Source organism: Balearica regulorum, chromosome 1 (genome assembly GCF_011004875.1).
Source record: "Balearica regulorum gibbericeps isolate bBalReg1 chromosome 1, bBalReg1.pri, whole genome shotgun sequence".
NCBI lineage: Eukaryota > Metazoa > Chordata > Aves > Gruiformes > Gruidae > Balearica > Balearica regulorum.
The window spans coordinates 87,052,336-87,196,514 of record NC_046184.1 but is presented as its reverse complement, the minus strand read 5'-3'; the positions used below and the strand labels follow the sequence as shown (position 1 = coordinate 87,196,514).

The following is a 144,179-nucleotide window of genomic DNA, read 5'->3' as shown; positions in this document are numbered from 1 at the left end:
ATATGAGCCTGGGACTCCTTCAATTCATGCTTGATAAAAAAGGATTGAATGTATTTTTTTCTTAAATTTTTCTCACTTCATTAGAAATTTACAGTAGAAAATTACATCTTTACACCTTTTGCCTGGAAAACCCAATGGACCACTGGATGGTTAGTAAGACTGTGCATTTACAAACATGCAAAAAATCCAAGTAAGCGGGAATGGAAGGAACTTCTAATCAGACTGTGCTAAAAATGCCATGTGGCAGAAAGAGGGAAGCAAATGCATGAGGCCCAAGGATAAAAGGATGCCAGGCAAGAATGGTGGTGCATCCAGACAGAAAATACATGTATTTTGCTAGAAGAGTGTCAAGTACCATGCTGAGAATTCCCACCACTCAGCCCCTCTTGATTGCACAGAGCACACACAGCTTGGCCACAGAGTATCCAGTGATTTTGAATGTTTTGTTGTCATCTCCCCAAAAAGTGATTCGTGAAGTCTCCAGCCTCTGTCCCAGGGAGCAGACCCTCATCCCTTTACATGGGGATGTACCCATGGCTTCTTGTACCCATTTTAGGACTTTTTAATAATGTTGCGATCACAACCACATTAGTCTAAGGCCAGTGTCTCTCACCATTGCAGGGAGGCTGTTTCAGAACCAGTCCTTTTTTCTTGTCTCAGACATTTGCATGGTCACCTTCAGCTTTCTCTGCTCACTTCCACAGAGAATATCCTGTACCTTGGGATCTTCCAGTTGCTATGAAGCCTGAACAGAACTGGACTTCCCAGCAGGAGACAGTTAACACCTCTGGTTGGTAACAGAGCTGTACTTGTGAGGTAAGTAAAGGGTGATAAAGTGATGTTTAGAAGCAACAACCTTGTTTTTCCCCTCTTTTAAGCTGTGGTGGCAGCTGAAAGAATCATCAGAATGGACCTACTTGTTATATAACGTGTTCTCTTAGGATGTGATTTAAATGCCAGCGTTGGTGGGAGTTGAGCTCTTGGCTTGCAGAACTGTCTGTGCTACTGTGTCTTACCAGGGCTGCAAAAAAAAAAAAAAAAAAAAAAAGTTTCAGTGGTCAGAAAACCCAGGAGGGAAGCAGGAGCAACTTGTGCCCTAAATGACTGTCTGCAAGTGCCACATGCTGGGTGCTAAGTGACCACGGAAATGCACACCATGGTCACAGCAAAGGGGAGCTAAGAAGCCGAGGAGTGCTGTGCTGACATGGTCCTTACCCTGTGCGGGTGGAGGCATTCAACACATACTCATAAAGCTTTTGTTCCAAGCAGATCACCTTTCTGGGAGGTTGCGTTGTCACTGGCAAATACGAGGGGATGTGTTACCAAGGGGTACGCCTCTGTTAACTTTTAATTCCCTGCAACATGTGTATGTCTGTCAGGTTATGGGCTGTGGATGTTAGTAGAAGAGTTGGTGTTCAGATGGCGGTGGAAGAGCTGTCTGTTTTCAGATGAAATGCTCTTAATGAGAGATTTTTGGAGCTAACTCTTCTTGGTGTTTCCTATCACCTCACGACCTACCACTTTCCTTTTCATCCCAATTAGTTTAATTTGAATGTTAGTGTTTGCACCTTAACCTCCCAGTTTGCAGGCAGTGGGGAGATGACATGCATCTGAGTAAAACGCCAGCAGTGGCTGATGCCATAAATCAGAGGGATTTTAAAATCTGATGACAAACCAAATTCCTGTCAGAAAAGAGCAGAACTGACCCCTCCCAAACTGTCATCGAAGTCGGGTCATAAAAATCACAGCTGTCACCAAAGCATGCCAGGCCTCTGGGGGACATGCCATCCTGGGGACTCATCTGCTGCCTCCACGGCCAAATTCCAAGCCCTCAGGCACATTCCACTTGACATTTTGTCACATATCTTGCTGGTGCATCTGTTCAGGAGCATTAAGTCTTCCTAAATCACTTTATTCCTTTTTTTCTCAGAAAAAACAAGGCTATGGGAGATGTAGAGGTCTCAGCAGTGGTCTGTGGCATGAAACAGAGTCCAAATGTTTAAAAATTGGCAGCCTTTGGGGTAACTAATCCTGTAGGCCATGCCGTTACAGAAATAGCATCAGAAATAAAACCTGTGTTCACATAAACTTCAAAAATTATTTTAACTCACATTCATACATCCACAATGTATGTACGATAGCAAATCATCCCAGTTGTGTCCCTTTGAGCTTTGGCCGCAGACAGAGATCTGTTTCTAAAGGAGATGGGTGAGCATGAAGTCAGTCCATGATGGCTACGGTTGACCTGAGATGACTGTACACTCAGTAGTGGCATGCATTGAGGCACCTTTCTCGAATAATTTGATGGGGTACAAGTTCTAAGATGCCTCCATGTGCTTGAGTGAAAGGAATGTTTCTCTGCTCCACCTGTGCATGAGATAATAACCAGACTGGGTGACATCAATCCTAGAGCCAAAAAAACTAGCAGTCCTTACAACTAGGATGTGATAAGTCTTATGACACGGGCATTAAAATTCACAGTTACAACTTGTCCAGCAGGGATAGCAGCAGAGAGGCTCTGTCCCCAGGCATCAGATAGTCTGCAATGTACTGAGGAGTCACTGGGTTTTTTTCAGAATCACAAAATTTGAAGGCGTGTGGGCTAAAGGTCTAACTAGTTTCACTGAGGATGGGGAATGACAGACATCTGGCTGAGAAGAACCTGGGGAGTATTTGCTGGACTTCTTATGTTACTAGTAACAAAACTGCTAAGAGTTTCTAAAAATAATAGGTGGTAATTTCTTTACATGCAGTATCCTGCATCCGGGATGAGGCAGCTCAGTACAAATTCTTGTGCTGGACAAGGAGTTAATAACTTACCTAAGGGTCATTGGTAGTCTCAATGCTGTGATGGCAGAAGTTTATTTGTCATGTGCAAACAGAATTCCATGAAACAGTAAATTTCAATTATTTTTTTTTTTCAAACTCCAAAAGCCATTTCGAAATGCTTGTAAGTATTTCTGACTGGAAAACTTGGAAAAGCTCAGCTAAGCCTGGAAGTCCTTTGTGGATCCCCTACCGGATGAATGCTCACAGGAGATCATCGTGTGCATGTGTAAAATGCTATTTTGTTGGGTATGGATGGAAATACAGCTGAATGGAAATCACCCTGGTTAAAAGGTTATCTGAAAGCAGTGATTAAATAACAAGCTGTCAGATAAAAAAATAGAGAAAGTAGCAGGTGGTTAACACAATTTACGAATTAAAAATACATATGTGAGAAGTCAAAATAAACCAGTTTTTAAAATAAAAGTGACCAGTGTGGTTTTAAAGAGAACATTTAAAAATATATTAGGGAAAAAAAAAAGCCTTGCTTGGATACAGGTAGCTTTAGCAACAAAATTATAAAGTCAGAGGTATTCAGTCCACATTGTGTTTCAGTTCTACAGAGAAAACAAAGCAGCGGGGTACAGTTTATTACGTATGATACTTTGGATGGAGTAAAAAGTTCATGGTCTGTAGCAAAGGAAGTGTAAGACAGAAGCTGCTTAAAAGCAAAGTTTCTTGAAGTAGTGAAGGGAACTTTCTGAATCATATTCTTTTCACAAATCTTGGGAATCTGGGAAAAATTGGAAGTTTTGGAGTATTTTAACTATTGCTCTGGGGGTTAAAAAAGGATAGAGTCATGGGAAAATCTTGAGACTCACAAATGCCCATTTGGTTTCCAGCATGAGAGCCAACAGCTTGGAAAGCAATGGCTCAGAGAAAGTCACATGCATCAAAGTTCTCAGTAAAAAAATTATCTCCCTTTGCCCTCAGTATGTTGAAAACCCTTCAGTTCTGTATAACTCTCTAAACGAGCAACAACTGAAAGCAAATGCAGTTCATCAGATTTCCTCTAGTTCCCTGCAGGTATCAGAAGGGAAGTTTTCTTCAGTGTTCAGCTGACCAGACATGTTCTAGTGTGCTTTCTGGCTTTTGGGGAAAGAAGTAACATTTGTTTTCTTGCTTTGCTTTTTCCTGAGGCCTGAGAAATCATCTGAAGTCAAAGAAAGCTTTTTGAGTGGGAGCTGGTCTGTGCTCCAAAGTGCTTCCGCTGTAGATGCCTGGGGATGACATCTTCTGCCACTTTGTTCAAGGTCACGGTCCTCAACTTACTTGAGGTGCAGATGGGGCTTCCCCAAAGTCACGCTGGCGTAGACTTGGAGGGGGTTTCACCTTCTTCTGCAGTACAGAGTGAACTTTGTTTGCAGGGCTGTCAGGTGTGTTCACAGATTGCTTCCCTGCTCTGGCAGGGATACAGGCACAGGGCTGGTCGGAGGCTTCTGCCGTGCCTTAACCCCGGCTTTGGTCAGGCTTTGGTCTTGGAACTTGATGTAAAAGTAGATGGGCAACATGTGTATCCTAAGTCAGTGATACACAGTAGGTCTCAGCAGACGGCCTGGTGAGCCCTTCTTCCCTGTGAATCTCTGAAAATACTTTCGAGACTAATTTGAGAAGGTTCTGAACAATTACTAAAATTAAACATTTTAAGGTCCACAGACCAGGTGCATTTTACCAGAGAGCTTAAAAGACACTTGCTAAGGAGCACTTTGAGCTATTTCTGTTGATATTTCGCACGTCCTGAAACACTGAGACAGTTCCAGATGACTGGGGAAAATCTCATTGTTTTTCCTGTGTTTAAGAGGAGAAATGAGTTTGCTCAAGCAAATACAGGCACATTAGCCTGGCATCAATCCCAGGGAAAATTATAGAAAGACTCATAGGAGACATGACTGGTAAAGAATTAAAGGATATTGATGCAATTAAAGACCATTGGTGCAATAATATGGAGAGCAGATCCTGTTGAAAAAAATTAAGATCTCTTTTTAGAGAGTGATTACAACGTGACTGATAAAAGTATGTTTGCTGGCCAAAGCACTTGATTTTGTGCAATGACTTTCTGATGTAAGCTTCAGCTTGTACAAATGTCTGGGCTGTGCTTGTTGGTAAAGAATTCTCCACTGAACTTTTTTTTTTTAATCTCTCTCTTTTTTTTTTTTTAAATGGGAGCTTGTTTTAGATAGGATTTTTCCCATTTGGAGAATTGAAAGCATATGTTTTGGTTTTGGTGTATATTGAAATATTTCAGTTTGCTAAACAGAAAGCAAGCTGTACTTGCCCATGATACAGCAAAATCTAATCACAAATGTAGGTGTAATATGCTTATGTATTTTGCTATTCCATCCTAGAGGTAGGCTTTTCGGTGGGGTTACATCTGCATAAAACGTTCTTGTGTCAATCCTGGACTGATCGCAGCTTTGTCTGAAATCCCATTCTTTGTGGGGAAACCATGAAGACGCTCAGCACTCACCTGGACAATTTCAAGTTTAACAGTCTACAACTAAATCACGCAGACTATGGATTCACTCAGTGGGCCTCTGGAGTTAGAGCAGCAATCTAAAGAGGTAATCAATAGCTTTAAAAGCTCCAGACTTCTGAAGTAGGAGCCTAAACCAACCTCTACCAAATGGAAAGAAGAAAGACAGGGCTTACCAAGCATTTTCCCCAGTAGCACCTTATCTGCTAAGCCTTCTGCTGCAAAAGTCTGCTTTGAAAGCAGCTGGTTTAGGCCACCAATGCAAAAGTGAGACTAGTTGCACTACTGCTATGACAGCAGCGTGCAATGCTTCTGAGGATTTATATCATCCTCCTTGCACCACAGCTTTGTACTGGCTCAGGCAGCCTCTACCCCACATTGCTCTGGATGTCTGACCTCTGGCAGCACAGGCCGTGTGCTGGATGGGTCAGAGCACTACGATCCAACATAGCACAGTGGAAGGAGATCAGTGCAGGCACCCTTCCTCATTAGCTTGAAGTTTGGTCTTTAATTCCTTTATGTTTTGTTGCATTCAAAGGGAAAAAGAGAGCATGAGGGTCTTCATTCCTCTTCGTCCTCATTCCTCCCCCTGTCACCTCTGTAGCTTTCTCAGTCTTCTCCCTCTGCTCAGCAACCCCCAGCAGCTCTTCCTTCCCTGTTCCCTAAGGTTCCTCCTTCCCAGGCTGTCCTTCCCCTTTTTCTCTCTTCCTTTGGTCCCTTTCATTTTCTTTCCTAGCCACCCCTTGTCTCCAGCCTCTCTACTTCACAGACTCCCAGCTGGCAGCTTTCCAAATTCCTCATCCTTGCTCCTGCTAGCCGCTGAGTATTAATCTCTTGGAAACAATCTCTTCTCTCCCATATCCTTTAACCTGTTGCATCTGGAAGCTGGTGCTGACACAGCTGCAGCGGCAGAAGGGACAGCTAGCCAACTGCCCACTCCCATGGCTACCACTGCAGCCTCACAGCTGTTACTCTGCTTCCCAGCTTCCAGGTTAAAGGGTGCCTTTTCTTCTTTTTTGGGGGGTAGGATGGGGGTGCTTTGAATTTTGCATCAATTGCCATTCATTGGTTATTCCTGAACTGCTCCAATCCAAAAGGAAAGGAAATCGAATGCAACTGTGTTGATCCTGGATTTGCCACTTTTATGCTTCAAAGAAATTTAAGAAGTTGCATGCATATGGCAATGAAGAACCATCACAGAAAGGGATAGCATGTTACATAGTAAATATTGACAGATATGCAGCAGATATCTGTCCCACTCCTTGCTTTTGCTCTCTCTCTTCCTCTCTTCATTCTTCCATCTCAACAGCCAGCCCTGTTTCTGCTTTCTTCCATCTGGCAGCTCTCAGAATAATCTCACCCACCTGTTAAATGAGAGAACGTCAAGTTAAATTTACAGCAGGGCCTGGAAACAGGATGCTACAGAAAAGTATTTTAATTAAAATCCTCTAATTGAATGCATGCTTCCTTGTGAAAAGGGAGCTGCCAAGAAGGGCCTGATGTCACCACCTCTACCCCCATTTGCCACGAAAGAAGGGCAATTGAAACCAGCTCTCAAGGTGGAAAGAGAATAGGGCATTTCCAGGGAGTTTTCCAGGGTCACCCCTGCAATGCTGTTAGGTGGTTCATGGGAGGTTTGCCTCTGTACCAGAACCAGAACAGAAGATGGTACAACAGCTCTGCTGCTTCTGGTCCGGCACTGCAGAGTAACAAGCTGCTACACATGTGTAAGGATGGGGTAATATCTATGTGAAACCTGAACTCTGGATAGAAATCTGACAAATACAAAGCCTCCCTCTGATGCGGAGATCACCATCGCACAAACTCTCCTGGGAATGCTTCACGCTCCACTTTGCTAGGTAATCAGGCGGGATTTTAAGACCTGGTTTACTGCAGTTGCTGGAAGAGATGCATGAATGGAGAGCAACATTTTGAGACGGAAAGCAGGATGGAAACAGACAGCAAGAGACAAATGTCTGGGCTTCCTGTTTGGAGAGTCTGGATGACCACGTCTGATGCTGGTGGGTGGCACAGTGGACCCCCATCTGGATGCACTGTCAGCCTGAGATCTGCTACAGAATATTAAATGCAACATTGATATGTTAAACTGCAATTGTCTGCTAACTGCGCAGCGCTGGGAGAGAGGAATAACAGGCTGGGTATGTTCAAACAAACAAGAGTGGGAGCCAGGAGGAAGTATTTGGGGAGAAGAGGGAATTAGCAAGTGCTGTAGAACTGCGTCACTGCAATGTAACTCTAACTCTTCTAAATACTATGCAAATCCATCGACACTATATACTTCCTGTAAGCATGAAACCTCTGACTTTTCTTTCCTTGTTAGACAGTAGTTAACTGTTACGAAAAGAGAGTTACAGCGAATAAAATGCACAGTACATGCCTCTATCTAAAGACTTAGTAATATTACTAACAATTCGCGACATTCTGCAATATTTACAGGTTTTTCCATTAAGTTGCCCACAACACACGGAGGGGAAGTTTGGCACCACTGCATTCCTGCACCTCTAGGCTGGTAAAGGTCATTTCCCGAGAGCCTCAGGTCACAGAGGAGAAAAGTTCCCAGTGCCCTCAGGTGTTTGCCAGCCCTCCTTCCTTGACAACAGAGAATCCTTTCATAAAACACATTCAATTTATGTTTCGATATTTTTATGCTTCATTGGCCTATTTAGAAATTGGAAAATCTTACATCCCCTCTTGAGAAATCTGGCAGGCATGTTTGGCTCATGCTGGGAAAGCAAAACCACTGGCAAACCCTCCAGCCTTTGCTAAAATTTAAAATGGACAGTCCAAGTGCTAAAGGCATTTTGAACACCCTTTGGGAATGCTGGGGAGTCAAGCATAAAAGAATTAAGACCTAGGGAAGGTTTTTTGGTTTTTTTCAGCAGCAAATTCTGGGGTGCAAGAGTGACTTCAGACCAACGCTACAGCTCCCCAAAATAGTCGGTAGGTCAGGTTTTTAGGGTAATGGAGAATAGAGAAGCCAAGACTTTTGTCCTTTCAGCTTTTTGAGTCTCACCTACATACTTGTCAAATGTGCGCTTAGCAGCAGCTCTGAAAAAGTGTTGTTGAGTGCAGTAACTGCACACCAGGAGCAGTATTTGCCTATTCTTCAGAAATTCCTGTCACCAAATGTGTTCTGGAAAATGCTCAAGCATTGCTTTGGTGATGAGAAGGAGAGCTGGTGGACCAGGAGTGCAGGGCCAGTGCTGCAGATGTCAAGAGGGTGAGAACAGGGCCAGGGCTTGGAGAGAAGCTCTTAGGATGGCTTGGAAAAGAACTGCTGGGCGTAGAGATCACCCTGCCAGCCAGAGCTCAAAATGGATATTTGTATACACATAACATCTTATACAACCCAAGATAATGGAAATGTCCCATGAGATGCTTGTCATGTTTTTTAAAGAAACACCTGGTAAAGATGCTCCAGTGTCTGAAGAACAATTCTAATGTTGAACTAATGCACAAAAATGGAGGAATGCCCTTGAGAGACTGAAAGTTTCTGTAACAACATTGCTTTATAGCTGCATTAACCATAGTGTGCTACAAAGGGTATTAAATGAGCATGGAAGTAGGGTTCAGGTCTTCAGCTGATGAAATATTTCTGTAGTTAGCAAAATTTGCATTTTGCTTCCTGTTAAAAAATCTCAGGCATTTTCAGGCATACAATGAAATATTAAGATTCTGCCTAAAATCCTTTAAGTAATCTACAGCACTGTGAATGTGCAGCCATAGACTTAATTTGGACCATATGAACCTCATGAGTCATTTTCAAGCAATCAGAAAGTAACAGTTCAAGAGCGAGAGACAGCAAAATACAGCTAGTGCCATACTACAAGCCTTGCACAGTAGACACACAGAGTGCCAGGAATATCCAGTCCTGCCCAGTTGTTATCAGGCTGTTAAGCTGATATATAAAAGACAGTGAGAAGTGTTGTCACTTGCAGCAGGGATCAACAAGGCTGACTGAGCTCCAGAGCAATGACTGTAAGTAGGAGAGTCAGTGTCATTTTAAAGGAAGTTTTAAAAACAGAATAGAAAATAGGAAAGAAAGAAGGAAGGAAGGAAGGAAGGAAGGAAGGAAGGAAGGAAGGAAGGAAGGAAGGAAGGAAGGAAGGAAGGAAGGAAGGAAGGAAGGAAGGAAGGAAGGAAGGAAGCAAGGAAGGAAGGAGAAAGAAAAAGGAAGAAAAAGAAAGAAAGAAGGAAGGAAGGAAGGAAAGAAAAAGAAAGAAGCAGAGGTTCAGAGAGAGCAAGGCTGAAAGGAACTTCCCTGCAACCATTTAGTCCTTCCCTAATGCTCATGGTGGGGAAAAGCTAAATGTGACCGGTCACAGAGGCTCTATAAGACCAGGCTGCTGTTTTGATGAAGCAAAAACTCACCTGGTTCAAGGAGCGCCCAACTGAGGCAAACAGCCTGCAAGGGGAGGTGGGTTAGGTCAATGGATGGTTGTTTGGGTCTCCTGTTAAAGTTCAGCCCTGTGCTGCAGTTGACCTAGAAAACGGGTGGATGGCAATGAAAGGGCTTCCAGTCAGTAGATGCCTGTAAGAGACAAGCCTTGCCAGCATGCTGTGATGGTATCTGGCTGCCTTCCTGTGGCTTTTGGCAGCCTCAGTAATTGCAGCCAGCGTCTGAGAAAGTTGTGGTGACTGAGCTCGCCGTTCACTTCTCAAAGCTGTCACTCCAAGTTGGGTGTGAGGCCAAGTGGTGTAGCCAGAGACCTGTGTGGGTGTGAGAAGCTGGCCCTGTCTTTTGACAACCTACATCTGGTCTTTGGGGACACAGCTCCAATTTTTAACACTGCCAGTCTGGTATGTCTCACTGCTCCACTGACCATTTCTGAGGAAAATGTTAATCACATGTATTAGTTACAAAAAAAAAGACTGTAAAGTCCAAATCACTCAGGTTAGTAGCATTGTCACTGGCACACTCCAGAGCTCAAGGCACATCTGAGTCATTACCATCAGCTAATGTAATATTTTTATTGAGGGAATGTTGCATATTGTGAATGTTAAGGCTTTTAATGGAAGAACGTTTCTAGTGTGAGTGTGTCTGTGGGGATACCACATTGTCAGATATGAACTGCAAACCAGAGATGTGGGTTCTCCACAAGATCCTGGTGAGGACCTGGAAGTCACCCACATTGTGAACAATCTGTATGACACCACCAAAAGGCTGGTTTGAAGATCAGCTGGTAAGTGTGCCCAACCTCCCCACTTTTAGTAGAGCGTTACTCCATTAAGCACTTTTAGTAGAGTGTTACTCCATTAAGGCTTGGTGTGCTCTAACAAATGCGTTCAAACTGGGATTTCCGGGACATTTTCACCCTTACTGGAAGCCCAGTATGCACAGCCTGTCGCAAAACTGTGCTAAAACTTACCTACCTTGAGCCACACACTGAGCTGTCTGAGCCCCTGCTAGTCAAGGGAAGGGGTGATATCTCACCCCAGGCACTGCTAATCTGAGTCAGAACCACCCTTTCTCCAAATCCTATTTGCATGGACATTGGTTTAAGCATCATGCAACTAAACATGTGGCTTTCATTCCTTTCACCTATTTCTTCATTTCAGTGCTCAAAGGAACATTTTCCCAACTCTTGACTGATATGTGGTTGCTTTAGGTTCAAAACACAGCTGTCAGTCCTACATAAAACATGGGCTCCATTTCCTGATCTTCCCCTCCCTGGAGGGGGAAGAGCTGCTGTTGGTCTCTGCTTTTTCCCCTCTCCCACTGCATCCCTCCCAACCTCTCCAAGGCTCTTCCCTTGCCTATCTTACAATTTTCCTTACTGCTGTGCTCCCCTCCTCTCCTCTGCAGCCCTTTGCTGTTCACATCCTCACTCTGAGCCGCTCTGCCCTCTCTTCTTGCTGTGCCTTGCATTTCTCTCTGCTCTCTCAAGCTCACTCACCTTCTCTGCATTGCTTTTGGCCTCTCCTTCCTGCACCCTGGGCTCTCTTGTGTGTGCCTAAGCTGTGACCTTAGCTAACTACAGGTCCCTATGCTACTGTCACTCCCTGTCCCTGCTGCCCGGTCTCTCCCTAATTCCCTGCCTGGCTTTCTAAGAAGCTGCCCCTTCCCTCTGCCCTTCCAGGCTCTTTCTCCTCTAGTTGTAAGAAGGCTTTCATTTCTAGGAGCATCCAGCTGCTGTAAGACTACAGGCATCTGGGACTGACTGCTCTGTTGGTCAAGAGTCTGATAGAAAATGCTGGAAGATGGAGCCATTGTGGATAATGTTGACTTGTGTCAGCAGATCCTGAAGGAAAAATATCAATATTGGGTAATTCAAGCCTCATTAGACATAGTTATTTGTTGCATTCTCTCTCTCAATCTTTTCTTGGGCTCCCTGCTTTCTCCTGAAAGTTGTTCATCCTTTCCTCTGTCCTCGATGACTTTTGCTTTTCCTTTTTCCTACCATTTCTTCTCCCTGGTGTTTAGGTTATAATGAGGGGTAAATTAATTAAATCAAAAACAAATGAAAAATAATGAGTCTCAAAAACCCCTCAGGACAATGTCCAATCACATGTATAGAAAAAGCTGATCTTGAACTGCCTGTAGAAATCACAGAGAAAGACTCAAAACCAAACTGCATGTAAAACTAGAAACAGGGTGGAGAGGGGGAGCAAAAGGAAAATGCATGACAAATCCACATGAAGTGTCCCAGACAGCTTTTGTCTGCACAGAAATGGTTTTATGGGATTCTGTGCAGAAAAAGGAACAAAAAATTAAGGAGTTGAGTTCAAAAGATCAAGTTGCATTTTCATTGATCTCAGACTTGTAAGAGCTGCCCCATCAATCACAGTTGCTTAAAAATTCCTATTAATGGCCTCAAGTGCTGGGGCTGCCCATATGGTTCATCTTTGTAACATTTGGGCATCTCCCTGGAAGCAGTGTGAGATCTGTCAGTGTCAGAGCCAGACACTCTGCGCTCATCCCTACATTCCCACAAGTGGTGTAAGGAAAATACTACCACTACAAGACTGACGACCTCCATCTGATTCAGGACAAAAGTAGCAGCAGAGGACAAAATAAGAATAAAACCCAAATGATTGGCTTTCAGAGATACTGGGGACAACTGCAGACCTGGGTAAAACTCCCAGTTTGTAGTCCAGGAGGTGTATGGGACATCTTCAAGCCAAGCTGCTGCATGGCATCGCACAGAAATAAACACCTGTTTGCTCTTAAGGAGCTGAGAAGAACATGGCTAGTGGAGGCTTTCAGACTGGAAAGGAAAATTAAAAGGAGAATCCCCCCCCCCCCCCCCCCCGTTATATGGACTGATGTGATTAACACCATGGTAGGCTGGAAGTCTTGTCAGGTACAGCTCGAGCGTGTCTTGCCCCGAGCAACAAAGTCAGCATGGTGGTAAATCACTGAATGGTGATTTTTAGAGAGTGCTTTGTAGATGTACAGACAGGAGCTGTGCTTCTCACTGCTAGCTGACTCATGCCCATGGGCAGCAGATACGCTTTTGCTGAGCTGAAGACTTTGGCTGCAGGCTTTGGCATATGGACATCTGCATTAGTATGGACAGAGTATTAGGAATACGCTTGATGCTGAGCACATGTTTAAGACTTTCCTCTATTTCAGAGGACTATCCCATCTAGCTAAACTGACTCCTTGCCCTTAATGCCATCAGTTTTCCTTGGAGACAATTCAGATCCACAGCCAAAATTCAACAAACAAATCTTTCTCTCTAATGGGCACAATTTTTTCTTTGCAGTAAGTTCTCCTTCTTTCTTGCATTGGGGAAATTGTCATGAGGACACATTTTTGAACTGGATATTCTACTCAAGTCCACATAGGATGTAAGTAGCAACAAAATAACTCAGAAATGTACACTGAAAATAATTGTGCTGCAGTCTGACTTTGCTAAGAGTTAGAGCATTCACTTTGCCACTGTTGTCCCAGAAGTTGTGACAGAACAAGTAGGAGCCGTTGATACAGCCAGGAGGTCCTTTGAGTTTGCAGGGTCTTTCTGCAGAGACATCTGCAAGGGCAGAAGAATATTCACAACCCCTACTCCCCAAATGCCAAACAGAGGCAACGTGAGTAATGCTGTGAGAAAAATCATTTGCCACAGAAGCACGAGCAGAGATGAGATGTCAACCGTGTCAGCCCTCCCTCTTCAGAGAGGCAGCCTGCTGCAGCGAAGTGCTAGCAAGCAGGATTAAACTTCTTGAACTGAGGCCTGCCACATGTTGTGTGTGCAGGGATCCTCTCCTGCCTCTCAGACTTTGTACACATGCACACACACGCACACTTCCTTTACGTGTAAGCTGTTTGCATGTAACAATGCTGAATTTCCATGCGCATGCAGTATTTCACACGTTTTCTTCTGGTCTCCTTTTTCTCAAGCACTTATGCATCAGATTTTTGAGGGGACAATACAGGTTGCTGGCATTTTCTTGATGTCTTTATCTTGCTGGTTCTACAAAGTTTATCTGTTTGTAGCTTTGAGAAATCACTCTGATTATTTTCCCTTGGCCAGTTTGATGCTGCTTTGTGCTTGCAGGAGCAAGAACACTTTTTCTGGTGTCTGCCTCAGGATCCCGGCAAGATGCCATAGTGTGTGAGATGAGAAATGGTGACCTCATGGATAGGGGGAGGGAAAAGAGGGGGCGAGACTGAATTTTTGGTTTTCTACATTTAAATCCCATCAGGTTTGGTGTTTTCATTTCAAATTCTTTCCAAAATACTGTATCTATTTTTCTCCAAGATACTATGACCGAAATGACTTTACGCTTTGCCTCCACTGATTATTTTTCTAAATAGAAAGAAATTATTTGTCTTCAAAAGGATTGAAAACTCATCCAACAAAAAGTACTCGGAAATATAGCAAAAAATGGGAAGATGTGAGTGCTGTAGGAACAGGAAAGTCAGAAAAGAGTTAAAGTTCTTTACACATCGCCAAGTTAAATAAGACCTGGAGGGACACATGGTTCTCCCCCCAGCACCCCCTGAACTCTGGGGTGTGGGCTCATGAAATGCCTGGGAGGCAAAGTTGGCCCCCATTGCGTCTTGTTTAATTTGGCTGCTTGAAGTACTTACTTTTTTTGTAATTTGGCTCTTCCTACAGCTCTCACACCTTCCTTTAACGTAAATGTCCTTTACATTTTCAACATGCCTTTTCCCCAGCTCTCCATACCATATTGTTTGGACAACTGTCTCTTTTTCTCTGTGCACCTACACAAGGCTGCTGGCACGGGGCTCTGTTTATCCGCACACAGAGAGGGAGTAAAACCAAACTGAAGAGCACCATCAGCACAAGCACTGCATTTCCACGGGTGCACTTTTCAGCTCTGCGTGCTAGTGAGGAGCTGGCAATTGTGCCCTGGAGATTTCCAGCAGCCAGCAGCAGAACTGCTCTGGAGCAGCATGCAATGGTCAAGTTTTCCTGCCTGTGCAACCCACAGCCTTTGCAGCCTCAGCTGGAAACTCTTTCACCACCGCCTTGTCATGGGTCGGTGATAAAATACTGAGCTTGGTCCCACTAAGCCTGCGTGTCCGGGTGATGTTGCAACAGCGACGTGAGAAATACAGCTCAGACCACCTGTGCTTGGTGGTGTCATCACACGTCACACTCTTCCTCTCATCTGACTTAAATGCTGGAATTATAAATGGAGCAACATTATCTTTAATGCCGTACCAAACTGGCAAAGATGGGGACTTTGTCATTGCTTCTACCAGTGATTACAGTTTTGCAGTAAATGGAGCGGAGACTACTGTAGGGTATGCATGGCCAAGAGCAAGTTCAGTTTACTGGTATGTAAAATGGGGCTGTAGTGCCTTGACCAGAAAGGAAGATGTAAGGATTACTTAGTTAAACTCTCTAAATGTCTTGGCCATGGAAAGAGGAGGATAAATGTTCAAGTACTGTCACAAAGAGGAGGTTGTAGGTCTTTTTCTGGCTATATAAAGCAGCAAAATTCTCTTTAAAATTAATTAACATGGAATAGTATTTAATGGAAAACCTGAAATTATGGGGGTTTGCTATATGAAAGTCTTTATTTAGACATAAATGCCCAACAACTTTGATGAAAAGCAGTCAACTCATTCTCACACTCAAGAAGAGTCAATCTGCACTTGCAGCATTAGAAATGTGTTCACCCTAAGGTGTATACCAGTCTGAAAGGGCAAGGCCCAAAGTGGGTGAGAAAAATGACAGAACAGAGGAAATGCCAGCTGTTGAGACCAGACCAGAAGGTTGTGGGAGCACATCCGTCCATGTCTCTGCAGACTCTCTTTCAGGGGCTGCTGAGTCAGGGGACATTCTGTCCATGTCTGGGAACAACATCAAGGACAGAACTTATATTCTTTCCACTGTGTGTCACCAAACCAGTCCCAGAAGAGAGGCGGATCCTGCTGCTGTGCCCTTTCAGGGACTGAAGACCAGCAGCCAATAACAATTTTCTTTCTGTTATTGCTGTGAAAAAAAAAAAAAAAAAACCAAAAACAAACTCCAGAAGGAAATCTGAAAAAGTGCAGTGAGAAGCCAGTGAGGCCAGGGAATGGAAATGGATGGCTGGACACTGTGGGATTGTTACAGGCAGCTCTGGTTCAGTGAGGTTTGCTGGGCTGCCACTTTGCTAGCCTGGGAGATGCATTAGAAAATGATGTTTAGAAATCATAAATAATCTCATTATATTGCAGCCGTTAGCATTCTGGGAAACATGGATAAAAGTAGTGGAGAACTAAATTGAAGAACCCCCCAGTGGCACAATTGTGGCAACAGCTGAAGGGAGAAGAAAACACACATATTACGGATGGATGAACCTATAGAATTTTTTAGGTTGGATTTAAGCTCAGTTGAAATTTTGAACTCCCCACTTGCCTCGTAGGGGCAACTCAGGCATGCTGTATGTTGCTCCTTCTGTTGTAAAACTGTTGTACTTAGAAATGGAAAATAGCATTAGCACTGGGCATCTACTCCACAGCCCACCCAGGACTGATCTTGCAGGACTTTCCTAAGCTTTAGAGCTGTGACAGCTAAATTCAGCTGGTCAAGCTACTTTACTTGGTATTCCTCTTGAATTTCCCTCTTCTTGCTGTATCTTCTTTTCACAACTTGTATATGATGAAAAGTAAATCATTGCTGAAACTCGGCATCAAGAGATGTCAAAATGCTCTGAACATAGGTCACATTGATTTGTATATGGCTATGGCCCCGTTTCATGGATATTGCTCACTGATGCCAATACAATGAACTACCAGCTTAGACCTGAAAGAGATGGGCATCAGCAGATCCCTTCACATCAGGTATCACGGCACACTCATACTCTCACAAGGTGAATATGACCTGGATATTAGAAAGGAGAAGGCAAAGGAGTAGGGCCATATGACAGCTAAGCCTTGCTCCCTCTCTCTGGTCCTCTCACTTTTTGCTATTTATAAGCCTCAGTTGACAGGTAGGACTATGGTCACGTTATACAGATGTTACCAGCCTTACATTTCTCCTACACCATTGCAGAACCTCCCCACCATGTCCTCTGTGGTGGAAAACACAGACCTTAAAATTATTTAGTTCCTTAATTTGGATTTGTGCGTGAGTAGACCTGAGACAGGAGCCAGGGTCTTCATTTTTCAACAGAAACCAAGTATCAGAAATCAAGAATCACTATTAACCAGGGTTTTAACTCTAGAAGTTCTTTGAATCACATTGTTTCCTTCCCAGGTAATGGCAGTGATGGAAAATGCTTCCCAAGACCCCTGTTACCCAGACAGCTGAGATAAATCCTAATACTTATTGGTGTTTGTGTCACCCAAAATAAAGAAAGAACAATTAGGCATAGCATAGTACCATTTATGTTTGTGTACACTCAAAATAACCAATTTTATGTGCTTTTAATTGTGAATGTTTAGTGATTGCCTGATACATTTAGTAGCTATAAACAGTCTATACAATAATGTATATAGTGTAAACAATTAATACAGCACATTTTATGTTTAAGAACATGTTTCTTTTCAAAGGCTGATTTTTTTTGTTGATATGAATTTTATCTATATGGTCAGAAGCTAGAGCATCACAAGCTCTTTTGGACAAGTTCAAATTCTCCATTGAAGATGGAAGGTCATTTATTATTCAGTATTCAAAAGTATCTGAGCTATTCACAGAACATCTTCACAGACTATACTGTCTCTTTTGCTGTGTGTGCATGGCCAGTTCTTTCTTATTTTGGATGTGTGCACTTATTTTTCATTTTTATGTCAGTTTCTTCAGGCTAGTTCAATCTCCTTTTACATAACCTTTTATTATTTTTTACTTTTTTTCCCCTTAATTCACCACATTTTTGTGTTGGTTTCCTCTAGTCTTCTGTAAAACTTGACTTTGTAATGTTCACAGAGTTTGGAGTTGGTGTATTTTATGGGTAATGCTACAGCTGTAGGAACTCATGTTAAAAAAAAATACAAGACTGTATAGAAGTGGAAGTGACTTTTATTTAGTTTTCTAAAAACATGACACTGCCAACACACTCGTGGGAGTCACAAGCTGCAAAATGTATGTCTCCTAGAACTCTGGGCAGAATTCTTCACTTCATCTTCCGGCTTTCTTTTCACTGGTGATAATGCATTGGGTTTTGGACAAGTTTGTCTTATGTTTCAGGAGTCACAGGTATTGAGCTTTCACCTTGGAATCTTGGTTAATTACCCGATGTAAATCTTAGGTGACATTGCTGCACATTGTCATGGCTGCACATAGTCTTCTCCTTCCTCATTTTGGGTAGCTTGCTGTTAAAGCTTGGCTTCTTGCTGGGGTTACAGGAGAAGAAATGGTGCACATAGTGTGCTGTAGTCTTGCTGCCATTCTGCCATTACTGGATTGCAGATTTTCTGCTGTTGAGTCATCTGTGCTGTGATTTTGGTGAAAGCAACACATTCCTCAGTGTTTACCAGTTTCACTGCTGTTGATCATGTCCCTGGCTATCAGTACAGGCCATTCTTTGAATTCTTGCTCTCCTGTTCCTCTGGTGCTTTTACACACACACATGTGCATTCATACCTCTTTCTCATTAATCTTAATATTTTGGTATACAGGTCTTTGCATAGCAACATAATATAAACCATGGAGCACAGTGCTGGCCCTGGTTTGGATGGTTGGCAGGCTGTACATAAGTTTATGCTGAGCGAATTGCACTGCAACTTGTTCCAGCTTTACTGGGTGAGGCAGATGCAGGTAATTACATCAAGACTCCAATCAGTAGACCACATTATTTATTTAATATATCAAACTGACTGCAGTTTTTCTTTGCACATGTTCCCGGGCCAGTTCCACCAGCTTAAAATGCAACTCTATAAATGTGCAATTACCTGACTGCACATTAAGGGAAATGTTATAAACCAGGTCAGGTAAGAGAGAAACTTGAGGCCATGTTACCCCTCCCACCATTCCCTGGGCATCCCTGATTCTTTCAAAGGAAGCACTGGGAAGGCAGTGGGTGCTGCAGCATGTCCCAAGGGCTGTCATCTGTGTGGTCTGGAAGGAATAGCCCACCCCAGGCACAGGCACCTTCACTGAGAATATCTGCAGGCAGTCCCCCTTTGTGGCTGAACCAGCACCACGCTCCCCATCATCCTAAGAGAAGGGCTGGTGCTCTCTGCTCACAGCCCCCCTTGGGCCAACTCTGTGTCTCTGCAGTACTGCTGCATCCAGTCAGCTGGAAAACAGTGCCCTGAGGTGTGTACGGTGCTGGATGCTCAAGGGTAGACATGCCCTAGCAGAACCTAGGACTGCTCGTGAAAGCATCCGAGAGGAGCCCACAGAAGTCGCTCTATCTCAGCAGAGAAGGGCATTATCCAGCTGAGTGTCAGAGCTTCCAAAATGCTCAACAAATTTAGAACATTACTAGAATAAGAACAACATCTGTAGAAACTTCAACCAGTGTAAAATTATGCAGGCTCTTAATCCTTCTCCCCCACAGCATACGAGTTACACATTGAGTCAGGAAAAAAAGATGAGCTCAGTGCTCCAGAGATAGACCATTGCACAATTAACCCTACTGTCGAGGTTTATTGCTCCTCCCTGAATCAGCCAATGCCGACCACTATCCAGCACAGAAGCCATGCTCATCACTGAAACACCACAGTGTGCAGCCAAGTGAACTGCTCTTTTCCAGTCCAGTCCAGTCCAGTCCTCCATTCAGGCTAGAATTATCAGAGATTTTTATTGTAGAAAGGAGCTAATATTTAAAGAGGTGTGCTCCATACACTGCTCCTGCCACTTGTGGCCATGTTACTCTTCCGGGGCAATAAGAAAGAGTTACCAACCTGGAAAAACAACCCTTGAAAAGAGTTCCAGGGATTTTAGCTGTATTCGATAACAGTTTCCTAGATAGCAATTACAGACAAATTAGAAGGAGCAGTTACAAAAATGAGTGAGCCCCTTTTCCAGCAGAAGCTTTTTAGGTCATCAGCAGGCTACACAAACCCCTCCCAGCAGAACAACAGACAAGCTCTCAGAAATGGTCCCATTGGCTGGGTTACAGACCTGGCCAAAATGCCTGGTCCTGCAGGCTGGTTCTCCAAAGAAGTAAAAGTGCTGAAGGAGTCAGATGTTGCCTGGATGGGAACTGGCTTATTTATAGCAAATTATCCCTTGGCCACACCAGCACCCTCCTCACAAAGTTCTGTCACTGCTTTTATAGTTGCATTTCTAGTGCATCTGCAGCATGTAATTGGCATGCTCAGGCACTCCTCTGCCCAGTCCTTGGGTGCACTTTCATGTTGTTGCTGTTTTGTTTAGAATGATGCCCAACAAGCAACAACCAGCAGAACTCATCTGCGAGTGCTAGTCTAACATGGGATGTGTGCTCTGGGTCAATGCACACATTGGGGAAAAACAAATCTGAACACTTTTTTTTTTTTTAAATGGCAAATGACTATCTGTCAGCCCTCGCTTACATCAGTAAAGCTTCACCCAGTATGCAATAAATCAGCCACAATAGCTGTAGTTTTTGCTGTAGTCTATTTAACATAACGTCGCGGGCATTGTACCTTAATCTGTATTTATGTTTGTGCCCTGAGCATTTTGCTTTAACACATAGTATCTACATTCCCTCCAAGAACACTATGTTGTACTGGAGTGCAATGTCCTGGGTATGCTGAGCTGCCCTGACTGTGGTCATGGTAATATTTATGTCTTGTGCCTGTCAGTGTGTTAAGGAATGAAGCTAAATAAACTTTGCAAAGCTGACAAACCTGCTCTGATTACTTTTGCCCCATCCTTTTCATTTGTGTAACAAGTTGCCAGTTTTGCATTTGGAACAGCCTATGCTGCAAGACCAGGGATCTCCTGTCACCGAGATTTCCACTGTGCTTCCTGGCATTTGGAGCGGGCTTTTTAAAAAGGGTACTTCTTCAAAGAGCTACATGATGTTTCACTTTTTAAATTTACAGCATCTCACTGGGAGATACAGAGTCTTCTCTTCTCCTGGACTGGAAGCCAGAAGCCTGCATGGGCTAAGAGCAAACAGGTCAGCTCAGGAGTGGTGGAGTAAAGATCCCCAGGTTTCTGCAGCTCCTCTGGCATCTAAAAAAATGCATACGCCAGATGAAGCTTGGGGGGTTGTGTGGGGTGTGTGCATGCATGATACCTGTTCCTTGTGTGGCTTCTTTGAATAAGGAAATGTCACATGGTGACCGTCCCTGCACTGGGAAAATGAGTAAAAGCCCTGTCCTCCTCCGCTGTCTCTTCTAAAGAAACATGTGAGAACTTATATCTTGTGACTGTGACCACACTATCAAAGCTGCTTAAAGTTGGCCAACGGGTTCAAATGTTCGTGGTGAGGTAGGGAAGGAAGGAAGGGGAGAGGAAACACACAACTGCTGCCTCTGCCCCCCACGCACACATGCTTTGCAAATGAGCAATCAAAGGGCTCCTGGATGAGAGCGTGACCATACCAGGAGGACCCTCAAGCCCTGTGGTTAGGGCAGTTACCCAAGAAAAGGGAGTCTTCCGGGAGCCGCTGCTGTGTGTACTACAACCCGGGCTGCCCACCAGGCAAGCTGGTCCCAAGCAGATCTCCCAGTCTGGCCCCAGTGCACCTCTCCCATTGCCCATTGCCCATCGCCATCGCCTCTTCTCTGGGAAGCCTCAGTAAAAAGTGGCAAATGGCTGAGAGCCTTGTGTCCCCACAGGGGTGGCAGGGGAAGAAGAGCAACTGCTCTAGACCAAGATACCTCTGTCATACCTGGGTGCACTTCAAATTCAATGCTCACCTCGTGTTTCGGGGGGGATGTCAAGGCCTCAAGCAGACTGCCCGCTCAGGGGAGTGTTATCCTGTGATGATTTCACCTCTGCACCTAATTGAACACTAAGTAAATAATTTTTGATACTGCCCTCCAAACGCTGCTCTACTTCTACTTTGCACAGTGACAATCAAGGAAAAAGTTTACTAATTTTTTTCCCATTTCACTGTGAGCTTGTTTTCAATCCTCATAGACTGTCAGTGTAACTTTCACACTGAGTCATATTTGTGTACTTAGAACTTTACATCTTGGGACAGGGAAGCCTCAGGGCTTTTTCCTGTTCTTTTTCAGTCTTGATGCTGAATATTCTGAGCCTGAATCAACAAAACACTTACACATATGCTAAGATGAAGGAATAACTATCTAGCTAGCTAAGGTTTCTCATTTTATATGTGTGCCACATGAGCTAAATAATTATGTCCATGAATATGGTAAATAAATATGGTCAATAAATGCTCACCCTAAGTTCAATAAGTTTCATACTGTAGACAATTGGCTAGAGTAACATTATCTCAGTATGCTGAAGAGCTTGGTTGGATCAGGGACAGGGTGCTCAATACCTTGAAGGATCATATTGCTGAAGAGTCTGGGTGACAATTTCAAAGCTCTTCCCCATGGATTCCTACTAAAATGCATGGAAACTGGGATTCCAGTTCTTCACACTAATATTGAAGGTTGTGCCCTACATCTGTCTTTTGCTTTCTTCAGCAACTGTTTCCAGTGATAATTTTTTTGGTTTAATCATGATTAGAAACATACATTTTGATACTGAAGATGATTTCGATTTTGTTGAATCACACTCTCTTCTTACCTGAAATACAGATTCGCTCACAAAGAATTAAATAGAATAAATAAGAAAAAGCAATCTAACACAAATAGCCAGCAGAAGGAAATACTGCTTCCCGCAGCATATTATTAACCTGTAGAAATCATTGCCATCGGATGAAGTCAAACCCAAAAGCACAGCAAACGTCAAAGCAGAGATTGAAGAGTATTTCTGAAAGATTCTGAAAAGACTTTAGAAAGGCTATAAAGCTCCCTGTTTCAAGATTAAACCATGAATTAATTATTAAGGGTAAACAGAAGAGCTTGACAATGGTGACAATAGGGTTGAATGTTTATGGGTAAGAATCAGGGGGAAGGCCAACAAGGCAGGTATCATGGTGGGATGCTGTTATAGACCAACCAACCAGAATGAAGACACAGATGAAATATTCTATAAGCAGCTGGGATAAGTCTCACAATCACTAGACCTTGTTCTCCTGCGGGACTTCAACTTACCAGACGTCTGCTGGAAATACAATACATCAGAAACAGTCCAGGAGGTTCTTGGAGTGTCTGGACAATAACTTCCTGACATGGCTGGTGAGTGAGCCAACTAGGGAAGGGGCCCTGCTGGACTCGTTGTTTGAGAGCAGAGAAGGACTTGTGGGTGATGTGACAGTTGGAGGCCATCTTGGGCATAGTGATCATGAAATGGTAGAGTTTTTGATTCTTGGAGAGGTAAGGAAGGGGGTCAGCAGAACTGCCACCTTGGACTTCCGGAAGGCAGACTTTGACCTGTTTAGGATCCTGGTTGGCAGAGTCGCTTGGGAGGCAGGTCTGAAGGGCAAAGGAGTCCAGGAAGGCTGGACACTCTGCAATAAGGAAAACTTAAAGGCGCGGGAGCAGGCTGGAAGACAAGTTGGTGGGGAAGAAGACCAGCCTGGCTAAACAGAGAGCTTTGGCTGGAACTCAGGAAAAAGAGGAGGGTTTATGGTCTTTGGAAGAAGGGGCAGGCAACTCAGGGGGACTACAAGGATGTCGTGAAGTTATGCAGGGAGAAAATTAGAAGGGCCAAAGCCCAACTAGAACTTAATCTAGCTACTGCTGTAAAAGACAATAGAAATGTTTCTATAAATACATTAGCAACAAAAGGAGGGCTAAGGAGAATCTCCATCCTTTGTTGGATGTGGAGGGAAACATAGTGACAAAGGATGAGGAAAAGGCTGAGGTACTTAATGCCTCCTTTGCCTCAGTCTTTAGCAGTAAGACTAGTTGTGCTCTGGATACCCAGCCCCTGAGCTGGAAGACAGGGACAGGGAGCAGAATGAAGCCCCCATAATCCAAGCGGAAATGGTTAGTGACCTGCTACACCACTTAGACACACACAAGTCTATGTGGCTGGATGGGATCCACTCAAGGGTACTGAGGGAGCTGGCGAAGGTGCTCACGAAGCCATTTTACATCATTTATCAGCAGTCCTGGCTAACTGGGGAGGTGCCAGTTGACTGGAGGTTAGCAAACGTGACACACATCTACAAGAAGGGCTGGAAGGAGGAACCGGGGAACTACAAGCCTGTCAGTCTGACCTCGGTGCCAGGGAAGGTTATGGAGCAGATCATCTTGACTGCCATCACATGGCACGTACTGGACAAGCAGGTGATCAGGCCCAGTCAGCATAGGTTTATGAAAGGCAGGTCCTGCTTGACTAACCTGAACTCCTTCTATGACAAGGTGAACCACTCACTGGAAGAGGGAAAGCCTGTAGATGTTGTCTACCTGGACTTCAGTAAAGGCTTTGACACCATTTCCAACAGCATTCTCCGGGAGAAACTGGCTGCTCACAGCTTGGACGGGCATACGTTTGTTGGGTAAAAAAACTGGCTGGTTGGCTGGGCCCAAAGAGTTGTGATGAATGGAGTTACATCCAGTTGGTGGCTGGTCACAAATGGTGTTCCCCAGGGCTCAGTACTGGGGCCAGTTCTCTTTAATATCTTTATCAATGATCTGGACAAGGGGATCAAGTGCACCCTCAGTAAGTTTGCAGATGACACCAAGTTGGGTGGGAGTGTTGATCTGCTTGAGGGTCGGAAGGCTCTACAGAGGGATCTGGACAGGCTGGATCAATGGGCTGAGGCCAACTGTATGAGGTTCAACAAGGCCACGTGCCAGGTCCTGCACTTGCGTCACAACAACCCCATGCAACACTACAGGCTTGGGGAAGAGTGGCTGGAAAGCTGCCTGGAGGAAAAAGACCTGGGGGTGTTGGTCAATAGCTGGCTGAATATGAGCCAGCAGTGTGCCCAGGTGGCCAAGAAGGCCACCACCATCCTGGCTTGTATCAGAAACAGTGTGCCCAGCAGGGCCAGGGAAGTGATCATCCCCCTGTACTCAGCACTGGTGAGGCCACACCTCGAGTCCTGTGTTCAGTTTTGGGCCCCTCACTACCAGAAAGACATTGAGGTGCTGGAGCGTGTCCAAAGAAGAGCAACAAAGCTGGTGAAGGGTCTAGAGCACAAGTTCTGTGAGGAGCGGCTGAGGGAACTGGGGTTGTTTAGCCTGGAGAGAAGGAGGTTGAGGGGAGACCTTATCGCTCTCTACAACTACCTGAAAGGATGTTGTAGCCAGGTGGGTGTTGGTCTCTTCTCCCAAATAACAAGCAATAGGACAAGAGGTAATGGCCTCAAGTTGCACCAGGGAAGGTTTAGACTGGATGTTAGGCAAAATTTCTTTACCGAAAGGGTTGTCAAGTACTAGAACAGGCTGCCCGGAGAAGTGGTTGAGTCACCATCCCTGGAGGTATTTAAAAGATGTGTAGATGTGGTGCTTAGGGACATGGTTTAGTGGTGGACTTGGCAGTGTTAAGTTAATGGTTGGACTTGATGATCTTAAAGGTCTTTTCCAACCTAAACGATTCTATGATTCTATGACAAGGGAAGGGACAGATTCTCTCCCATCCATAGTCCCTTCAACCCTTTTCAGCAACATCCACGGCTAGTCACACTAAAAGCCAGAATACAGTCAGACAGACTAGGCACAGAACTGGGAATGGTATTGGTATATTTATCTTCCCTTGTAAAAATAAAAATTAAGAAATGCTTGCAGAATTTCTCTTTCAAGATCTTTCTACTTTCCTGGTGCTTTTTCGATTCAGAAAAAAAAGCTTGTTGACACAAGGAAAGCTGTAAACTCTGCAGCCATAACTTACTTCCAGGTTTGGAGGGGGCTTCAGCTTCCCCATTGCTTTCATTGTTAATGTTTTAATCTCATATTAGAAATGTAGTGCAAATGAAAACCTGACACATACCCCAAAATTACATTTAAAAATGAGAAACAAATTATACTGTTATTTGTAAATATGATTTTCTATATTGACTGCGAAAAATTATTCTGAAGAGCTCTTTATTAGATTTCAACAATCAAAATAACAATTCTAGCTGTCCATAAGACACACTTCCTGTGAAAGCAGGCACCTTGCAGATCCCAATCACTCAATTTTTAAAATTTCTTGAAAAGAACAGAATTTTTATTTTTGTTGTAATATTGCCTGGACTTCACAGTTTAGCACCATGTCCTCATTTCCTCTGTTGTGCAAACACACGTGGCAGTATTTTGAAAATGTCTGTCTCTAAAAGACCACTGAGGAAGCCTCACAGACAGAGAAAAACACAGAGGGAACAATTGCAAAGATTTATTTAGCGCATTCTGTGCTTGGCACTTAGAAACAGAGTTCCGTGCATAGGGCAAATCTTTATACACCTTTTTCTTCTTACATATTTTACATACCATTTTTATTGCCCTCTTTTATATTCATAATATTGAATACCCCACTAGGCATATAAATACATTTATCTACAACACCTCACAACAAATCTCAATATCTGTATTCTGTTACTTGGTATTTGCATTTTCACACAACTTAAATGCATAGCTTGCACCAAGCTACAATTGTTTTCTTATTTTTAAAGGATTTGAAGAAAAAAAAAAAAAGAGAGAGAAGAAAAAAACAGAAAAGAAAGATGTCAAAAGGCAACGATCTATTTGGTTAAACAGAGATCATGTGGCAGGCGGGAGGTTGGCGAATACTCGACCTCACTGTTACTGAAATGCTAATGGTTTTCTATGGCAACTCTTGCATGCAAGGTGGGGGAGGCTTGGCCGCACTTCTGTAGAGCAGGGCTCTTTTCTCATTGCTCTTCCCCGTGAGCTCAGTCTGGAGAGTTTCCTCCCATTGGGTTGAGTGCTACGGGACACACGTTCCCCACAAAGGCTGTCTGTTCAGTTTGGGCGCATCACTTCGGATCACGTCAACAGGAGGCGAGCCCCCTCTCCCCCACACATCTTTATGAAGATCAGTCCCTGCTAATGTCTGAGGCTCACCTGTGGGATACAATTTTTCTCTCTCTCCCATCTCTGTCTGCAGGCTGGGTGCTGGTAAGCTCAACCCTCACAAAGAAACCACCAGTCAGGTAGAGCTGTGGTGAAAACGCAGAAACCTCTTTGGGAGGAGAAGCTCCAGGCCAGCAGCACCATTCCTGTGCTACAGTGGGAGAAGGAGCCACGGGCCGCTGTTGGCTTCAGAAACAGGCTGAACCGCTCCAGGAACGAGGAACGGTCTGGAAAGGGGGAGGTCTTTAAAGCTATGGGCAGGGCAGCTTCAGAGGACGAAGCCTTGGGAGAATGCCTTTCTTCAACACCTGGAGGAGACAGCACATGGGCATGGCTCCCTCCACGTCGAAAGCTCACACTAGCTGAGAGTTAATGCATAAATGGTATATTCAGCTGCTTCTCTCCAGGTTCCATTAAAGTCATGCCCTTCTCTCTGCAATGTCCAGAAAGAGCAGATGCTCCGTGCCAGGTCTGGAGGCCCTGGGCTACAACAAGCTGCAATGGCTGTCAGTTGAGGCTTTCCACAAGGTTCGGTGGCGCATACCTAGGTGGCTTGTGTTCTTATTTGTCATTACAATACTAGTTCTGCTATAAGTTTGAAGGCAAAAAGGTTCTGGGATGGGCTTTCCCACAGAAACGACGAAGGTCCGTCTGCCTTCGATGCCAAGGAGAGGCACGGCTTGTTAGACCATGTGCACAGACATCTGTGAGGAGGAGCCCTGAACCGCACCGTACTGTCTGTTGTCACAGGCGTTGGCCGTCTGCTGGTTGCTGGAGGGAGGGCTGATCATGTGCATCCCGTGATCCATCCCTGTGGAAAGGTATTGCCTCTCTCCGAAGGCCCCGCTGGAGGGGGAAGAGCAGAGTAAAGTGCTTTGGGAGGTGGTGAGTTTCTCCGGGCTTGCCGCCAGCCTAGGGGAAGCAGGGAAATTGTATCCATAGAGGTTGTAGGGATTGTGCAGGGAGAAGGCGTTGTAGGAGCTCTGCTGCATGTGGCCGCCACCGAACATGTGTGAAGAGGAGGAGGTGGAGGCAGGGTTGCCTGCTTGCATGACATACTGAAACTGGGAGCTGGGGAAGGACCCCAGCTGGCCGCTGTATGCTTCCATCTTGCTGTTGCTGGGCAGGGAGGAAGGAGTTGGCATTCCTGAGATCAAGGATGGAGTCCTCTGAGGCATGAAGGTTTCGGAGGGCTGCGAGGCGGAAGCAGTGCCACTCTGCAGCCGGTTGTAGCCGCCGTCGCTCAGCCCGGGGTAGCTCTGCAAGGCGGCCATGTTGCTTCTGGCGCACGGGGGATAATCAGACAGGTTGAGGTTGCAAAGCTGACTCTCCCGACAGCCAACGTTGAAAGTGTTGGGGGCCAGATGAAAGGCTGGAGGGGAGCAGGATGGAGAGAGCAGGTGAGACGAAGCAGAGGGTGACGGGGTCCCCGTGCTGGAGGTGGTCGGGGAGGTGCCTGTGCTGCCTCCTGCAAAACAAAACACATGGGAGGATGTTCAGAGCCTGGGATCACATCTGCAAAACGAGACGGTCTCATTAAAAAACAGCTTAGTTTAATAAAGAAACAAGGGTGGTAAAATGGCCGCTGGAAAACTCAGCCTTTCTTGGCAAGGGCCCTCACTTTATTAATAGCATCCCTTGGTCTTTCCTGCTGTTTTTTTGTTATGATTTTGTTTTTTAACAGAGGTTTTCTTTCCTTTTAAAATAAGAGAGGGAAGCAAGCCTGCCACAGAGCAATCCAAGGCAGTAGGAAAAGCTGCAAGGAAGCACTGCTCCGTCAAGAGATCTGCCATTTCCAGGCATGTTTATCTAGTCCTTTCCCCCCCCCCCCCCAAAAAAAAAAATCTCATCTCCTCTCTCCTGGTCTGCAGGAAGATCATCAGTCAGTGGGCCGTATGGCCCCACTGCAAACATGCTTTATTATCTGCTCGGGGGGACTTGCGGCGGGAAGTGGCTGAAAGCATGTTGGACTTCTGCACCATTCAACAGTTTTTTCGGATGGCTTGTGGTGCAGCGGTACTGATTTAAGCCAGAAGTAACACTGTAATGAAGGGACACAGTTTCAAGCTATAGCCTGTTCCACAGAGCAGAGAAAGGGGATGTGTCAGGATTTTCAATCATGTGCTTTAACTTTAAAAGGGATTCCATATGTTGTATCACTGGTGTTAACAAAATATTGATATATATGCATATCCATAGCATCAATGTATTTATTATACATTATTTATGCTACGAATGATAGAATTAATTTTTTTGCACAGTGGGGATGCTCACATTCTGACCTGGGAAAACAATACTGCATAATACTACCAAAACCAGTAACAAACTGAAAGTATGTGATATGAAGAAGCTGATGGCACAATTTTAGGCTTGAGAAGAGATTATAGGCAAGATTCTGAGTTAGAGGAAGCTTCTTTCGTCAAGCAGGAAAATCAGTTCTGTGCTTAAGGGAATTCAGTTTTCTGGTGTGAAACACGGCTTTTTTTCAGTTGAATGATTCTTGTTGCCTAAGATCCCATTTCTGCATTAGGGCAAGTAATACTGAAGACTCTTGTAAAAGGAGTAAAGAGGTGCTGGTGAAGAGATTTGACCAGGGGATAAGCAGAACCAGAGGAACTAGGAAGACAGCATTTTGGACAGGCTAGAAGATGACAGGTGAGTGGCAAAGGGACTGGAAAAGAGGGCGTTAGAGTGGGCGGCTGAAATTTAACCGAGGCAGAGATTGCACATTAAGGATCAAAAGTAAGGGACAACTTTCTCTTGTGTCACCTTGCAGAAAAAAAAAAAAAACAAAAAAAAACCAGTGGGATATTGAGACCAGTCTAGGTATACTGCAAAATGGGGGAGGAACTGAATGCAGTGCTGCCTGATGAAAAGACAATAGGTGATACTAATGGTTAAGACATGCACGAGAAAGACAGGTTCTGTGGCAGTATATGATGGAGAGAATGTAAGTGAGATTATATCTGATTCTTTCTAACACACCTAGGATGAAACAGAATGGGGCATTACAGTGAAAATGTAACTCTGAGACATTAATAATATCTGGGAGTTTTTAATTTAAATATTTTTTTTAAACAAGAGCCAGAAAAAAGAAGAAAACCAGCCTTGGGTAAGCACAGCCTGGAGTGACTGCTGTTGACCCAGGCAGCATCAAGAAAATGTGTGTTTCTGTGTTGGTAAGTCAACGCAGTCATTCCCATTACTAGCCATGGGGATGAATGCATATTGCTAAGCCACTGACACCTTTTGTCATTCATTCAGAAGCATAAAAGAGAAGCATTGTGTCAAATCTCAGTTAGAACTAAAGAGAAAATCTGAAGTTTCAAATGGCATCATGGACTCCCTGTACTCCTTTCTTGACAACACTGAAATACTCAGAGTTCCAAGAACTTTTATGTGAATTTCTAATTATGTGTTGATTTTAAAAGGTACATCTCCCTGGTTCATTTAAAGCCTCTGATAGACAATCTGTGGCTAATTCTGTTGTGATAAGTTAAGATGGTCCCTCCTCCAGCCTTTCTCCCTGTCTCTCTGTTGCAGCTTGTCAATACTGCAGCAGGATCGGCAGAAGGGAACATCCGCCTTCACACAAGTAGTTTCATTGCAAAGTCTATTTTAGTTGAAACTGCTGATAAAGGTGAGATTGAACTGATGTGCACAACTACAGACAGACATTTTCCTGTTAGCCATGCACTGAAGAGGATAACCCCTAACAGAGAGGGCAGTCAGACAGCTGAGTTCATATATCATCATTTGGCTATTAAAGTCCAAAATAGAGAGGTCACATAATCACAAAACAAATACAGCACAAAGTGAGATGTATTTAACCCACAGTAATCCCGCACTTGATTCTTTACACCACATATTTCATGAATAAACTTCAGACGGTGACTTACTTGCTGACAGTGTCTGGAGAATAAGTAAAAATACATATGTATATATGTATGAGCATTTAATGATCTGTTTGAAATAAAATATGTAGAATAAATTATTAACTGCAATGTCTTCATTTCAGTCTTTCTTTACCCCATAGTTAACCTTTAAAAACTATGCAGGAGAAGAGCACACACACACCAGTTACCTCAAGCATTAGGCTTTAAACATCTGCTAAGGAGTTATGAGTGAGTCATATCCATAACTGAGGCTTTAGCTCCACAGAGTAAGAGTAAGTGGAGATCGCTGATTTGCAAGGGTTGCTTAATGGTTCCAAAACTGAGAATTGCACATTTCAGGTCACCCCCAAAGAGGGACTGAAGTGATTCTGCTCTGAATTATCCCTATTTGCAGGGCAACAGAAAAACCCTGAAGTGACAACACAGCAATTAGGAAACAAAGTAAAACAATTTTTTTTTTTCTTTTTCTCCATAACTTTAAAATGATGAGAAGGTGAGAGATCTATCAACGGGAGCAAATGCCAGACCTGACGATTCTCTTTCAAGAACGCTTTGCTGCTGATGCCAACCACAGGACACACCACACTGCTTCTGCAACACAGCCTAATGCAGAAGTGTGAAGTTCCCGATCATTTGCAGAATAATCTTTACACCGTTAAGTGCAACGGTAAAGAATACAAAGCAAGGCCCATCTCAGCTCACTCTCCTCAGAAGGCAAACAGCTCTACTCTGTTCTGAACGATATTTCTGATCCATCTTTGCTGGCAGCACTAAGTATGGGCCAAACGCAACCTGGATTTTTGTGAAGTTATAGCTTGGACTGTAGTTGTTACAAAGTCAGCCAAATACCCCTAGAGATGGCAGCAAGCCCAGCAAGTACATCCACACCATACTACAGTCTCAGATACACAGATGTGTATGTCATTTTAATGGAAGGCATTGATACAAACCAATCTAGTTAAACTGATACACAAGGCTATGTTTAGGTCTGGTTTAAGTCAAGTGAAACCACATTTAGGCAAGAACAGAAAGAATCCCTCAATAATTCTCCTCTGTTCCTTTTCTCTACCCATCGTTACACCTGGAAATAGTCGCCAACACCAACAGCATTTACCAGTAATGTCACAATGTCTCTCACCTCCACACTTCTGATGATTCCAAAGTGATTAATTATTATTGTGACGGGTCTCCCGAAGATCATTTCTGGCCCTGCATACATCAGTGCCACATATGTGTGGTTAGCAAGTCATGTTTGCATAAAATACAAGGAGCCTGCTCTCTGCCTGGGCATACAAGTGATACCTAAGTTGACCTTATCAAAGGATAGGAGCATTTCCAAAGAGGAGGAGTGGAGAATGATCTAGTGCAAGAAAGATTAAAACCTGCAAATGGAGCTGAGAAGAAAGAAATAATTGGTAAGGAGGAGAGGTGGGAAAAAGGAGAATGAAATCATGGTAGAAGACAGGGAAACCCTGTGGAGAGGGTGGGATGTAAAGGTAAACCTTCTTCCCCATGCCAGTCGTCCATCTTGAGACACCATACAGAAATGCTGGCTGTGCACCAATGTCAAATACCTACCCATGAGGTGCAGGGAAGAACCTACAGCTTCTCATCTAGATACAAATAAGACTTGCCATTAAAATTTCATCTCAAGTAGCTTATGACTGGTCTTTCCTTCCTGTTGCATGTGTCCTAAGCCTTGGTAATAGTGCCATCTCTCTCTATGTTCCAAATAGACCCTTGCTTTTGCTTTTGCTTAGACTGAGCTTGTGTTAAGGACAATTTCAGGATAAACTGCAAGCCCAAACGTAACCAGTCCACAGGTAAGATGTGCCTTAAACCAAGGGACTAGAGTATTCTTGAAGCTCTCAGCATGCCAGGGTGTCTGAAAAGAAAGGGGGACCTCTTCCACACAGGGCAGGTCACGTAGAGAACTTCTAACACTGCAGTATAGATGGAAAACACATCTGCCAGCAGCCAGTGTTAGCCAAGGCAGCTTTCTGGCAACAGGGAGATAGAGGGGAGAGCATCCATGCCAAGGGAGCCTGAAGCAATTGTGCATGGAAAAATTTCTGGGATCTCTCTTATGAATGACACCACACTAGTCAGTTGACCCACAACTTATCCCAACCTCCTTTATCTGAAAGGTGGACATAAATCACACTTTGGACTCAACTGCAGCATACTTTCCTTGCTAATGTTTCCAGGCATCAGTTGCTACCATCACCTGCAGTGCCTCCGTACAAACCTTTCAGTCCTTGAAGTCCTTACTGCAGACGAGGAGAGCAAGCACAAGCTGAAGGTGCAGTCAGCACAAGATACCCGAATGTGAGGGCCATGCCCTGTACAATGGCAGAGTCTCATCAGACAGCTACAGGCAAAAGCTTTAGAGTAGTTTGAGCAACGTTTGCCATTATCTGACCACACTGGCAGTCTCCAGCTCTTGATGTGATTGGGTTCAGACAGTGATAACCTGGTATTCGTGTTCTTGTTAAGAACACATGCGGCTGAAGGTCCTCAGAGCTTGTGCCTTGACTTTCTAACAAGGATGGGAACTACAAGGTGATTTGTCTTAAGATCTTACATTTTGATGTTTCAAAACACAAAGTTATTATTCTTTGAGTGCAAACACTTCTTAAACAGCCAACTTCCACCTACAAGCTAGCTGAGCTTATCATGGCCACAGATATGGGCTGCAGGTTCAGCATGGGCACCTATGGGCTGTACTCAGCCCAACAGGAGCAGTGTCTGGCCCACAGCTTCAGCCCAGCCATCTTCTCCCCCCAGATCTGAGCAGGATCTAGCCCGAAGGCCAGATGCTTGGGAGTGATAGGTGCACGGCCTCACTGATCCATCTCCTCGAGGAGCCACAGCCCCTCTTCTGACACACACCCAACACATCAGCGTCTCCACCATGTGATAGGCACATGTCCAAGCACCTGAGGGTGCAGAAAAGAGGGGCTGTAGCCACTAGTCATTCATCTGGCTCACGCCTCTCCTCTTGGCACTTGGCTTGAGCTAGTAAGCCCTCCTGAGAGGCAGTCTATATTCACTTGGGCACAGAGCCACACTAATGCAGCTCTCCAGCTTTCCAAACGGAGCTGGCCAGGAGCTGGCATGTGTTTGGCCTGCGTGGAGCACAGACAGGAGCCTGTCCATGCAGACATACTCTAAGTCACTCCTGAAAAGCCTGATTTTTGTGAAGGCTCTACAAATATGTACACACGTGTAAAGGGACTTTCTAAAGCATGGGAGAGACCAAGCCTTCACAGTTTTTTGCAATGTTCTACCCTTGGACACAACAGTAAATAAATGTGATGGCATGCATAGAGGAAAACAAATTTGAACTAAAAGGTAAAATCCCTTTCCCATTCTGAGCACTCACACATGCATGCACCCTAAGTATGGCTTATGAAAGTTACTCCCTGTCTTCCAAGTTACTGCACCTTTGGTCACAGAACAAAAATGAAGTACTTGCCCAAAGGTGGAAATCTGAGATGGTAATGAGGGAAGGTTTGTGCAGATTACCAGGTGATCTGACTGATACATTATGATGCCGGAGTGTGCCACTGTAATCATCTGATTTCATGTCCTTTAAGAGCCAGGTCTATCACAACCCTGGATTCATTCTTGCTTCAGGCAGCACATGCCCCAGCCCTGCTTGACGCCTATTTGCATCTCCAGTCATCTAGATGCCACAAAATCACGTGTCACTCCTGCTCCCACATATCATGACAACTTTTGCCTTGCAAGTATGACTGATGGCCTGAAGTCTCTCTACCCATTCCCAGCTTTCCAAAACTCAAACCTAAAATCTTCAGAAGGACTGCAAGATTCTTCACATCACATCCTTCTTGCGCCACCACTACCCCTCTTGAGCTTCCTCTTAATCACCTTGGAAAACTAAACAGCTTCGATGCCTCTTCCTTGTCCTCTCACTAAGCAAGGGGAGAGATACCTAATCTGTGATGTGCTGGACTCTGTCTTGGCTCTTTCCCCATTTCTAGGAATGAAAACTTCCCTCTTTCATGGGAATGAGAGTCATTTCTATCTTCATAGAGTGTAGCTGCCTGTTTTCTCTCTAGAGCCCTTGGCCAATTATCAAATTATGAATCCACTGGTAAAATCTTTAAAAGGCCCAAATGAGACCCAAAACCTACCACATGCCAAGTTCCTGGGTTTGTAGGGGAAACACAAAGAGTGCTTTGTAGTTCTTTGAGATACAGTTCACAGAGCACAAAAAGGATGGTTATGGCAACAGATTTAAGGGGCAAAGTATATACCGTGTGGCACAAAAGTGAGGAATGAAAGGAAATTTTATTTAAGGTTAGTAAACTATAGAGAAAGATCTTTTTTTATAAGTTTGCCTCAAATCATAAGAATTACTGGAATTAATGGTAAATCTAGAACAACTCAGAATAACACTTTCCTTTAGCTGTTACGGATTTCTGCAACACAAACTGAGCAGTCAGCAAGTTAGAGATGAAACTTGCCTCAGTCATCCTCCAAGATAAAATATTTTCAAGATCTAATGGTAAAAAACAACCCTTTTTTCTAATGTGGACAAGAGCTACAAAAAACTTACAATTTAGGACTTCTGATTTCCATTCCCACTTACATCCAGAGCACCAAGAGAACTTTCCCAAAAATAAGAGACAACATCCCCCTCCCTATCCCTCCCAGACTGTCTTTAATATAAGGGTTTCTGCTCCTCATACAAACACTCAGTATTCTTGGGCCAGCTCCATGCTCTCTCAGGAGGCGGCCTCTTGGACGTAATTTTCTGTCTTGTGTGCAGACGGTTGTAACGTGGCATACACAACATTTTCATGAGCTGTACCTTAGCTCCTACAGAAATGTCTCCTGTTTCCCTTCTTCAAGTACAGATGGATCAAATCAACTCAGGCTTGGAGGATGATGAGCACCCCACTTTAATGGAGAAAATTGTTCATCAGTGATAATTATGCACTGTCCCTCACATTTACAACCATCAGCTGGACACATTCATTGACAAAAGGGTCATGTAATGAAAGCTACCCCAGGAGATGACACTGAATGAAAACAGGATGCAGAAAACGACTCCCTGTGGCACAAATCCTTCAGAAAGTCACAACAGACGCTGCTGCAACTTTGAAGCTGAGATTAATGGAAATCGTGGTGATTTCTTTGGTGGTGACAAAAGTAAACTGAATTGCAAACCTCCCCTGCCATTCTTGATGAAGTCTGCTTTGGGCCAACACTGACCCTGGAAGCTCCAACACATTAAATGATAAAAAAATACAATGAACAACTATAAAACACCAGAGGCACTGTGGTTCACAATTTCTGAACTGAGGAAAAATGTCTCAGTATTGTGGCAAGCTCAAAGCACACGTCACTTTCTACTCATGACAAAATAATGTGCTGCTCTAAAGAAATTGTGCAAATCTTTAAAGTCTCCATTCATTCATGTGAAATCTGATCACCGCCCATGAGATAACAGAGATTAAGGCTTCAGTAATTAAACTTTAGGGTAAACACCTCCCTGGAGTAACAGCGTGCTTCAGGCACCTTTCGGGTCCTCAGGGAGCAGCACAGACTTTGACTCAGCCCCTCGTGTCACATCTGGGAGGGTATTTTAGGTTTTCACTGTGTAAGATAAGACCTTGGAGAACCAGAAACACCCTTTCCCTAAAGAAAAACTGTCTGCAGCTCAACCAAGAAGAAGCTAGCACGGTTTGTTCTCTGTTGCTTTGTTTACATGAGGCAATCTACTTGCCATTTGAAGTATGCAGCAGAAACCAGCTCTTGATCCCAATAACTCTGGCAACAACTGCTCTGTTTCCAGTCTTCTCTTCAAGGTCAAAAGAATCAAGAAGATAATTGAGACCAAACCCAGAAATCTGACCTCTGCCAATAGCCTAGACCATTCACAATTGATTTTGAAAGGGAAGCAGCATCCAGATTATCCTGGTGGCATTGTTGAGAGAATCAATGGCTGCCATTGGGAGGCAAATGGCCAAGCAGATGTATTCGTAGGTTGTTCAGCCTCCTTTGACATCAGCAGCTCTGCTCTTTTGGGAGATGCTATTTTTGGGATCTGGGATCTCAGATAAAGCCAAAAGGATCTTAACAGTTATTTGTTTCTTTCTGCCTCAAGGCGCCTCTGATGCCTTCAGATGAAGTTCTGGAGGGCTCAGTCTTCCCTCCACTTGACACCAATGCACATTTATGCATTCACAGTATTGTTTTCAGATGGATGCAATCAGGGCAGCTCTCTGAGCAACACACCCAACGTGGAGAAGAGTATTATACCAAAGAAGAAATAAGTAACAAGCAGTACAGACAAACTTTGGCAAGACAGATGTGATGCCTGCCCAAAAAGGGTAATGTTTACAGACAGGGAAGCTGGAAAAGCAGCAACACCTCAGCTCAGGGTATGTGTCTCCCATCTGGTGATATACCATGCAGCCTTAAGGTCTGTCTGGACTCATTGCTACTACAAGAAAACATAGTTCCTTTCCAGCAGTACATGAGCAGACTGAACCTCTTCCACACAGAAGAGAGGGAGACTTTTGTGCATATCCTTGTCGGCACAAGACTGCAGCGTTACAACGTTCCCTCTCAGAAGAAGACGGTAGGAGCTGTACTCAATTGCCAGTTTGTGCATCCACGCTGCTCTAGAGATAGCAGCATTTCTGCTCCTACCAGAGATACCTGCTGATACCAGAAACAGCAACAGCTGTCGTACTGGCAAGGAGCACACCCCTTTTTGCCTCCAGTACTGTTTTAACTTCAAGCTTTTGATGCTAATCTGAAAAATCACTAATGACAATTTTGCAGACTCTCTAATAGGTGGCCTCTCTACCTCAGATCTCCCATCCAAGATCAATGCAGATGCTCAAGTTGATGGAGAACAGGTTGAATCTACTGAAATCAATTGGTAGAGTCCTCAGAAAAGGCATTTATTCAAGCAAAGAAACCCCATTTGAAAGGAAAGCTGCCTTGAGAACTCACCAGTCAAAGCTGTTTGACTCTTGAGGACTTGGCGTGCATGCATCAAAATAGTAATTTAATGGTGAAGTAATATTTTATGTGCTGCAAACCTGCTGATATACCACATCATGTCACTCATACTGGTCCTGAAATTCTGCTTAGGAGGCAATTCTTTTTACCAGCTGCCAGGGTACCTTCAATTTTACTTTTGCATAAGTCATCAGCTTTTATAGGAAGGATCAGATACTGATCACTATTCTAGTATTGTCACAGTGCCTTTCTAGTCTATGTCCTGGCAAAACTTACAGTCACTGATAGCAATCTGCTCATCTCAATATCTTGTGGGAAACTGTATATAATAGAGGAGCCAGTAATGGCTCTTTCTACTCTTGGAAAGTGACACAATCCAGAGTTACTGGAACTCTTATTTTCTTTTTTCCCCTCTTTTTTTTTTTTTCTTTATGTTCCCTGTTAAAAGCAAGAAACTGAGCCACATATTTTTAATAATGAGAATCTGGATGAGGTTCAATCTAAATTTTGACAATATATTCCAATTAAAGACTTTAATAGATTCTTGGCTTTCCCCACATCTCATTGCCATGTGCATTCAATAATCCCAAGCCCCCTTTTTCCCTAGTAATAAGTAGACTGCAGAGTGCGTGACATCATTCTCCAGAAGGTCAGCCTCCCCTGGACTGCCGTTTTCTGAGCATTTCTTGCAAAGTGTTTGTTGGGGAGGGGGGTTGGAATTTTTGTTTTTTCAAACTGGCTGCAGCTCTGCTGTGATTTTATCAAATACGGTGCTTGCTCTTATAAAGCTACGATGACTTTTGGATTGTGTGCTCCAGAAGAGAGGTTTTGTAGTCAGGCCAGAGGGTTTCACTGATAGAAATGGCATGTGCTTCTCCTTGGTAGGACAATACGATGGCCACTCAGGTCACAGACCTGCAGAGACTTACTAATGCACTTTACTTCAACAGCAACATGGGCAAATAAAGCTCATGGACCACCAGTGTCAGCCGCACCAGGCATCTGTGTGACTGGTCGTGATATCCAGCTCTCCACGTTGTGTGGCAGCTGAAACCTGTCATTGTGTAGATTAGAAAGTTATTTAATCCCTGTATGAAACAGCTGCATCCAGCGTGCCAAGTGTTGATTCGGTGCATCACCGTGGCCCTTGCTCAACATACAGCTTGGGCCAAACGAATGAGCAAAGCACTAGGATGCGTGTTGAATGGGAGAAAGGATAATGTGGAAAAAATTATAATACCTTTAGATAATTGTATCATGTGGATGCATCTGGAATACTCTGTGCAGACTTGTTTTTAAAGAAACGATTAAGGATCTGGAAAACTTCCCACTTTAAGAGAAAATAAATGACTGGCAGTATTCACTGTAAGAAGCACAGAAGGAGGACATGAAAACCTGTAAAATAACTAATTGTATGAAGAAGGTGGATGAGGGGGAACTTCTGTTCTCCTTATCTCGTAACATGCCACAAAAAGGGATGAACATTCAGCAGGAGTAGAAAAATCAGAGCCACCATAATGAAGCATGTTTCACACAGTTGTGTCATAAAAACATGGAAATCGCTGTCACAAGAGTCTATCAAGGATGAGTAACATGAAGCTACCATGTATTCTTTTCTCTGCTAAATACTATAGGCCATAAAGATTCAGTACTTGATCTTCTTTTTGATTAACCTGCAAACTGAGCTTTCACTCTCAGGCATCTTCTCCAGCTAAATTATTCTGCTTTTTTTTTTGCTGAATCCTCTTCAATCTCTTTCCACTCTTTAAAAATATTTACAGTTGAAGATTATATTGTAATGTCCATTTCCAGATAGGAAATTGTCTCCCCACTGCTTAGCACTATTTTTTTCTACACCAAAGATTGCACATCCCCTTTTATCACAGGAATACATACACTGTCCCTTGCCTGTGCAGTGGCTTATCCACTGAGACTTCCAAATTTTTGTGATGTCAACACTTTTCAGCACACTTGGTGAGTATGCACGTCCTACATTTTGTTTCTAGACACATGATACTGTATCTGGCTGAACTAAAAGCCACGCTTTGTTTGAATGCAGCTGACCGAGCAATCTCTATTGCTCTTCATACGTTTGTCTCCATCATTACAGACCACTTTGCAGTCTTTATGGGATTTGTACCTTTTAGCAACTGGACTGTTCCATTTAGTTCTGAACAAGTTAGTACTGGAACCAGTCTCTGCAGAGCAACACTGAGACTGTCCTCACTGGATGGTGTTTTCACATCAGTTTTGAGATCAGTCAGCTACTCATTTCTTAATACATGCTAATGCTAACTTTTCAAACCTGGCACGTATGGCAATAAGTTAAATGCTCTCCAAAAATGCATCACAGCTATACAGTTATTTCTATCAGTCAAATCTCTAACCTAAACAAATAATTCAGTTGGATTTTTTTCACAGAGCTGTTTTGGAAAAGGCAGATAACACTTATTTAATGGAAAAATCACTAAGTGACAAAAGAAAAGCTAAGAATCCATAGTAATCCTTAGCACATGAAAATCCAACTGGAAAGCAGCAAAGGCACCATATTTATACTGCTGGAGTCCCAAGCATCTGCCCCAGAATGCACCATTTTTCCTACCACAGTAAGGGGGACTCACCCCTCAAAAATCAGGGCTGAATTCCACAGTTCCTACGGCAGATCTGTTCCATCACTTTGCTAGATTTCATATAACTGGAGCCTATTACTTTTGTCCTATCCACCACAGACAGCATCCTATTTCAGTACTATTACGTCCTCCCTCCCCTCCAGGCTGAACAACCATAACTCACTCTTCATCGGTGAGGTTTCTCCTAGGCATGTGTCCATTTTTGCTGCTCTCACCTTGTCTCTGCAGTAAGTGTGCCCTCCTTTTAAGCTGCAGTAGGTACATCTAGGCTTCATGCAGAGCCACAGCAGAGATGAGAAGTCAGGAAGGATAGTTCACACATCCCAAAATTCTCCCCTAGCCCCAGAGCAGTTTCCCAGAGCCAGCCATGTAGCACTCCTTCCTGGTGCCAGCTGTTCAGCTCCCCAGGAGCTGATTTGCTTCTCATCCATAGCCATAATTAAAAATATCCATTTTGGTGTCAATCCCCCAAAAATTCATCCTAAACCAAATGCAGCCTATGCAAAACTAACAATTCAAGGGATAAAACAGGGGCTTGCAATTCCTTGAGTGTTTATTTGGAAATACCACATATTTGCCCAGCTTTGGAGACAACAGTATGATCTAGAATTAAAGTGTCTGTTTATTAAAATAATACCCTGAAAACATCTAATTCATAAATATGGAAGGGTATGAGATAGCAGCATGCAGCTCAAAGCACTGAAGCTTCAAGTGGGAGAGAGGAGTAGAGTCCCAAACAAGTCCTTTACGTGAAAAGACTGGCTAAGGCTCAAAGGATCTGAGGTGCAATAGCTTATGCTGAAGTCAGCTGTTAAATACCAGTGATTTACTCACCTGTCACACAGTTCATGTGCTTGAAAGCAAGGAGATGAAGAGGTATGGACACTGTACATCCTGGTCATCTTAGGTTTGGAGGGAAGAATCACATGTGGCTTAAAGCCACCTCAGTATTTCTTGCTCTTTCTGCCAGCAATTCCAAGACCTCCAGACTATATATTTGTGCTGGCCCTTGGGGGCTGTCCCAGCAGCCAGAAATTAAACCAGAGTGTGTTTGTACCTTGGCTTTGCACCTATCGCTGAGACCAGGGGTCAGCTTGTTACAGCAAGCACTAGAAAGATGAGCACTATGATGGAGAGAATGTTTCCGATATTATCTTGAGGTTGTTTTGCATAGCTAAATGCAGAGCTCAAAAGCACTGTTTTGTAGTGAGTTATTAAGTTTTGAGATTGACCTGTGGGCACAACTTTAGTTAAGGGCTGCCCTAAACCTAGTGGTCTGTGTGGTGGTGGTCTGTACAGAGCCGTCTGGTCACAGGGTACTGGCTTGCTTCCTGGTTTTTCAGCTGCCAAACTATATTAAAACAAGCTAAAAATACATTAAATATTTTCCTTTCCTAATATTACCTTACCACGTAAGCAATAGCTGGACTTGCCACTAGGATGTTATCTGATAACCAAGGGGAGGGGAAGGGAGGTGTGCAAGCCCAAATAGGGGGGTGAGACAGAGGAGGGAGGCTGCTTCAGCGACCGTGACCAGGAGGAGAGGCTGTTATGTTTCTATTTAGGTGGGTGATGAAAACGTTTCTGAATCCCTGCTTTAACCCATCTCTGACCGCACACGTCACTAAAAGTGCTCCTTGACACAAGCCCCTGAGCTTGTGCAAAACCTCTCCTGCCCTGTGGTGGGCAGCCCTGGCAGCCACTGCTGCTGCCCTCCCTCTGCAGGAGACCACGTCATCCCCAGATGGATTTGAGGTCTAGAGGGAAGTTTTGGGGTGATGTCAAGCTCAAATGTGAGGGGCTGGAGAACTTGCTACACAGGGCATGCACTTGGTTTTGATTGCTTAACCTCACAGGTTTCACATTTGAACACAGCTTTGGATTGTTTCTTTTCTTGCATTTATATTGGAATAAAAAAAGTACCAGGTTGCCCTCATACCTCTCTTCCCAGTAATCACTGTGTGTTTAACTAGAAATAGCTGCAATGAAGTGAATGGGGAAGTCCTATTAGTGCAAAAAAAATAAATAGTAACACAGCCTGAAATTGGAGATGAAAGGCCTACTTAACAAATGAGAGATGTAAAGGGCAGAAGCTATGAAAAGACACAGCATGAACAAGCGGAAAACACTTGGCCTGCCCAGTAATTCCTCCCAGACTTGTACTGACAGAAAGTCTCTCCGGCAAGGCCACCGGGTTTTGAAAGCAAGGCAGTGTGATCCTGGGAGGAGGCACATTTCTGGTCTCCTAAAGCTTGCAGAGGGCATACACCCCTTCCCCTTGTGTTTCCACACAAATGGCAAACGCAAACTGTAAGTGGAGAACGTGTCTGACATGCTAGAGCATTTCCTTGGTCTTTATGCTTTCTTCACACTCATCTCATGCCATGTACTTGGGCTAGATCTCCCAACCCTGCGCTCCTTCCTGCTCCTCCTCCTAGCTTTTACGTGCACTAGGGACATCAGGGAGATGAAGTGGCTACACTGCACCTCAGAAGGTACAGCTTGTCCACCATTTCCATCCATCCTGTCTGCTTGGTGTCCTTTCACAGCAGTCAAGAGCTCAGTGAGGTGCATGAACTCCCCCCAGCCACCAGACAGACACACAGCAGTGTGCATTGCTGCTCTTAGACCCTCTTCTGCTCTTTCTACGTTTCTTTGCATGCCCTCAGTACACTCACCTTGCTGCTTCTGCATGGTAGTGAAGTCTTCGAAGGTGAGAGTGCGCACGGGGGGCCTCCAGAAGGCATAGGTCTCCATAATGGCCTCCAGCCCCGTCCTGTGCAAAGAAAATAAAACAAGGAGAGAAGAATGTCAGTCAGCTGGCAAGGGTATCGGCGCCGGGGAAAGAGGGCGCTGACCTCACTTGACAGGCTGCCAGCGGCCACCAAAAGGTCACCCTGGCATCTGTGAATTCCTCAAGCAAGCCTTCCCGCACAGGTGCTGGCCACTAGAGTAAAATGAAATTTCCCCAGCCCAGGATTTCAAAAACTCCTAACAGTCTCCTAGGGCCTTTTTCTTTCTATAACAAGCATCCCAAACTTTCTGTCTGCTTCACAGGGAACACATGACCATCAGCTCCTCCAGACATGCTTTATCGTAGAGCTGGCTTCTACACTGTGGATGCAAGCTGTCATGTAAACGAGAGAGGTCTGGGATTCAGCCTACAGAAACAGAGAAATTTTGTGAATTGCCTTTCCATGCCACCTCCCAGTTCTGGACACTGTCCTAAAGTGCTACAGGAAGCCATTAAAAAAGGAATCTCCTTGGTTTTGGACTTCAACTAGAAATGTGTAAGAGGCTTTTTATGAAAAGGTCAGCGGCCTCTCTGCTTTGAGTCCCTAATTCACTGCAAAGACAGCACCAAAGAGAAAGGCCAAACATCAGGTGAGAACAGCTTTTCCTCTTGAAGGGCTGGGGTCTCAGATTTGTTTCTATTTTTGCTACAGAATGCTAGCTCTGCTGACAGTCTCTAATTCCACAGGCTCAGTAAGGACATAGGTGCATAATCAGGAAATGACCCTCGTGTTCTTTAGAAGATAATCCCCTGGAGTTCTTTGCAGGAAAGCTTCTCTTCTGTGGAAGCTGCATTTTGCTCTGTTCCCCGTTCCTCGCCTTCCCCTGCCTCTTCTCCAGCAGTAGGTTACAGCCCTTGCACTGACCGAACATGACTAGAGATGCTTCATCAAATGCGAGAACATATCCCCTTTCAATGCAAAAGGCTCTAACATCCCCAGAGCCTCTCATCAGATGTTGAGCTGATACTGGAGCTGCCTTTTGCTTCTGAAAATGTCTTTCTGCACGTGCCTCCACTCACTCAGTTAACTTTCCAAAGTCTCCCCGGAAGCTCAGATGCTTTAAATACATTGGAGTTGGCAAACCAAACTCTGTATTTTAAGAGGAGGTTTAGAAGAGAGGTTGTTGCATGGTGTTTATTAGCTGCTAAGCTGTTAGAAGTAGATACAGAAGACATCTCTGCATAGCAGTCTCACACTAACACTGAGCACATTACAACAAAACTATTTGGTTAATACAGTGGCCTCTGCCAGCTCATGGAGCTCAGAGACAACAAGGCAGTGCAGAATGTGAACCCATCTGCTAAGCTGGACTCTGTGTGCAAAAGCAGCTCTTTGACAAATGGTACCACCCCCAGGATTCCCTCCACTCCCTCTGTGAGAAAGCCACACATGTTCAGACTCCCTCTGCTTCTCGACACACACAGTTGGGAAGAGAATGGTACCTTTCTGCACCTTCATGAAGTGATCCCCAGCCCAAACACTGAAGGAGGACTTTCTGGTACCATATATCCAAGGGGCATAAAATGCCCTGAGCAGGTTGCAATGCAACAAGACCTGCTGTAGAAAGGACCTGCCTTGATGATTAAAACCGAGTAATACATCCAGAAATGCAGACTGAAAGTTCCAGCTGTGCTAATCCAGCTGCTCCCCGTCTGCCGCAATCATTGTGCAGGGAAGTAGGGAGGCCAGCTCACTAAAACCGGTGTTCACACGGCCTGGCTCAGTCATTAGATCCCCACGCACATAACCCCACTCTGCACCAGCATTTGACTTCTAGCTCTGCTCTCATGACTCCCTTCCAGTAAAACCCAACCGCTAACAGGAGGTGGCTCAGGGAAAAGGCAGGTTAAAGCTATTAGCCCTGCCTCTGCATCTTTCTCAGCTCGGCTTGACTCACAGTTCAGTTTCTAGCTCTCTGTCTACCACTTTCCCCTGTATCAATGCAGTTCTCACAAGTACCATATAATTTGTACATCTAAAAGAAAAGGAAGAAAGAGAATAGTCAGGAGATAATAAAAAGAAGACATAAAAGAGTAAAACAGGAATAATATACTGCTTTCAGGGGCTGGACTCCAATGTGCCTGTGAGCTCACAGAGGGTAAATGGCAGCACTGAGGGTACCAGAGCAGCTTGCAAAGATGCTCTATTCCTGCCTCAAATACCAAGGAAAGAAGGGATGTCACCAGAGACCCACCACTAGAGCTGGGCTAGAACAGCCCCTTTGTTGTGGACATGGGTCCTGTCACCCTCCCCTTTCCACACTGCAGCTGCTGGCAGCAACACTGTGGCTTCACTGGATCACAGATTGCCGTGTAATGCTCTGAGCAGCACTGCAGCCACAGATACCTGAAGAATGGATGTCAAACTCCACAGTTGGTTTAAAGCCACTTCTTTCACCTCTTTTGTCTTCCCACCCCAAATAAGAGTCCTTTACTCCCCTAGAGGTGTGCACTTGTTGAACATGCATTATAAAACCCCCTCCCTAAGTATGTGGGTGACAGACCTCAAAGTTATGTCTAGTTCCCCTATACACAAATTTAGGTCCCTGTATACTAGATCATGCTTCTTTTCCAGGTTTGGTTTTTCTTTTTTTTATCTTTGTGCAGAACAAATGTTGTGGGTGTTTTTGAAATAACATCTAAGCAGAACACATCCTTACTGAACTTTCAGATTCTCCCATGCATCAGACAAGATCCATGAGACAGCAGCCTCTTGTGCAAACCTGCTAGGCACCTACCACACCAGGTATGCGGTATTGCAGAAGAACAACGTGCAGCCATGCAAAAACAGCTTGGGTCAGGATGCACACCATCTTTGTGTGACTGATTTACAACTCTGTCCCTAACCTTTCAATGTATTTTTTTTCTTCTTCCTGTGATTTTTTTTTTTTTTGGGGGGGGGGGGGGGAAGTGAGGTGAAGGGCTGGGAATCAAGAAACACCATCGCTGTCATTGCTGTCAACTCTAACAGTTCTCTCTCCCATAGCAGTTTATGACATTAGTGTGGTACCAGACCTCCACCACAGCACAGAAAGATAAAGCTCTCCTAGTCAGCAGAAATATTGAAGTGCTATTCTGTGTGTGTTCCCACCCCTACAGGGAAAACAAACCCCACCTGTTCAATGAATACTGGGACAGCAGTAAATGCTGACAGAAAAAGAATTGTTTTCAGCATTTCTGAAATCTCAGCAACTTCTTTTGGGCTTTGGTGAGGGCTGCTGGTACCAAGTGCGCTGAACATTATCCATGTGGCATCCACTTTCTCTTCCAAAGAAAGGCACTGAAAAATTGACTTCAAACTGTCTGTCAGGCCATAAACCCTCCCCTCTCACACCATCTTTATGAAGGAAGTAAAAAAAAAAAAAAAAAGTATCAGAAGAGGACTCACTGCCAGCTTTATTTTAATAAGGTCAGTCCTTTAAAAGGTATCCAAAATTCGCTCTCTCTTTTTCATTCATTTTTTTATTTTTAGTGCTATAAAGTTTTAATAATAGGCAATAAATGAAACAGTTCCATTGTCTGAAAAATGAAAAAAGATGTACAAGCTATCTGTGCACCTCCATAATCCATCCCATATGGCCGACCTCGCCATTCCTGCTGCACACAGGATTCAGGTCATCATTTCATTGTTCACTGGGGAAGCCAAACGATTGGCTCCAAGCGCCCTCCTGGCTCTCTTACCCTAGACAAAAGCTCAAAGAGCATTTCCAACACAAACAACTTCTATCCACCTCAGCTGCCCACATCTGAAAGGAAAGCACTGTTGCTTGCCTTCAGCTTAGGGTTTTTTTTCTTCCCTCACTCTGCTGGGTTTCCTGACTGTTGTCCCTTCTGGCTTCCTCCTGGATAAGGAGCTCCCCCAAGCATCCCACTGTCAAATGAACTTTACTCAGTCTCCAAAATTAGGCTCTGTGGCATTAAACCTGCACCCTCACTACCCAGACATCTGGCTAGCTGAGCTCTATATGTCAAAAACTCTGGTTCTCAATGTCTTGAAGTTCAGAAAAGCAACCAGGTAATACCTGCCTCATACGTACATTATGTAGGTATACTTTCACCACCAGGACCAGTTATCTTGTTTCGCTTTTACAGATGCTTCACGTGCTTTTGCAGACAAAGCAAAGAGAGACCAAAAATCATGTAGCGGGAATCTCTAATAAGAGGGAGCTAAGACTCGGCCTTCTAACAGAGGCTAGTTCCCTAACTCATCAAGGCTGATGGCCAGATTTTTGAACACCACTAGTTAACATGGTTTGAGTGCTCCAAGACTGCAAAACAGCGTTCAGCTGCTGAGCTGTTTGCATCCTTCCCTCTGAGATACCTCACTGCTCCTTCTCCCAGCACAAGGACTGAGGCACTCAGCTGTGAAGGGAGACAACCATGCAAGCAACTGAAGGAGATCCAAGAAGGGATCTGTGAAAAGATCCCTCCCCAGATGGATACAGGCAGTTACATCATGATGGGGTGTCCCCAGGGCAGCAGGATTTTAGCAGTCTCTCACATTAATGAAGGCAGAACATACTGATAAGGAAACATATGGGAAGGTTGTGAGCTGACAGAAGTGAAAGATTTTAAAGGGGAACTAGTTTTAAAAACAGTCAATGCCATAATTTCTGCAGCAGGCAACAACAGTGAAACAATATCAAAATAAGAAATAAGTGCAGGAAAAAATCCATTTCATGGAAAAGCCTCAACACAAAGCAGAAAGTAAATGTCCTACGGAAGAAGTGGACTAAGAGTTCCTCTTCTCCCACCATGCTCTGGGGATTTTTTTCTAGTTTTGGGTTTTTTTCCTCCATCATTTGCTGGCAAACTCTAACCATGGCTCTGATTTAGTATCCCGATGTCACTGGGATACGATGCACCGAGGCAGTCTCAGACATTCTATTGGCCCCTGCTGCTGCCACACTTTTTTTTTTTTTCTTTGAAGCCTTATATAGAAAACCTCTTGGACATATACTGCGCTTGCCTGCTTCACAAATGAACCGTTTTTCAAATTACCCTGTTTCTTTTTCAAAGGAGGTCTACATTTTCAGTGGGACGTTGTTCTCCAGCTACAGCCTGATGCACTGTAGCTGACCAAAGTTGTTGTGGGGATGTGGGAGGCTCCAGAGCATCGCAATCATCACTCCAATTGACCAGTGATCCTGATAAGATTAGAAGGTCACGAGGGGGAGAGGAGCCATCCAGCACAGTTAAGTCCCATTTGGAGAGTCCTTTCCACACACAGCTCGGACCTTAATGCTTTTCTCCCTCTTATGTGTACATCTAGGTACGTGTCCTCTTTAAAGGGAGCAGCTGAGCATTAAGAGTGTCCTCCACTAGTTGACAACAGCGGTGCAACCTTAGCCAGACCACTGCTTGTGCGGCAGGCGCCTGACTGCTATATGTGCTTGCAAATACCTTTGCCTGTTTTTTCTTCCTAAAGCCTCAGGCTGCTCTCTTTGATGTGTAATACCTTAAAGATTTTAATTCCTCTTTACATCAGCAGAGAGCCTTACTGAGCCCTCCCCACAGCTGCAGCCGTGTAGCAATTTCCTGCCCTTTCTTAAATCAATGAGCTACAAAGATCAGTAATTCCCAACCTTTTCAGGAAACTGTCCAAATTCACTGGGCTAGGACCTTATTAATGCCTTCCACGTTAATCTAGCCCACCATGTACCTGGAACTGCATCAATCTCTATTCTAAGCCCAGCCTCCAGTGCAGCTGTATCTCTGCACACAGGGAAGACCTTGTACAGCGAGCACATACTACTTCCCCCACACGGGAGAGGAAAGCAGAGGAAAAGTCATGTATGCCTCAAGTACCAGAGCTAATGCTCACAGCGGGAATTAATTAAGGGTGGTAACATCTTTTCACAGGGCTACATTAAGATGAGAACAGAGGAGCTGAGCTAGGAAACCACTAGGGTCAGTAAGATGTCTTCTTTGCGATCATGGAGAGTGTAGCATTTACACGGGTGGCGGGCAACACAGGGCAGTTGCTTATTCACTGAATGCTTCCCGTACCAAACCACGAATGAGGTAGCGGTCCTGGTGAACACACACAAGAGGAGCATGCAAGTAAAAACTGAATTACAGCGCCCATGGGGACAGCAAATGAAGGCTATGCACATGACTTTCACTCTGGTCTGCACACTCAGAGCTTTGCTTTACAACTGGAGGGTTCTTGTACCTTGGTCATACATGTCTAATTTTATAATTAATTTAATGGTGAAAGCCTTTGTCATGCTGATTTAAAGGATACCCACATCATTTAGATCTGAAGTATTTAGATCTGCTGCACACTTTGCTGGATTCATGAATGGCAGAAAAAGTTGAAACTTTTTGTTTGGACTTTCTTATTCTGTAATGTCTTTTACTAATACAAAAGGTGTTTTTATTAAAGTTCCCATTTTACTATTTAGAATACATTATATTTTAACAACAGAATAATATTTAAGGTGTTCTACTTAATCTTTTCATAAAAATACTGACAAAATTAAGCGACACAAATTGAAACAATTTTACATCACTGGAGAGACATTGAAATTGTTTGAAACTAGAATATTTTTGCACTTTTATCCTGAAAACCTACCAGAAATTCATTTTTTCTTTTAATGTAAAGCAAGCATTTGTGCTGCAAGTTTTGGAATTTCCTGTGAAAATTAAAATTTAAAAATGCCCTTCCACTAGCTCTACATATAGTAAAGAACAAGCAAAAGCATCGAGGTCTCCTCTCCTACAACTTTCATTATTTTTGCAGAGTGTTAGCCTGTGATCTATTTATCTGTTTTACAATCTGCAGTCCTCCATTTTTCTATCACTGTTCTTCATTTTAGTAAGAAAAGTTGTTGAGTTTATTACGAAACTCTACAGCATATTTACAAGTTCATTTATTTTACCTAATTCATTGGAAATTACGGCACCGTATCAGTAATACATGAACAGTTTACTAATAAGTTATCAGAGATGTTAAAGAAGGTTTTAATTGTGTTTCTCAACAACAAATGGAAAAGCTCAGAGGAACATCAAAATAATAGAAATGAGCATAAATAAATAAATTATTCAGCAGGAAAAAAAACAACAGCAAAACATATTTACAGAAGAAAACAGCCTTGAAAGTAGTGGTAACAGAAGGGGTACTAAGGTAGCAGTGAACAGGAAATTAAACATATGACAGCAAAAAAAAAATACAATCACAGAAAAAAATGCTGTCAAGCAGGACAATGATAAGCTGTCTTTACAGATATGTTGTCTAAGAATATCTAAAACCCTCTGTCAGGGTATGGGACTGCAGGATTCAGGCAGAGGTAGGAGGAGCACTGAAGGAAACTTCTGAAAAAAATCGGAGTCAGTCTAACTGGCAAACCTGGCAAGTATTTTCTAAGGAAGTCATCATTATACGTTGGATCTGTTTAGGCAAAGTAAAACAGTCCTTCTAATTCCTCTAAGAACTAGGCTACAGCAATTTTCTCCTGTAAAAATTAATTAAGATCACAAAACGCCTTCCTCAGCCTTAGACACATGCCTTGCACACTCATCAGGGGAAGGAGAGAGATCAGTGAGGAAACACAGACAAACTCCTGTTACCTGTTTCTTCCAGAATCTCTGAAACCTTTAGCAAAGGGGTTTCTGTCAATTTTTAATCTGGTGATCTACAAAGGAAGAAAAAGAGAATTAGTTGATCTCTCCAAATCTTTTTCCTTTCAACAAATGAAAATTACTGATGATTACCACTCTTGCCCAAACTACCTGTACAATGATCTTTCATACTTATTTCCCCAGACTTATATTAAAGTTGCCCTTCCGCTATCCATGAGCGGATTATCTGCTTAGCAAATGAACGGCGCCAGAGGCAGAAACCTGGCAGCATCAGGAATCCTGGCACAGCTGGGACTGAGAAGCTGTTCCCGAAGGAGAAGCACACCCTGGACCCAGGTGTAAACCCCAGGAGCTATAACTCATCGATGGCCGTGTGGTTAGGGAAGCATAATAATATTGAGATTCTGACCTTGCAGCCCATGATATCACACTCCCTGTCAGCTACTCCCCGACCTGGTGCAGCACGAGAGCTTCCCTCTGCCAGCCTCACCTTGTCCTGGATACCCTGTCTCTGGAGTGAAAAGAGAGCGAGAGCCCCAGATCCTATCAAATTTGAGGTGTTTTTGCTGAAACTGCTCAAAAGGGACTAGTTTAATACAGACTGATCTGAAGCGGATTTGCAGGTGTTTTGCTTCTGTCAGAACCAAGCCCTTACTCTGGATATTAACCTCAGATCTGGAATGCAGCTCCTATTTTTGCAGAAGCTTAATTTGTGAACTTAATTTCCGCTAGCCTGACTTTGCAGCTGTCCTGGGACTTGTGTGTACAGAGACAGATATGTTCTGCGGAGGATGGAATTACAGCAGAGGGAATCCCTGTGGTGGATTTGCTAACATTTTACAATTGTTTCCAGAGACGCTTCTCCCAGTAAGGCAAAGTTTTACAGCCACTGGAGGGCAGGCAGGCAGATTCAGGGCATTTAAATTTATTTTTAATGAAAAGGTTTCTCCAACCCACCAGAATTTCCTTTACTGGCATCATAAAAATGCCCCCCCTCCCCCCTCCAAAAAAATGGTGGGGGAAAACCCAAAAAAATTTGGAATTCAGTGAGACAGGAAGATATTTCAGTGCTTCTTTACATTGAGGTGGCTTACAGACCCAGTGCCTGACAGAGATCCCTCCCTTAGCACTTCTCTTACCTTATGTCTAATTCTATAATTAATTTAATGTTGAAATAATTATGTCTTATAGGTCTAGTCATTAGGGAAGAATGACAGGCTTATTTCCTGTCATTTCTTCTCCTTTCTCTATTCTCTTCCCATGCCTGGTCTACAGTTAAAAGTTTGTGGAGTACATGGTTTGGGCAAGTGGGGCAGGAAATTTCCAGTGCTGCAAGGACAGCAAACTCAGCATTGTGTTGCAATATTTTTTTTCTGGTGGAATAGTTGATGCATTTTGGATCCTGATTTAAGTCAATTCAAGGGGACCAGACTGAGAAAAAGTTAGGAGTGGGTATCCAAAAGCAATCATGGGAGCACTGTCAGCACGTGTGCCCTCTCTTTTATGTTGCAAAATAAAAACTCTGTAACAATTCACAATTTTTACAGATTGGCTAAATATTACAATTTGCCCTAAGCTGTTTTGACATGGGTCTGTCCCTCAGTCCAAGAATACTAAATATAATGATATCCACTGAGTTCATGAAGTCATTTTCCAGAAGCACAGATGTTGCATATGTACGCAAACAAGAGAAGAGGAGCACACTGAGCCCAAAGCGTGACAGAGGTTGCATGAAGGCTAATGGGAATCCCTGAGAATTCTGGTAGATGAGCGATACATAAGGAGACTACAAAGGTGGATATAAGGAGCTCTCAACGTGTGCAATGAACATGCCTGCAGAAGCGAAGCAGCAGGTCACATTCTTCTCAAAGACTAGGACACCAGCTTTCACTGGCCACTGAAGGAGAAGGGGGAGCAAGATGTTTGGCATCCACAGCAAGCCCTTTCCAAAACTCCTTTCTTTGCTGGTGTCTAAAGTGCTTACGTTCTCAAATGCTCGCATTTTCCTAGCAATTAATTTGCTCTAAAAGACACCATATCTTTGGGGAAAATAGGGATAGACAGGGAATTCTGTAATCAAACAGTAGTGTAGACTGAAATTACATTTCTTGGTGCCATGAAGTCTTGTTTGAGAAAAAAGGCAGATCAGTAACAAAGCTCAGTAGTCAAGGCCTCTGCAGATAGGATCCCACTGTGGCAACATCTTTTCCTTATGATATCTGGAGTCAATAGTAACACTCTCCACTGGGAACCGTGCAAGATCTGAATCAAATGTGAATTATGCATGAGAATTTTAGTTCATATGCAATACATGGACTACTGTTGCTTATGTTCAAAGGCTTCTTTTGTCAGCAAACTGATAAGATTCCCCTTCTCTAAAACTTTTCCTTCATTTTAGCAGTGAAAAAACCCCTTTGTGTTTACTCTGCGAGATAACAGATCTGGACTAGTTGCACTGCCTTAAATTAGAGCGGGGACAGGACACTGTCGTTTGTACCACAAGGCAGCAAGGAAAAGCTAACACAATACATCTCTTTACAATTGATCTCACCTACTTACTTTACAGTAAAAAATGCAGGCACCTTATTTGCAAGATAGTTTTCTGCCTAGATACATCATGTCTACCCACTACCCCATAGCAAGCATTTACTTTTTGTGCAGGAAAAAAAAGCAGTGAGCTTGTAAAGTGTACACTCTTCTTGAGCTATGTTTCTTAGAGAAGTTAATGTCTCAAACACAAAAAGCACACTGATATTTTTATGAACACCCAACATAAAAGGAGCCTGAAGGCACACAGCCTTACCTGTTGATTTTGGTAGGCTGTCACTGTGGTGAAGACTGTCTCAGGGAAGTTGAAGGTTTTCACCCCATCTCCTGAAGGGACTGGTTTTGTAGGAGAAAGATCACTGCTGAAATCCTTGCGGATAACATGAACACGGGGCTGGTACTTATGCATTGAATGCAAGATTATCTGAAGAGAGAACAGAAGGAGAAGGGAAAGATTTTTTTTTTTCCAAATATTCTACACTACATCCAGATGTACAAGGAAGCAGGGATAGAGTAAGAGCTAACATGAAGAAAACCACTCTTTTCTTACACAAGCATGCATGAGATGAAGTTTGTGCTATGTACAGGGAGAAGGGGGATCTATTGCTTTATAGGATCATGCAACATTTTGAAGAAAAGCACTGAAGTAGGGAAAAGCAGCTCCGTAACTCTGGAGAGTGACTGCAGGCAGGCATGCCCAGCACAACACAGGAGCATCAGAGCAGCAGCATCACCCTTACGAGTCTGAGACAGTAGGCACCAGGACTAGCTCCTAACTTACATGGCCTTGATCATCAAGCTCGTTGTTGGTCAGCTTGAGCTTGTCAAAACTGACCACCTGCCTCATCCAGGTGTCTCCAGAAGCCAGCGAGTCAGGGTGGATGTAAACCCTCGGGGGCACTGGGGAGTCAGCATTGCCAGCCACCATCCACTTGGAGCTGTGATACACATACCTGAAAGAGGAAGGGGAGGTGGATAAGGGAAATTGTCACTCACTCACTGGAGGAACATTTCCAGGGCTCCCCCTTGCCTGCCACCCTACCGCATACATCCCAAGCTCTCATTTGCAGTCAGGGGAGAATGTGCTTTATTGCAACCTCCTACCTTCTAAATGAAAGCCAGATTACCCCTGAGCCACTTGTTCAGACTTGATTCCTTATTAAAACCACCTTTGCAGTTATTTTCCCTGTAAAACTCCGCCACATGTGCCTTCTCAACTCCTTAACCCTCTCTGAACCAGAATAAGAGGCTAGAAAATACAGGTAAACAAAGCCTTCTCTGAAAATACTAATAAATGCCCTGTAATTTCTGGAAATCTGCATTGGCTGCTATGCCAGATGGTGCAAAACACACGTGTCTTCATCCAGAAAGGGCAAAATCCAATAGATACCACTAGAAGAATTGATAAAACAGAATTCTGGTTTGAAATGTTGCAAAATAGGAAATTCCATATAGTATTGCAAATGTTGATATTAGAGGAAAAAATATTTTTTGTGCCTGATCAAGCCATCCTATATATGCTATAAATTTCTCTATCACAGTTTTGTCTAGACACTTTTTTTTTTTCTTTCTGTCCTGTGGCTCTTTCAGTCTAAGGCATTTCACCAACCGTCCTGCTAACACCTCTGAGTTCTGCCCTATGCTGCCCTTCATTGAGTCTCTACTCAGCTCTGCCAAGCTATTGCATTTCTCACCTACAAACAATGACTCATTTCATGTATTTTCAAAAGAAATGCAAAAAAAAAAAAAAAAAAAAATCCATTCCTTTCACTGCTAGTTTGCTCTATGTGGCTGCACAAGCTAACAAGGACAGAAACAAAGTGTAAGACAATATATTTATTTTTTACATTACTGCTGTCAGAACCACTCAAAGAAAGGGGCAAAACATCTAGCTGAGTATCAGAAAGTACCTTGATGCTTCCCAGGAAAAGCATTTTCCTGAGAAACACACTGCACAATCTGAGAGCAAAAATGTAATATTTATCATTTGAAGCAGAGGATCAATTCTTGAATCCTTGAAATGTGGTGCTATCAACACTATTTGGGGAAGACTTGCTCTCAGAGGTCTTTTAATAAATATAGATAAATCACCTCTGTCTGGATAGTTTTCTGGGATGCAGAGGACCATGAGTTTTCCAGAGTACTTTTTAGGATTGGGAGCCCATTAATACCAGAGAAATCCCCTCTTCCTGTCTTTCAGCTCAGTGGTGGAGATACACCAGAGGCTTTCTCAGTGTCTCCTTACTGTAGGTCAGGGCCCATATTCCCTGTGGCTGCTGGGCTGGACAGTGAACGCTTTTAGAACAAAAATCACCCAATTCAGTTCAGGCCAGACCCGAGCTGCCGCTTGCCCATTCCTTTCTTGCTGAAGTAGTTTTAGAGGCTGCAGACTCCCCACTGATAACTCCAGTTACCAATTCCCTCAGACAGTCATTGCTAATTATGTCGGTTGTGAAATATATGCTGCGGATCTCCCTGATTAAAAACTGCTATTCGAAAAGAGCAAGATTTCAATTCAAAAGTGCAAAAGGGTAGATTAAACCTCTGGGTTTTTGTCTCACAACTGTGGTCAAATCAACTATGTTGGTGTAAATCAACATGGTCTCCTCCAGCATACCTTTGCAATGCTGTATAATGGTATGTGTCTTTCCTAGGCTTTCCCTGACACTAATTTATCACAATGTTCCTACCCCTGCACCTAAAAAGCTTACCTGTATCTCTTGTTATCCACAGGCACAATGTCCATGGCAATATAATACTGCTGGTGGGGATCCAAGCCTGTAATTTTCACTCTCATGGCTGGAAACATTCTCCTAGGAAAAGAAGAGTAGAAATAAGGAGGAAAATGGTGAATAAGGAAGCTGAAGGGGCTCCTTAGACCCCTCTCCAACATCCAGGAGCACACTACTTTACACAGCCCGGTTCTTGGTATGATTCCTTTGAGCTTGGTGTCAGTAGCAAAGACTGTGGTTTAAATCTTGAATTTTTTTCCACTTAAGAAAAGGGGTAGCAGGATAACCTGCTCCCGGTGGGTAACAATAACACACTCCCAGTCAAGCACTCTGCCTGTTCCCAGCTCCTAGCAAATAGTTCTGTTATGTTCCACACAAATTTTCCTCTCTAGGCATTTCAGTACTCAGATGGTAGCATACCTTCTTCTTGCTGTTTTTCCCATTGGCTGTCCATCTGGAATTATTCTCTCATATCACATTAAATGCAGGATCACTTTAGTTCTTTTTTTTGATAAAATCACATTTCAGTTTGGAGTTTGATAGTACTGGAGTAATATTTAAAGCAAATTCATTGTCCTGAAAGATCCTTTTGACCTTATGTTTATAGTTATTTAAGAAAGAATGTCCCTCAAATTAATCTGCTTATTAGGCATATATTTCACATTTAACAGAAATGCTGGCATTATCATCATGGTTTCCTTGAAGTCTAGATAGTATTTTGTGCAATCTTTTCAGTAAGTGTTGACTTTTCTATAACATATGATCCAGAACTGTCTTAAGCATTTTCTCCTCATAGGCAAGTTATGAAACTTTACACCAGCAAGAATCAATTCCCACCCTCTCTTTTCTTGTCTGAGCACAAGCTTAGCTCTGCTGTGCATTAGTCACTGTTCTGGGGGTGTTTGTAGCTAGACAATTATTTCAGAAGAGAACAGCTCAGAACAATTTTAACTTCAAAACATGTCACTGTTAGTGTGGCTACGACATAATTTCTCCTTCTTAAAAAATTTCTGGTTGCCAGCAGTCCAATTGCCGTTCTACACATCCCTCAAACAGCGTGCTGAGTGAATTGTTTATGCCATATTATATTTGCAACTAATGCAGTATTTTAATGTCTTCCTAAAATCTGAGGAGCAGAACTGGGTGAAGTGCAAAGGAAAATGTGCAGCAGAGCAGAGCACGAAAAGAAATACCATGTTGTTTCACTGACTGTTAACTCAAGCCTGAGCTCTACTTGAGTGGCTTCTCAGACCTTATCTAGGAAAACCTTGAACTGAGGCCCTACGGGATGGTATTACTCAGTTGCATGGCTTCTGCCCAGAAGATACGGAGTTTTGGTAGGAGAAACTCTGAAAGTACTGGATGCTCAGAAATTACATTCTGCTCCTGTGATAAGTAGATATAGCCTTATGGAATGAGGGTGGTTTGGATGGAAGGAGGATATTGAAGGGGAATTTAAAATCCAAATGCCACAATTGTGGAAAAGTGTACAAGAAATGTTTGTCCACTGTTTCTAGGGGCCATCCCCTAGAAACCATTGTGACACTTTCTAACTAGTGAGGACTAGTGAAATGTCAGGGAAGAAGATGTAAATCTCCTCCCAAAATTTCTGTTTCTCAAAGTGTTACCAGTGGACACAGTCTAGAGGAGGAAGAAAACAGGAAAGTTTATGTCAGCATCTCCAAACATGTCTCTAATCATTTGCACTGAAGGGATGTGGCCATGAGAAACGATTTTATTCTTTCCTATCCCAGCCTCATATACCCACTTGCAGAAGGTGTGAAGGAGGAGGTTGGTGCTCAGCCTTCGCCCTACCCACAGCTCTTCCATCTAAGGCCACAGAGAAGGAAAATTCTGACCTGTTAGTAACTGCATCTGCCTTGAAAAAGGGCATTTATTGTGGGGGGGCAGGGAGAGCACCACCCCACAGCTGCCAGAGCACAGCTAACCAGAGTTATGAGAGACATAAAACTGTCAGAAAAATTGTCTGCATTAATCCTTCAAGGAGAGAGCAGATTTGTGCAACGGATGGTGCGAGTTTGCTGGTTGAACAATTTGGGGGGGAGAGGAATAATGCATTAATCTGTGGTGGCTTGAGGGCAATACCTTGTTTCCACCACAATGGCTCATTAAATCTGCCAAGCCAAATGGGTACAGGATGTGGCATTTTACAATCCAGCTCTCCTTAATTGGAGAGAGGTGGCTTGGGAGCAGCTTAAGAGGTAGGTCATGTTTCAGAGGGTTGATGAGAAACCCAGGATTAGATCTGAGTCTCTTTGGGTCTAAGTCTGTGCACTGTATTGGGAAAACTGAATGCTGTGTGTTCCAAGAAGCTCTCTCCAAATCTGTAGCCCCGTGTAAAGTTGCAGTGTAGCCTATGGGGTTGTTTGCTTATGAAATACCATGTAAAAGATTACCACAGACCATTGAACAGGCTTAGAGGCTAATCTCTAAAATGGTTGGAGAAAGCTCGGCTGATCCCAATGCTTTCTCTAAGGTTTAAGTGTACTTTTAAAGTTTTGTAAATTATTACTGGTTTTCTTTTTCTGTGGGTGTAAAAGTAACTCAGGTTTCTTTGCCATAAGGATGTGGCCTGGAACTGTCACAGCAGGTCTCCAGCAGCACTGCTGCGTGGAAAGGGGAAAATGCAAAAGGCAGAGGCAAACAGTAGCATCTTAGGGAGGTGCTGGGGTGTAATCCTGGTTAAGTCCCTGTGCTTCCATGTTCCTCTTGGTGGGCTCTTGCCCCCCTGGAGGCACCAACTCTATAGAAAACTGGAGGTTCAAAGGTTTGGAAGGAACTCAGGCCGTTTGAATATGGCTGTATTAATATACAGTCAAGAGGCTTTCGTCTAGAAAGATACCAGCTAGCTTTATAGTCGGCAGCTACAGACACGAAGGCTGTCTGTTTTCATAGGGAGCACGTGATGACATCTGATATAGTTTAGGAGGAGGTTTTATATCAACAACAGTTTGGGATGATCAAGTTATTTATATGTTAGCTTTGCCACTCAGCAGGAAAACAGTCGTCCTAAATTTAGACTGTGAACTTACACACAGTACCCTTTTAGGGGAAATATGATGTGATACGAAATAAGTTAATACAATTATTTTAGGACCACTTAGAAGTGTATTGAAAAGCATTTTTGTAACAGCCATGTGCCTCAGTCTACTGAATTCCTCTCTCCTTCAATAACAACAATGAGGTTTATGAAACTCTCACTGTGAAGAAAATTGGTGATTATATATAAAGATCTCTAAAACCTGATTAAAATAGTATTTGCCAGCACAGTAGTGTACTGATATTAAGAACCATGTTTGGGAACTTTCAGCAATAGAAAGAAGTAGTTGCAACATGGCAACCAGCATAATTTTTTTGTTGTTGTTTAAAATTTTCATTTAACATAAAGATATAGCTCAATTTTCCTTTGTGAAAACTGTTTAAAGAAGGAGGATCACAGGTATATCCCCAAACTGGATTTTTTTTTTCCCAGTAGCATAAAGCTTCAGTTTCTAACCCTTAGGTCTCTCAAGGTTCCAACTCTTATCCCTACCCCTTGAACCAGCACAGGTGAAGCTTGGGTCAGGTTGGATCTGTCTTCAAAGTTGGCCTGCTCTGAGTGGAGGCATGGGCCAGATGAGCTCCAAAGATCCCTTCCAACATAAATTCATTCTCTGTTTGACAGTTTAGCTTTAAAGAGGGCAATTCCCCATTAGGGGATAAGAAATTTAAAGGTACCTGGCAGGTTGTCTCAAAACACAAATGCAATTCCTCAAAGCTCTTCAGACATTGGAAATACTTCTGTACAGACAGCTTAGTGAGCAGAAGTCAGATGAGAGTTTACAAGGACTGACACAATTTACTGTACAGTTTTCATGACTTTTTAGTGTAATGATTTATACACTATGTAAACAACAACTTAGATTAGATTTGCTTAAGGGTGACATCTGCTAAATGCAAACCCTAAAATTAAGGGATGTGCTCTTCAATTGTAGCAAAAGACAATTTGTCTATTGACAGTAACAGACAAAGTAGTCATTTCCCAGTCATAAAAAAATCTGACTGAGAAACCCTGCAAAATAATCTGATTTAGATTTGCAGATTAAGTGTGCACGGTGTTTACTATGTGCATGAGTTCACAGGGCAGCCTGAAGTTATCACTGCTGTTTTATACCTCTTATTTCCTTGCATTTAAGACCAGTGCCAAACGTATATTTCTTTATAAAAACAAACCTGTGAGAAGTGAAAGTGAGGGAGGGAAGGGAAGGGGAGGGAAGGGAAGGGAAGGGAAGGGAAGGGAAGGGAAGGGAAGGGAAGGGAAGGGAAGGGAAGGGAAGGGAAGGGAAGGGAAGGGAAGGGAAGGGAAGGGAAGGGAAGGGAAGGGAAGGGAAGGGAAGGGAAGGGAAGGGAAGGGAAGGGAAGGGAAGGGAAGGGAAGGGAAGGGAAGGGAAGGGAAGGGAAGGACAGAGGAATGCCTTTCTGTTTCCCTCTGCAGTGTGGGATCATGTTTGTGTTGAGAGCAAAGGCTGAGGGCGGGGTTTGGGAGCAAGAGGATTTATTGTTTACAAGGGAGAGGGAGCCCAGCAGATCTTCTCAGTAGCTCCCAAAGGGAACATTTTTCTGGAAGCTGGAGGAAGCTTATCTGGCCCACTGGGCCAGGACCTCTGGGCAGCAGTGTGGTAGCTGTAGCCTGACAGCTCGCTCTGAAGAGTCCTCTCACGTGCCCCTTCAACAGCAACAGAGCTTTGCAACAAAATCCCCACTTCTGTTTCAAACTGAAGAGCACTATAGAGCCTTTCCTTCCTTCCACTGGAAATAAAAAAAAAAAACCCCATTCAGTAATGTAAACAGCCCTAAGTACACGTTTCAAACAACTCAGACTCACAGTTTCAGGGAGGCAAAGAAACTCCAGACAAAATACAATTTAACCTATCAGGAGGCACAGAGGAGTCAGGAGAGGACAAAGTCACCTGTTCCACTCACTGCTGGTTTTTTCCACTCTTATTACTGAGAGCTGCCTCAGCACCCAGGTTTGAGCCATCCAGCGGTACAGATATGATAACTATGATATGACAGATGAGATCATTTCCCTCATTGTTGAGAAGAAATGCTGGCTCTGTGTCAGACAGAACCTGAGTCCCCAGAGGAATACCTCCTGGCTGTGCTTCTGTGCGTGGTCACACTCGTATAACCACCCCCACAAACAGTAGGCAGCGCTTCCCTTGGAGCAGGACTCCAAGCACTCTTTATAGTGTACCCGTCCCCAGTAATAAGTGCAGATTGCTTCCCCCCTTAGGCAGCACTTCCATGCAGTGGTGAACTGTTACCCCTGCAGCTCCGGTGACCACGGACCTTAGGTAGAGATTGTAGGGGTGTGGGGAGGGATTCAAATTCCTCTGCTGATGTTTCCAGGGTACATGTGTGATCACCATTGGTGAAGGAGAGCAGAAAAAAAGAGTTACATGTGGTTTTAGGACTAGTTGCTTAGATCAGTATGACTTGGGGCTTAAGTTGAATTTATTTTATTTTGTACAGAGTCTAAGGTTGGATTTCAAACAAAAAAGAGATAAAGGAGATTGCAGATTTGAATGCTCTGCAGCTGACAGAAAGCCATTTGCATCTTTTGCACAAAGAACAAAGGAGTCTTGTTATAAGTATTTTATTAAATTCTGAACAACAACATTCTTTCTTCTGGAAAGGAAAAGTTCTAAGAGGACTGAAGTAGGTTTATGGAAACAGACAAAAAAAGACATCTATAAATATAGCGTCAAGAAAAGAAAAAATAAAGCAGAATTAAATGTGAGTGGGAGTGGGACTCTGAAAGTTAAATAGTGTAGTAGGCCTGACCTAGGCAGGATATAGTTCCAGAAATACATTTGAAATGAGAACATAGGTTAGAAACTAGCATTACAAAGTAAGAGCAAAAAGAGATTGTGGGGTCAGGCAGGAACCAAGCAGTGCCTTACGAGTCATAGGAAATTAAGGAGCAGATGTAGTTATAGGCAACTGAGTCTGTAATTATAAAGGCTTTCAAAACAAGAAGGCCTTGCAGCACTCAAACAGGGTTTCCAAAGAGAAAGCAACAAGAAGAGCAAAATTTTCCCTGGGGAAGGAAGAACTTGTGCGTCTCTCACAATTTCAATAAGTAGTAGGAAATCCTCAGGAAATAACACTGGTTTTGCTATTTTTGTCAGAAATCATACAGTCTAATCTATGGGATGCATCATATATCATGTATCCCATATGGAGAAACAAGACTGCTAGCCTCAGCTCTCACCCATCATAGAAACATCCTCTCTGAAAGAAAAATGTTTAACCCGGGAGGTTTAATTTGTGAATTTTATCATAAAGACCATCCCCAATAAACAGATGTGCTACCTAAAGAAACTGCCCAGCTTTTCATTATGCTTTGCAATGGTTAACCTAGAAATGTAGTCAGCAGAAAAAAAAAAATTCCCTCCAATATTGTTAATATCACTTCTGGAGCAGAACATTATCAATCAGAAAAAATACATATATTTAGTAGCTATATAGATTTTGAGTGAACAGCCAGTGAGGAGCCAGTTGGCCATCAGCACTCAAGTAATGATAAGCATCTCCTTTCAGGGAGAAAGAATATTATTTAGGAATATAAAGAATATATGATTTGCACAGTAAGTTATGACTCTGTATTGTGGTACATGGTCTTTCCTAAGTGGAAAAATTATCAAGACTGGAACTTGCAAAGGCACTTGAGAATACTATTAATGGCCTCACAGAAAAAAATCTTGGAAAGAGAAATATTCTTTACAGTCCTTACAGGTTTCCCTACATCTATTCCCTACTAAAAATAATCAACATACATATTTTTTGAGTCCTTAACATAAAGTTAGGGTTTCTGTTCTTTCGTAACATGTGCTGTTAAACACCTCTAACAGCTGCATAAATAGGGAAAGAGATATTTCATCAGAAAATGGAGACCAACTAAGGTTTACCCCAGAGCGTAGAGGTCTCTCCTCCAAAATATGAAAACCAAAATCATTGAGCCAAAATAAAAACTTTTCTTTTCTTTTCTTTTCTTTTCTTTTCTTTTCTTTTCTTTTCTTTTCTTTTCTTTTCTTTTCTTTTCTTTTCTTTTCTTTTCTTTTCTTTTCTTTTCTTTTCTTTTCTTTTCTTTTCTTTTCTTTTCTTTTCTTTTCTTTTCTTTTCTTTTCTTTTCTTTTCTTTTCTTTTCTTTTCTTTTCTTTTTTTTCTTTCCTTTCCTTTCCTTTCCTTTCCTTTCCTTTCCTTTCCTTTCCTTTCCTTTCCTTTCCTTTCCTTTCCTTTCCTTTCCTTTCCTTTCCTTTCCTTTCCTTTCCTTTCCTTTCCTTTCCTTTCCTTTCCTTTCCTTTCCTTTCCTTTCCTTTCCTTTCCTTTCCTTTCCTTTCCTTTTCTTTTTCTTTTTCTTTTTCTTTTTCTTTTTCTTTTTCTTTTTCACTTGGGGCCAGGTAGAAGCAAAGAGAAGAAAAACAGGCATGGGAAGTGAATCTGAATGTTTTGGTTTGGGATGCTTCTTCACTAAATGGGGCTCATTTTGCCTGGCATGATGCTTCACTGGAATTGTAGTTCAGCTGCATCATGTACCCACATGGAAGGAACTATGCACATCTCACAATAATTCTTAATCAGCTTCCTTTTATTACAATGTAATTAGGGATATGTATCTATTGTTTGTTATGATGATACGTGATGTGGGAAGCTGTATTTGTCAGAAAGGCAACACAAATGGCAAGCTCCATGAACCATTGCTGACATGAAACATTTCAATTCATAAATGTTAGAACAATAGTTTTGTATCAAAAGTGTCAAAATACATACTTCAAACAGTTCCAAACAACAAATAAAAGTGTATAGCTTGAAGACAGTAGATAACAATTTTTTTAAAAAAAAGATGTGTTTTTTCTTTAAAAACTGCAATGTATTCAATATTGTAATTTCCTTAAAACTTCCAAGGAACTACAGAATCTTTTTCGTATGTGTGCATCAGTCTGACCAAATAGAAATTTATCATTTTTTTAACCGATCCAAAGTATTTAATTTCATTATGTGATATGTCCCCAGAATATTTCAGTGTGGTTTTTTCCAAGAATGCTTCTTTCTCCCGGACCCCTGCCAATGTTCTTAAGGCTTTTGTGAGAAGTTGTGTTGAACTATTTGCAAAATTGCAGTAGCGTTGATGTTGCAACTTTTTTGGTGACTTTTTTTAAGAAACCCTGTAATCAGGGTATGGCTTTTTAAGATCCCAGAAAGGTCAGCTTCTTCAATCAGAAATGTGTGAGCTGCTGAGATCATCTTCATACCACTAACCTCTGGGCATTTTAGTGTTCACTGGTGTTGGTGGGCTTCAAGATATGTATGGTGCTGTTAAGTCTATCTATCTACTCCATGTATCATAAGAGAATTAATTATAGTTAATTCAACAGGTAACAATATATTATTTTAATTTTCTGAGACAGCATGGCCCAGGCATCAGGGCAACAAAGTCAGAAGCAAGAAACTTGCTTCTTCCAGTGTTGTATTTAATGATGCTGGACAGATCACTTAATCTTTTTAGGTCTCAATTTCAACCGGTATGAAAAAGGATAATAATAATTTTCTCTGAATCTGCTTTGACACCTCTAGAGAAAAGTTGTTGCATAATAGCAAGTGTTGTAATTCCAGTTACTTTGCCTCTTCCATTTGAGGCAGAAGGGCCAAAACAGCAGCCCAATCTGTACTGATGCAAGATGGTTCCTGTGCCAATGAGATCGTGTATCTAAAATCAGAAGCTAATCTGGTTCCAATAATCTTCTTCAGGGATTATCTGAGTTGTTTGTCCAATACAGCTCTCCTCAAATTATCTGGACTTCCTGGAGCTACAGAGCAATAGTGCTAACTTCACAAGAACATAGAACAACAAGTCTAGCTGTTCTCACAAATTCTGAGAGCACAGAGATGAAACAAAATTATAAACAATTGAACACCATGGTTTTTCCCCCAAACTTGGGAAATATTCTCTTCTGCCTGCCTGCGGAAGGGGCAGAACAGCTCCTGGGACAGTCACGTGGCTTGTTCGCTTTAATTGGCTCTGTCCATGGTGCTGACTTCCTTTTTCACAGCATTAATCGGAATTAAAACATCATTAGGTGGAAGTAAGAAACATTACGTCAACGCAAACTTGTCTAAAAATCTGGGATCGTTTATAGTTTGAGGGATCTAGAAATTTACAGCTAGTTTCAAGTTGTGTTTTGGTGAACAGATTTCTAGCCAGTAGACAGCAATGATGTTCTTACCTTTGGCTAATGGCACAGCAGGGTGAGTTTTTAATTTTTAAAAAAATCTGGCTTATTAGTGGCTCTTCCTAATGTCAACTGACATGGTATCAGCTGCAATAGCAGAGGGAAATGTTAAGCCTGCAGATTTTTGATACAGGAAATCATTAACATTTTATCTATTTAGAACTGCAGGAAGACATTCATTTTGTGCAAAGGTGAGTTTGAATTTCACTATATTTGAGATTAAATCAACTGGCTTATGAAGTGCTATTGAAACTTGAAAGGAAACTCAAATGGCTTATGCCCAAATTCATAACTCATCTTAAATTCACTACAGCCAACAGCACAATGATAATTTCCTGATTTATTTGCTCAGAGGAAAGGCTACACTCAACAGTTTCCTGCAGCTGCCAGTTCTCCTTTGGAGCTACTGATTCAAGCAGTAATATGAAACAACTTGACCTGTCTTAAGAAAGCTAGTAGGAGATACAGCTGTGAAACTCTGACAGCCATTTAATTTTTCCTGCATATTTATTCCTTTGGCTTATCAAGAAGGAAAAATGTTCTCTTTTTCTTAAAAAAAAAAAAAAATATTTGTTTTGTTATGATCTGGTTTTTTAACTGGACAGAAAGCCAGAGATATCTTACCTGCCTGCTTTTGTGATGATCATCTCTGTCCCAATGTCATGAAATCTTTTCCAGAGGTCAGCACACTGCAGCTCTACTTGGATCTCTTCCATGGATGAAGGTGGAGGAGGCTGAGGGCCTGAGCCACCAGATGTAAGGTCAGAATGGGAGCCAAATGAGCAGGACGTCCTTTCTGCCAGCACCTCTGTGTCTGACCCAGTGCTCTGCTCTGAGTCTGCAAAGTAAACACACCAGGTAAGACAATTCGGTTCTACCTGCTGCGAGTGGTAAAGGGAGGGAAGAGGAAAGCCAACAAGGGAAGTGCTAAAGAACAGTACAATGGCCATACACACACACACACACATATATATTTATGGTTTGTTGTGATTTATGGCCTGATTTGGGGCTTTGGGTTTCCAACATGACATCTGGCATTTTTGTAAAGTTTTAGAGACAGCTGAAAAAAGGACCCTCAACATAAAATATAAATAGTAACAAACATCACCATAATGCTGGGAATGGAGTACAAAATACAGATGAAAAAATAGAAATAAAAAAAATAATAATTCAACCCATAGTTTCAATCCAAGATTAGATGGGCTCACTGGAAAACTACATTCCATTTAATTGAATATCCTCCCGCACTACTATTGAAGACTTGGTTATTTTTAAACAACACATTTTTTTCCTTTTAATATACTTGTCATCAAAAATAATGAGCTTTTTTTTATTATTTTGTTATTTGGCAGTACCATTTTGGAAATGTGTTTTATTTGCTCCTATAATATATTTTTTTGGAACAATGATATTTCCCGGGAAAATAACTGTTCAGCTTTTGGTGAGGAAAATGCTCTAGGCTACTGAAGGACAAAAAGGGGAGATGATAGCAAACATATGGAATGTGTTACCAAGGAAAGCAATTGAAGCAAACTGTAGAAAAGAGCACATGAGACAACCAACTCTATGGGGGAGAAGAAGAAGAAGGCATGCTCAAAAAATAAGCAAGCCAACAAAAAAGTGAGGTTCAACTAGTTTAAAAGTCCAGGTTGACATGTTGAGTCAGATGGCCATTTCTTAGAAAAAATATCTCATGTATGGATTAGGTGGATGTGGTATATATAGGGTCCTAGCTCTCATAAAGTAGGCCTAAGCTGGAATTTGCAAATAGCGGTGTTATTTTGCAATAGGGTGCACACCTACATTACATCAACATAATTCACAATACATTCTGCAAAGCAATGCGTTTATGTTTTGAACCTGATTTAACAAATTGACACTAGTGTTATATATATGATTGACAGAGGAATAAAAAGTGATGTGAAGCTTTTGGTCAAATGGCTCGAGAAGAGCTTAGTAGATTTCAGAGATGGTACAGAAACCATACTTCAGTGTCCTCGTTGATCACCTAAATACAAGCATCCTAGTGAAAGAATAAAACATCTATTTATATATACTCTCTGCACTTTAAGAAAGAAAGAGATATCTCTGTCTGAAGGGGAAACTTAAGGAGACAAAAAGTAACAATCTGTGTTAAAAATGTGATGAAATCACCCTGGCTAAAATTCCTTCCATACCAAGCAAGTGCCAGAAACTTTTTAACAACCCTGGGGTCATGCAGGCTGAATCTCAGATTTACAGTGTTTCCAAGAGATAGCATCTCCTGGAGCAGTTTGTGCACCAGTGCAGAGGACCATAATTAAGAAGAGGCTTGTGGTGAAGATGCCACCTGCAGAACTACCAGCCCCATCTCCTGCCACATGGAAAAATGTCTGGAAAGTCCATACTGCTGGAGTGGCATGAACATAAACTGTTTGGCAGATAGTATATGAGAAACTTGCAGCCCTGGTGCAATCAGGAAGCCTTTGTCTTCTGTGAGAACCCTAGGTGAATATGTCATTGGATAGTGGACTTGGTTGAAGGACATTTTCAGTAAACTTTGCCAACAGTTTAGACAATCTGCCTGTACAATATAGAAATTCTGTAGGACATTAGAAAGTTTCGGTATATACTGCTCCCAATCCATTTTTAATATTGAGTCCTTGATGTCTCCAACTGAATTCCAAGTTGGGCTGAAGCAATAACAGATCCATCCTTCTAAAGGAGTAGCATAAACCTACCAACGGAGGATTGTTACATGGAGACCAGTACTACACCCAAAACTGATATCCTAGAAATGAGGTGATTCAAGGTAATATGAGATAACCTTCTAGGGTTCTGTGACCAATAGGCGGAATCAATCTGAGAGTACAGAGGGGCTGACACATTTGCTTCCCACTTCGGGAGCCCAGTGATACTTATCTGCTTCCTCTAGCTCAAATTATTCCACCTGAAAATGTTAGACCGCGTAAGCCTGACTAGGGGTCACTATGCTTAGGACATTTGTTTTCCTAGTGATGGCTAATCACTTTATCCTTCAACAAAAAGCAAGACTGTGCTTCACAATTCACAGTAAGAGCTTTTTTTATGTCTGGTCATGTGCTGAACCATTAACCAAAAGTCTTGCATCTTCTCCGAGGTCCTAAGAAAGTATAGGTAAACCACACCAGGGGTCTGAAGAGACTGGACCTAGGGAAAAGCTTCTGTTATGGAGTCGTCCTCCCTGAATGAGGTACTGGCCTGCAGGTTTGCATCTAAAGAGACTTTTAGGCCACATCATTTGTGTTTGATTCAGGCACCCAGAAACTCTGTGCATCCTCTGAAGCAGTATGGTAAATGGCCAATAGATGGCACTTGGCTAGATGCTGTCCCTGCATCATTCCAGCGTTTCTTGGACAGCCTTTACAACTGGGCATGTGGCTGAAGTCTTGGGGATCACTGGGAATTGACTGGAATTGCTTGCTGCAGAAGATTAAATAACATAGGCCAAAGCTCCCTCTCATTGATTTTATGCCAATGTCACTCCACTGACTTTAACAGTTTTGGAGGGTTTTCTTTACAATGATGGAAGTGGAAGGAGAGCCACATCCTTGGATATAATTTGCCATGCTGGCACAAATAAAAAATTGCAAAAGGAATTCACTGATTACTGATATGTCAGTATCTACCCAATCATGCAGTAACACACACAGGAGAAAAAAACCTTCTTTTCTTCCAAGGACTGTTATTTTGTGCCCTGAAATATGACCTATAACCACTCCCAAATTAGCGCACAGAACAGCAAGTACCTCTCCTTCCTCCAATTTTGGAAATGGCAGAGGGGGAATCACTAGTGTTGCTGCTCTTAGTTCAGTCTCAGTAGGCATTCTGATGGGTTTTGGTGTTCTTCAGCCTTTCCTGGGCTAAGTCCTCTTGAACGGTGTCATCCAGGTAGAGGCAGTGAGTTTATTTCAGACCCAGGGAATTCAGAGGAAGTTAAGTGCATCTGACAAATGAAAATCATCCCTAGCGACATCCATCTCTATAAGACTCTGTGACTCTTAGCTAGAGTTCTCTACCTGTGCTAGGATTCTGGATTAATCCAGAGACAGGTGTCAACATCTGTAAGTAAGCAGCATACAGAGGGCTACAGGGTGAACCAGTCTCGATATGTAGTAATTAATTGTGGCAGCTGGCAGCTAGCAACAGCTCAAGCCACTCTGCTGCACATACTTGCTCACAATGAAACAAGACAAGAAGAAGATCTGAGTTTTCTTCTGACATTTGAACTGGGAGCTTGGTTTTGTTCATGTGCCAGCTTCAGTGGGTGCAACTGCGCTAAACTCTAAGACATTATATCTTCTTTACATTGGTGTAAGCAGAGGGGAATTAGGTAATAGCTCCTGAAGCTCCAGCAAAACAGAACATGCCTGTGAACACCCTGAGGTACAGATTGTGGCTGATACTACATATTGTGTCTGACTGAAGGACAAACAGAAGGATTTCTGAGGAAGATGAGCTTCCTATAATTTCTTCTATCTCCAAAGTGACAAGATAAGATTCTTTGTCTTTCCTTAAAGAGTTGCCTTGTACAAAAGCCCACATGCTGAATCCAAGGTCCAGCCATAGGGAAATGCAGACCCCTCATGCAGTGGCTTCCTTTCAGAGTTAGGAGACCTTCTCAGACTACATAGGAATGATGGTTCTCTGGTGCCATGTTAGGTTGCAATCCACGCCACTTTTGGCGCATGTTAGGCAAGCAGCAATTAAAACAGTTTTATGTTTTTGTCTTGCTAGGGTAGAGTATAGTCCCTGAGAAAGGATACTTCAAAACCAAGCTCATCCATTGCTGGCAACTAGCAAAAGCGAGAGCAGATGCAACTGAGGTTTCTAAACCTACAGTCCTCCACTGGACTTTCAGTTGAGACTTTCTCAGGTCAAAATGTTCCTCATTGCTTTTACAGGCATCCATGAACATGCACCTTCTGATCTTACATACTTTTCTTTACAAGGTCCTCTCCTTCCCCTGTCTGCTTGAAGAAGAGTCCTTCCTGCTGCACCATAGCTATTGGGGTGAACATCTCCAGAGCTCTTGCTGACTGAACAATTCATATCACTCCGCCTCTTTCATTTCTCCCTTCTTGCAATTCTCTTCTAAAATCGTCCATTTCCACTCTTGCTTGTTCCTTATGTTCTTTTTTCGTGATGTTTCCACTGATTATTTCTGCTAGCCTATGGAGTGGTGTGTAGTCAGAAGAAAACACAGCCCTTTTGGTCTGTGTGGAGAATGACCTGCTGACCACAGGGGAATGTCAATGCTTAACCCCTCCAGTCTAATACATTCTCCCCAGAGACAATACAGAGAAAAGTTCTTAAAATACTGCCCTTTGTTACAGGTAGTTTGCTGAACAAACAGGCTGACCAAGTGTTTCTGACCATGGGACTTGGCCTGATCTGTTCAATAGCAGACAGGGTCTTGCAAGCATTGTATTTCAAGGGTCTTGAAACGATCTAATGTGACACTACTGAAAAGTTCACGGAGAAGACCCATAGGTTCAATGTGCAAAAAAACCTCCCTGAGGCCTGAATCATAGCTCTCTTTCTCTGCCACTGTGCAAAAAGGCTGTTCCATTTCTACTACCCCATTGGATGGCTTCCTATCTTTCCTTCTTACCACACTGACCACATATCTAGCTACTGCCATTTAACAGTGTTGGACCTGGAGGAGAGGAAATTTCTCAGCACTTTCAGCAACCTTTGAGCCTACCAACAAGACCACTTTCAGAGCTCCCAGGGACACTGTGGCCATTGCTGATATTACAGAGGAACATTAAACCAGTTCAGATTTTTTTATTTCTTAATCCCTTTCCCATTTCTAGTATCTCCAGATCGCTTTGGAAATCCTCCGCTCATAATTTCTTTTGATCCACAAATTCCCAGGCTTCTTGTTGGCAGATAGGAAGGAAAACACCATTCTCACAAGCATGGTGACTCTGAGGTCAGCATCCCCACTGAGTGCCCCAAGATGATGGAAAATAACCCCAACCGGCTTCCTGCACCAACACTCTGTGTCCTGGGATCAGAGCCCTCTTATACAAAACAGCGAGCTGCTGCTGCCTGACCTCTTTCTACAACTCAGCTGCCTAGTATTCCTCATGTATATTCCCTGCTTTTTCATTAGTCTGATACAAGAGGCAAACTGGTATGTGAGACATTAAAAGACATTAATTTTCTAAGCAACTTCATACATGGATCTTCAGCAGAATTTTCTCTGCAGCTGGAGCACAGCAGGGATACTACACCCTATATTTAACCACTAAAACAAAAAGAGCTCAGTTTAGTCCTTGGCCATATCATGCAGCTCATACACTCAACAAATGTTTTACTCCAAGATATCAAAGAATGTAAACTCCAGGAGTGAGAACAATGACAAAAACCTTATATACATAAAACACCACCTACCTAGAGGAGCCCAAAAGACTTATGCTCTTTTTTTAAATTTTTTTTTTTAATTTGCATACGTGTAGATATCTAATGTAGATCCTGTCAGATTCCATTAGCATAAAGATTTCTCTCGGGTGGAATGTGGCAGCTGTTACAAGCTGTTAGGGTGGGTTTTTTAACTGTTTATTTTTATTTGCAAGGTTTGTGAACATTTAGTGCAACAGGTGGTCCTTCCCTCTCCCCACAGTTGATTTGCTGGCAATCAGGGTCTGCGGACTACAAAGAAGGTACAAAATCCTGGACATGCATGGGCAGAGAAAATTTGGGGGACATCACTTTTTTCTTTTTTCTATGAACTCAGCTGAAATTAACAGAGAGTGGACACCTTGCTTTTGCTTCTGGTTGCAGATAGATCTCATGGTTCTCTTTAGACTTCCCATTTTCAAACCAGCTACTGGCACCCCACAAAATCAGCAGCATGGGAACAATGCATATAGTAGTGTGACATTACTGGAATCCGGATACAAAATGCACAGCCTTATGAAAGTGAAAGAACAGACACTTGCTAAGTCTGAACAGTTTGAAAGAGTGGAAGTTCATCTGGCCATGGTGTGGTGGCAGCTGGTACAAGTACTTCAAGTATACAGCTGTTCGTTGGATAATATTAATTATACTTGCCCTAATACTTGGACAGAAACTAAAACAAAGACCTCAGTAACTTCAAAATTACACAAGAAGTCCAGCTATGGCAAAGGCAGCAGTCGCAGCAGAGGTGAGGCAGGTTGGAGTTCAACAGAGTCATTCAGGTTAGCATGGTTGCATTTTACACAGCTGATCTGGCAATTGCTCTTGCTGTAGGCAAATGTTTCTAAACACTTCCTAGGTGATTGTAAGCACATGCACATGCTGTACACAACAAATATCACAAAGGTAGTTCTGCAGGTTTTCTTATGTATTGTCTTATCCCTCTGAACTGTTTTCCATTCATTCACATACCCTACTATATTAATTGTACCTTCTTCCAGCATTTGGCCCATTATCAACTACATACAGCTAGAATTTGTACCATGTTTATTACTGATAATAGAGTCATACAATTGTTTGGGTTGGAAAAGACCTTTTAAAGATCATCCGGTCCAATCCCCAATAATATTTATTTTTATCACGTTAGTGACTACAAGTTGCAACCAATATCAGGATTTACTGATCTAGGGACAGTACAAGCTTATCCGAACCCAGAACTTCATCAGTCCTAATGCTGCATTGCAATCTCAGCCCAAAGAAGCATTCAAGTAATTAATTTCCAGCCTAAGACCCTTTTATGAAACCGCAACAGGACAAAATGGCATTAATATCAGCAAGACTTGAAAAGACAAAACTAGAAGATGTTGTATAGATGGGGAAATGTGGCATAGACAAATAGACCTGACACAGTCACAAGTGAAATCAAAGAGAGACAAGCTGATTCTGAAGTGAAGAATTCCTCTGGCACTTTAATCTCAAAGACTTCTTCATCTTCCTAAATTATAGTTTTATAAGGTGTTTTTATAAAATTACTTGAGCCAGCAAAGATTGTAAAATACACTGAAGTTGATGGCTGCCCTTATCAAAACAAAGACTGAGTATAAGGCTAATATGACATGGAAATACTACACGTCTATACCCCCATGGCAAACACAACTAGCAGGAGAATATAAAAGCAAACACAAAGACAAAAAAACACGGTGGCTTTGGCTGTAAATGCAAGTCTTGCATCAACTCGACTGTGCACTGCCAAGAACTGACTGCCTCTGCCTTGGCTTATTCCATGTAAGACTCAAAGGGACACAAGACCTAGCAAAGAAAAAATCACCATGATTCACTGGTATGCTCCAGCTGCTCTGCTTCCACTCCAGCAATGCAAAACAGCTGTAAACCTGGTTTAACCAGCAAGTTAAATTGGGTTTATGGATTCTCAGCATTGGCAAAGAAGTACAAAGCAGCTGGAGTTTACTAGTATACTTAGCCCTGGGGGTTTGCCCTCAAAAGTTAACTCTTGCTCCAGCCAGAAAAAAAAAATATCAGCTACAGTTAAACTTTAAAGTCTTTTTTAATCTCACAGTCTATGGGGTTTTTTAAGAATGCTGAGAAAAAAGAAACTTACACATTTTGCCCACACAGAGTTTTGAACCAGACATTCAAGAGACCAGCTCCAGTTTCAAGCTGAATCAGCTAAAAATGGAGATGCTGGCTGCTGGGGTCTGAAGTCATCCTTGGCAAATACAAATTCTTGCTGCAGAAGTGTAAGCTAGGTAACCAAGAGTGTTCTGAGTAGTCTCACAGCATAGGATTTCTTTGTAGAATTCATACCCAATCCCATCATATTCTCTCAGGAAAACTGCCTGCAACTCATCAGTCTGCTTCAGACTATCCATCACAATTAAAGATATCCCATCAAATGGATGTCAGCCAAAAACCTGTTCTATATACTCTCCCATCTCTGGATTGAGGTAACTTTTTTGCTTGAAAGTGTTTTATAAGCATAACCTTTCCCCAGCAGAGGCTTCTGGCAACTGTATTTCAGGAGAACAAACCCCACTGAAGTAGCAAATCTTGGACTCAGCGTTTGATGTTTTATTATTGTCTTCCAGAAAGTAAAAAATAGCTCGGGTCATAGTATCTCAGACTAGCTTTAAGGAAAATGCAATTTGAAATTTCCATATAGAAGAAACCAAGAGATTCCTAAAATTCCCTGAGGAGATTCTCTGCAGCTGTCAGTCAGCATTGCCTTAGGATGAGGAATTACCAACACAGCCTCACAAAAGACTGCTCAGTAGCAAATATTCAGAAAGCCCATACTGAAAACAGTAAAAGGCCTTAAAAAGAGCATGCAAAAAAATAAGATTCAGTTAAATCAGGAGGTAAAATAAAAGAGCATAAAATTCAATGAAATGCAAAAGAACACAGAGAATGGCAACCCTTAAAAACATGAGAAGTACCAGGGAGAAAGTGGGATGTTATTAAAAGAAGAGGGAGGTGAAATTGATGACAACTTTAATCTGGCCAAGATCCTGAACTGTACAGACTACAAAGAATTTGTCTGGCCAATGTCCAAGAGTTTGTGTAAAATTAAAGAGTGGAAATGCACTTGAAAGTTGGGGAAAGCTAAAAAAAATAAGAGACCAGGCATTAGATGCATTATATGCTGTAGCCTGTAAACATAGAGTCATTATTCTTATAAATAAAACCATAGAACAAATATTTAGAGACCAGCCTAAACCAAAATGTTGGCTCTAAATAACCACAAATTGTGCAGGAGTTTGAAACTAGATCGCAGCTCTGTGTCAGGCCCTTCCCTGATGAGAGCAGGCACAAGCTCTGGGACAGTCTGTTTCTGGATTCTGTGGCTTGGACTGCTCTCTGCCAGCCAGGAAGAAAAATCATTTGTAAAAAATGAAAACATGACACAAGATTAATGCTGCAGAGGTATCTGTTCTCTCTGAGACCAGGTGTGAAATCACCAAGAAGTTTAAAATGACTGTGAAGTCCAGAAAATATTGCTGTCTTTTTGTAGGTATGAACACAGCTCAAACAAAGGAAGATTAACATTTTAAATTTTTGCAAGCTGAAGATATTTGGTGGCCTACAAACCACAGCAAAAGAGACATTACATATGTTTCCCTATACCATGGTGGTTATCATGACAGCAGTATCAGGGAGCCAGCTGGCATCTTAATAATAAGAAATGTCCAACTCTTCCCGGAGTCCTACTGAGTTCTTGGCACTGCCGTCACATGGCAGTGAGTTCCACAGTGTAACTGTGCACACAAGAAAAGAGTCCTTTTTCACTTTAAAATGCGTTGCCTTTCTAGTTTGAGTGCTCACTTGCTGCAGTGTTATAACAAGATAAATAGCACTCTAGGTATTGATTGTATTTCCTTTCTAAATGAAACCATTTCAAAAGGAAATCATTAGGAAATTTCCATGGGAATGGTTTTACAAGAAAAATGCAGATCCATTAAGCTGAAGTTTCAAGTTTAAATTGGTCGTTTTGTTCACAATCTACAATTTTCTTTTGGGAAAACAGTAATTATCAGGCTAGTCCTGTTGAACTGATGTTTGGGTTTCTAATAGTTCAACAAATCATTAAACTACATTTGTTTCATGCACATGCGACATTATCCAAGCTGTCATTCGGACCCCCCACACTCTGAACCAGACTTTGGAAGACAATCTGCCCTAGTGCAATTTTGATTGCCCTCTATCTAAACTTCTTGACTGTAATCCAAATCTTTTTGGATTTTTTTCATAACAAAGCTTCTCCTTGACTCTAAATATTTTAATTGCTCACTCTCTGAATCTGTTCTATTTTTATTACGTACATAAGCACACACACACACACGCACAAAGATACATAAGTATATGTATGGGATTGAATTCTTAAAAATGTATTTGGCTTTTAAATCAGTGATCTGCCACTGGCTTCCATAGCAGAAATTACAGAATTTTCAATGGTACTTTCCGTCAGGAAGTTTCTTGCAACTTAACGTTCTGTTTGCTGTTTCGATCACCTCTGCAGAGTGACCAGATGTTTCTACTAAACAATGAGCCTGAGGTATTTCTCACAAGTGATAAACATATTCTTCCTTTCATTTCCTTCCCATACAACCGACTTGCATCCAAACCAGACAGTTTTCCTGCCTCTAACTATATAGCCATGCAGGTTGGGTTGAGAGAGAAGATTCTCCAGAAACACCTGAGCATAGTGCTGATTTTCAACTTCTAGTATTTCAACAGCAAGCCAGGAACATAAAAAAATTACTTTTAAAAGTGATGAAACAGGGGATGGACTTGGTATGAGTTCACGGGGGACAGAACCACGAGAGACTGAATAGGTTACAGTGCTACATTACGAGAGTAGGGTGCATGGGCTTGGAAAGGATGTATTAGGACCTTCGATCCAACCTGTGCTATGAAAGGCAACCATATCATATAAAAACAATTTAATTTGAAATCTGAAATATCAGATGCACATGCCAAGCCATAAATGCAATCCCCCCTTTAACTACAACCAAGAATGTACCTCATATTAATTTGAAACTATTATCTTAGCAACTTTAAAATAATCAGGGAACTTGCAAAAGTGAACAATGCTTAGGATGAGGTTATTCACAGAAAGCATTAAAACTGTAAAAAGTTTTCAAAGTTGCAAAAACTGATGCTTCACTCGACATCCAGGGAGTGGTACCAGGCACTGATGTTTAACAACATCTTAGTAATTAAACCACTGCCCAGGTCAGCTGAACGGTTGAGAGAGGCAGCACATCAACAGCAGCTGTATTTGACAGAAGACAGGGAAGGGGATGCTGAAAGAGACCTAGGGATAGGAAAGGACAGATGAGTGGACTTCCTCCATGCTATGTCATTTAACCAGACAAAATAACCCCGTGCAATTCTGGGCAACGCATACAAAGACAATACTTCAGTGAGAGCCAGGCTGTGGCTGCATTTAGCTAGCCGGGCAGGAGGAAACCCTGTACTAGAAACTCCCATTTCACATACAGCAGAGGAAGGAGACACTGAGTTACGTTCCTTCTCAATCCAGCAGACAGGCAGGATGAGGAAGGGATGGGGGACAGAGGAGCACAAGCTTCATGCCCATGCTCAGAGGTGCCATAACAGCAGGTATGAGCTGTTCCCTTTTGGAGCAGCGGCACAACAAGGAATGAGGTCATGGCTGAGAGAGACTCCAGGCCCTCCCCAGCTCCAGTGCAGCCATTAAATTAAATTAACCCTACTCAAAAGACAGACGGTCTGGACAGTCTGGACATCAGCTCTTGAACACCAACCATTTCATTCTGCAGATCTGCTCCTGTCAGGCTGCATGAGTTGTTAATGCAGACATTGCCAGCAACTGAATTATCTAAAGATCAATATTCTAAAATCCCACAGCTTTCATGTACTTCCACAGAGAAACAGCAGCACAAAACTGGTGGTTTAGCCTGGAGGATAAGTCTCAGTGTATGTAGTCTTTCCTTTTCCCTTAACATCCGCGCTTCTTGAATGTGTATTTGTGGCTTGGCTTTTCCTCTTTTCTTTTACTAACTGTCTTCAGCTCGAGCTCCCAAAGTCACATCCTTACACGCTCTGCCAACCGCAATCCTACACGTCAAATTCCCTACATGCAGTCACACATGCTGATTCCAGGAAGCGCACACTGCTGGACTTTGTTGGCTTCCACTGAGCCACCCTGATTTATGCCTGCTGAAGCTATGGTCCCAAGTGTAATAACACCTACACTGCACAGTTGTCCCACATGTGTATATCCTATTATCCAAACAACAGATGCACCAGCATGCATGCACACACATATTCCAACATCTGGCGATCACAAGCTAACTGTAATAACTCCATGAACTTCATTCATCTTTACAAAACTCACGAACACCTCATCTATACATCCACTGAAGAGGTGCATAACCTTTTCCACTTCACTGAAAGAAGTATGTGCTCTTAACCTGGCATTCACAGTCACACACGCAGACATACAACCAAGCACTTGCACTTACTCTTAAAGCACAGGTTTAGTCCCTTCTGAATAACAGGGCATGAATGGCTCTTGACGTAAACACTTCACAGATGTTGCACGTAATATGCATACAGATATACACCTCTTGATTTCTCAGTCAGACCTGTACGTGTGCCTACATGCCCTTACCTGCTATGAGACTCGCTTTTCCACTTTCTGGCTAGAAGTCATACCAGAATAAAATTGATAAAAGGGAACGAAGAATCACATCCAAATACCTGGATATCTATTAACTTAAAAACATCCCACTACTTAATTCTAAAAATTGATACTTGCATAATTCAGCATTTCTGGATGTTGGAAATTTCCAGTCTGTTTTCCTTTCTTTCTCTCATCCACATCTAATGTAAAAGGTACAAGAAGAATGTGGGCAAAAACTTCTGATAGTTTGTATTTGGCATTTTATGAAAAATACTTTATTTCAGAAAGCTTGTGTCTGCCTGGCTCTCAGTTTGGTGCACTGGAAACAATGGGATGCCCCACTGAGGTGTTCTCAGCAAACTCTACCTTACAGCAAAATATGCTGAAAAGTACACAGTCTGGAAGCATTGAAGTTGCAAAGTTCTCAGGTAATCTTTGCCTGATTACCCCACCACCAACGGCAATGCATCAGTGTCAATACGTTGGTGGTGATCTCAGAAAATGCATCAGTGGTGACCTCAGAAACCTGTTGTCTTCTGTGACCTCAGATAGGATCATTTATGGATGTCAAAAACAGGGGTAGTAATTTGCTGTGTGTACAAATACCCACACATTTTCAACCATGGAGAACTAAACTATTTCACAACACATTCTTTTTAAACCTTTAAAAAGCATGTACTACACTTAGAAAATTATATGCATATTTTGAGTTTATTGAGGGTTTTTTCAAACATCTCTCTAAAAAAGTTAGGGGTTTTGACAGTAGGAAGAATGGCTTGCTGTATCTTACTGCAGATGAGAAGAAGAAATGTGATGCATTCTATTGAATAACTTTAGAACTTCTGATTAGAAAAAAAGGATGAAAATTTTTCATGTGGAAAGGAAATCTGCAAAATTCTCAACATTTTCAATCTGAACTACAGGTAAAAATTGAAATATTCCATATATTTTTGAAGTAGAAAACAACAAGAATTTACTTCACTGTTCACTTCTACTTTAGCCTTCAGGATATGAGTTTAAAATAATCAAGTTTCCAAATCTCAAGTGTGCAAATATCCCTGACAGCTAAATGAATATACTTCAATGTAACAGCACCCTCTCAGGACTCTGGGCATCTTGGAATATCAGCTCTGAATGATGTGATTTGTTCCACTTATCTCACTGTGCTGCTGACTATGAAATTGAAGGGTAAATGTAGTAATAATATCATTAACCATTTCATTAATAAACAGATATACAGATAACACATTGATTTTGCAGTCCTCTTGTGCCTCCCAAAAAGCCCTGTTCAACCTCACTCTGCCATCCAACATTAGAGCTCGCACACTGAGAATCTCCTCCTGCAGTTAGGGCTTTCCATCACAAACTGTGTCACAGAGAAAACTGATAGAGTGCTACTGCAGAAAATACACACAATGGAAAGTCAAAAGCATTCACACTAGAGCCCGGAGATGGAAAGACGCCCACGGACACTGATACACCAAGAATCTAGGTATCTACCAGTGCTTGTTACCATTTAGCGTATTCCACATGAAAGGTCTTAACGAAAAAGCGCGTGACTTTTCTGATATACAGATGATCGCTCACATCCTTCCCAGATGTTGCTGTAGATTTATCTTACTGGTCAGCTCAAAAGTCTCTCAGAAGAGCAGAGAGACAAAGCAGAGTTTTAACTGTCCCTGGGGTTTCATTATGAGTGGAGTATAAGTGCACAAGCAATCAATTAGCACATCCCTTATTGGGCGCCTAAACATATAATTCCATCACTTAATTTATTATCTCTGGTGCTTTTGTGCATCCTGCCATGCCCTCCTTATTTCTGAAATGCTGCCATCTGTGGCTTAAAAGTTCCTTTCAACCCTTCCCAGCCTTCAGCATGCAGTAGTCAAAGAGAAGCACTAAACTAATAAGAAATGCACCAGTTCTCATGGGGAAAAAGAGAAGGAAAACACAGTTTCAAAACAATGTACTTTCCTCCCCATCTCTTCACCTTCCCTTCAACCATACTTCTGTCACCTTCTTCTTGTGTGGTAAAATTTGATGTGAAAAGCAGCCCAAGCTTGTCTCTAATGCTGCTGAACTTGACCATGTGGCTACGGGAGGAGGCAGCAATTTCCTCTCCTAGTACAGTTGCGAAGCCCCACAGTGATGCTTCAAAGCAAAACTGTGACCCACCCCTTCCAGCCTGGAGCCCAGCAGGGTCTGAGAAGCAGCTGGGCTGCTCTTCAGTAAGATGTGTTGTGGAAGGCATGGAAGGAGAGGGAGGGAAGAGAAGAAAACAAGGATAAAACAGAAGTTAAACAAATGTACGGAGCAAGAAAGGAGAAGGAAGAGGCTGGGGATTAGGACAGCTTCTTGTAATTGGCTTCTTGACACCAAATGCTGTAAAGAGAGGACAGTCCAGCAAGCATTACGACCCCGTACCTTACACCTTCTCACAAAACACCTCAGAAGTGAGGCAGCTGAAGGAATGACAGTCAGCCAGGATAATGTCCTCAATGTCGTACTATTCTTTCCCTCCCTTTCCACAGCTCTTGTCAGACAGTCCTGCTTTCTATTGCTGGCTGCAGGTCTGATCTGCTCAAGCAGATCCGATGATTTCCTCCCGTGTGCACCAGGTAAGTAGGGACCTCTTAGCCCACCTCAGCAGCTTGCTTGCCCACTTCTAGTTCATGTTAGAGGAAAATATGAACATAATAGAGAACTGTGGGGCTGCTTCAACAGGATACCTTTTGTTGCATGAGGCACCCAGAATCCTGGCTGGAGAGTCTGTTCTTTGTTTTAATCTTACTGAGATCATGCTGAGGTGCAAAGAAACCAGTACTAAAAAGCCTTTCACCCATCTGCAGACTCCTTCTCCCAGCTCCGAGTAGACAGCACATCTCACAACACTCCTCATTAACAACACAGTACAGTTGTAGGCAAGTTCCACTGAGGCATAGAGGAAAAAAATAAAAGAAAATAAAAGTGTCTGGCTGAAATTAAATGGCTATTTCCATGGCTGAATCTCAAGGCGTCTTTGCAAAATGCCAGTTTTGCAGCCACAGGTATCTTTTTACTGCTAAAACAAGTCAGGATATTTACAGAAAGGTAAACTAATGCACTTTGGCAGCCTCACTGGAAAATAGGAGCAACGAGTTTTCCCCAGAAGGCAGCAAAGCAAATCCAACATTACATCTATTACAGCCCGTGCTTCTCCATTGCCTTCTCTGCAACTGGGGCAAACACCTCACAAGCTCATTATATCAAGTATTTTACAGCTAACTTCCTCTTATGTATCTTACTCTAAAAAATGTGCCTTTCTTGCAAGGAAGATGCAGCTAGAGAATAACCAATTCCAGTGTTTACTGAGTGGGAGGAATGGAGAAGGTCACATCCATGAGACATGCTTTGCGTAATAACTCTGGTGTTTCTAAATCCAGCGAGGCATCTCCACGTGGACTTACAGGCCATAGATACTTTGGGGTTACTTAGATAGCAAGCGTGATGCTGGTTTGGTTCTTTCCTTGAGTAAAGCATGCCTTACACTGATTGGCAATTAAAAAAATTCAGTAAGAACCTCCCATGCAGAGAAGCCCTCAGCGCACAAAGCAAGTGTCCTGTGTGGGATATTGCATCCAGCCTATGGAGTCCCACCCATCTCCATCCTGCCCGTCACTGCTTGCACTCATCCACCCTCACACCCCCAAAACTTGTATTGCTCGGGTCCCTTGTGTTTCGAGCAGCAAGTGGCCATGCAGCACTCCCTGGAGGGACAGGTGGCAGAGCGCTCCCCGCTCCTTGGCACAACCAGGAGGCACACGCTGTCCCCCTCATTGAAACCTGAGCCACAGCAATCCCCTCCTTTGGGAAAGACTGTGACAAAGAGCGTTCCCTTACCCAGAAAAGACCATGGTTGTCTCCTGCAGGTAGCATGGGGCACATGCATCAGCACACCCCTCCTGCAACCAGCCAGTTGTGCTCCACCTGTGAATGTGACATCATGCTGTTCCCTTGCTACACTGCACCTAACACATTATACAGTAATAAATGTTGTCAGCTACACATAAAGAAAAGGAGAATGTATACCAAACGGGGCTACAAGGCAGCTGCTCCTACCATTCAGTAAAGGCGCTGTTTATTTGTTATTTTGCAAGGCTCCCCCTCCTTTATGAAACTCATGCAACTCAAATTTCAAAGTCTTTCTCAACAGACTTCAGTAAGTCCACACAAAGCTTTGTTCGGAGGTCCACCACAAGCCTTCTCCTCAGCAACAGCACACCTTCGCCCTGACACCAAATAAATATCCCAATCCTACCCACGAGGTACCAAGGGAAAATGTCATCTGATTGGGAGAAAAATGTTAAAAATTAACCTTTAGAATTCACCCTCCAAAGCTTTTCCCTAGCATAGTTTACCTAGCCTACCTCACAAAATATTCCTCATTTACCAGGCCAGAGATTCAAATGCTGTAAAATGACTGGTGTGAATAGCTTTCTCCAAGTATCACATCTGCCATGGAGCAATTCTGGCCCTGGTAGGAGCTCTTATATGAGGATGTACTTGGACTTGGGCACTTATTATGCTAAACCCCTAAGAAGCATATGGAAAGAGAGCATGTCTGCTGCAGACGACAAGACTGAGCAGCCAGTTTGTGCAGTAGGAGGAGGAACTGAGACTCACCAAACTGATCTTAAAGAGGGACCACTGTGCATCCATGAAGTTGGTAACTGTTATACCCCCTGAGCTGGGCTTGATCCAGATTCTGATCTGGTGCTGAAAGACTCTGTAAACCACTAGCTGCATCCTAACGATGTGTTGGTTCTAATGCTACATCTTCAAAACTGAGACTACTTTTCTGGAAGGAAATTGAACCAAAGCTGAGATCTTAAGACCCTACTCAAATAATCTTCCATTCTCTCTGCATAACAAACAGCATTATCTTCAGGTCCAAATGCTCTGTTTGTCACCCCTTTAACCTTAAATGAAAACTACACACTTGCAAATAAAACACCTAGCACAATGTTCATGGTTTTATGACACCAAAACATGCTAATAATTACTGTAGGAACATTACACTTTTTTTTTCACATAAATGTAGATTTTTATCAAACTTGGGAGGATGGAAAGAGTAGCAGGGCTTAAAACCAAAATGTTTATACTTACATCTACTTTTATCTAACTCTTAGGGCAAAACATACAGGAGAGCAAGTAATAAGTAAGAAGTATGTTGCTACTCTTTACATGAATAGGCCAACGCTACATTTTGCAATGACCAAAGCATTAATCTACTAGTCAAAAAACAGTGGCCATCAAATTTTTAGTTTCTACCCCTGATCTAGCATTTAACATCAAAATGAGCAAACATAATAAAGTCCCATCAAGCATGCCAGTCAAGAGTTCAAGGGAAGCCTGTAGATGTAAAAAAAAGTCTCAGGTCTGTATCTGGGCTAAAGAATCAGTTGCTTTTCATATAACAGTGATAGAAGCGTCAAGAAAAGCCATGTGTAGATCAACTTGACTGCAGCAGGTGATACACGGTACTAATTGCTATTAGACAAGATAATTAAACAAAAGGAAATGTCTTCTCTGAAAATCTCATTCTGGAAGACTGCATGAAAAGAAGAATGAGACTGAACTTTGCTAGGACAGACACCTGACTTCATTTCCAACTCTGACAGGTGCCCACCCTGTTTGTGAGATATGCGATGAGCCATTACCAGAGATTACCCATACCTAGAGACATGAGAGCCAGGCTCATAAAGAGACCTGGGGCTTCCTCTGGGTTTCCTAGCTAACACATTTCTCTACGAGCCTCTGAGAATGCCTTTCTCTTTGACTTGGTTTCTTAAAAACTATGTACAGCCAGTAGCCTGTCTCTGCATTGTGAAACAGATGCAGCATGAGCAAAACCTGTGACTTTATGATAAATCCATAAGATTTGTCAGCACTAGTATTGATAAGATTTGTCAGTACTGGCATCTTGTTCGCTGCAAAATCATTTTTTCTGGGACCTAACACAGTCTTGCCACAGTTACATTTGTGGAAAAAAATGTTGCATGGATGAACTTCCAATCTTGTCAACTGAGCCCTCCGCTGTATCAGATCCCTCCACTCTCTTACCTTTTTTTACTACATCATACAAAAATGAAAATTCCTCTCCTTTCAAGGACCTATTCAACCTTTTCGGTCTTACACACACACGCACAGAAGACATTGAAAGGCTCTTCAGTGCCAGCAGTTATTCCCAGCTATGGAGGTGCTACAGACCTCAGCAAGCACCTTTTGTGACTTCTCCTGTGGCATTTTTCACGCATGGGAGGGAAATACATTACACAGACAGGTCATTCTTCTCCCTCCAACCCTTCCTTCAAACTTGCCCTCCACCAGACCCCTATGAAAGCTCTGGGAGCAGTTACACTACAGCTGAGCTCACCACCGTCACCCACTGAACTGATCAATGTCATTCATGGGGAAAAAGCTCTGGCATAGCAATGCCCCTGTAATTAAACTCCTACAGTCTAGTTTAAGCATAATTTCTGTAAACACACGCACACACCAGCAACTGTGAGTGAAGGAGATCAGCTGCAAAAAATACGTCACTTGTCTCATTAATTAACAAACTAGTTACAGTGGTGCTGGAGCCGCGCTGTAATGCACAGGCAGCGGGGCAGCAGAGCTAAGACCAACCTTAGAAACTTTTCCCCTGCATTTTTTGCCTGTAATGCCTAATTTCCTGTGAAATTCCACTAACAAATTGGCATGAAAACCAGTATTTGCTTGCAGGACGCAATGTATGGAAAAGATAAGAATAACTTCCCAGTTTCCTCAACTGAGTCAGGAGATGCTCCACAGACTTCGGTATCCCTTTGTGGTTCCCCAGCTCTTGCAGGACTGGGCAGAGGTGCTTGGGAACTGGCAGGGAACTAAGCAGGAACTCCAAACACCTTAACACGGTGAATACTGCTTCTGTCCCAGCCCCACACACTGACCCACTGAATGAGTCCTGCAGACTGCCGTTGTAAGGACTGTGTGCTACTATTTCACCCTCGCAGCAAGAGTGGCACAGCACTCAACTTCAGAGGACGTACAGTATGTGTACCTCCAGCTATAAAATGTTTGTTTAACTGCTATATTGAGCTGCTGGAGTGGAGCAAAGCAGCCTTCAGGCTGCTTAGCACCTGACTCACTGTTTTTTCTGATTTTATTATATCTCTTTTACTGTATCATTGCTATTTCACACTTTATTTCTTTCACAATCCTTAGACTGTCTATGCACTCCCAGTGATTTACTGCATGTGATTTCCTCCTATTTATTTATGCACTCAAATACTCCACAGCTTTTTATTTCAAAGGTTTGCAAAGTACTCAAAAGAATCTGCCAGAAATGTACAGCTCTTGAGTAAAAAGCACATTACAGTTCATACAAATCAGTCACACAGGCCGGTACAGTCTGCCTAAGAATGAACAGAGCTTTCAAATTTCATAAGGCAACATGGTTGTCTTGATAGTACAAACCACCAGAAAGCAAAAACTTCTATTGTAGCACAGACTGTTTTAGTGAAGATCCTAATAAATGTTTTAATTTCTGCATACAATTTAAAGCAATTTTATGCAGAATTTGTCACAGAAAACTATTATATTCCAGCTTCTTCAATGAGCTCGAGCAATTTCTTACTTATTTTAGACCAAGGTTGATTTGAGGGGGCTTACACCAGGATTACACATGTCCAAGATCAAAGACACACACATCTACTTACATGCAATGCCCTCAAAGGCCTGCCAGGACTATTTCCCTGTGCCTGTGCTCAGCTGTGCTAGATGTGTCCTGGGGAAGTCCAAGCTGAATCACACTTACCAGAATTGCTCAGATCTGAGCCATTGCCTCACAGGGGCTATGATTAATTCACAGTTGCTGTCTCAGAGTAGCAGTAAATCCATTTACATTCACCATGAGCCAGATTGCCTTCCTGTACAAACATGAAAGCCTCGCACAGAAGGCAGAATTGGGCTCACTGATGGTGCCTGAGGACTTGCGCAAACCACCTCAAGTTATTGCTTACAGCGGTGCTACCAGCTTTATAGTAGATAGAACCACCACAGAGTCTTAAAACAACATCACCTTGTTAATGCTAGCACCAGTTCAACAGCTTTTGCACCCACACATTTCACTGAGAAAGGATGTCCCACCCTGCACAGGGCTTTCCCAGGTGTGGAAGGAAGAAGCCAAGCTCCAAGGGAAAAGAGATCTGAAATCGGCCACGGACAGGAGGAGCCCGTGGGCAGGCAGCAGATCCCTTCTCTCAGCCCGTATCCCCTCACACTCTTCCCCGTTTCCTTGCCATACTCAATGGCAAGTGGCAGCCGCTGATGGTCTCTAAGGCCACATGCTGCCTGAGCACTTAGCATAGCAAACATTCACGTCAGGCAGTTTGCTTGTCCTGTTCCTAAAGTCTGAGCACCCAGAAGGGGCTATTACAGGAGAAACACAGGTGAATTTTAGGTCCAATTCAGTTACTGTCTCAGGAAAGGTAACCTTCAGACCTCCTAAGCTGAACACTCCAAATTTTAATTTCTAATATCATAAAAACCTGTTCCTTAGAGGCATGGGTCTCTCTGCTCTCAGTAGTTTTAAATGGAGCAAGCAAAGTATGATAGGGACAATAAGAGCAAGAAGAATACAAGGAGAAAAAAGGGTAGAAGCAGCAAGATGAAAAGGACCTAGAAGGACACAGCGGATGGAAATAGATGATGTAGTGGTGTTATGGGGAGAAAAATAATTTAAGGGAGAGGAAAAGAAAAATAAAAACAAAAAATTCAAAGATGTAATGAAATAAAAAAAAGGAAGAAAAAGCAAAGAGAGAAAATCTGCTCACACATACACAAAATAATTCAGTGACTGCAGACTTACTAACAACAAATTGAATCACTGAAAACATTCTCAGGAATTTCCTACGTGGCTTGGAAGCCAATGCAAACAGTCAGGAGCCACCTCTCCTGCCACAGGGATGGCTACAATACTTTTTATTTACTAAAATTAAGGCTTTGATTGTAGGATTCGCTAAAAGATCTGTTGGCTCACATTCCCTCCCAAAACTCATAAGACTGTCCTGGGTCCACATATTTTCAGAGGAAACAGGTAGAAACACTGCAAGTAAGAAAGGGGAGAAAGCTCAGGAGAAGGAGAATGGGAGAAAGCTAAAGAGATCAGCGTGAGAAGAGATTAGGAGAAGAAAAGACAGGAAAGAGCTATAACAGCACAGCTTTAAAAAAGCGTAGAAGAAATAATAAAGCAAAATAAACATAAAGACATTAAAAGGGCATTAGAAAGACATAAAAGCATGAAAGAAAAATATAAAGAGAAAACGGACTACGGAAAATGCAAGTCAAGCTGAAATTCAGAAATTACTCTAACACTGCTAAATGGTTTGAACAGCTTCCCAGTGTTCCCTAGGCATAATTTCTATACTTCTGTGAGATGCCCACATCGCATGAAACACACAACCACATTCAGGTGGGCACAAAGCCACATATGCTGGATTATGGGGGAAATCTATGAAATTCCTCTAATATTGAATCTTAACCCACCACTGTGTTTCTCTGTGTGCATTTAGCTCAGTGCAAAGTAATTGCACTTTCTCAGTCACAACAGCTACATCTATTGATTTCAGTAGTGTTTTTCCTCATTTACAGTGATACTAGCGATTTCTAATTATTCTCCATTGTGCTCTCTTTCTGCACAGGTATAGCTCAGGCAGCAAACCAAAGGAGAATCAGCTCTCCAGTGTAATATATTGGAGAAAATATTTCTACATCTCCATCTCAAATTAGCAATCTCTTGCGGAGGACTTTGGAATGGACCTATTCATAGAATCACGGAATGGTTTGGGTTGGAAGGGACTTTAAAGACCATCTAGTTCCAACCCCCCTGCTGTGGGCAGGGACACCCTCCACTAGACCACGTTGCCCAAAGCCCCATCCAACCTGGTCTTAAACACTTCCAGGGATGGGGCATCCACAGCTTCTCTGGGCAACCTGTTCCAGTGCCTCACCACTCTAACAGTGAAGAGTTTCTTCCTAATATCTAATCTAAATTGACCCTCTTTCGATTTAAAACCATTACCCCTTGTCCTATCACTACATGCCCTTGTAAAGAGTCCATCTCCAGCTTTCAACTATTTCAGCTACTCAGACAGCCAAAGCCAGGACTTCCCCTACCATCCTGTGGAAGTTCAGGTAGAAGCCATTATGGATTTTTTTGGAAAATAGGCAAAGACAATGTGTAAGAGAACAGATGACAGCATGAAACCACTGTCATATCATTTGGCCTCAAACTGACGTATCACCTCTCTCTTCTCCACCAACAGAAGCTTCCAATATCAGAAAGCACTCACAGAACACAGGGATTAAAACTGCTCAGCTGCCTCAGAGGAACAGGAGAAAACATTTTGCACAGCCTTCAATATTCCTCGTCAAAAGAGGGCGGGTCGCAGTGCCTTACACAAAATGAACAGTAACAACAGAATTTATTAAGGTCCGCATTGTTTCTCCCCTGTTTCCTCATCCAGCAATACTTCTCAGTCAAAGGAGGTTGAGGGAATGCCAGCAGAAGGCTTGGCTGGGTCCCATGGTCCTCTGACATCAGTCTCTTGAGGAGAAGCCTATAATCACAGTGCCTTACAAAGCTGGATACACCAGAAGGTGGAGATGGAAGTAGATGGACCGTGACACAAAGTTTGTGTCATGAAGCAAGACCAGAAGCTGGTTGGCTGCCCACCGCCCAGCCACAGGGATGGGTATGTGCGTATGTATGCATTTGTACCTGCAGCAAGGGGTCCACTGAGAGAAGGAAGGCAGCAGGGAGGCTGGAAGTTCATGAACACTAATTCACTAATACGAGATACCAGCATTTTTCTTGACTCTTTGTTGTTCTAGTCCACTTGAGAAAGTGGTGGTAAAATGAAACTATAACTGAAGCTGGTCAAAGAATGCTGATAAAATAGTTTTTCTTCAGAAAACGCAATTTTGTAAAAGTAGAATTGTATCAAAGAGGTATTATTATTGTTTCATAATTGAAACTATGTCTAATTTCCTGTTTCATTTTGATGATTACAACCCTTTTTGTACTGACATTTGTAAAAAATCTCAATATTATCATGTCCATATATTTTTCTGAAATGTCTTTCATATTCCCACTTTCTAAAATATTTTACTCTGTACTATACACAGTGATACACGAAACAGAAAAATAAAGTAGATATCAGGCAGAGCTGTGGAATAAGAACAGATGCTGGAATGATCAAGCCAATGGAAGGAAAGGTGGGCAGCTCTTGTTCCCTTTCCACTGTAACACTTTATTTTGCAGGTGTCCTGCTCTGCTGCAGGCTCCGTTTGCTGTGGAAAGGCTGTATGGCCACATGCCTCTTACAGTGTAAAATGTCCTGAAAGAGCGTGACTGCTCTGAAAAACTAAAATGTCAGCAAGGACACTTGTGTTCCTCACTCTTCAACCTTTCCTGGGTTAAATCAATTCAATTTCTCAATTTACAAGCAAGTTGGGGGTGGGGGGTGGGGTGTTTGTTACTGTTTCTCTTGGGTTTTGGGGGGTTCTAAACTTGCAAGCTGGCCTGGGATTTGAGACTCAAGCTGAGCTCCTCCCAAGAGATTCCCCTCCACTGAAATAGATTTTATTATTGTAATTGCAGCAACACCTTTCTGATAGAAAGCAATCTCACATTTCTTGCTACTCAGGCTCTACTGCAGCAGCAGCAATAGGAGGTTGTAAAAATATATCTTTTTTTTTTAAAGCAGAAATTACTCTAAGAGCAGCCCTCCACAAAATAGAGGTATTTGCACACAGTGGTCCTAAGATTACAAGAGATTTTTATTTTTAGCACAGACTTTTGTTTATTTGTTTGCTTATTTGTGGAGATACAATTTATAAGCAGCAGCTCTGCCCTCTGACTAAGAATCACTCTTAAATGGCCTTCAGGACATAACCACAGAAGTAAACAATGGTTTAGAAAGTACTAACTCATTACTCCCCAATTCCTCTAAAACCCTGTACTGCAGCAAAACCTTAAGACAGACAGTACTCTCTGTAAATGTACCTTAATGTAATGCAGAGTCTCAAGAAAAGCACTGTCTTTGCCATTAACAGTGAAAACCAACATTTTGGTGCCATTCACTGCTGTTTCTTCGGGATTCCCTAAATGGTGAATCCAGCTCCTTAAAACTCCTCCTATAGAGCAGGCAGGCACAGGCCAGCTGAAAGACGTCTGCAGCGATCTCCTGTTCTGCTGCCTTATTTTTCTTCGAGTTTAGTGAGGGCTTCTTTTTTTTTTTTTTTTAGCATGAGATTTCGACAAAAATGAAAATATCTCGTAGCACAAACACCGCAGCATGCTGTGAGTAATTTACAGCTGCCAAAACCATCTAAATCAAATCCCATGAGGGATTCTTCTTTCTTCAACCCATGCACGTTAGAAAACAAAAATGGCTAGCAGCCATCCTCCTTCTCCTCCTCCTCTTTCTCTGAGCAGATTCCTGCAGCTGGAGCAATGTCATTAGAAGCTGCACTTACAGACTCCAGGGCAGAAGCAAGGCACAGTTTAGATACGCAACACAAGCAGTTCGATTCATAACAACAGCTTCACCTTTTCTCTTTTCCCTTTTCCCCTTTCCCCTTTCCCCCTTCCCCTTCCCTTCCCTTCCCTTCCCTTCCCTTTCCCTTTCCATTTCCCTTTCCCTTTCCCTTCCCTTCCAAAAAATGGGAAGTGGGAGAATTTCAGAAGTGAACCCTGTGGTCTGAATTATCAGCATTGCTGGCCATACCATTATTTGCAATTGCTGTTCATCTGACTGCATGCAAAGGCAGTTCAGGTATAAATTAGGATTTAATATCTAACCGGTGTTCTGCCTGTATGGTTTTTGTCACTGTGTTCAATTAAAACAGGTTTTTAAGGCAAACACCAAGAAATCTATGAAACATCATGCAAACCAAATAAGCACGCACAGCAATTCAGGTTTTTCCTCAAAAAAACCCCACAGGCAGTTTTGAAAACTGTGTGTCTTGATTTATTCATTGAGAAAGATGTTTCTAAGGAGGTTTTTTTTTCCTCATTTTTCAATTTTCAACCTCCTAAGAGAAGCCTCAGGACTATGCATGAAGGCTAGTGTGTGCAAGGTTAGGAGTTCTCCTTCCATAAAATGCTGGGTAACATCTGATTGAAAACCAACAGAAAACACAAAAGTATTGGATGAGGTCCTGGACCATACAGAAGACAGAGAAAGCAACTGTTAGCCAGGCTGACAAAGCACTGCTTGAGGGACATTACCAAATGGAAACAGCAAACTGAAGCAGAAAAGCAGCAAAAAGAAACAATACCAAAAGAGGTTTTCAGGAAAGAAAAAAAAAAAAAAAGAAAATAAAAAAAGAAAAAAGAAAATAATCTAATTGCAAAAGGACTCGGCGAATTGTAAATGTCACGTTTCATGACTCATGGGCAAAAATCCCCATCCAGTATCACCACTGCACTTACTCAGTGCAAAGGAGCCCAAACGAAGACATGCATGAGCCGGGGCTGCGTGGGACCCTACAGAAAAGCAGACAAAGGTGGCAAGGAGGATAAACAGAGAGGCTGCTGCTAGCAGGGCCTGCTCAGCTGCTGTTTGGTACAAAAGAGACTGTGGGGACTCTGTGGAGAAGGTTCAAAGCAGTTCCCAGGGTTTCCTTCCCTCCGCTCCTCCCGCCCCACTTCCCTGCCCACCGCTTGGCACGACTGCTCGGGCCAGGTGCTGAAGTCTGGATTTAAGCCTCTGCACATTTTAGTTTCTGTACAGTAGTTATTCCAAATAGCTTTTGCTCTTTATTAAAGGCCAATAACAGTTATTCTGTGAACGCTGACAAAAAAAAATGTTCTGTTCTGAAAATCTATATGGGCAATATACTGTGTAGCTTGGCTATAAACTGCTAGTTTTCTATTTTTTTTCCAGCATCACACTGTTTTCCCCAGCTCTAGTGTGATGGGCAAGTTTTCCCTTGAATTTGTCCTCCTTTAGAGGACTGAAGGATTCCAGCCTTTTACTTTATCCTGGAAAACTGAAGCAGTGAAGCTGTCCTCCTCTCGTAGAGCAGTATGTGATACACTCCTTGTTCCCCACCAACGCCACGGAAAATATTGGTGCTTCTTCCACTGCACAGTGCAAATCAATAGGTCCTGTGGTCCGCTCCATGAGAAAATGCAAACTAGATTGGTTGGTTTTTTTTTTAAGAAGCTTCTCATTGTCTTCTGTGTCTCTCAAGCCAAAAGCAATTTTCTCCAGCATTCTTCGTACCACCGCCTGCGTGAGTTGTGGTAAAAGTTCATATATTTGTAAGGGTCCTATTCAGAGATATTTTCAGCACACCAGAAAATGAAAAACATTTTAACAGAGGAGGAAAAAATTAGCAACATATTAACTAAAACTGACTTCCAATTTAGAGCCATCAGCAACCACTGGTATAGTTAGTACAGAAAACCTTTCCAGGTTCAGGTTTGGTTTTGCTCTGTAATTCACTCTTACATAGTCAATGTGACCTGAATTATGACTTCCTGATCCTTCCCTTATGCAGGAGTAGTTCTGCTCTTCAATCTTCTCAACCCTCTGTTTTCCATTATTTTTATGAATAAGTTATTTTTCAGACCGCCTTTTCTTCCATGATGACTTTTTTTCATCATGAAAACTTCTGTACATGTTAATTACAGTGTTTTTCATTGCCTCTCCTTCTATATCAAGACAGCAAACTGCACTTCCAAAAGAACATCTCATTTAGCCTCCTCCTTCCAGCCTCATACAGTCTGAGGAGGTTTCCATCTTGCATATATTAGCTCCTCTTCTATCACCAGAAGCTTGCCTGAATGTAATGTGTATTTGAAAAACTCCTTCTTTGGCTTCAGAAAGGTTCTATTAGAAAGAATTATTTAAGCAATGTTACTAAGAAGTAAGCCAACACTTAACCTTACAGGGAACTCTCCAAGCTAGGTAAGGAGTAGATTGTTTCACTTTTCCTTAAGTCAGCTCTTTATTTTTTAAATCAATCTCAAGAAAACTGAAAAAAAATATTCATGCTATTTTAAAAACTTACCACCTTTACATTGGTGGTAAGGAATTCTTCTTCAAGGGACTATCTACACAGAGACATCCAGGAAAACTGTAGTAAACCAATGAAGTTGGTAATTTGAAGTGGATTTGCTTAACTGCATGAAGCAACTTAAGTGGAAATCCCTTCTGAGAATTAAGATGACCCTGATCTGATTTTACTTACTTCATCTCTAGAGAATAGCTACCCAGCATTTCCATGTAAATTAGCTAATACATTAAAAATTAATTCATAATAACTTTCCAGCATATCCCTCTGTAGCAATGTCATTAGTTAGTATACTTCCAGTATTACGTTAAAGTTCAAAAGTTTTCAGGATCTGCTGAGTAACTATTTGAGCACCTAGCATCTCAACGAAGAGAAACTTTAACAGACTGAATTTGCTGGTTTAATTAGAAGAGTCCTTAAACCCTGTCATCTGTGATTGATAGTGATTATATATACTTCCAATTTATTTCAGCAGATCAGAAGGCCCTTCACCACACAAGCTAAATGCATAGGACAGAGGCAGTAGGAAGACAGGTCCAACAAGAAGACCGCAAGTGGTAATCTGCCAAAGGTGCTCATTTCATCTGCAGCCCACCCACTGCCCAAGTCACAGGGATCGTTGGAAAAGCAACAGCAGAGAGGGATTTTCATACAGAATAGTTACTTGTTCTTACGGTCCAGATGTACACTCTATAAACTAGGCTACTGCTTCTGCACTCCCTCCCACATACCCATAGTCCGCCTGGGGATGCGCTGTGCCTGCATGTTTTCTGCAGGGAAGGCGTCAGACCAGTCCAGCTGCACATCACTGTATATCCACATCTAGCTTTTTTCTCCTGCTGTCCCACGCTCCTGACATTTGAATACCTGACTTTTTTCCTGACTTATCTTTTAATAGTTTTTGTTTTATTTTCACCATCTCTTATCACCATGTTGGGAATATAATCCCTGCATACCAAGTTGTCTATATACCAATGGCGTGTACACAAAGAATTGAGATAATAGTCAAGTTCTGGATGCTTTGCAGATGGCAAATGTATGTTTGCTTGTGCAAAATTTCAATCCTTTTCTGGCTGTCCTCTGCCTTATTCATTGCCCTCTGTTATTCACTCTTGCAGACTCAGGAACCCTTACATTTTTCTTGGTAATATAAGAATTTTCAGCCTCTTACACTGTAAGTACCTCTAATGGCTAAGGGAGATGAGAAAAGATCATGGTTGTGCTGCCCTTCGTGATTTACGGGGTAATGCTGGTGTGTGTTGTGAAAAACTTACATTTTGGATCTGTGTTAGGGTATGCGGTTTTCTTAAGTGAAATGAGCGAATTTGAGCAGAACATATGCTTGTTTCTAAAGACAATGTGGGGTTTGGGGATGCATTTAAGAAGACTGGGAAGTGTTTGCTTTTTAATGAACCAAAGGAAACAACTGGAGAAAATCCACTTGTTTCCCTATATTTAATGTTCTGTGCAAATGTATGTATATTCATATGCACTGACACACATCCAGTCCAAACCAAAGAATGCAAGAGAAGCTCTGGTACCACCCATTGTCCCCTTCTCCAGTTCTTGTCTTATCCTAGAAAAAAAGGAGAAACAGCAGTAGTTATCCCTGCTGCTGCTGCTGCTGCATCTTCCCAAGCTCCTTCCCACGGCAGGGTAAAGGAGTTGTGTGGCTGGAGTCTGCCCACTAAATCAGTATACTCATGGGACAAGTCTAGAGAAACCTTAAATGAACATGAGCCAGCAGTAATTTGCACCAAATCTGAATGGAATGGAAATATCCCTCTGCAAAATGTCCAGCTCTTGTTCCAACCTACAGGCCTGCAGGAAAGGAGGGAGATTTCTGGTTTAGGATGTATAAACTGCTCACTTTGTCTCTGCAAGCAGCTGAACCATTTTTAGTCCAGTTTTGAAAAGTAAAGAAAATCAACCCTGAGCAAAGAGCAAGCACAGTATATTTCAGAATGGCTCTGTAGGATTACAATAGAGATCATGGTGCTACCTATATAAGTATTTATGTAATATGATATTTCACACAGTCATGTGCCAACATTTTGAACCATTTCATGTGGAAAAAGACTATATTCTGTGGTTTATGCGTGTTTTACATTTTTTACTGCAGACATAGCTAGAGCCCCCAGTTCAGTTGTGATCTCTCCTACAGGCACCTGGCATTTTTTTCTTAAGTCTGTCTCCCTGTTTCTGTATTACCAGAATCAAAATTGTACCTTCAGTCTCCTGTTCATGTGATGGTAATTATCTTTCCTCTCTGCACTGAATAGTTGTGATTTTTCAGTCTCTCAGGCTCTGAAGGCTTGAATGTCAGAAATAATTTCAGTTCATCAATTTTTTTGGAGGGGGGGACTGAGCAGAAATTAACATGCATCCCCCAGGTGGCTGTCAGTTGTAAGTGAAAGTTACTGCTATTTCTTCCTTTCCCCTGTCATTTTCTTCTAACATTGACCTGAAGAAAAATGGTTCCCTCCCATATGTGTTTAAATGTATGCAATTATAGCGGTATTCTGATTCCCAATTGCGGGTGGGAAGAGCAGGCTCAGGAAGAATTCAGGCCTATGGAAGTGATATTTTATTCTCTGAATTGAGCAAACATCATCATCTTCTCCAGAGCTTGAAGACGGAGGCGGCACCCTGCCATACGATGGGGGTGACTTGGTAGCCACCAACCCCAGGTCTCAGGACCAAAGAATGAAAGTCGTGTGTCCACATGAATGGCAGCAGGACCGAGACCCCCCAGTCCAGAAGCAGCTGCAATTCTAGTATTACAGCAAACTATTAGCACGCACCAAGGCTTCCTGATAGCAAGTGTGAGAGCTTCCACTGAGATAATCACTTTCATAAAAATAGTTTGCTTGATGGAGGGGGCAGAAGATTAACACTTTTTATGGTTAACAGTTTAAGGGTCAAACTGCGTTCTTAAGCCTGACCCGAAAGTTGGTTAAAAGTGCATGGGTATTTGTATTTAGAAGCGACACATTTCAATGTCCCAATACAACTTGGATTTGCAGAAGAAAAAAGTAGGGGTCCATAGGAATCCATAGCATGAGGGAAGCAATGGGTAAGGGAGGCAATTTTGGCTAGAGCTTGAAATGATCTGAATGAGTCAAGGGTAAATTAGCCAAGAACAGCAAGGAAGTCTGCATTAGTAAGTGTTAAATGTATCAGGGAATTTACAGGCATAACATTCTTCATCAGAAAACCACAATAAATACTAGCTTGTAGCCTATAAAACTAAGAATGCTGAATTAGTATGACCAGTGCACTCAGATACATTAGTGTAAATACAAAATAACAAATACCCAGGCCTGGGACTCAGAAGTAAGACAGCACCATATAAGAATGATGAAGAACATTTATACTTATTAGTAACAGAGGAGGATGCTAGATAAATTCAGATCAGTCCCCCCTAGGAGTAAGTATATCAACTTGGCAGGCCGAGACCACTTGTGCACAACAATTCTAAGAGACTTGGCTGAAGAGAGCTCTGGCCTGCTGCGACGGTCTTGAACGTATCTTGGAAAGGCAGGGGAACGCTGAGAGACTAGAATAGCGTCAGTGTGAAGTGAATGGGATGAGCGGAGGAGCTCTGCTGATGAGCCTGGTATTCCTTCTGGGCAAGAAGAACGTGAAAGCCAGGAAGGGATCCCATTCATAAAATAACTGAAGCATAAAGATATAAATAATTCTATGGAACATAAATCTTGTTAAACAGGGCATGCCAAAGCAGGCAAATCCAAAGTTGTATATTTAGGAACAAAGAATGGGAGCCAAACCTACAAACTGAGGACTGTGTTTTGAACAGCGGTGTGTCTGAAAAGGGGTGGGGGGCTCACAGTGACAAGCAACACAGTATGAACTCCCAGTGCAATGCTCTGGAAAAAACAAGTAACGGTGTTTAAACTGGAGAATATTAACTGGATTTTGAGGTAGTTTTAATCTAGATTTTTCTAGATTTTTAGTCTTTTAAAGTAGTGGTACTACTACTGGAATACTGTACACAGTCCTGCGCACGCATTTTCTAAAAGATGTTTAAAAGCTCAATGGGATAGAGAAAAGAAACAGCAAAATTACTTCTGGTCTGGAGAAAAATGTGTTACAGAGGTAGATGTAAGGAGCTCTGCCTGGTTTATATACCAAAGGAAGACAGTGTGAGTTTATTACCATACAGGAATATGCTTACAGTATAAAACATAAAATATAAGAGAATTCTTTAATTTCCTGGAGGAAGGAATGACAAGAACCAATGCAGGAAGGTGAAGTCCTTTTCTGAGGAAAAGAAGACACATGTTCTTAGCAGTGGGATAATATCTCCTGCTGTAAGCAGCACTGAATTCTCCAGCTTCTGAACCTTTCAGATGAAGCCTATGTGCTTTTCTAGAAGCTAGTCTTTAGCCAAATAAAAAGGTGACTAAGATGCTGCAGTCTGTGATAGATGGAAATATAATGGTGTCTTAAATTCCATATATCTAAACTGCTGTTACTTATCATGATTAGAAGGTAGGCAGATCTCTGTGGATTTTCATCAAAGTAACCAAGAATGCTGTTAGGGCCAAAGACCATTCCTTACTCCACACGAGGATATCCTAAAGGTACAGGCATCTCAGATTATTTCATTAAGAAGCAATAACTCTTTTAGTCCTTGCACTCATTGAACTTAGAGGCTTTAGTATTAAAGCACTGAACAATGAAGAAGCTGTTGGCTTTGGACAATGATGATGACTTCAAGGGGCTTCACAGCCCATTTTCTGTGTGAGGCTTTGACCCTCTCGATATCAAAGAAAAAAAAATAAGTAGAAGTTCAACATGTGCATTTTTCCTAATACCATATGAGAGCAAATGTAGAAAACGGTGAATATTGCTTTGCATTGTAAAAGAAACGTATAAGCTGCTAATGTAATTTATTGGTAGAAAACAGTAAATACTATAACTAATCATCATAATACCAAGAAAATCCTGCAAAGGCCACTAGAAGCTATCAGTAGGTTATTCAGTCTATGCTGTTTGTGGTCTGCAGCGTATCCCTGCTGCTAGCGGAAAAGGTTTGAGCTGCAGTGTTAAAGTACATAATGTACTTGTGTTTACTTGGATTAAAAATAAAAAGCCGCTATTGTGAAAGAATGATACTAAAGCTAGCAAGCCAAAAGTTCTCTGTGAGTTTCATTACAAAAAGGACACACACGTCACAGGACTGATCAGTTATCTACCCTCTTCAGCTCCTCTGAGCTTCAAAACCAGTGGGAGTTTGGATCAGAAATAAAGCTGAAAAAACCTGAGCAGTAAAGCAAGTTCCTCTTCCTCCGATGCAGATGGACCAAATTCCATAATGCCCTCACTTTCCCCCACCCATGGCATGAATCCAGAGGTTCTTATCGACAGAAGAGGTATGATCAGGACTGCACATCTGCACCAGCTTCCATGCTAAAGACAGCTCTCAAATACATCAATATGACAGTAAATTTGCAGCAAAGCCTGCAAGAGTAATTTAATGTTTGCATTAGGTCCCGAATTAGGTTGATTTGCTATTTCCCTTTGCATCTGGGAGCATTTACTGTTGTTTTATCTTATCCTATACTCTCCTCTGTAGGCTCAGATGGAAAGAACAGGGAGAGGTATTTTTCTGCTTGTACATTTGTCGGGCTTTACATCTTGCAATGTTTATGGCTTTGATGTGACTTTTTAAGGAAAAGCTTACACTCGGCTTTGCGTGGGCAAATTTGCCACATTCTCCCACTCTGTGATTTCATCCAAACCATACTCCAGAAGCTCTGGTTTTAATATCCTAATGCATTTCTTTAGCTCAGAAAAATCAATACACAGGAAAGCAACACCCTCAAACTATATAGAGTTCTCCTGTTAAATTAACGTCTTCAAGTTCTCTTGATCAGGTCTGATTTCCTCTTTAAACTCCTTTAAAATCTCTTATGAGCCCTGGAGATCACTGTAGAGCATATCCTGCTTTCAAACGTGCATTCACGACTGCTCACAGTTCCAAGAGACTTAATAACAAGCAGCACTTTCCCCGTCTGGGCAGCAGAAATCTCTCTAGCGAGGCAGGGTGCCTTCCTTGCCTTGACTTTCAAAGAGAGCAAAAGCTTCGGGGACACCCAAAATCTACTGCACTGCCAAGTTACCCCGGATGGTGAGGCCCCCTCCATCTGTACAAAATAAAACTCCTAGCGGACACCCTCCTCTTGCAGCGGGCGCGCAACGTGCAGAGTCACCATCTTGAACGGGGCACGCTGCTGCTCAGGTTCAGGCAGTCTTTTAAACCCTGTCCTTCATTTGATTTGAATGATCTGCCGCAAATCAGGAGGCAAACAGCCACTTTTTGTGCAGGCTGTCAGGCAGGCTAGAGATCGACTCCGCTGGGAGGCCGGCAGAGCTTTTAAAATAATGATGCCCTCCCTTCCCTACTCTCTCAGCATCTCTCTTCATTTTGCAAACACCTTCCACTTTAGTGGTCAGTACCTTCTGTTAACGAGTAGTTTCTGGTCATTTGAATTTGCAGTTGTGCTCCAAAAGGCACAGGACACAGCAATGCTTGGAGACCCAGAAGGGTAGCAATAAGGTATTTAGACAGGAGAAATTCAGAGTGGTTAAAGTTAACTCAATTAATGTTAGTGCAGCGATATAGAGTATGAAACACAGGAAGCAAGGAAGTAAACCAAGTGTAGTAACAAGCCTGAAAAGATATCTGAAGATTTGTTGTCTCCTCTATCAATAAAAGGGGATAGTTGCTATTGCAACAGGCAGCACGGAATTGTTTATAAAAAGTATCAGCTAAAAGGAGTAGAATAACAGCCTTTAAGTTTAAGCGTTAGAAAAGCAACAGCTGGAAAGCCAGTAGAACAGATGAAGCAATTCAAATGATGCCTTTAAATGTTAAATGGTTGACCAGCTTAGGTCAACAAGTTTTACAAGCAATAAAATATATATATATATAAAATAACATGACTGTACAATTACAAGAAGCTCCTTTGCAGACCAACAATGAAAGCTGCTTGAGATGCAATATGAGAACAGACACCATACTGCTTTTCAGGCCATCAAAAGGAAAAGGGGTGGCAGTTTTATTAGTCAAATACCTTCTTTTCATCCTAAAAGCCTGGTGTTTGAAGATGGCAGATATATTCTGATCAAAGAGTCTAAAAGGGTAACTTAAAAGAGTGTATACTCCATACTGTTCCATCCAAGGACAAGCCTCTTTCATTTTACTTTCTTTTTTTTTTTTTTAAAGAATTTTTAATAAAATTTAGAACAGGAGAGAGAATTGTAGTCAGTTCAGGAATCCAGCCCTTGATAGAGCAAGATCATCAGGATTTGCAGATAAGAAGATAACTTACAGCTAGTCACCTTGTTAGATGCTGGTAATGTTCGAAAGGCAGTAAGCTCTTAACTCAGGGGATGCTCTTACTGTTGTCAACCATGGGATGCATATTCAGGCACTGAAGTGTTCCCTGTCACTAGTAGCTTGTTAAATCCTGTTACTTTGATCTCTCTGGATCTAGTCAGTCAGTATCCTCACTCCCCGTGCCTAATTTTAAAAGACTGACATTTAAAACAAATTATATCAGTGACAACTGGATGGAACTCTGCTTATAACTTAGGGCAAAAGAAATATCTATAGCTTTTTCAGAGTTATCTAAAAGAAAACAGTAAGCTCATTGAGATAAGAAAACTCTGTGAGATGCTTGTAATGCAAGGGTAAATGGTAAAGTTACCAGTAAAGCTTTCCATCTTAAAAAATCAAGAACCAGTGAAGAAAAACGCCTGGTGGATCCCTTTCTGTCTGAGATCAGCAGAAAGGTGCTAAAAGGTTTTGTTAAAAAATACATAAATCCACAGGGATTGGAGGGACTGGATTTCCTGAAAATTTGTTAAACAGAACTAGTCTAAAAATGCATAAACCAAAGCATTATATAAGGGAAAGATGGTGGACAGGCTTTAAAAAAAGCAGATAATATTGCAGTTTCTTCAAAAGGGACAGCAAGGGACATCTGGTAACATGTTGAGAAGAGGTGCTGGCTGATTTGAGACCAAAAGCGTTTATTGATTGCAGGTCAAGTCTCTAAAAGCCAACAACTTTTAAATTGTTGTAAGGGTTTCTTCCCACAGAACCACAAAAAAATACAGAATTCTTGGATAACCTACTTAAAAGGAGGAAGTGAGTACTATCATCGAAAGTCTCAATGCAAATAAGGCAGCAGAAGCAGGTGGGCTGATGACCAAATACAGTGTTATTAGACCTATTTATCAAGATCATGCAAAGAAGAGGTAGTTTACCTTCCAGAAGAAACAAATAAACTAAAATTTTAAAACCTAGATAGTTGCTTGAAAATTATACAGGTTGGACTTGTGTCTGGATGTAGAAATGTATTTGACTAAATAACAGGAATGGCACTAAAAGTATGATTTTGAAGATACGTTGATGACTTGCACTTACGCTCTATAAAGAACCTACAGCTCGTCTGTTAGTGGATTGTCTTCAGTAGGAAGACAGTTGACAAGGTCCTGCTGACAGCTGTTCATTTTAGCCATGAGGAATTAAGCAAATTTCTCAAAATAAAGCAACTGTTGGACAGATCAGAGACAGGACCTGCAATAACCCTCTGTGAAACCTTCAGCGCAGGATGCCTCATAAGCAGTGGTGTTCCAAACTAGCAGATACAGTTTGGCTGTACACATAAAATTGTTCGATAAAAGGAAAGTGTTGGGTTTCTGCATTTCCCAAAAAAGCTCAGATACAAAATTATTGCAGATTAAAGTTTCAGTGAGATACTTGAATATCTCAGGTCTTTTAATATGTCATGGTGTATTAGTCTGGTCCAAAATATAATTTTATTTTTGTTTTTTTAAAGGGGAGCTTTAAGAAACAGAGTAAGAACAGAGATTTCTGAGATGGGCTAAAAAAATAATAATAATTGTGAAAATGAATATACTCCCTCACATTCTTTTCCTGTTTCACTACTTGTATGTGTACCAGACAGCACTTTAAAGACTTGAAAAGCTGTTGTCATGAATTTCATCTGGCAATAGACAGAGCCAAAACCAAACAGCTCTGTACTATTGAGGCCTCCCACAAAGGGAAATCTTACAGGGCTGAAAGAGTGGCACATTATTACAGAGCTCAGCTGAAATAAGGAACTCAGCTGAAGGATGTTTTATACTTGTGAGCAAAGCCATATTTGTAGACTGATACAGAATGAGAACGGTGTGAGGAAATTTCTGAGATGAGTGCTGCATAAGAAAGTGATTAAGGACAAAAATAATTAAAGCCACCTCTTTACTTGGCCTTCCTTGATACACAAAGATAAATAGGAAAAAACTCTTCTTTTCCCTTCATCTTTCCCCATTTACCATCTTCGTTAAAAATAAAGAATTCTTCACTCTATGTAATGTATAGTTCTGTTTGCATTATGACAACTTTCACCGATTCAGATCAACTCTTTCTGAGGAGGATATCAAATCTTATGAAAAGATTTGTGATAATAAAGTAAGAATTCCTCTCTTCTATCGGCAATATCAATCAGCAAGAGTTGTGTAAGAGCTCTGATCTGACCTTTTTGCCTTTTTGAGCAACTGATGTAGATGAACTGAAAGAAGAATGGAATCATTTCTAAAATACATGTCATTTTAATGGAGAAATAGATAAGGCAGCATAGGGAATGAGAGAGAGAACACATAAGCTACTCATCTTCCAGACGTGATTTGCTCAAAAACAACTTTAATAAAAGATAGTCCTATCTATGTATCTGTCTCAGTAGGAATCCAATGTATATTCTGTGGTGATGACTCTTCCCACTGGAGAACCTCTTGAGATGCAAGGTTCTTTTCTGTCATCCTGAGTTGGGCCAGGGACCCAAATATTCTGAGTGGACCTGACCAGAGTCCTAGCCCTTGTAGCAGACAGCAATATCCCCTCAGACCCGCTCCTGAGGGGAGCTGCCTGCTCCTCGCATGGAGTTCACTTGGTGCAGAAGGAAGAAAGGATATCCCTCTTGCTGTGAGACCTGAGGTGTGAAATGATCAAATGTGGAAGATACCAAGTCTCCTCCCTGAACCCACCCTCTCCTTTCCTCCTTTAAAGATGCAGCCTACTATTTCCAGCATGCCTTGGCAACAGATGGAGAACTCCATCAGGTCACATTTCTAGAAATTAGTCAGAAAAGGAAAAAGTGTTTGTAAATCTAGATTCTGTTCTTTACTTACACGAAAGGTAGAAATTCACCAGGTTCTAAACCCAAGTCTGTAGTCATGATTGTTTTTATGAGTAATATTTATTATTTATATATTGTGCACATACTATTCACATACTATTTTTCTTTACATTTGTTAGCAGGCGTAATTCTTCCGTTATGTGAATTGTATCATGTTAATGTTTTTGTGAATCTTTAATATCTTGGTTTGCAATTTCTGCATGTTCTAGCTGTGTTTTGGTATGGGTTTTTTAGTTGTCTAAACAGAAAATTGTCTTTGGTTTTGTTTTTGTTCTTTTCTTTAATGGAAGGTAATAGCTTAGGAAGTGCCTGGCCTGATGGTCATGTGCCAGACAACATCTGGAGAGAATTATCAGCAGTAATGTTGCTGAAGGCAAGATGGTCTAAGAGTATGAGCATGGTGAGTTTTCTAGGGAAAAGCGAAGAAAGAGGATTCTGAAACAGAAGGGATAAGCCGGACAGTTGGGGAAGACATAGTGAGAAATGAGCTGAACAGAAAGTAGCTTAAAGTAGCTAGGAATAAGCAAGAAGGAGCAGGGCTGATGTACCCAAATAAACTATCTGTTTTAATGATGGATACTTCTTCCTAGCCATGCAGGTACGTCCTTTACAGAAAGGTGTGTCTGGCTAGAAACCTTCTTCGATGCATTTCATATCAATTTGCTTCTCTGCAAAACCCCGGACTGAGTAGGAGAGATTCTACAATGTCTTACTAGACCGAGGAAGTAAAATGCACTAGATGTGGAAGATCAAAGTAAAGCCTCGAGCCCGTGTCTCAAACTCCTGTAGATTACTGACAGGCAGTCACAGGCACACAGAAGAGATGCTGCCCAGTCTGACCTCATCTGTATGGCTTGCACTGTGCACTTCTTACTTTTATTGAACAAAAATAAAAGGAATTTGTCTCAGATTACACAGATAATGTCTATCTCACTGCTGTTCTGCCCAACTGGCTACTGTATTCATACTTGTGTCTTTCTGGGTCAGCTTCACATAGTATCAACAAGGGAAAATTCACTCAGGTCACTGGAACTGATTTATAGCCACAAGAATGTGGATTTTGTCTTTGTTTTCCTTTATGCTACTTCCCCCTTTCTCTACAGTATTTTTTTTAAAGATTTTTTTCCCCTAACATTCTTGGGCTTCAAGTGCCTGATACTGCAGATACAACTAACTTCAAAGACCAGTCCAACGGCAGTCATGGCTTGCGTGGTATGGGTCTGGCCTGCTGAGCTCATGAAAGCAAAGTTTCATCTGTTTTGTGAATTGGGCTCTTGACCTGCCATAAAAATAAATGTTGTCTTCTACGGTTATTGAATTGACTGTTTCTTGTTACTACTGTGGTATACGTGTCTCTTCCATATGCCTGTCATTAAAAATAATAAATTGGGTTCCCTTATCTTATGGAGATCTCTTATTTTCCCCTTCTGTTTTGGTCTTCTGTTCCTTTCCACATAGTCTTGCTGACAGACTCGCACAGTTTAGATGAAAACAAAATGCAGCAGCCTTTTTCCCTCTGACAGTAGAAACGCTAGCAGTTCACAACTTCATCTGATGTTCCTCTTAACCAACAGCACTCTCTGAGCGCATAAGGGAAGCAACGTAAAAAATCCTGCACAATTTAAGAGGAAATAAAGTTGCGTACAAAGACGGTATTCCCGCTACTCTTCACCATTGTTTAATACATTGCCATCGTGTGTGCTCTTTGTTAATTAATTCTGTGTATATTCTTCCTATGCCTCGAAACATGCAATAGCTGAGCAGGATCTTGAATCTTTCTTTTAGAGATTGAACACTTTACCAATAACAATGTTGCTGTTCTGAAATGACCAGTTATCAATTATCACTAATATTTTCCACACAGTCACTTCATTGACATACAGCTGATACTTAATAACAGTCTTGGTCCTCCAGACTTTATTCCTTACACTTCCTCCAGCAAGCATTACACTTCACAGTGATTGCACCACAAGACACAGAATTGTTTTTCTGCCTAGATATTCATCAAATAGTTGCATCAAAATCAGCAAACCTCCTTCTACTTCTACATGTAAATTGATTACGTAAGTGTTTTTTTTTGAAGGATGGGAATTCACAGGTTTTGTTGCACCAGAGATGTCCTTTGCTCTATCCAAACCCAGGCACCTAAAACACCCCATTGATTTTACACCATTAACATCCATTGCAAATGGTCACCCACGCACTTTTAGAATAAGAAACCATCCAAGGGCACTTTCTGTCTTGACAGTTTGTCCCTTTTACCCTTTTGTTATGGTTAGCTTAGTTCCTCAGTCCTCTTCTGTGAAAAGGCAATTTTTAAAGCCCTTGGTTTCTTCCTGTTCAAAAAAGCACATTGTGCTACGTTTCAGATTGTCTCCTTAAAGTCTTAAACTATTTTTCTATCAACTATTAACTATCAAAGCAGCATCAAAATATGAAAAGTAAAGCCTCTCAACATATATTACTGATCGCTGTGATCATCTTTTTCTTTCCTACTAGCCACCACAATCTTATTTCCATGTCAGGAATTACACTGTCTCTGAAGTTCTGCTAGTCAAACGCATGAAAATGTGCTAAGAAGTTGTGCTGCTGAATATTAATTCATTAGATGTGTGCATGTGCTGAGATGTTACCCAGGAACATTTCTCAACTCTTTCTATATCATTGGCCACGTAGACCCTTTGAAAAAAAGAAAAACTCCTGGACCAAACCAGATGATGTCGCCACGATGGTTTTCCCTTACAATCAAATAAAAATTTGCCAAACGTTTAATGTTTATTTATTACTTTCATTTTCACATTGAGTTTTCTTGCTCACAACTGTACTTGTGTTTTCATGGTGTTTCACACATGACCCATAAGTTCAGTCCCACGGCTATCAGACATAAGGACTGCTCCCATTAACTGTAATCCTGCTACCGTTAACTGTAATAGGTGTAGAAGCTGGCTCAGTCACAATTATATGGAGAGTCATTTGAAAAACATATAAATTAACTTTATCAGTGGTTTTAGCTCTGTTTATATTGAATTCATCTGCTGAGCATCTCTTTGCATTCCCTCCATGGCATTTCCATGCATTGTTCCACTCTCTCCCCAGTGTTCAGCTAGAAGGACAATGGGAGAAAGTAGTTCCACATTTCCATCTATCTATACACAAATGGAGTCAGCCCATGCATTCTTTTTTTTCTTATTTTTTTCCCCCAATAAAGCTCCCAGGGCAGGAAAGGAATGCTGGATCAGGCCTGTCCATAGTCATGTGTTCCCTAGCATCCCACAGAGGGATGTTGTTGCTATTATTTTAACAGCAGATCTCTGCTGTTGTTGCTATTTTAATGGCAGATTTTAAAGCTTCCGCTGACATTGGTACAGACCCTGAAGCTCAGCTAGAGAAACAGAGGTGGCGAGCAGATGGTGATACAAAGGAGGAATGTTGTATCTATAAATATTCTGGTGAAATTCATATCCAGTGTTTCACACAAGAGCCAACAAACTATACTAAACCCTTAATATGGGGTTTAAATTAGTCTTATGTAGTAAATGGGTTCTTAATCTGGGTTTTCCTGCCAGGGAGATTTTCAGTCAAAGGATGTAACTATTTATATCGAACCACTGAAAAAAAATATGAAAGGTTAATTCTATATTAATTATAATTAGAAAAAAGTTAACATTTACCAAATAAGGGGAAATGTTTCCTTCTGAGCAGTCAGGGCTTCTAAAACAGCCCAAGGAAAGGGGCAGTGGCGAAGGCACAACGATCTCTGGGAAAATGGTCCTGAATGGTTTGTCAGAGTCAGCATTAAGGTAATGTTACAGTACATCAACTGAATGCGTAACAACTCAAATCTCCTTCCGCAAAAAATCAAGCAAGTGAAATGACATTCATAAAACCCTAAGATGTTTTAATAATACACTGAACTTCTTAAAACAAGAGTTAAGACTGAAGCTTTGCATTCAAATGGTAATCTTTATTTCACTATATTTGAGTGTGCTTCAGATATCAGATAATGGGTTTCACACACACCAAGGTTTATTTATCATTGATTGAACACTCAGTGTTCAATGTGAAATGAATGTTCAAAGCTGAAATGAAATGAACAGGATCAAAACCAATATGGCCTAAGCCTGGTTTAAGTTCAAGCAGCAGGTAAGTAGCAGGACTTGGCGCCAAGCTCAGCTCCCCACTGTCTGTCCGCAGCCCTCTGTCCTCGCCATCAGGAAGCACAATGTCCTTTAAACCAAGCTGCCAAGAAGTCTGCAAACCACCTTAGGGACATCAGTGTGAATCTGCAGAGTCTCTAAACCAATTGGTTTGAGTTTTGATGTTCTGTTTGTATCATCAGGGGCTACTTTGTTTGCTAACCGTGGCATACTGCATTTTGTTAGCTATCTCTCTCCTTATCAGATATTGTGGGAAAGGAGAGGAAATGTTGTGTTTGAAAGACCTATTTCAGGAACAAAAGGGCACGGAGAATCAGTGCCTTTTAGCAGCATGTGCATAAGCATTATGCAGTTGGTTTTGTTTCCTAAAGTGGCACTCAGATCTGAAAGTTGAAGAATCACTCAGATCTGAAAGTTGAAGAATGAAGCTATACAAGTGATAAAAAACCTGTGAAAGTGTGGAACGTTATTTTTTCATCATCCTTTCATAAGCACATAAAATAACTCTAGCCTAAAGTATCTCCTTTGAACACTGGGATATAAAATGTAAGGGGATGGATTGTCTGTCTCTGTATCAAACATTTTACACTGGGATATAAAATGTAAGGGGATGGATTGTCTGTCTCTGTATGAAACATTTTACCTATACTTCTTAGCAAATTAGGCACACAGAAGGCCATCGGCTGGTCAGTTTTCCCTTTCCCATTAATATTCTGGACCCACTGATCCAAATTGACTCACTCGTCAACTTCAACCAACTTTGACAGAGGGATAGAGGTCTCAAAGGAATTAAATTTCTACAAATTCTGTGAAAATCAATGGCTAAACAAATTAGCACCCTCAACTAAGTGGCTCTTTTGGCTACTTGCTCTATGTGCTCATCCCAAGACAGGAGCCAGATGGAGAAAACACTACCCTGTGCCCGGCTGTAGTAGAGACGTCAGGACTGAAATTGGGGTGCTATGGGATACTCAGGGAAAAGTACGTGGACCTGAAAATGTTGGTAAACAACAGGATACAGCCACTGGGGAAGGGGCAGGAGGAACTAACATTTCTGTGATGGGGACATCAGGACATAATGCAAGTCATTTTTCTTGCTGATTGCAAGAAGCTTGCTTCTTTCACTGAAATACCCTTGAAGAGTCATCAAGAGTTCAGGGCCCAGAAGAAGAGAAAAACTATGCCTTTGGAGCGGAAAATGCTTATAAAATCTTCCTGAAGTGCTGCTGTGCAGTAGTTCATATTTGATTTTACAAGATGTAAATACTAACATCTCGCCAGTGCTCTGCAAATGGCTCTCCGTAAAATAGCTGCATCAACGTGCGAGAAGAGAGAACAAGAAATAAAGATTGCCTCTCTTCTTCATAACTTTCCTGCAACTGAAGTCCAAAAACTGAGTAAGAGCAAAACACCTTTCCCCAACTTTTATCTCAGGTTGATACCCAGAAAGAAAGATAATTTCTCACCTAACAGCTCAGTCCACTGTCATTCTCATTCTTCACGTTGGGTCTGATAGAGGTTTGTGCAGTGAATCTACCTAGCTCTGTAAAATGACAGCAAGTTTGCAGTCTTTATCTCAATCACCTCTAGCACAAGTTAAAGGTAGCATGCTGTGGCTGAACTACATTTTTCAATTATGGTCATGCATGCCGGTAATATACTTTAAATCTTGATAGCATCTTTGAAAGCATGTAAATGGTTTAAGCACACTTGTTGTTTTTTGGGGTTGTTTTGTTTGGGTTTTTTTTAATTTGAAATGCAGCTTAAGCTTTTAGGTCTAAATTGCATCTGATGTATTTTCCAGCTCCCGGTGACTTCAGTGAGACTATTTTTCTGAATAAGGACATATAAGGGTCACAATTTCATTTTGTTTAACATTCTGTCTTGTGTTGCCACCATAAAAGGTGACTTAATAAATACTGCAATTTCTGAATGGACTTATCTTAAGTTCCATCATCAGAACTGCTAAATATGCAAAACAAGATCATGCACCGGGAAAATAAAATCGAAGTCCCACTGGAGTTCAATGGCAAGCAACAAAAGGGCTTGACAGTTTCACATAGAAAGGAAAAAATAGAATGAAAATAAAGAACCTGATTCCTCACCTCACACCTACAATAATTTCAATACATGCTGTTTTAGTAGCTATTTCTGCTTAAAACTATATACTTATAACATGAAAAATACATTCTTCTCTGAAGGGTCTGTGCCTTACTAGAGCTACGCATCACATCTAGCATTTCTATAATTGAAGTATTAAATAAATATCTTTTACTCCATATTCTCTATTGTTTGCTTTGTGCCACGGACAGAACTCTGTGCAGTTTCCATTTCCCCTACAATTAGGCACTGATCCTACAAACACATAAATGTGAGCTCACCTTTCCTGCTGGGAGGGATTTCGATAGGAGACTCGCCACAATAAAGGACATGAATACCTTTTGGCAGGATCAGGGCCTCAGATAGCAAGGAGGAAACTAGCTAACAGAAACCACCTTTGCAAACACAAAGAGGAAAGATCCCAGGAACAAAAATTAAAGTTTTATACACTTTCAAGTGCCAGTCAGAGTATTTAAAGGGAACAGAAACTGGAGGATTTCAGAACTGTTCTTTTTTTTTTTTTTTTTTTTTTATAAATGCAAGTTGAGAGTGTCCCTTTAAGGAGTTATGGCATGGCACAGCCCAGGGTTTGCTTAGTTTGGCTTTTGTTGTACTATTATTTTCTTTTGCTAAGAGATTCAGCAACTAAAAGCGCAGCTTTTTCTTCCTCTCAGCTGTTTGTTCCCATGCTTTCAAATATTTTCCCTCCAGCTTTTGCCCTTGCCTTGCTCACGGGGTGTAAATGGCGCAGGAATTTTGGCTGTTCTGCTTCAGTTTAGCAGAGTGATAATCTCAGGCAAACGCTTGCAATCTGTCTTTCATTAAAAGAGTTTTTTGCACTTCTGTTTAACACGGGGAATTTTTTGAATTGCCCTTCTAAAAGAGGATTTCACCTCCACTTTTGCCTGGAGGGAAACTCTGGCTGCCACGAAAATATCTGCTGGATAAACGGGAATGCTCGTGTTGTTCAGTGGTTCTCACCAAAGACAGCGGACAGTTCTACCTTCGACTCCTGGACATGAGGTACTTGCTGCAAACTTAATGGGATAAATTGATGCACAAAGCAAGGCATTTTTTTTTTCTGCCCTATACAAAAACAGGTGTTTAAATTCCATTGTAAAATGAAAGTAACTTTCATTACCAAATGCCTGAAACCTCTTGCAGAGCACGGTTCTCTTATTTCTAGCCATCAAACATAACACTAGTATCTAATACTTGTTGCCATAACAAACTGTAAGTGTAAAATAGGAATGGAAAAGATTGGTATTTCTACCATACTTAAAATACGTTAAACGTTAAATTCAGGGGTTTAGTGGCCCTAGAAAAAGATTAGACTACAGTCTTATTAAAATATATCTATTCAAAATATTATTAGTATTAGATATACATGTACATATTATAAATCTATCTATATAGAGAGGTTTATACATGCATACAATGTGGAAAAAGTATATAGCAAGCAAAATGGAATTTGAACCCAAATTCTTTGCTGTTCGGTATTAGACAGTCACTTTTTCTGAACTGGTAAGAACAGTAGGAATTTCTTCCCTGCAAAAATTTCCTAATCCTTAAACAAAAGAAATCCTAGAACAAAAACAAAAAAGAAAGGGAGAACTACATTCACTAAAAATGGGGAATATTAGGTATTTGGCATGAGTCATTGTCACTGATAAGTTTTTGTTTAAATACAGTAACAGGATGGGCTAGAGTTCTCAGCTGCTTGCTGAATCTGGCCCCAAATAGGTATCTACATACTCTTCTGAAGAGAAACAAAGGAATAAATATTTTAAAATAACTTTGAAAGTCATGTCATCATAAAAAATAACCTTTATATCTGTGCGAGGGTCGCCGAAATTTAATTGAAGAAAATGAAACTGTTAGATCTTCAATTTTGTAAAAGTCCCTTGTGTAAGGGACTCAATCACTGACTGATTCCTGTGCTTTCCTTACTAAATCAGGATGCGTTTCAAGCCAGCAGTTTGAATTGGGAATCCTGCTATTTTTAATTGCTCTGCAAACACTGCAAACTGAGCCTTCAGCTTCAGATTGCTCTCTGCATCCACAAATGAGAAATTACTGCTTTCTATTCCCTTGTTTATTTTTGAGATATACAAAAAGAAAGGGGTTTTCTCCCAACATCTTAGACAGAGGAAGAGGAAACATATCTCAGGAATTTCTGATTTTTATTTTTTTTCTACAAAATATTCCTTTATAAAATGGAGATTTCACCTGTAATTCATTGTGCACCGAAATCACACAAGACTTCCATTCTACTTCGCAAAACTCTTTCACTATTTCTTCATTCTTCATTTAGGGTTTCTACTGTATTGAGATTTCAGTTCCTACTCAAATATCTTTGAGTGTCCCTTTGAATTTATTCTTAAACGATGTTGAACTCAGACCACAAGTAAAATAATGACAAATCCTGGCTGAAGTCCATGTTTCCCTAATGACAGAGATACCAGGGAAGAGTTAAGAGCATTTGACTTGCTGTGCTCAAAGCAGCAGTCTGGCATAAGAAATGAAGATCACGTCTTAGTATGCACATGGGAAAAAATTTAGCCAACCACAGTGTAAACGGTTGGTGTGAATGTTGTCTTATTAAAGGAAGGTGACTAACCAGCAACACCTTCAAAATATTATTCTTTGTACAACTGTAATATCCCAAAGCCCTGCGTGTGGATTGACGCTCCACTGTACCGTTAAACATAAGCGAAGGAGATCATCGGGCTGTCACAAAGAGTCGACAGTCTAAGCATGTGCAACAGCCCAAGTGCTAACAATGAATCACCTCTTGCTTCAGAAATAAAGCTAGATAAGCATCCGGATTTACAGGACAGAAGTCATGACTCAGACGAGTCAAAAATAATACAACTGTGAGTCTGGAGTAAAGAAAAAAGGAAGCAGAAATAGGGAAAAAAAAGTTTTTAAAAGACACACACTTATTTTTCAGGAAAGAAATACAAAATAACTAGAATAGACTTCATTAGATTACTGTAATAATAATAATAATAAGCTTTTTCTTCCCATTTATCTGCACAGCAAACATCACTGCGTAAATGCTACAGTGAATAGCAACTACCTGAGATGTAGTTATGTTTATTTTAATTCAGGACTGTCAAGCATTTTCATGAATACTCATCAATTGTCTGAATATTCATAAATAAAATTATTAAGGGTCGGCTCACAAATAAATATTCTCATTCAACTACAAATAATTGTAATAAGAAACCACTACTACTATTCGTAATTCTTCATTTAAATTACACAGCACTAGCCAGAGTGACATTTCAAAAAAATTTTGCTGCCGTGCAGAAAAGCTGCCTCCCTCTTCCCTCCACTCCCACCTCCAGGAAAAACACACAAATAAACAAAATAACAAGTAGAAATTTTGAGTAGAGGGGGAAGACTGAATTATCTGTAGTAGTTGATTATTGTAAGTCAAGTTTAATTACTTCCTTAACAATAAGAAATGCACTATGTGTAATTTAATTAGCAATTAGAAATTGCCTCTAGGTATACCTATATAATAAATAACTACACTCATTGCAATAATGACTAACATGTTCTTTCAGGCACATAAAAAAGTTTTGTATACTGACAATTTAAATATTAATAATATAAAGCACTGAAATATCTGATTTTTTTTTTGTATGCAATGGAAATCAATAGTGTGCAGCCAATGAAACTGCATAATAAAATAGACTTAAAACAACTCCATGTGTAACAACTATTCATTATAAAAAGGCTGAAGGCCTGAATAAAAGTAGCAAAAGTAGCAAATAGGATTTAAAATATTATTCTAAAAAATCCTAGGGAGTTCACTGTAAGAGAAGGTATTTTATCTAGAAGAGACTTTAAAAATTTTTCCTGAAATTCCTGATTTTTTCACATCAAACCATGCAGAGCAATGATCACAGGAAGAAACCTTGTTCTTTTTCCTGAAAGCTTCTGCTTATTTGGGAGGTTTTCCCTTCCCCTCCCCCCAGGCCTCTTACATATCTAAGCTACACCAAATGATTACGTTTGTCTGGTATAATGTAATAAGTTGCCTTCATAAACTATTTTGAACAGTATATTTCATTTATAGGAACTGTGCCATTCATTATATGAAAAACAAACAAACAAAACAAACAAACAAAAAAAAAAAACACCACAGGAGGGTACCCAGATGCAGGGAGAAGGTCTGAAAATAGCTTCTAATTCCTCCTCGTGCCGTGAGCAGCCGGTGGGTAGGAAATGAAGCCCTGAGCCGCTCCCTTTCCTGCCTCATTCTCCCCTTCCAAACGGTGATCCCCCTTTCTGCCTGGTTTTCTACTCCTTTGCCCCATGAACTCATCTCTTCCTGATTTGACCATCATTTCACCCCCAGGAGGATAGCGTACACACTGTCAACGTCACAATGAAGCTAACACAACGGCGACCTGGTCCATTCACCAGCGCGTTAACGTCCCTCGTCCCTCAGAGCAGTATGGGGCACCCAGTCCTCATCCAGGCTGAGCTACAGCACTCTTAGTCTTGATTTGTCATTCCTCTGCCATTTCTCACCCTGAGGACAAGTCAGCCCCTACAGAAGCCCGGGGACATCGCAGTCCAGCGAGCGTCTGCGAGCGCAACCAGGGGCAGGGTATCTGACAAGGCAAAAGGACAGAGGCAACAAATGCCCCAGGCGTTTTCCGTCCCCTTTTGGGGCTGAACTGCTTTTCTCTTACATGCTGTAACCATAGTGGGTTACTCGCTCGTGTGCCCCGTATGTACTCAGTCAAGCCTCTCTCCATTTTTTCAAAATCAATTATTCCCGAATTACCCTGGATAAATGATGCTCACCACCTTAATGTAACTCGAGCAACCAGTCTTGAAACACTCTTAATAAACAGCTGCTTCACAATCGAATCTTTCATTCCAAGACGCCAAATGAGGGTTTGTTTTTTTTTCCTGAAGCTGCATTATGGCTATATTTTCACAAAAGCTATTAATTATTGTCCGTTGCTGTAACGGCATGCTGCTAGGCACTTCCACAGCAGCCCTCCCCTTCCCCAGCCCAGGCACAATTTCCTGAGTTAGGGAGTAAACAGAATTACTATGTACAGAATAATCTGAGCAGTCTCTAATGGGGCAGTGTAGGCTTTCTGCCGCTCCGTCAGCGTTGCAGGGACCTGCGTAACAGAACTGTGATGTTACAGTCTTATGTGGGTAACACTCCCCAGCATTGAAGCGAAGAACGTGACTGGTTTGTTGCTAGGCAGATGGAGACTTTGGTACAGTTGTTCGATGGTAAATGAAGACTTTTTTTTATTTGCTCCAAGGAGCCTGGCACAGGAAACCCCCAAATCCTACAATAATAAATCTTCTATTTATCTTTTAAATTCCGGAGCAAAATAAAAACCATTACGCACCCACGGCCATGTGCTGTATTCTATATTTTCCGAGCTTCGTATAACCTTCTGGCATAAAAAAATTACGTTTTCTGAAGTGAAAAAACAACTTCTCAATCTAAAAATAACAGCCTCATTGCCTTGTATGGAGGACTGTTTTATTGTATTACACAATAAAAAGGCAGGAGCACTTAGAAATTGCAGAGACGGGCATAATCCAGAAACCTGTATCTGATCCAGCCTGACAATTTTCACACTATCAGGCATTTTCAGGAAAACTCAAGAGCAGAGGAAAATATGATCCTTACTTCCATAACATAAAAGTGATCACCCAGGCATTAACCTCACTGTCATGATTATTTTACTCATACAGGCTGACACAGTACTCCAGCAGATGAAAAAGAAATCCTTGTACATAAGTCAAAATTATTCCAACCCTGACAGTTGTGCTGAGGGGGGAGGCTACTTTCTGGCTATCGCCGGCTGTTTAGGGCATCTCAGAGCAGAAATCAAGTGAGAGGTCAAGATCTCCGTGGTGATTACGCGTTCTCAACGCCACTGAAAATAAGGTCACAAAAGCTGCACCCTTGAAAACCAGCACCGTAAAGTCCTTTCAAATGCAGATGCTCAGCACCTTGCAGAACCAGGCCTTCCTTCAGCAGCTGCCTCGTAAGCGTGGCTGCGCGCAGCCTTCGTGGCACTGTATTTGCAATGTCGTAGGACACTTGCAATGGCTTTTTTTTCTAATTTTGCAGATACCTGATAAATAAAAGAACAAACCCACATCTTTGCAAGAGGATGTGTCAACTAAAAATTTAGGATTGCCAATGCCAATTATTGCATGGTATTTTATTATAAGTTAAGGCAGCATCAGAGTCCACTACAACCTCAAGGCTGAAGTCAGCTTTTAAAAAAGCCAGTGGGAGTGTTTCCATCAAGGTCTGAGGGGATACAGAGGAATGCTCAATAGGTCTTCTACTATTTTTTCACCCTGATAAGAAAGACTGGTTAAAGCACAATAAAAATACATTTGCATTTTTTCTGTGCAAAATGCATCTACATGCAAAGCTGAAAGAGGGATGACAGGGCAGTGCTGGGATCATTTCTTCGTCAAATTAAGTGATGCTTGTAGAAGTGATGACAATAATACCTATGAACATTTAATAACTGATCTTTTAATAGGATCCTCTGAGCAAGATTGAGGACAATCCAGTGCGGCAATTAGGTGAAAAAAAAGTCTTTGTGAATCTCTCCATCTGTTCTCTTCTTCCTCAGCAAACACAAACTTACAGAACTGATCTGCAGGCATTTCAGGGATAGAACAACAAGACCCTATTTTTGAAGCCTCCCTAACCTACTCATCCTATGCACCAAACGTTTCTAAACGTTATGACGTGTTCTCCTTAGAATTATTTTCTGTCCATAAGCATCCACACAGTCAGTCAGCACTTTGGGTATCTTATTTAGGGCTACTGCTATGAACTGGTGCAGCTTCTTAAGAAGTCTACGATACACAGTTCTTCACTCTCATTAAAAGCAAAGACACTGTGGTGTCCTCAGTTTTCCCCTTAGTTTGGGGGTAGATTTCTGATCAGGGAGCTCTCTATTTCCTGAAGCTCCTGAAAGTAGAGGCTTGGTTTTCTTAATTAATTGGTCATGGGAAAAACGTTAATGATAGCCAAGAGTGCATCCAGTCCCTGAGTGAAGTCAAAGCACTGTAAGTGATTCATAATTATTCTGTGTGCCCTGGCCCACTGAACAATTTTTGCGTGGCTGCATTCATATAAATGTGCAGATTATTAATATGATTTGTGTCAGTTCTTAACCAGGTGGTTAAGTACTTTTTAAAAACTGTAAATCAGTTCTTCTAAAGGTAGTTGGCAATAATTTCTTCCCGAACTCCTTTCCAAGAGCTACACGTGTGGACATTGCTGAAAATGTCCATTTAACAATACTGGAAGATTTCCTTCCCAAAAAGCAAAAGCCATAAGAAGAATGAGCAGGTGCAGATGCAGTGCAGTGAAACTGTTCATTATGGCAGGGACTGAATTCTACCATGCAAAAATTAAACTGAACTTTACTTTACTTTTAATTTAATTTAATTTAATTTAATTTAATTTAATTTTATACATAGAGTGACCAAGAAAATACAGCTTTGGAGAAATGGAAATTTATTTATGAAATCATGCAGAATTTGGTAAATAACTTTGATGATTGTTAAAAGAACAAAAATTGGGAAGCAGATTTGAATGTCCAAATGCTTGATTTCATTATTATCCAAATCAAAATGCCTTCATTTTTAATTGCAAATTAATTTTATAATTTGTTTTTAAAATATTTTTAAATTAATTTAAACAAGGAGGTTTGGGGATCCATTTTTAAAATGGTTGTGTAACTTAAAAATGTGAGGTGTTTTGATGATACAAAAAGAAATATTTAAAGGTTGGCCAAAACCTAATTTTTCCTCTTCCACAATAAAGTAAAGAAAAAAAAAAAAAAAAAAAGAAAAAAATTTGCTTTTATTCAACCAAACCTAAATACCTAAATGCTTCTTCACTACCTTCTTTTTTTCCTGCTCAGTCCCCAGGTAAAACATCCTCCTCTGAATTCCTCTATAGCTGCAAATCAGTATTTGCTGGCCCAAGACATTTGCCAGGTGCTGCCTTCCCTCTAACAGCTGCAAATATACAGCAAACGTTGGACAACCCACTGTCACAGGGGTTTGACTCGGACAATCCTTTCACCATCTTCACAATAATCTCAGATCAATAGCTCAACTGAGCAAATGGCATATGGAAATATTCTTGTAAATATTATTGTAACGAGTGCTTTTGTCACTTCCTGGATTGATTTACTGATTCATTGTTTTCTGGTCTTGCAGAATACACAATTAAAAGATGCCCCTGGCATGAATATTGTTGCTAGAGCTTGAATTGGCACTACGTTTCCTCTTAGAGTTTTAAAATTTCTTAATCTGCTTTCAAAGATATTTAATTTTACCATAACACCATGTTATCTTTCGCTATCCCTTCTCACCACAGCATGCTACAGCTTTTACCGCAAGAAATGCAATGGCATTGTATTTTGAGACAGCAGGTGCTTCTCAGGCAAAAAGGTTGCAATTGTAACCTGTTTTAAACAGTATTGGAAATAAACAGCACAAAGCTACACTTTTTTTTTTTTTCCTCTGAAAATAAAAATGTCTCAGCGTTGCTGCACAGTACTCTCTACCTGTGGAAACTCTCGTTAGCATAATAAGCCAGAAAAGCCAAATCTTTCAATGTCCTGCTGTACAGAGCTGCTCTGGGCAGGATTAGGCACTGGAGCACTGGAACCCCCCGTCGCCTGCGTTTCCCTGTACACCCAGGTGCCCGCTGCTGCTCTTCCCAATGGAGCCACACAGCTCCCGGGCTGACAGACACTGACCATGCCCACCCTGCTTTTGCTGTCAGGATTTAAACATAACTTCCCATCCCGGTAGGGCAAAGTAATTGTATTGTTCAGGAAGATGTCAGAGAGCTAAGGGCTAGCATAAAATCCTGTAATTCCACCAACAGGCGCTAGCAAGCTCAGCCTCTTTGGGAAACTGCTGATCTCTGAAACATTGTCCGTTTTAGAAAACTTAAGCTTCTCTCATTGAACTTGATTTTACATCACCGGTGTAAACTACAAACCTCAATATGGATGCTTGGGGTGATTTAAATCACACTTGAATAGATTTTACTTGCAACAGGAACTGATGTAAATGCCATATGAGCCGGTCTCAATATATCCAGGAATTTTCCAAGTGCTCTCGGACTGATTTTAGTGTATTTTTTAAAGTAGTGTAAGCTTATTAATCTAGATCAGAAGGCAAGAAAAAAAGAAAAGTTAAAAAAAAAAACCAAACCGCACTTTGGCTTTTGAAGATGTAAGACTGCAAGCAAAGCTCCTATGGGAATCCAACTGATTAAAATAGGAACAGTGTGACCTGTATGAATAGAGGTGACTTAAGCGGCACCGACTGTGTTATAAAACAATGCAAATGATCTTTCCTGAATGTAGCACTCTTGGAAGACATCTTTCAACTTTTCCATCTGAAAAAAGCATCAGTTTTCCTTAAAGACAGATACAGATAAAGCAGGACACTTCTGCCTGAGGAGAGGCTAGCTGGGCTGATATTTGATATAAGTGCTCAGTCCCCAGTGGGAGGAGGGAGAAGTGATTGATGGTTTGTAAGGAATTACTTGACTTTTGCTTGTAACAGAAGCTTTTCGGATTCTCCCAAAGTTCTTGTCAAAGACAAGAAACCTCTTTTGAAATAGAAGCTTTCCCCTTCCCAGCAGATGGAATAAACCTGCATAAAAACCACTGCAGGTTTAAAATACATAACAAAGAAAGGAAGACATTGTTCGACACACTGCCTTTTTTCTAACACTCCGTTGTTCTTTAAGATTTGTCTCTATTATTCTATCACCTGTCCTCTTAATACAGCGTGAGCAATTCACCTCTCTGCAGGAAGAGTTTCACAAACCCAGCAGCAGGAGTTCACCAATTCAGTAAGACGCATATTACCATAGAGACAAATCCTTCTCACTCTCTATCTCCTCTGGCTCCAAGGTCAGAGTTGTACGAACTTGACCAAGGCAACCCTTTCCCGAGCGCCCACAGGGCTCTCCTGGCTCTCATCTGGACAGCTCCATTTGCCTCCTGCAACCGTCTCCTCTGGGAAGGGCGAGAGCATTAGCTCTGCGGCCAGAGTACGGGGGGAGCAGAGGCATTACGAGGGTCAGATTTTCGCGTTTCCTTCCATCGCATACACGAGGGAGCAATGGATCTGAGCTCGGTATCCTCTCTTTAGGAAGCAAACTGATGATCCAACAGGTGGGATGAATTCATAGAATCCCAGTCACACACACATTTGTTAGAAAAACATCGCATCAATAAATCCCAGTCCCAAGCACTTCTGCCAAAGGCAAAGCTGACACTCTGTCTTACACCTTGCTGTTACGGAGCATTGCTCATCCGCAAGCCTCAAGGACCATGCAAAGGAGGTTGTACACCAATTCACCCTACCTCAGGAAAGAGACAAGAAAAAGTTCTCTGCCAGCTCTTGAAATTCTGGTCCCATCTACCGAGCACTCAAACAAAAGCTGAAGTGAGAAACTATGTCTGGAATCAAATTAAGTCACTCCCTACTCACGGGTTTAACAGCCACTGCTCAAAAAATAGGACTTCATCAATATGAGCATTCAGAAGCAGTGGTACATAAAAACCCCAACCCTTATTATCAATCACATTTCTCCTGCTCTTAAAATTTGTTTGCCTCTTCGGAGGGTCGGCGGGCTCCATGGCTCCTGCACCCCCCACCGGCGGAGGGGGTTTGCCCGGGGGCAAGGAGGAGCAGGTACCCTGCGGCGGAGCGGGAGTAGGATGGATATTCGTGCAACCTCCCGGGAGAGGCATAGTAAAAGTGATGGAGGTTTTAGTCTTGCCAGCCACGGAAGGCTTTGTCAAGCTATCGGATCTTAATCTGGGTATTTATACTATCTTATCTTATGGATAAGCAGCTGTAATAAACACGTTGTAGGTCTCAAAATGTGTGCCGTGTTGTTTTCTCGCGTTGCAAAGCTTCGCAGTTGTTCGTTAATGTAGCTTTAGAAAAACATATGGGACGAAAAACAATTTGCAATGCAATGTATTCGCAGATGGATGAAAATAAAACTCTCTAACTCCCGAAGACTTTTTTGTTTTGTTGTGCTTGTTGGTTTTGTTGGGGTTTTTTAACTGTTGTGTGCATTATTAATATATGCAATCAAAAATACCGATGGGATGTGTGATATGAAGACCTCACTGGCGAAATTCGTTTACAAACTCGCCAGAGCGTTTCTTTGCGAGGAACAGGACCGCCCCAAAGCCGAGAAATTACCAATTTTTAGCGGCACCATTTTGCTCGGCCTCTGAAGCGCCTGTGTAGCGTCTCTCCGTGTAGCGACCCCGATCGCCTAAGGGGGGGGGGGCGCGTCCGCAGGGAGAACTCGCCCCCCCCAAAAAAACCCGTCTTAAACTTTCTACGAGCAAAGGAGCGCGCTCGGCTCTGCCCCGGTCCGTCCCTGCGGCCCTGGGGTGGCAGAGGGAAAGGCCGACGAAAGCCACCGCTGTAAACGATGGTAAATAATATATACATCAAGGGAGGCAACGCCTGGGCCCCCCGTGACCTTTCCGCCGCTCAGGTTTAATCTATAAATACCCAGAAGACATCCGAGCCCATTGTTTTTCTGCCCTCTGAAACCAAACCTGCCAAGGGGACGGAGGGGCGCCCGCCGCCGCCTGCGCCCCGCCACCCTCCTCCTCCTCCTCCTCCTCCTCCTCTCCGCAGCGGCGGCGAGAGCCGAGGAACGGCGGAGGGAGCGGGGCGGCCCGGCCCGGCGGCGGGGCGGCAGCGGGGGAGGCTCCACCGAGCCCCGCGGCGAACTCTGCCTCCCCCCGGCCCGGCCGCCGCCCCACGCGCGGCGCTCCCCGAGTGGGCGGGGGGGGGGGGGAAGAGTGAGAGCCGTTGTAATCCCGAATTCCTTTTCACAACTTCGTGATTAAAACCCGCACGTGATTAAAATCCCGCTTTATCCCCCTTTTAAATGAGTCTCGTAAAACAGCACATTAACTCTGGCGACAAGATTCATGGCCGAGACATAAATAACTCGGATGCTCGGGAGATATTTTTTTACAAACCTGGGAGATTTATCCGTTGGCTTTTCTCACCTTTCCCCACGCCACCCCCCGACCCAGCACCTCCCAGCCTGCCACCTCGCCTCTCCCGCAGGATGCGGCCGCGGGGAGGGTCTCTCGGACACTCGAGGCGACTCGGGATCGCCGATATTGTCGCCGAAGGGTTTGGGCTAGACTGGAAAATCGCAAATAAGGGGTGAGGGATTTCGCCAAAACGGGGAAACGAGAAGCGCTGCCTCCCACGCCCTCCCCCCCCCCCCCCCCCCCCCGAAGGCTGGATGCTCAGCGCAGAGCCGCACCGAGGGTGGCGAAGCCCCCACGCCGAAAGCAGAGCGGGGCCGCCCCGCCACAAGCCCTCCACCACCCCCGGGCCACCGAGCGCCACTCGCGGTGGGGACGGAGAGGAAAATCCCCGCGAGACGTGGCCAACGCGTGGGAGAGAAATCCCGACACCCGACTACACGGAAAAGAGCTGCAAAAAGGAGAGCGAAGCCTTACTCTTCCTTGGCGCTGTTTGGTTCCCGGCGGCGAATGGTTTTCAGCCTTTCAGACCCTCCTGAGCCTAAATTCAGCAGGTTTTATGCGAAAAGATCGAGAAATTGGGCTAGGCTGATTTGCGTTATCACACGCAAAATCAACACATTCATTTCCCAGCGCATACTCTAATATTTGGGGCCTCTGCGTAAGCACGCCCGTATCGGTAATATCTCCAGGAGAAGGAACAGCCCCGTATTATTTCCTACGCTACGCGGGGGCAGCGACTTTGAGTTTTGAACCTTTGAGACGCTATAAAAATTCCCTTTTCTAATTTCTTTTTTTTTTTTTTTTTTTTTTTGGTATATGGCTGGAGATTTGGCATGTTTAAAATACTTTAGGTGTAAAGTTTTTTCTTAATTGGGTCTTGTAAAGACGGAATTTGGTGGCCATTATAGAGCCGCTAATCAATTTTCACCCAGCAGCAAAGGTACACCGCGGAGGATTTAGGTTTAATGAAGTGACTGCGCAAATTACAGTCGCGGACTTTATTTAAAGTCTATCAACCTCCTAAAAATGATTTCTCAAACTGTTCTTGATTTCCTTTGCTTTATGAAAAACATCACGTTTGCTTTCTAAGGTTTCAGGCGTTAACAGCCATCCTGTCCCGCTCTCCAGTCTGGCCCAAGGGGAGTTTTCCAGCTTTTTATTTCGAATTCATGGAGAAATGGGCAAATTTAACTTCTAGACCGTCCAAAAATGTATCCTACTGTGGCTAAAAAATAATGAGAAACAGTTCTAAAAATGAAGACTGGTGCACATATATGCTCTGTTATTGGAAAGCGGATTTTTGTCGTTTCGTTCGCGTGTTTATTATTTTGAAGGAGGAAGACTCGGAAATCGTAAGCTTTTTTTTCCTTGCTTTTTTTTTTTTTTTTTTTAATGATTGGTATTTTGATCGCTTCTGTGCCCTCTCTTTTAAGCCCGTCGCTCCGCTGAGATAGAGGTCCCAGCAGCAGATTTTACCTACTTCTTTTTAGGATTCGCACCGGGAAGAGCTACTGCTGCTACAACCAAATTGAAATGCGGTTCCTTGGGAGCGGAGCGGGGCGAGGTCTCCGAAGTTCCTGGTCTTTCTCTCCCTTCAAAAACACTTAACAGATTTTTTTACAGCAGATATTTTTTACACCTCGATCTCTAATTCTTTCTCTTTTTTGTTGTTTTTTTTTTTTTTCTTTTTGAAACCCAGCAGCTTTGAGCATCTGATGCTTATTGATAGCGCGGGGAACGTCACGCAAATAAAATAAAAATAAATTAAAAAGGTGTTTTCTTCTCCAAGTGCAGCAGAGTGGAGGAAATTTCTGCCCTTTCTCTTACGGGGTCGCGCACAGAAATCGTTTGACCTTTTTCCCCCACCCGAATATTAAAAGGAAAAGTAAAGAGAAATTACCTAAAAATTCGCTTTCTCCGCACACTATAATTGTGAGAGCGGGGCTGCCCGCTCCATCCCGTTTTAAGGCGCTGGGGAGCGGGGCGGGGGGGCGGCGAGAAGGGCGCGGGGGCTGCGCGGGTGTGGGGGCAGCGGCGGGGCGGGGGCGCGGGGGGCAGCGCCTTTCACCCCTCGGGGTCGCCGCGGGTCCGCGGCTGCTTTTGCGGGGCCGTCGTTTTAGGCCGGAGAGAAACGGCCGGGGGGACAAGAGCAGACCGAGGGTTTCGCTTGACCCAAATGATCACTCCAAGCCAACGGCTCCCTTTTAAATAGAAATAAATAATCAAATAAAAGTTTAAAATAAAGTTCAAATAAAAGCACGAGGGAAATCTCGTGCTCTCTCTCCCCCCCCCCTCCGACCGAGGGGCCGGAGCCCCGGCGCTGCTCCAAACGCCCCGATTCCCGGGAAGCGCCAGTCTCAATAGCAGGAGTCGGACTTCTCGGAGCCCCCCTCACCCGCTGCCCCTGGTCCTGGCCGATGCCCTTTCCCCTGCCGGGACCCGTGTCCCTGCGAAGAGGGGGGACCTCCCTCACCCGTCCCCCCTGCGCCGCCACCGGGTCTTGAGCGCTCCGTCCTCCCCGGCGGGCCCGATCCCGAGAGGAAGGGTCAGGCCCCTAGCCCCTCGCTGCTGTGATGAGCCCGGCCGTGGAGGTCTCGGGTGGGAGCTTGTCGCGGGGCGTGGGTGCGTGTGCAGCCGGTCCCCGCCGTTCCGCGGAGCCGGCTGCCCTCGCCACGGCGCAACGCTGATCCTCCTCCTCCGAAAGCTCCGGCTAGGGCGGCACCGTCTCCGCGGGGCAGACTCGGCGTGGTGGCCGGTGTCTCGGAAAGGTGCACGGAAGAGAAGAGGGGTGATCTCTCCCGCGGGGATGTGAGTGTCGTGCCCCACTCCTTTGCCCCCTGACCCACACGGCACCCCCACGATGGTCGGGAAGCTCCGTGGCAAGGCGAAACGCGTGTCCCGAGACACCCGGGAAGGACTATCGCGACCGGCAGGCACGGAGAGGGAGGAGAGAGGGAGAAGGAGGAAGCAGGAGGGGACACGCCGTTCCCTCCCGGGACATCATGGAGTTGGGGGGGGGGAGAGCCGCAGTGAGTAGGAGAAAAGTCCCCATAAACCGAAAAAAAAAAAAAAAAAATCCAAGGAATCCTCGGAAAATCCCCCCCTTTTCCTCTACCCCCAGTCCCGGATGTTCTCGGGAACGCGCTGCCTCCCTGCCCGGCGCCGCTCTCCCGGCGGGCAGCTCCCGGCAGGGCTCCGCGGCGAGCAGCAGGGAGGGAACGGGGCTGGGGGGTCCCCGAAGAGAAAGGAGTTGCACTAACCGGGGTTGAGGTCCAGGCACTGAGTCGGGTCTTCATTGTCCCCTAGCTGGCCGTTGGGGCTGAGGCTTTCCATGGACAAATCCAGCCCCTTGTCCTCCCAGTCTCGCAGTTTCCTCTTTTTATTTGTCCCGATCAAGGCTTCTACCGAGAAAGCGTGCGCTCGGGAGCTGAGGGCCACCGCTGATCTTCGCCTCTCACTCATCTTATCCCCCAGCCCAGACCCTTGGGCAGATGAGCGGCCAGTGGCTGGGAGCGCAGAGCTCGGGGACCAGAGGCAGAGCCTCTCGCCTCTTTCTCCCCCCACCCCTCCCCAGCTGCACCCCCAGAAGAACCAGCCCTCAGTCTCCTGAAGGCACTACATGAGGCTGCAGATACTCCGTAGGCAGAGCCGGGAGGGTGTGCTCAGCCCAGGTCCCCAGCACTTGCTCAGAGGGGCTGCAGGCTGGATTTCATCTTTTTTTTTTTTTTTTTTTTATTCTCCCCTTTCCTTCTGTCTCTCTCTGATTGATCCAAACTTCTGGGATTTTTTTTTTTTTTTCCTCCAAGAGTTAGCAGGCTGCGTGCGCCTGTCAAGAAAAAAAAAAAAAAAAAAAAACCAAACCACAACCCCCAAAAAAAACCCCAACCAACTGTTCCTGGCCAATAGAAGGGAGAGATCGGGAGAGACCCAAAAGCTGCGATCCAATGGGGAGAGGAGGGAGACTCAGGCTTCAGGGCGAGGAATTTTGGCCATCTGAGTCCTGGAGCACCGGCCGGGAGAATTAACTGTTTGAAGAACGGGGAGCCATTAGGAAACCCATAGCTCTAAATGCAGAGAGGTAACAACTCCCGCACTTCTCTCCGCAGCACCCAGGTTTCCTAGGGGCTGCTGCTAGCTAATCCCCACGCAAAGCACCCGAGAGGGGCTTTATCATCACCCGTGGGTGCTGGGTGAGGGAGTGTTTTTAAAACGTCATTCATGCCATGTATTACTTGCGCTTGCCGGCGGAATCGGTGTTTGGCGCGGCAACGGCAACGTATCGGGGGGGGGGGGGGGGATGTCGAAGTTTCACTTCAAAACGATGCGTGTCCGGGGAGCGGCGGGGCTGAGCGGGCGGCGTGGGCTGGCGCCGGCAGCGAGACAAATAGACCCAGAAAACCCCGGGCACGGGGAGCGCCTTCTCTTTGGGAAGGAGAATTTATATATATAATAATTATTGATGTTATTATTATTTTATTTTTCCGGCGCTTTTTTGCCACTTTAGCGAGAACAAACCCGCTAGGTAGAGATCCTGGCCGGCCGCCTGGATGATATTCGGCATTTTATTTCTGCTCGCCTGTTCACTCTGCCCTGAAACCCCTCCGGGCTGAGGCGGGTCCGCAGCTGCTCCCACGCTCCTCGGTCGCGCGTGGTGCGGGGGGCTCGCAGTGAAAAGGAACAGAGGCTGCATTTGAGAAGGTGAAAAAAGCACCGGGTGTTCTCATTAGCTGATGGGACCACGGATAAATAGGTGAAGTCAAACGAAACACCGTCTAGGGAAAATACAGAGGGGAAAGCCTCTGGGGGGTTAATTCGATCCCGAGGACCGATTAAAGGTTCAAAATAAACAATAAATAATTATAAAGTAACGGAGGGAATTAGTATGGATCGAGCCACGGTAGAAAAGCGGGCGAGGACACACGCCAAATTTCAGAAGGGGACTGTTTTTGGCTGGTGTTTCTCCGATGCTCCCCGAAGGCGCAGGGCTGCTTCGAGCAGCTCCGGGGGAGACCGAGATTTTTCTTAGGCGCGGATTTTCGATGAGACTGGACACAAGTGAAGGGGGCAGGCGGGAGGGGAAGCACTTCCTTTAGCTACCAGAGTGACCCCACGGTGCCCATGTCTGCGTGGTACGGTGGAGCCCTTCAGCCCCCTCTCCCCGGCCTAAAGCGCTGGCTCTCGCCGGCGTGACAACAGCCCAACGGGGTTCACATGCACGGAAAGGGATTTCGGATGAAAAGAGAGAAATAAGCCAGTTCTTCGGGAAATCCCGGAAAAGCTAAGCCCTGTTACCTAGACCGAGGAGAAGGTTTTGTGCGTCCCCATCACCAGCCCTACACCCCCTCACCCCGAGTGTCCCCCCCCCCCCCCCCCGCCGCCGATATTTTCCCCTCCCCTCTCGTACATCGCCTTTGACAGGTCACTCTCCGAGGGCTCCGCGCCGGGCACAGCGGCACTGCCACACAGGGGGTCCCTCCCAGCGCTGCCCCGCTTGGCCCCAGGGGCTTGGTGGGAGCCGGCAGCGGGACTGACGGAGGAGCGGAGACCCGGAGTGGGCACATGCGTTTCCAGAGGTTCCCCCGGCTGTGTGTCCTTCCTCTGGCGAAGGAATTTCTCACAAATAAATAAAATTAAAAAAAAAAAACAAAAAATCCATTTTCTTATTTCCGAAAGCCTCGGAAACACTCGTCTGGGAGAGAGACACCGAGGAAGACTTTTAAAGAAGCTGGAGGGAGATTTTAGAAAGAGAGCCCAAGAAAACAGAGGAATATTTATAGCGTTTTAGCGAGAGGAAATAGTGTTGGAAAGGCAGGGCGATTTAAACGAAATTTGGGGGCTGATGTAAGAGCTCAGAAATACGTTTTCCACAGCGTTAAGTGTGGTTTTACGGGTCGACAGTTTAAAGCAGCCCCGACCCCTTTTGAGTCTCATAGCCAGGGGCTCTCCAGGCTGCTGCTCGAGGTCTGTAAGCCGTGTCAGACCACCCCGCGCCCGGCCCTGGCAGCCGGACACAGCCCCCACCGCAGCAAGCAGAAACACAGCGGAGTTGCCATGCCGATATGGCCCCTAATTGACAGACCCCAGGGAGCATACCCTTTTGCCAGGGACCGAAGAGCAGCTCCCTGCGGTCCCGGGAACGGTGTCCGGGGGGCGCGGGGACACACAGCCGCCGTCGGCCGCTCCTCTCCCTCCTCCCTGCCGCTACGCCAATGCCCGGGAGATTTAGCATTGCTCACAGCTCGCCGTCTGCGCCGGGCGGTGCAAAAAAGCGATAAACACAAAGGCGTTGCTGCTTCTCAGTGCGAGCGGAGGGAAAGGGCAGTCCCTGCAGCGACCTTGCGGCCCTGCGCACACGAGGATGTGCCGGGGGGAAAGGGGAGGGATGGGGATGGGGATGGGGATGGGGATGGGGATGGGGGGGACGGGACAGAGAGCCAACGCTGCCCCCTCGCAGGGATCTCTGCCCCCTGCGCTGAGAGGGCTCGCCCAGAGAAACCCGCGCTCCTCAAAGTGGGGATGGGATTTCGATTCAGCCTTTGCACCAAAATCTCGCTCAGCAAAACGCATCCGCTCTGCGCCGCCGGCGCCCGGTCCCCGGGGCTCTTCTCAGCCGGAGCGGTGTTAGGGACCGGGTCCCTGCTCGCCGCGGCGACGGCGTAAATCTGGAGTTGGCCTGGGCTTAATCTGGATTCAGTTGCTGAGGTCCGACTCTGACCCCCGGCCGCCAGAGATGAATGCGTCCCTTTGCCTGGTCTTTATTCCAGACCCTTACTCGCAGGGGTAGCTCCCATTAAATCCAGGAAACTGCTCCCTGGAATAAAGTGGCAGGAGCAAGGGTCGCAGGGCCAGGCCCCAGGGTTTATAAAGAAATCATTCACGCCTGCTTTCCAGTTGTCGCAGAGCGAGCCTGAAAATATTTGTTTATATATGGAAATATTTGGGGAAAAAGAGAAATAAGGGGAGCCGGCTGTGGGGCGGGAGTGCTGTCCAGATGTTCTGCTCGCAGGGGCTGAGCCCAGCCTGTTTCAAACCCTGCTCTACAGCAAGGAAAACCTTACCGAAGGTCCTTCAGCCGGACCTAGCCCGGGGATTTCTTTTTTCTTTTTTATTTTTTTAAGTTAGTAATTGAAAACAATGTTAAAACTAGTCAGCGAGTGCGAGCTGAAGGCTGTCTGATAATGTGAGCGAGTGATTTACTGGACTTTAATGCAACGTCGATTATCTTTTAAAACGGACCGGAGGATTTCGAGGCTGGCGCTCTTGTAAGAGGCGAGTTTGAAGCGAACACAAGTCGCCGGTTGGAAACTCGAGCGAGGTGATGTTCCCGGGCTGCGCGGGGTCAGTTATTGTGACTGCGGAAAAAAATACGCCTGCAATTTGTTTTTATGGTCTGCACAAACGGTATTGTTGCGTATTATTAACTAATTCATAATTATACCCCTATTATGCCGTCGATTCGTTCCCCCCCCCCCCCATTCCCCCGGTTTTCTCGGGCTTTGAGAATTGAACCACCGCAAAATATTTACAATCTCAAGTGTTTTTAAATGGGCTTTGTTTGTGTTTTACAGAATAAAAATCTCTATTAGTGTTTAAACAAACACCATGCCAGTCTCTTAAGCCTTCCAGATGTTTGCAATAAAATGTCAGGTTTTGCCTTTGGGACTCGAAATAAAATTTAACTACCTTCACCCTGTAATTATTCTCTTAGCTCTCCCTTCATAAATTTATCTGCTTTCTATCAGGAGAGAAAAAAAAATCCGATTATACACTTGGACTATAAAAAACAGCCACTACTTTCCCTCCATTTTACCAGGGCTTCTCCCCCACTTGTTTCGGCATCGCAGACCAACGCGCGTACATTATTTTCGGCTCTCCTGTTTTCGGGGCGGCAGAAGACGACCAGGGAAAGCAGAAACGCATCGACAGGTTTCCTGAGCTTAAGGCAACAAAATGCCTCGTGTCCCCGGGCCTGTCCCCCCCCCTCCTCAGCCCCATTCCGGCCTCAGTGTTCCCGGAGGGGAGGCGAATCGGGAACTTAAATCGTCCCTGAACTTCCTCCAGCTCCGGGCGTCTCTTCTTCGCAGGCACTAATCAGACCTGATTGCATTTCGGAGCCTCCCCGTGGAGCTGTTTGGAAATAGGCAATTATGATGAGTAATTCAAACAAAGCAGGTTCCCCTCGCAGACAAAGACGAAAAGTCCCAGCTAGAGACCCTTCTGCCTTCTCAGCTACTAACTTGGAACGACACGGGCAGGGTTAAAAGCCATGCATTTCGTATTTACCACGGCAAACTTCAGAACAACCCGGAGCGATAAACGAGGGTCTAAATGATCTCTTTCTTCATTTGCCGCCTACAAACCCACTTCGTCTGGCTGAAAGCAGGGTCGCCGAGTTTGTGCAGCTTTCAGCTTTCCCCGCATGCATAAAACCCGCAGATACACACAGGCGCGCTCGGTGTACCCGCTCCCTGTGCGCTGCAGTCCCCGGGCACAGCCTGGGGACGCGTCCCCCCGTCCCCCGTCCCCCCCCCGGGACACCCCGCTTCACACCCACGGGCGCCTCAGGACCCATTCTCGGCTGCTGCTGCTGCTCCTGCCGCCTCTTTTTTTATATTTTTTCCCCCTCCTCCTCGGGGAGAAACCTTTCTCCGCAAAGTTTCTCCCTGCCTTGCGCTGAGGTCTGTGCTGACAGGTGAATTTGCGTGGCTGCTGCTCTTGGGTGGCGGGAGACAGGAGGCAGCTCCACGGAGGACAGAGGCCGGCAAGCCCACTGGAGAGCAGAGGTCTCCCCAAAAAAAAAGCTGCACTAGGCTCGGCACCTTCCAGCGGGAGAGGGACGCGGAGGGAAATAAGTGTCTAATCAGCCATGCCAGCCTGTCCACAGCTCGCCACCCGCCACGTTACCTTCCTGACAGCCATATCTGATCCCCCCGAGAAGAGGTGGCAAAGCGAGACGAGGCCGCTCGCACGGGAAGGCTGGTGCCGAGGGAAGGGGGGGCTGAGCTCCGCCGCCCCCCTGCGCGCTCCTCCGGCTCCATCTGCAGTGGGTCGCTGGGGTTTCCTCGGGGCCTCCTTTTTCCTGCCTCTGCCCCCGTTTGCAGGTGGACTCGGGGGTGGTGTTGGCCGGCGGGAAGGGACTGAGAGAGATGTCAAAGCGGTTCTTGGGTCTGGGTGGGGGTTTTTTTGTGGTTTGGTGGTTGGATTTTTTTGGTGGGTGTTTTGTTTTTTGTTTTTTTTTCTCCAAGAAATAAACTGCCCTTACGGGATTTCGGAGGACATCTAGAGGGTCAGGGCACCTCGGAAAGAGCGCACAGCGTGTCTGTATCTAGGCAAGCTCTAGGACAAGAGCTTTAACCAGACTCACTGTCAGAGCCAGGGCACATGAGCCGGTCCGGCGGGGCTGCCCGCCAGGCGACAAGCATCTCCCGGAGGCCGAGGGGCTCTGACCCGCCGGGCTTTGGGCTCAGCGCCGCTATTGCTGCCAGCTCGGGCCGGGCCGCGAATGCCTTCCCTATCGCCCCACGCCTCGTCGCAACGCGGCCGGAGGGATGTGAGAAGCACCGGGAAAGCCGGGCCGGATTCAGGCGTGGGGCAGCCCACGCGCGACTCCCTGTGGGGAGATTTTAATCTAAAAGATAACTGTTCTCAGTCGGGCGCCCGGCTCTATTTTTCCACTGGGAAAGGAAAAAAAAAAAAATCAGTGTCACACCTGTAGCAAACAGCATCTGTACGACGGCGCGTGGAAGAGCTACTTCTTCGCAAGTTGTTGCCGCTATTATAATTTTGGGTGGATTGAGGGTTTTGAAGTTTGGGTGGGTTGGGTTTTTTTTTTTCTTTTGATTTTTTTCCCCAGCCCCAATGCAACCCTCCGCTCCCAACCCGCAGGACTGAATGTGATTATTGGGGAGATCTGTGGCTTCACCCGCACACAGCTGAGGCTGCCGGGCTGGGAGGAGGAACCGGAGCGGCCAAGCCTGCTTTCACCTCCCCCCGGTTCAGGCCGGACCCACCTGGCAGCCACGCTCCCGCCTTGTGTCCCCCCTCCATCCACTTCCCTTGTCCCCACACCTCGCACACGCCGAAAAAGCGGCGTCCCCCAGAAAACGCTGCGAGTCTTGCACACAATGGTTCACGTATGGGGCGCCGCAGGCGGACAACCGGCCCCTTGTTACCGAGACGGGATCCAAAGTCCGCTTTTCCAGGGAAGAAAGCCGAGCTGCGCACAGCATTTCAATGTGTGTTCAGTCAAAAAAATAAATATAAATAAGGGGATTTTTTTTTTCTCTTCAAGGCACAGCACTTTGAACCAAGAGAGAGAGGTCTGTACGCTTCCCAACCTCATACACGACGTGTTATGCTGTAAACAATCCCGTTTAGGGCCTATCCTAAAATGCAGCGGACTTTAATGGGCCTATTCAAAGGAGCGGTGGCTGCGGGATGTGATCAGTCTGCTATCGAAAACAGGCGTTTATCCCGCCGCGCTATCACCGCTGGGCACCGCCACAAAAGCAGGAGAGCGGTCCCCGGCCTCCACGATGGGCAATGTACGTGGCACAACCCCGGGAACTTCAAATGCGGCTTATTTCGCCCCAGGTGAACCGCGACTGCCGTGTAAAGCAGCCACGCCAGAAACCCGGCTCTGGTCCCCATAAAATGAACATGATCCTTCGGGCCCGGGCCGGGGCTCCCTTTCCGCATCGCAAACCTCGCCCGCTCTTGCTCCGCGCCCAGAATTTACCCAGATTTATTATTAAGCGAGTTTTCTTTTAGTTTCTAATACTGTTTTTGTTAGTTTCTAGTAACCGAAACGCTACCGGGGACTGAGGTCTCCCAGGGCTAAATTTTGAGCTGTTCCGGTAGCATTTGCTTTTAGTGCCTGCAGTCCCTCGTTTGCCGTGCGCCCTGCCCACCTCGCAGGGGCTGGAAGATAGAAACCTTGGAAGTGAACGGAGGGCGACGGGCGATGCCGCCGTAGAGGCACCACCTGATGTAGCTGGACCTTTATCCCTCCCCCGGCGCAGCCTTCTTGCCTCCCCACAGCTCATCCCGGTAATTCCCAGCAAACTCGCGGAAACCTACAAAGATCCCCTGCTCCTGCCTCGGTGCTGGCAGCCTTCCCGTCGGGGTCACTTTCTATCTCGATATTGATATTACGAGCGAATTTATCTTCTCTCTCCATGCCCCGGGGGAGACCTCGCCTCGAAGCCGCGATCCCGCGACCCCGGCAGCGTGTGCGATACCGCCCCCGCCGCAAGGCCTCTCCCTGCCCCCGTGTCGTCGTCGTCTTCCCCCCCCCCCCCCCTTTCCCCCGGCGCGTCCCCCGGCGCCCAGGGTCAAGCGAGCGGCGTGTGGCATCCCCGGAGGAGGAGCCCGAGGGCCGAGCTTGCAGCCGACTCCCGGGGAGCTCACAGCGCGCTCCCGAGCGCTGTCGGGACTGGGGCTGTGAGGCCGGGCACTACGCTCGGCAGCCGCAGCGAAGCCAGACCGGGGCCGGTGGGGTGTCGGGGCCGGCGGGGTGTCGGGGGCAAGCGTTAGCGGGACGCCAGAGCCGCAAGGCGCCGGCCGGCCTGCCCAGCCCGCCCCAGGAGCCCCCCTTCGTCCTCTCCCGCAATGTCTCCTTTCAGGCTCTCGCAGAACAATATTTTGCGGGCAGGGGGCGAGGGTGCAGCAGCCAGCTCCTGTCCGCAGGGGTCGAATGGCAGGGACATCCCTGCAGCAGGGGAGAGCGGAGCTCCCCGGCCGGCCGGGGCGAGGACATGCAGCCCGGCAGCGCTTTCCGAGGCTGCCCGAGGTGGGCGCACCAACCGGGGGTTTCCTGTGAAACCAACGCAGGCGGCTTAGCCGCAACTGGCTCCGGCTGCGGGAAAGGCGCTGCCGGCAGCAGGCGCCGACTCCCGCCTGACTGACGCGGCCGGCCGGTTGCGGTGCAGCTCGGGCGGGTGAGGTGGGAGAGGAGGCTGCGGAGGAAACAGCAGCTCGCCCACGGGAGAAGGGGCAACAAAGCAAGTTTAGAAGCGGGATCTGGCAGTTCAGCACAGATCGGGGTGCAGAGAGGCTTCATCTCCTCGGAGGTGAGCAGCCAGCGAGGGAGGGAGACCCGCTGCAGGGCTCGGGCCCGCTGCCCGTGCAAGGGGGTGTTCAGCCGCCTGCATCCAGCGGTTCTTTCGTGCGTGGGTGGTAGGCGGCTAAATAGGTACTCCTGACTTTGGGCTTCGGTCTGGCCGGATCAGCATGACGAGAGCGGCCGCACAGCAACCAGACAAAGCCAGCCTGTGCCACACTGCAGCCGCGCTCGGGGAATAGGAGTTCTGCCTTTGGAAAACAAAAACACAATAGCAATTAAGCGCTCATCTGAGTGTGACTGCTTGTCTGGCAGAAACTGACCGGAACCTGGAGGCTTTCCCCTCGCCAGCACGCACATTTGCCCCAGTTTCCCTCCTTCCTCATCAGTGCGAGAGGCGTCCCGCACCGGGAAAGAACGATCCTCGGGCTGTGGGTGCCCCCAAATCCACCCCCGCGGAAGGGGGCGCATGCGCAAGGGGGCCAAGTTTGGCCTCTTAAAACAGCAGGGCCGACCAATAACTTCAGAGTCAAAAATGCCCCTATAGCAATCCTGATCGGAAGTTCTCTTCTTTACGCATGTTGCAGATCGGTCCATTTATTAAGATACCCCTGTGCCTTGATAATCCCGCCCTGCCGCATTTGCTCGCTTTGCGTTGATGTGGTTTCTCCTCTTGCCTTTCAGGATTATAAAAATCTCTCCCTCTCCCTTCCTCTCTTTTCCCTCTAAAGCCGGGTTTCAGAGGAATGTTGGCTAAACCTCCTCATCTGCTGCTTTCTTTCCCCTGTGATGGCAAATTCGGCGTCATTTGTGGACTTGCCCAATGCAAACATTGCATTAAGAAGTATTTCAAGGCATTTTATTGTTGCTCTGCAGTCCTTTGATGTGGTCTATAGGCACCAATTGTTGATGTCTCCCTGCGACTCCTCAATGTCAGCATCTCGTTTCTGTCGTTTCTTCCCCCCTCCCCATTTCTCCTCTTTTAAAAATACGTTTTTTGAACGGTCGCGACAGATCCCGCCACCTCGGCCGCGAGTCACTGCGATCCTGTTTCCCAGGGGAGGGCCACTTACAGCGGTACCGGCTTGCCCCCTCCCCTGGAGACCACAGATTCCTCGCTGGCAGTTCTCGACTCCAGGCTGCGGTGGGAGGCGGTTGTGTGCCTCGCCGCCAGCCCCCCCAGGTCTCCTCCTGTCTCCCGCGGGCACCTCGCCTTCCCGCTGGCGTGTGCTCCTCTCCTCGCACCCCTGCCCCGCCGCGCCCGGGCTGCGGGCCTCGCTGAGGGGGAGGCAATGAGCGGTTCGGTTCGCACCGCGCAGGGGAGAAGGAGGCTGCGGCAGCCCCGGCCCATCGCTGCCGGGCGGCGGATCCTTCGCGGTGAAATGCCAGCCCACGCGAGGACCCAGCCTGCGGGGATGTGTCTGCCCTGTTCTGCCTGGGCCATTTCGCCAGTGGGATCGGAGCCAGGGCTTCGTAGTGCCGGTGGCTTCCGTGGGACCAGGTGGCCTTACACCGAAATCCTGCTCGCAGGCGGCTGCTCTGGGTCTGTCTCCACCCGCGCAAAAGGGAGGAAGAAGGGCGCATCCTCCGCGCATCCCGAGCGGGGCGCCCCCAGGCACGGCAGAAGCAGAGCCTGGCCCGAGATCCCTCCAGCGCGGCTACCCGGTGGGGCAGGTTCTGGAAATATCCCCACGGGGGCTTCCCGAGAGAGCTGCTTCACGCTTTGCGTGGGCTGTAGGGACAGCGGGCTGACCCGAATCGGTACCTTCGGGATGGAAAAGCCAGGCGGCGGCAGCGATTGCCCAGCAAGAAAACGACCTGCGTTCAACGCCGGGTTCAACACAACCCACGCCGGGGACACGGCGCTGTTTGGTTTTCAGTGGGAGAGTGATGAGGTCGGTGTCTCTCGGGTCCATCCCCTCCCTCCTCCCCCTTCGTCGCATTTTATTTTCCTTAGTAAAATAAACTCCCGACCTCCGCACGGGTGGGACTCTCCTGGGAGTCAAGCACTTAGGCAGGTGACTGTGACTCGGTCAGGGAGGGGGCCGGCCCGAGAAGAACCCCAGGTCCTCCCGGGGGGGCAGCTGGCAGCCTGCTGCTCCCGTCAGGGCGCTCTTAGCTCTGCCCCTGCCATCACCGCGGGCCCGGCGGCCGTGGCCGTGGCCGTGGCCGTAGGGACGGGGATGCCGGTCCAGGCGCCTCCGGGCAGGAGGGAGCAGACGAAAGAGAGCTGTCCCCACCCCGGCGGGCGCAGGCACCGAGTCGGAGTGGCTTTGGTAACCCCACCCCACGCATCCCTGAGCTGGGAGCGTTGCAAGAGACGCGAGGTTCGTGGTCTTGCCTAGGGCGACCCATTTTTGGGGAGCGCTCAAAGAGGGCTGGCCATGCAGCAGCGAAAGCAGAGTGGCCCCCACATCTCCCGTCTGCTCTGGCCCTCGCCATGTCCCCCAGCCGCGCTTTTAACAGCTCCTGAGCTTCTCGCAATCCTACGTGTGCGCGCCTCCCTCCGTGGCATCGCGCCCTCCGTCAGCCCCAGGCAGGCGCAGGGAAGGGAAGGTCCCTTCGCACGCTCCAGCCAGCCCCATGTGCACCGCCAGAGACTTTTCCCTTGTGAACGAGCGGGGATGTAAAACTAGCCCCGAGCAGATGTTCCGGCAACCAGAGAGAAAGCCCCTTCCCCGCCGCCTCATTCCTGCGCTCTCGGCGTTCGCTCCCCGCCTCCCCTGGCTCTCCCCGCGCTGCCCGATGACCTCATTCCCGGCATGTTTGCCATTACGCTCTGAGTTACCCAACCAATTTTTTAAAAAAATTAAAAAATATAAATTGCTGCTTTGTGAGATCAAAGTAAGGATTTCTGGTGCATCTGGAAACCGGAGAAAAAAATTGGAGCAGCAACAGTTGCACAACTTCAAAGTGTTTTTTTTAACAATGATTTTTCTCCTTCCTCTCCTCCCCAATCTTTCAAGCATCAGATAAAGACAATGGGCTCTGTGGCTGTTTTCCAAAGAAATAACCTGCCTAAAGGGCCGTACAAAATCTCAAGGAGACAGGAAACACCTTACACGGCTTTCTTCTCTCCATCAAATAGAAATAATACGAGACTCGGCTTTCTACTAGCCCCAATCCCGTCGCTACTAAACGGTGTCTGCGGACTGTGTTATAACGTGTAGGGAAACGAGTTTCAGGCTCGGGCTGCCACTAAGGCTTTATTCTTTTATAGAGGCTTCTAACAACCCAGCACATGCCCCGTATAACAGGGCAGCCGAGTGTAACCCAATAACTTGCAGGGAAGGAGCTGAGGGCGGCGGCGAGGGGAGGATTTCACCAGCAGACGCCCTCGGGCTAACAGGGGATGGAGAGGACGGAGAGAGGCAGGTCCCGGGAGCGGCAGAGAAATGTTTGTTCCGCTTGTCATTTATTGTATGCCTGCCCCGGGACCCTCAGGTTCGTGCATCCCAAGAAGGGAGAAGAGAGCGGGTGGGAAAACCGCGCTCTCCTCAAGCCCCGCTCCCGGCCGGGGTCACTTCTTCGGGAGGTCGGTGGCCCTCAGTGCCATCTCCTTAGTGTTTCCAAAGAGAAATACCGTGACGTTTCCCTTCCCCGCCGTGTCCCTTAAGCCCTGGGTCCTAAGGACGGGGCGATGCCCGCAGCGAAATGCCGAGGCCGAAAAGGGCGAGCCCGCAGAGGCGGCGGCTCTAATGGCTTCGACCCTGCACTCCTGACCCTATGCCTCTCCCGCACTTGTCCCTTTTGCCCCCTTAACGACTTCAGGACCGTGTCTGTGAACTTGGAGCAGAGGAGAAGAAACCCCCATGGGCTGGGCGGTTTCCTGCGAAAGGGAAAAAGCCGATCGCGACTCTTCAGTGTCAGGAGACGCATCTGGAGCCCCGGGAACAGAAACCTTTGCGAAGTTTTAAAAGTCAATGGGCAAGCGTATAAAAGCAGAGAGGGAAAAGGAATCACCCAGAGAGCCGCGGAGGAGAAATCGCAGCGCCTTTGCTCTCTGCTCGGGAAAACAACAGCGGCTCCGAGACTATCCTCCAGCACCCAAAAAGGACGAGCTGGGTCACCAGGAGCGCGAAACCAGTTCACATCCGAGGCCGGGGCTCCGGGCCTTTAGTCGCAGGTCTGCCCCCGAAGCGATCCTTCCCCTCCCAACGCCTGTTGCACCGGTGGTGGAGCTGCGCGATAGTCAGCTCCGCTTCGTGGCCGCAGCCTCGCCCGTCGCCTCCCCCGCTGGCCCGGGGAAGCCCCGGCGAAGGCCGCGCCGGCAGATGCGACACGTCTGGGTGGCACCTTCCTCCCTCCGCCCTGACACCGGGCATGCGGGTCGGCCTGTGCGGTGCAGGTTTTGCGTCACTCGCTTTTATTGTAGCTGCATCTTCTCTGTTTTTCGCATTGGTGTTTTTTTTTTTTTGGGGGGGGGGGGGGGCGCTAGGTTTTTTTATCATCCTGTTTTGATTTTTAAACGCACGTCTCGGGCGTACGCCGTCTAGCCGGTGTTACGCGATGAATCCTCTTTTCTGCTGCAAAGATTTCCAGGCTCCCCATCCCCTCTTTAGGTTTCACGACCGATCCCCGCCGACTTGGTTTCCAGGTTTGCGCGGCGCGTCTCATAAGCGACGCTTCAAAGGCCGCCTTTTCGTTTTAACCTCGGCATTGGAAAACAATTTAGGAAACACCTCCCCCGCCCCGAGAGACCGAGACCGACACGACGCGCAAGCCCCAAAGCCTCGCTGGAGAGAAGACACCTCGGCGGCACTCCATGAATCGTGGTGTCCCACCAGGTCTTGAGGCGTTTCCCTGCCAAAGCGGAGGCTCTCAAGATCTCGGCTTTACAGCACAGTTCCCTGCGGTTCCCGGCCGTAAATCTGAGCAGAGTTGCAGCAAGAGCTCGACCCTCCCGCCTTCCCGCACTCGGTAGAAATAACCATCGTAAATGGCTACAGAGCAATCGGGGTCGGGATCTCCGCAGCTGCAGAGCTTCCCGACGCCACAGTTTCACGGCTAAACGCCCAGCAGCTCGTCCTTTCGGGGAGCGCCTTCTCTTCAGCATATTGCCATTTTCCAAAATGTGTTTGTCTGGAAACAGAGCTGGGGCGGCGGCATTAACTCTTCTCGACCTCTAATCGTGATACGAGATTTCGAAATTGCTCATCTCCCGTTTGCAACGGCAGCTACATCACACAAAAGGGGGAAACACCAGGGGGGAAACGCAACGATTTCAGAAATCAGATCATGTTTATTTGTGGAGGAAAAAACCCAGTAACAATAAACTGGTAACCTATTTCAAATGCGCCTAGAGGAAGATGCACGTTATCTCTCTTCACACAACACAGGGGTTGGCACCTCGTTTAAACGCTGGCGCGGCTCGGGAGCTTTTCATGGATCTATGCTCGTGTATATAGATATAAATACAAACACATTTCTTTCAAAGAAGCCCTCTGAATGTGATTGCTGTAATTGGGTTTTAGTTTGGGGGCCTTAGCTGTTCAGGAAGGAGAGGGTCTTTCATTGCCTCGTTACTCAAGTAAGAACGAATTCGAGGGGCGGGGGTGAAACCCACCCAAAACGAACTGATAAGGACTGGACATATAATTGAATACTCATTGATTGGACCTAGGTTGCCGCTCCCAGAAAGCCCAACCCCAAAGGTAGACAGACCGACAGACAGATGCACACATCGGCAGGCTGGGACACGGAAGGAGTTTTGCAGCTTAGAAAAGGAGCATGAGTTCAGCTTGGAAAGGGGTGGCACAATTCAGAGACTGGAGTTTACTCGGATTTACTGATTTGAATGGGAAGCATACATAGCTTTTGCAGGCACTGACTTGCACGAAATAAAACCGCACCGACACTTCCCTGTCAAGTTCAGAGGAAGAAGCAGAACGCGGAGTAAACTCCTCCTGAGCAGCTGGAGATAAAAATCACACACCAGACAAGATGGCCTGGCAGTTCAGATACAGCACAAAGAGGGGTCACAACCAGGGGCTACATCACTCATACTCACCCCCTCTGCCTTGCCCGCGAGTCGTGTGGAGACCAGAGACCACACTTCTAGATGCCTTCAAACAGAAACCAGACACGGACACGGCAGCCTAACGCATCCGCACACACACAGGACGCTCCCACACACACGCACGCAAACACACACACTCACGCAGAGACGCACACTCACACAGAGAGGCAGGCGAGCCCCTGGGTGCACGCTCCGAGCTGGAATGAGTTTCGGGAGCGGCGTGGGGAGCCCTCGCAGCCCCCCTGCTCGCCCATTTGCGGGGACCAGGTGGCGTGATTTTGTACCGGCTGCGGGGTTCCCAAAACACGTCCCCAGGCGGGGAGCCCCCGACTCCATCAGGGCGACGTGGAAAGGCAGCGGGGGCCGGCCTGCCGGCTCCGGCCCGGCCGTACCTGAGCGCGGGCAGGCTGCCTGACACCTCTCCTTTCCCCCACTGCTTCCCCTCTACCTTCACCCCTGCGGGGTACGCCCGCATTGCACACCACACTGCACGCCAGACCTCGCGTTAGCCACCCCCGTCTGCACTCCTGCCCCACAGCTCCCTCGGCTTTGCACGCATCCTGTTTTATAAGCGGCTTTACACGTACCTTCTTTTTTTTTTTTTTTCCTTTCTCTATTTTTTTTTTTTCCACGCGGGATCTTAACTCTTATTCTTGATCTGTTTGCCATGGCAATTGATCGTTCCGTGCTTAGCCTATTTTCCGCATCAGCAATAACGATTTTCCAGGGCATTTTTAGCTCTGTCTTAAGGATAGACTCGCTTCCTCGGAATCCGCTTTAAAGTGCATTTGCCCGAAACGTAGTTTAACCTGCCCCAACAGATCTCCCAAACCACCATCGCAGCGTCTTAGAATGTGGAAGGAGTCAAATACGTATAAATATGCCTTTCCCGGCTCAAAGCTGCCCAGCTCGCAAGAATTAGGGAGAAAAAACTAAACCATATGTGTACAACGCCACATTCCGCATTGCACTATAAGATAAAGAGCTTTGCAGCATCGATTCAATAGAAGTCATCAAAAAGAAAGCCCAGGAAGATTATATCCGTACTTGCGAGGCAAACGCTTGTTTAGAAAATTTATTTCGGACACAACAACTCTTGGGGAAAGTTTGCGAGGCACAAGGCGAATCGCTGGTGTAGGCGCCTCAGTCTCCTGAAATAAAAGAGGCAGAAAAGATACCCGCTGGGGCTGACCCTTGGGACTCCAGAAGGCGGGAGCTGAGACCTCCCGCCCGGGCTAAGCACCAGGAGGGGCAGGGGAGACAGACCGGCTGCTCCGAGCCGTCGGAGTGGTGAGATGCCCGCCCCCGGCACCGCAACGCCGCGGGCTCCAGCACCCGGAGCCTCCGCTAAAACCGCGGGGGGATCGGTGGGACCCGCCAGGCTTTGCCGAGCTATGAATAAAAATGCTCAGCGGGATTAGCTAAGGCAACTAACGCTGTACCCTGCACGGAACCGTACCGGGCGCTCAAGGCTTCATTTCTCGAAACGTATCAACTCTCTAATTGTTTTCTGTTTTCTTTTCTCCCCTAAATTGGTTTTCGTCGTCGGGAAGTTGCCGCAATTTTTCCCGCTGAGATGCTTGAAAAGCAAGAGCACCGCAGTGCCTCCGCTCCTGCTGCCTCCCCCACGCACGTTGTCTCCGGGGTATTTTCACGTGAACCTAGAGTTTAACCTCTCGCTCGTCCCAAAGAACTCAAACTGCGGGAAATGTTACATGACGGGGTGCAATTCGCAGTTTTATTCCCTGCGTTAGCAAAACACGCTTCCTTTGGCCGAAATAGGATGGAGTCAATCATTGCCTTGCTTTAACACCCCGAGAGTCCCTGGATGGGGACACAGATGTGTGCAGATCTGCCCACCCATGAGTTTGGGGCCTCAGAAGGACGGCAGAGGCGAAGGGCTCCGGACTAGACCCTCTCCGCCTGGCTGCTGCCCCTCTCCTCCATCACCACTCCCGCCACACCGGGGCTCGGAGACTTGCAACGCTCCGACCCCGCGGAGACAAGCAGATGCAGGGCCACGAGAGGTTTAGCATCGCATTGTGAGGCTGAAAGAGCCTGAAGGTTGGGATACAGGAGCAGGATCGGACTTGGCTTTCCAAACCCCACGTCTCTGCTTTTTTTTTTTTTTTTTTTTTTTTTCCGAAGGCACGTTTAGCTCGTCCCGGCAGAGGCAGCGGGAAACGAATAAAGCCAAGAGGAAAAGGTCGTGTATCGGAGCTCCTACTGCAACAAAAGAAGGCAGGCGTCTTTATCTGCCGATACATTCATTCTGTCCTCGCTGCAATTAGCAGGATCAGGTGTATTTTGCCCTATCGATCCTATTGCCCTCTCTCGAAAACAAAATAACGACAGGTTTCCCGGGCAATGTAGCACGCTTCTCCCTGTTTCCCCACGTTACAGAGGCGATGGCTCGGACCAGTCTTCGGCTCGTCTAACTCCCGATGAGCAGATCCGATCGCGCCTGCACAGTCCCCTCCCGTATGCTTTCAAACCACTCGGCCACCGAAATCCTTCCCAACCTCCGGGTCGTTTGAGGGAAAGTGCTGGGGAACAAGTGTCGGGAGAGGGATGGGAGAGGGGCTGGAGTCACCCTCGTTTCCCCTACAGGGCTTCACTACCCCGAAGGTGGGGCAGGATCTGCCCCGTTTTCTGCTCTGAAGCCTGCGGGAGAGCGAGGAAAGTGCCCTTCGGGATGCCGAGAGCTCAGGATGACCTTCAGTGTTCGGGCTTTGCTCCGCGCATTAAGCGAGCATCCTCCTAGAGGAAAGGGAGGGAGAGGACAAGGTACTCGGAAAGGCGACGCGCAACTTGAGCGTCAAGACGCCTCCTGTTTGTTTTTGACGTTTGGGAGGGCTCGGTGGGTGCCCAGAGGCCACGAGGGGAGCCCGGGACACAGCCCAGCCTCTCTACGGAGCCGCGCAGCGCCGCTGCATGGAGCTGATGGCAGACGTCCTGTACCCACACCGCAAATAACAGGGGCTGAGCCAGGCTCCCTCCCCGTGGGGACCAGTTCGAAGTCGGAAGGCTGAGCGGCATCTCCTCGGAGCCGCAGCTGGGGAGAGGGGGCGGCTCTGCCCTCCCCGCCGCCGCGCCCGCGCCCGCCCCCTGGCGCCCACCGCCGCGCACTGCGCTCCCCCGCCCGCGGGGGGACCCGCGGAGCTCCCCCGGCAGAAGGAAGGCTCCTTCCCACCCACGCAGGCTGAGCAACGCTCCCCACCGCTGTTTAACCCCTGTGACACGTTACCCGTCAAACCTGTTTTCTCCATTGGCTGCTATTTTCGGGGTGCGGAGAGGCATCCCACCCTAGAGACATCCACCAGCACAGCGAGGGCGAGAAGAGCAGAGTGACTAGTTCCTTAAAATAAACCCACCCAAACTCCAACTGTTTACTATTCAGGAAATTTAGCAATCATTTTTCCCCTCCCTGTAGTGGCATTACCCTTCTTTTGATATTAGATCCTTGCCAGAGGCCCTCACTCTCAGGCTGCAAGGAGACAAAGATTAAGGAGCTGCAGTAGAGACCCTAGTGTAAGTTTCTTTCGGGACATTTTCAGGCATTTTGCAGCAGAAAAAAAAAAGTATCAAGTTAGAAAGCAATAGCCTACAGGTTTCTATGAAGCAGACAACTTTGACGCTTTCAGTGGATTCATTATTTATGACTCTGGATTGAACTGTCTGCCCTCCAGCACACTTCACTATATTTGTGCCACAAGCACCGCTAATAGAGCATCTGAGGAAGAAATACTATAACTCAGTGCCAAGTGAGGGCATCTTCAACTGGAAGGCTCAAAATGCTAGGCAAATATTAGTTTAGCCTCCCAATACCTGTGTAACGGAGTTTCCTATGCCTCATTTTATAGCAAAGGAAACTGAGGCAAAGCACAGTTAAGCAACTTGCTCAAGGGCGTCAAAGAAATAGAAGGTAAAACATATTCTCAGATTTTTTTTTTTTTTTTGCTTAACCAAAGAGCGAAACTCTTCTTGCAGAAATAATACTAAAGGAGCAGAAAAGTGCAAGGCAGACAACAAAGACCCAAAATGAGATTAAAACTAACACACCAAAATGGCTGTGATGGTGCATATTTGGTTGTTTTC

At 44.3% G+C, this 144,179-nt stretch overlaps 1 protein-coding gene and 1 long non-coding RNA gene across 2 annotated transcripts; one reads left to right on the top strand and one right to left on the bottom strand.

Moving 5' to 3' along the window:
- Positions 1-25,989: 25,989 nt before the first annotated feature.
- On the bottom strand, positions 25,990-125,592 carry TBX15 (T-box transcription factor 15). The gene is made up of 8 exons (XM_075764432.1): positions 125,262-125,592; positions 65,811-66,024; positions 55,870-55,971; positions 53,940-54,111; positions 53,415-53,582; positions 50,600-50,664; positions 42,912-43,009; positions 25,990-28,170 (listed from the first exon to the last, which is right to left on the bottom strand). The coding sequence occupies exons 1-8, from the start codon at positions 125,461-125,463 to the stop codon at positions 27,386-27,388; spliced, it is 1,806 nt and encodes a 601-aa protein (XP_075620547.1). The 5' UTR covers positions 125,464-125,592; the 3' UTR covers positions 25,990-27,385.
- A 1,089-nt stretch (positions 125,593-126,681) lies between these two features.
- Positions 126,682-127,652, top strand: LOC142600090 (uncharacterized). The gene is made up of 2 exons (XR_012833547.1): positions 126,682-127,314; positions 127,420-127,652. It is a non-coding gene; the product is annotated as an uncharacterized LOC142600090 (long non-coding RNA).
- The last annotated feature ends 16,527 nt before the right edge of the window (positions 127,653-144,179 follow it).

Bases quoted from the DNA above. Each gene is read 5' to 3' on its own strand.
- TBX15 (XM_075764432.1), bottom strand. From the start codon at position 125,463: ATGAGTGAGAGGCGAAGATCAGCGGTGGCCCTCAGCTCCCGAGCGCAC. The intron at 53,583-53,939 runs GTAAGTTAGGAG...TTCTCTCTTCAG, and splicing joins AGCTTGATGATCAAGGCCAT to ATAATCTTGCATTCAATGCA. The intron at 50,665-53,414 runs GTAAGGCTGTGT...CTTCCTTTGTAG, and splicing joins CAGCCTACCAAAATCAACAG to ATCACCAGATTAAAAATTGA.